Source organism: Chenopodium quinoa, unplaced genomic scaffold (genome assembly GCF_001683475.1).
Source record: "Chenopodium quinoa cultivar QQ74 unplaced genomic scaffold, ASM168347v1, whole genome shotgun sequence".
NCBI lineage: Eukaryota > Viridiplantae > Streptophyta > Magnoliopsida > Caryophyllales > Amaranthaceae > Chenopodium > Chenopodium quinoa.
The window spans coordinates 2,664,731-2,807,923 of record NW_018745080.1 but is presented as its reverse complement, the minus strand read 5'-3'; the positions used below and the strand labels follow the sequence as shown (position 1 = coordinate 2,807,923).

General features: G+C 35.1%; 12 protein-coding genes and 1 pseudogene across 13 annotated transcripts; 10 read left to right on the top strand and 3 right to left on the bottom strand.

The window, feature by feature from the left end:
* Nucleotides 1-10,505: 10,505 nt before the first annotated feature.
* Nucleotides 10,506-20,385, top strand: LOC110709802 (serine/threonine-protein kinase CTR1-like). Its single transcript, XM_021888051.1, has 16 exons — nt 10,506-11,474; nt 11,711-12,691; nt 13,790-14,088; nt 14,178-14,322; nt 16,041-16,156; nt 16,436-16,641; nt 16,911-17,345; nt 17,474-17,514; nt 17,745-17,813; nt 18,126-18,226; nt 18,313-18,397; nt 18,502-18,600; nt 18,698-18,766; nt 19,416-19,547; nt 19,640-19,734; nt 19,905-20,385. The coding sequence occupies exons 2-16, from the start codon at nt 11,816-11,818 to the stop codon at nt 20,005-20,007; spliced, it is 2,871 nt and encodes a 956-aa protein (XP_021743743.1). The 5' UTR covers nt 10,506-11,474; nt 11,711-11,815; the 3' UTR covers nt 20,008-20,385.
* Nucleotides 20,386-32,509: 12,124 nt separating this feature from the next.
* Nucleotides 32,510-36,032, top strand: LOC110709801 (translation initiation factor IF-2-like). 2 transcript variants are annotated; one of them, XR_002509034.1, is made up of 5 exons: nt 32,510-33,111; nt 34,088-34,252; nt 34,366-34,473; nt 34,568-35,160; nt 35,361-36,032. XR_002509034.1 is itself a non-coding variant. In XM_021888050.1 (5 exons), exons 1-4 carry the CDS (start codon nt 32,844-32,846, stop codon nt 35,050-35,052), a joined length of 1,026 nt encoding a protein of 341 aa, XP_021743742.1. In that variant the 5' UTR covers nt 32,511-32,843; the 3' UTR covers nt 35,053-35,090; nt 35,361-36,032. The 2 variants fall into 2 exon arrangements, 1 of the variants encoding a protein (XP_021743742.1); XM_021888050.1 differs by having other exon boundaries at nt 32,511-33,111; nt 34,568-35,090.
* Nucleotides 36,033-37,756: 1,724 nt separating this feature from the next.
* Nucleotides 37,757-39,731, top strand: LOC110709800 (translation initiation factor IF-2-like). The gene is made up of 4 exons (XM_021888048.1): nt 37,757-37,949; nt 38,063-38,170; nt 38,265-38,787; nt 39,058-39,731. Exons 1-3 carry the CDS (start codon nt 37,772-37,774, stop codon nt 38,747-38,749), a joined length of 771 nt encoding a protein of 256 aa, XP_021743740.1. The 5' UTR covers nt 37,757-37,771; the 3' UTR covers nt 38,750-38,787; nt 39,058-39,731.
* A 2,094-nt stretch (nt 39,732-41,825) lies between these two features.
* On the bottom strand, nt 41,826-48,061 carry LOC110709799 (VIN3-like protein 2). Its single transcript, XM_021888047.1, has 4 exons — nt 47,418-48,061; nt 45,016-45,685; nt 43,502-43,821; nt 41,826-43,045 (listed from the first exon to the last, which is right to left on the bottom strand). Exons 1-4 carry the CDS (start codon nt 47,434-47,436, stop codon nt 42,258-42,260), a joined length of 1,797 nt encoding a protein of 598 aa, XP_021743739.1. The 5' UTR covers nt 47,437-48,061; the 3' UTR covers nt 41,826-42,257.
* A 6,905-nt stretch (nt 48,062-54,966) lies between these two features.
* LOC110709819 (glutamate receptor 2.9-like) lies at nt 54,967-58,579 on the top strand. The gene is made up of 5 exons (XM_021888075.1): nt 54,967-55,265; nt 55,408-56,711; nt 56,963-57,278; nt 57,438-57,835; nt 57,953-58,579. Exons 1-5 carry the CDS (start codon nt 55,001-55,003, stop codon nt 58,319-58,321), a joined length of 2,652 nt encoding a protein of 883 aa, XP_021743767.1. The 5' UTR covers nt 54,967-55,000; the 3' UTR covers nt 58,322-58,579.
* Nucleotides 58,580-59,365: 786 nt separating this feature from the next.
* Nucleotides 59,366-65,592, top strand: LOC110709597 (annotated as a pseudogene).
* Nucleotides 65,593-68,899: 3,307 nt separating this feature from the next.
* On the top strand, nt 68,900-71,380 carry LOC110709796 (protein ECERIFERUM 2-like). The gene is made up of 2 exons (XM_021888045.1): nt 68,900-69,611; nt 70,180-71,380. The coding sequence occupies exons 1-2, from the start codon at nt 69,060-69,062 to the stop codon at nt 71,068-71,070; spliced, it is 1,443 nt and encodes a 480-aa protein (XP_021743737.1). The 5' UTR covers nt 68,900-69,059; the 3' UTR covers nt 71,071-71,380.
* A 15,250-nt stretch (nt 71,381-86,630) lies between these two features.
* LOC110709795 (protein ECERIFERUM 2-like) lies at nt 86,631-91,349 on the top strand. Its single transcript, XM_021888044.1, has 2 exons — nt 86,631-87,485; nt 90,466-91,349. The coding sequence occupies exons 1-2, from the start codon at nt 86,985-86,987 to the stop codon at nt 91,324-91,326; spliced, it is 1,362 nt and encodes a 453-aa protein (XP_021743736.1). The 5' UTR covers nt 86,631-86,984; the 3' UTR covers nt 91,327-91,349.
* A 1,708-nt stretch (nt 91,350-93,057) lies between these two features.
* On the top strand, nt 93,058-103,423 carry LOC110709794 (NADPH--cytochrome P450 reductase-like). The gene is made up of 18 exons (XM_021888043.1): nt 93,058-93,678; nt 97,000-97,059; nt 97,177-97,253; nt 97,341-97,398; nt 97,586-97,669; nt 97,745-97,781; nt 98,673-98,742; nt 98,846-99,040; nt 99,636-99,728; nt 100,077-100,302; nt 100,398-100,481; nt 100,637-100,788; nt 100,880-100,976; nt 101,149-101,298; nt 101,384-101,461; nt 101,534-101,656; nt 101,737-101,850; nt 102,913-103,423. The coding sequence occupies exons 1-18, from the start codon at nt 93,379-93,381 to the stop codon at nt 102,991-102,993; spliced, it is 2,079 nt and encodes a 692-aa protein (XP_021743735.1). The 5' UTR covers nt 93,058-93,378; the 3' UTR covers nt 102,994-103,423.
* Nucleotides 103,424-104,684: 1,261 nt separating this feature from the next.
* Nucleotides 104,685-112,531, top strand: LOC110709793. Its single transcript, XM_021888042.1, has 6 exons — nt 104,685-105,074; nt 105,171-105,363; nt 106,367-106,453; nt 109,238-109,534; nt 110,005-110,152; nt 111,231-112,531. Exons 1-6 carry the CDS (start codon nt 105,001-105,003, stop codon nt 112,202-112,204), a joined length of 1,773 nt encoding a protein of 590 aa, XP_021743734.1. The 5' UTR covers nt 104,685-105,000; the 3' UTR covers nt 112,205-112,531.
* An 87-nt stretch (nt 112,532-112,618) lies between these two features.
* LOC110709594 (protein NETWORKED 2A-like) lies at nt 112,619-117,065 on the bottom strand. Its single transcript, XM_021887809.1, has 2 exons — nt 116,413-117,065; nt 112,619-115,344 (listed from the first exon to the last, which is right to left on the bottom strand). Exons 1-2 carry the CDS (start codon nt 116,504-116,506, stop codon nt 112,619-112,621), a joined length of 2,820 nt encoding a protein of 939 aa, XP_021743501.1. The 5' UTR covers nt 116,507-117,065.
* A 2,226-nt stretch (nt 117,066-119,291) lies between these two features.
* On the top strand, nt 119,292-124,394 carry LOC110709593 (putative disease resistance protein RGA4). Its single transcript, XM_021887808.1, has 3 exons — nt 119,292-119,688; nt 119,748-119,957; nt 120,421-124,394. The coding sequence occupies exons 1-3, from the start codon at nt 119,292-119,294 to the stop codon at nt 123,381-123,383; spliced, it is 3,570 nt and encodes a 1,189-aa protein (XP_021743500.1). The 3' UTR covers nt 123,384-124,394.
* A 3,912-nt stretch (nt 124,395-128,306) lies between these two features.
* On the bottom strand, nt 128,307-136,802 carry LOC110709792 (kinesin-like protein KIN-4C). Its single transcript, XM_021888041.1, has 27 exons — nt 135,904-136,802; nt 135,664-135,810; nt 135,276-135,428; nt 134,943-135,187; nt 134,562-134,737; nt 134,326-134,450; nt 134,144-134,180; nt 133,943-134,034; nt 133,748-133,864; nt 133,556-133,669; nt 133,382-133,465; nt 133,085-133,286; nt 132,775-132,872; nt 132,562-132,660; nt 132,378-132,491; nt 132,163-132,279; nt 131,993-132,073; nt 131,425-131,496; nt 131,261-131,354; nt 131,141-131,160; nt 130,971-131,056; nt 130,666-130,737; nt 130,336-130,563; nt 129,914-130,055; nt 129,775-129,819; nt 129,110-129,658; nt 128,307-129,020 (listed from the first exon to the last, which is right to left on the bottom strand). Exons 1-27 carry the CDS (start codon nt 136,048-136,050, stop codon nt 128,655-128,657), a joined length of 3,822 nt encoding a protein of 1,273 aa, XP_021743733.1. The 5' UTR covers nt 136,051-136,802; the 3' UTR covers nt 128,307-128,654.
* Nucleotides 136,803-143,193: the final 6,391 nt, after the last annotated feature.

Here is a 143,193-nt window from a genome sequence, read left to right as displayed (position 1 = left end):
ATTATTATCTTTGAATATTAATTATTATTATTGTTATTATTATTATTATTAATTTTATTATTAAATATTAATTTTTATTATTATTATTAAATATTAAATATTATCATTATCATTATCATTAAATATTAATTATTATTATTATTATTATTAAATATTAATTATTATTATCTTTAAATATTAGCTATTATTATTATTAAATATTTATTATTATTATTATTATTATTATTATTATTATTATTATTATTGTTATTATTGTTATTATTAATTATTATTATTTTTAAGCAGAGTAGAGCAGATTTCGGTAGAGCAAGACTCAGCAGAGCAGAGCAGAACAGCTCAAAAGAATAGGGCCTAAGATTTTTTTTTTGGTTAATTTTGATTTCTTAATATGATTTTAATGTTTTTTTTTTGTTCACCTTATTTTCACTTACATATATTTAAGATTTTATAAGTTTAGATATGATAAGTTCAAGTAAAATAAGTTCTAATAAGGGTACTCAAGTTTAAATTACAACTACTTTTCCCAAAAAAAAAAAAAAAAAAAAAAAGAAGTTTAAATTACAACTAAAAATAATCTCATACCCTATTTCTTTTTTTTTTTTTTGAAAGAAGTCCTAAAGGACACTAAATTTCATTAATTGAAGCCATACGACGTCTACAATTGACAATTAACGATAATGACAAAGAATTTAACAAAATCAAATAAAAATTAATTGGGGAAGGGCTAAGAATCCAAATACATAAATATAACAATTCGGCACATTCTCGATTCGTTGTCTCATACAACTTTTTGAGTGGATCTGTCGTCGCTTTGCAATTTTGTGAGAAAGAAAATTCTAGTGCTGATATCGTAACCCGGATCCGGGCCATAATCAATCATAGCCCTGCACAACTGAAAACCAAATTAAACACAAATAAAATCTTGTCTTTCGAAGGAGATAAAAAAAACCTTGTCTTTCGAATGAGATAGAAACAAAATTTAAAAGAAATAAAGATTGGGGTTTTCCACCAGTGAAATCCGATGGAAGCCCCTTCAAAATTAACAATGGAGGCTAGAGTTCAGGAGAGAGAACAGAGAGAGGAGGCTAGGTTTTTTTTTTTTTACTTTCGGCTTATCTCGAACCCTATTTCATTCACCTTATTTTCACTTATTGTAGGTTTCATAAGTTCAGATAGATAAAATAAGTTTTAACATGGGTTTATTTATATAGGTTATCCTCCAACTAAATTAAGTTTTAACAAGTTTAAATAAAATAAGATAAGTTCAAATAATTGAAAATCAGATGAATACACAAGTACAAACCCTCATAAGCCCCAGATAAGTTCTGGAAAATTTAGATTAGCTCAAATGGGTTCAAATAATTGAAAATCAAATGAAAAAACTACATCCTAAGTTTGGGTAAGTTTAGAAGAAATAAGATGAGACTCCGTATAACACTCTTTAAATTATTAAGGTTATGTTTATTTCACCTTATTTGTGCTAATCATTTTTTTTTCTTCTGATGTAATCCAATCTAATTGATTGTCTCATTTGATTAAACTTTAACTTTAAGGCTATACTAATCCACAGGGAAAAAAATTATTGAATGTATTATATTACAGTAGTATTGGTGTGCATTGTTTAAGTATGTAATTTTTTTTATCACTGAATTAATTAATATTTTGGGACGAAAATTTGTACACATGGCAATAAAGTAGATTTGAACTTTCTTTTATCATCTAATTTGGATTTTTTTTTCTTTTTTTTTTTTGTGTTATATAATAATCAGATTTGAATAAAGGTATATTATATTATTATATATTATGGAGTAATGAATTTTTTTTATTATTTTTATTACTCCCTCCGTTTTAAAATAATGTTCCTATTTATGTAAATCGATGCAAATTTTTAACCATCTTTGACCGCAAATATCTTTAATCTCACACTAGCAAAATTATAAAAATTAGATATTGATAATGTACTCACCAAGACGAATCAAACCAAATCCCACATGAATATATTTGTTTTTATAGATTGAGAGAAATTTAGAAAATTCTCTCTTATTTTTTAAAAGTCAAGGATTGCAAACAAGAATATAATTGTGGAACGGAAGGAGTACTATCCCTCAATTTTCTTTTGTTTCTCCCATTTGGAAGCTTAATTAGGAGATTCTAATGCAAATACTAGTAGAACCTTATACTTTGATGTATAATTTTCCAAACATATAGTCATATGCAATCTCATTAGATTTGTCTTGATTTTTGGTTTCCAAATGTATATATAATTTATTTATTTTTGGAAGTACATAACTTGAGATATATTAGTTACAATATTGTTTTGAAAATTGTACAAACAACTAGGACAAATATTAAAATAAATAAAAAATAAATAAATAAAAACAGTGAGAGTATTAAACGATGCCAATACGTATACTTCTTTTGTCTCAATTAAATATGTTCTTATCAAGACACACTACAATTTTAGTTGGACTTTGATCTGGGACTGTGATTATCTTTTATTTTTATTTTTATTTTTATTTTTTTATTTGTGGGTATTATCCATATATTGTTAAATTATTTTTTAAAAATGATATGCCTTTTAAAATTAAAAAAAAAATGTGATGGAAGAATAGAAGATATGGGAAGACTTTCTATATTTTAGTTATTTACTTAATGAGATAGAGTATGGGTCTTTGCCAAATAAAAAAGAAATGGTCAAATTAAATTGTGACAAACTAAAAGGAAAGTAAACAAACTAAATTGAAATAGAGAGAATTTTACAAGTAATGATATGAGTTACATCCTTTTTAAATAGCCTCATTTTTATTTTTATTTTTATTTTAATTATTAATGACTTATCATCACCCTTTCCTCTCTCAATACGAAAACCAACACGGCTATTATTTTTTATTTTTTTTCATTTTTTGAAAACTTCTTTTGAGCTTCTGAGCAGAGTAAAGCACAGGTGTTAGTAGAGTAGAACAGTTACTATTATTATTATTATTATTATTATGTTTAAGTTTTAATTATTAACTAAAGTTTAATACTTAGCAGGTAGAGCAGGTGTTAGCAAAGCATAGTATAGCAGAAAAATACAGCTAAAAAAAAAGAGCCTAAGTCATAAATCTTATAATACTAGGTGAAGCCCGTATGATGCACGGTTTATTTATACCTTTTAAAACAATTTTTTTTTATGCGATAAAATTTGTTTGTTTTATATTTAGATATTAAGATAAATTTCATAATCTCAAAAGATAATATTTTATATTAATTAATTTAAACTTTAAAATCTCATTTGTCAATTTTGCTTACTTGGCATTTGAATTATTTAATTCTATAAGAAATTACATATCTCTTATTTAATTGGCTATAACTAAAATTTAAAATCCTACGTGGCGCGCTAAGAAAATTTATTCCTACGTGGCTTTATAAAAACTTGGGAAAAAACTCCCCTTTATATATATACTAGTTTTATGCTCGGGCGATGCCCACATGTTTGATAAGATTTAGGATAAACTTTTGGCATGAATATTAAATACTGTTATAATCCCTTTTGATAATTTATATAGTAGTACTTTTTGTAGTTTGTTTGTAAATAGATATCTATGTTATTATTGACTTGAAATTAATGTTATTGAATTTAAATTATTTTTACTGAACTGAAAGTATTTTTAGCAAACAAAAATTATTTTTATTGATTAGAACTTATTTTTACATATTCTCTATTTTTTTTAATAAATTAAAAATCTATGTTATTATTAACTTGAAATTATTTTTATTGAACTTAAATTACTTTTACTGAACTAAAAGTATTATTTTTACCAATATTCACTATTAATTTTTAAAATAAACTTTTAAAATAAATTTATGTATTATAAATGGATCTTATTTTAAAGAACTTTTTAAAACAAATTTTATGAGGGAAATAGAACCGAGTAATAGGATATTATTTAAAAGTTATGATTAATTTTGTATATATGAAATATTAGAAATATATCGACAATAAAACTCTATAAAACAATTTTATCATAAAAAAATCTATCCAAAATTCGCCTACTTAGCATCATATGTGTCACAATAATACTTTGTTTTCGCCAACGTGGCATGACATTGGAATGCCAAGTGTTTCTGTCTCGTGGCCTGGCTGCGAGAACGGCTTTATTTATTAGTGACTAGTTTTGTGCCAAGGCGATGCCCAGATGGTTGATAAAATTTTAAGATAACATTTTTACTTTAATGTTAAATATGGTCAAATAATTCGTTCTGATAATGTAGGATATTTAGATATATGATATCATATGACTTATATTTATATAATAATATTTTTTGTAGTTTTGTTTATAAATAGATACCTATGTTATTATTGACTTGAAATTATTTTTAATGAACTTAAATTATTTTTACTGAACTGAAAGTATTTTTACCAAATTAAGATTAATTTTACTAATTAAAAGTTAGTTTTATTGATTCCCTACTATTTTTTTTTTAAAATAAATTAAATAATAATGCATTTTGTATGCAGCTAGCCACACCATCTGGCCTGACAAAGTAACCTCTGTAAACTGATCGAGTAACCCTTGTAATACTAACTGAGTAACCTCTAACACTGACTAAGTAACCCTATCTATAACACTAATTAATTGAGTAATCACTATAACACTGACCAAGTAACCCTTATAACACTCACGAAGTAACTCTTATAATAGTTGGTGACACGGTTTGACCAGCTACGTATAAAAGTTTGTGATTAAATATATTATAAATGGATCTTATTTTAAAAAACTTTTTAAAACAAATTTGATGATGGAAATAGAATTGAGTTATAGGTTATATATAAAAAGTTATGATTAATTTTGTATATATGGAATATTCGAATTCTATCGATAATAAAACACTATACAACAATTTTATCTTAAAAAATTATCCAAAAATCACTTACTTAGCATCATACGTGTCACAATAATACCGTGGCGCGACACTTGGCGAAAAACTAGAATGACAAGTGTCGTTGTCTCGTGGTCTGGCCGCGAGACCGGCTTTATTTATTAGAGACTAGTTTTGTGCCCAAGTGATGCCCAGGTGGTTGATAAAATTTTAAGATAACATTTTCGCTTGAATGTTAAATACGGTCAAATAATTCGTTCTAATAATGTAGGATATTTAAACATACGATATCATATGGAGTGTACTTTTTGCAGTTTTATTTGTAAATAGATATCTATGTTATTATTGACTTGAAATTATTTTTATTGAACTTAAATTATTTTAACTGAATACTGAAAGTACTTTTACCAAACTAAAATTTTTATTGATTAAAACTTACTTTTACTGATTCCCTAATATTATTTTTAAATAAATTAAATTACAATGCATTTTATATGCAGCTAGCCACACCATCTGACTGGCCAAACGAAGTAACCCCTATAAAACTGATCGAGTAACCCCTGTGATACTAACTGAGCAACCTCTAACACTAATCAATTTACCCCTATCTATAACACTGATTGAGTAACCACTATAACACTGACCAAGTAACCCCAATAGCACTAACGAAGTAACTCTTGTAATAGTTGGTGACACAGTTTGGCCAGTTACGTATAAAAGTTTGTGATTAAATATATTATAAATAGATCTTATTTTAAAGAACTTTTTAAAACGAATTTTATATTGGAAATAGGATTGAGTTATAGAATATTTATTAAAAGTTATGATTAATTTTGTATATATGAAACTATCGGTAATAAAACTCTATACAACAATTTTATCTTAAAAAATCTATTCAAAAATCGCTTACTTAGCATCATATGTATCACAATAATACTTATTTATCGCCTACGTGGCATGACACTTGGCGAAAAACTGAAATGTCAAGTGTAGCTGTCTCGTGACCTGGCTGCGAGGACCGGCTTTATATATTAGTGATATGATATGATATTAGATTGAAAGATCGGAGATGTAACTTATTTCTCCGTGTATCTTATCATCTTAAAATGTTTCAAAAAAAAAAGAAAAAAAAAAAACTTATCATCTTAAAAATAGATAAGAAAAGATATTTCGTATTTGACTTTTAGTTTCCAAAATGCTCGAAAATCGAAATATGAAAACATAAAACGACTACAAATAAAGCCTTATTATAGTTTGAATTTGAGGGAGTTTATAACGAAGTAGTACGATATTTGGTGGGGTAATATAATCATTACTAGATTAGTACCGGCAAACAATTTTTCATATTTCGATTTGAATTTTTTTTTTTTTTTTTAACTTTTTAACATGACTCGCTTTTTATTTTGTAAAAACAAAGTTTGTTATTCTATAATTTTTTTTTTAAAAAAAAACATGTACATCATCCCTTTTTTTTTTTTTAATGATTATAATTTAATGCTACATCATTATATTTACTATATATGTTATTGAAAATATACTAAAATGATGGTTAAAAAAATATACTTCGTATAAAATATTGCATTTTCTAATGAGCTTATACATTTGGAGTAGAAGCACAACAATATTGACGTCAAAGTCAGGTTTGGATTTTTAGTTTCATACCTACTTGGTTCCAGTTTTTAGCAAATAAAACGAAAAGGCAAAAAAAAAATTATAAAAAATATATAATAATATTGACATCATATGTAAATTTAGGGATAATTTTTAATGAGAGCTTGACACATAAAATATTTTAGGAATTTATGACATCAACATGTTTTGTTTTAGTAATAGTTAATAGATTTCATACGTACTTGGTTCTAGTTTCTAACAAATAAAATAAAAAGGCAAAAAAAAATAATAATGACATCATATGTAAATTTGAAAGGAAAATTTTTAATGAGAGCTTGACACATAAGACATTTTAGAAATTGATGACATCAACATGTTTTATTTTAGTAATAGTTAATAGATTATTAGTGGATGGAAATATAGAATCAGATATTACAATGAGTTAAATGACAATGCAGAATGACTCATATTATAAAACTAATTATTTGATGCAAATACTATAAAAACTAATTAAAAGTTAATTAAACTAACATGGGGTACTTTAGAATATTGGTTAAAAAAATTGGACCACGAGTCGAAGACTAATTGGTCGAAAAAAAAAAAACCTCCAGCTATGATCTATCACTTCTCGATGTAATGAAGTCCCTAGATTATGGTGATTTAGTACTAATTTATTCATACGAAAACCACATTTAGAAATAATTAGGACCACAACTCTTTGCAATTTTTTTCTTTTAATTTCTAAATTCAGTATTTTTAAAAAATTCTTTAATTTTCATGTTTTGTTTTTATATAAAGGAGACAACATAGTCATCAGAATTCTCTTAATTTGGCCAATTAAACAAATGAAAACCTACCTTAGGCCTTAGCTATTTTAGCTTAGGGTTATTTTTGATAGAAATAGCATCTTCTGATCTGGTCTTGAGATTAATAGATGAAACTCGTTCGTTTTTCAAATGCTGGTCTTTGATTTAATTCTTCTGGCCCGGGCGACTGCATGCAATTTCATGCACATACACTATTACACCACATACACTATTACACTCGTGTAGAGAATGTATGAAATAAGTACATATATTCACGTAACTGACAACCATGTATATCCCTTCTTTACTGCGTACTTTTTCCGTTTTAAATTAGATGACACATTTTGGTTTTTGACACTATTCATTAATTTTACTTTGACTAACATTTGTGATTTATAGGTATAAAAAAATATAGTCATGTAGTATCTTGTTAGATTCATTTCCATGCGTACTTAATTATAATTCAATTTTGATAAAAACTTTTGACACTATTCATTAATTTTGCTTTGACTAATAAAAACTTTCATTATTAATATATACTTACAAACACATAGTCATGTGATTTATTGTTAAATTCATCTTTATACTAATCAATGCGTGATTTTGACATACATTCCAAACTTTATACTATATTTTAAGTAATATATTTCGTATTAATTAGTTATCTAACATCCTAGGACGTTCGTTAGCAATATCTTTGTAATATTGATTTTTTTAATAACAGTAATTAGATTAACTTGGAGATGTGTAAAATAAGTACGAATACTAAACAAAGAAAGCTACGAAGTGGGTTTATTGGTTAGTTAAAGTCTAATACTCGTAAATTATCTATACTAATCTATTAAAAAGCGTTCCTAAGAAGGTCCATGTGCCATGTAATCCCCCTTATGACGCATGTCACACACTCAATTACTTATTAAGCCACATCACCCCATCAACTCTTCATTATGCCACGTCACCCACACAACCAGCAATACTCCATGTTGTCTCAACTATATTTTTTTTTAAAAAATGAAGAGGTTTGGACACTTACCTCTTAGAAGCTTCATTATTGTTTAACCGTATAGGCTAATTGCCAATCATGCTTAATTTTGCACGCAAATTAATGTTATACTACAAAAGTGTTAAAGACGTATAATACGTACGGAGTACAAATTATTAAATGCCATAAAAAAAATACTCATTTTGTCCCATAATACATGACACAGTCAAACATTGTACATATATCAATGTATTAGTTTGACTTTATTTTTATTTAATTTAATATTAATAAAAATTATTTTAAAATTATATTATGAAACTTTTAAAATTATATTATGAAACTTTATATTAAAACCTATCTAACAGCATATTTTATAACAAAATATATTTTTATTATGTTAGTAAAAAATTATGATCAGATCTAATGTATAAATAGTGAAAAAAGTTCAATAGGCAGAGTAAAATAATAACTTGGGCAAAAACCCGAAAAGGCAAATTATCACAAAAATAGGACAAAAAACGTCAGATGGTAGGACCACATTCTCGCAATTTCCCAATAAGGATGCATTGTTTAATCTTTACCAAAAATAATTTCATTCGTACGTTAAAAAACATTAAACTATGAGGAATCCTATTGCAGATTGGCAGTACAAAAGCAGTAGTTGTTGTAGTACTCCTCCCTAATTAGTAAATCTAAATATTTTTATTTTATTTTATTGAATTTCAACTTTACCTCTTCGAATCTTGAAAGTAAATAATTATCCCAATAAACAGATGGAAATAAAACAACAAATTATCATTGGTCATTGTCCACCGCACTGACACATACAAGTAGTTACTACTCGTATAAATAAAATTGTTTTAACAAAAAGAAAAAATACGATAAAAAATAAAATTTAGTTCAATTTATTTTAACTTATATTGGGTAAAGTTTTGTTTAGTTCAACTTATTTTTATTTATTCGTAAAAAATAAGTTTCGATCAGGAAAAATCAATTCAGAATAAATTAGACAAAAAAAAAAAAATCAAGTTAAATCATCATTTTATGTGTAGTTTTTTATTGCTAAATATCTTTAATTATGTAATAAAAAAATAATAAAAATTACATATTAATAAGATATACATTTATACGAACTAACAAGACCCCACTAGATATATTTATTCTTTGTAGATTATCATATGTACACATAAGGTTAAACTTTAATCAAATCAAACAATCAGATCAGATAAGCAAAATAAGGTGACTTAATTCGGATCCATCCCTTAACCATGATGCTTTCTTGTCTTACGAGGACTACATCGAGGATCTAATTTTCCACCTATTTGTGAGAAATTTGTCTTATTTTTAGCTTTTTTTTGGTGTAAAAACAATTGTTTGACCATTTTAAAAAATTATTTGGAGTATTTTGGTAAAGAGTTGCTTGAACAAATTTTTTTTCCAAAAATCTCATCATGAACTCTTTGAAAGAGCTTTTAGCTTTTTAGTCGGCTAGACACTTTGAAAGTTTTGGGGGGGGGGGGGGGAGGGGGAGAGTAAGGGAATCCCCACCCTAAATGTCACTAGTGGAGTTTGATCCCACAACCCCTTGATTGTGAGATATATATAAACTTTTGCCACTAAACCAAGTTTATCACTTCTATTTCTTTTTAGTTTGCAAGTATTTGACTTAATACAAAATTGTGTTGTGTAACATATTGAGCAAGCGGATAATACAATAATGTATTTATGCTAATTTATATTGATTGGTAATCTAAAAAGAGTGTACATATATTACAAGTAGTGTTTATATTGAGCTTAATTCCCTCAAAACATGCTTACAAAAGTATGCCTTGGTCAATGATCATCTTTGGTTGCTACTGATGGATTAATAAATAATCAAACATCTTTAGCACTTAATATGTTAAGCTAATGCATTCTAATCCATAATTATGTTGTATGTATTCGCAAACTCTGCTCATGTCCATGTTCTTTGACTTTTTCTGACCCAGGCCAATTTTCGGCCTTCTCACTCCATAATTCGATATTGCTTCCCTCTTGTCAAGACTGCTTTCCTCAATCTTGTTTAAAAGCCTCATCCCTTTTGCACACACTATGCATACATAATTGCATCAAACTAACTTACGCCTTTTTTACAATATCAAAGATAATAAGAGTGCAACAAAAGACGTAGTTCAAATGCCAAATCGTGATGGCCGCATTACTCAAGATAGGGGGATGGGCATATATATATATATATCATGCTCATTACTCAACCATGTAGGCAATGAAGGTTTATTGTGCCAAATATATCACCCAACAATGAACAGTTATTAGAGAAATGGTCAATAACCTAATATGATTTTCATGGGTTGAAGACTGAACAAATTTTCATGCACAAAAAACTCATTGACAACAAGATATATTAATATACAAATTAAATACTCAAAGTATTAATAATTATTCCCTTTAATCTCCAAATTTCAATCCCTAATCACTCAAAATAGAAAAAAATTAACACTAATCACTACATTTGGCAATTTTCTAATTAAAAAAAAATCATACAAAAACCATATAATAATAAAATAATAAGAAACCCTCCTCATTTGTTGTCGATACACACATAACGTCCCCATACAAGTCACATAACAATATTACATTACACCAACGCCACCACCTTCCCTCCCTTAAAATATAAAAACTTCCACACTCAGTCTTCTCTCCTCTTTCTCTCTCCTCCATTCTCAACACTCAAACAAACCGCCATTACAATTTCTCCCTATTTTCTCTCTCCTCTTTCACCTCTTCCTTTGACACACACTTCTTCTACCATCTTCTTCAACCTTCAACCTTCATTCTTCATCTTCTCAATCATTTCAATTCCTGCAAATTTTACAACTGATTAAATTATACATACCGATGATTTCTGCGTTTATTCTAGGGTTTTCAAATCAATTTCAGTGATTGTTTTTGGTTGATTTTTTGATGCGATTTGCAGTAATTTACCCCTCAAAATTCGTCTCTCATTAATCAAGATGATTCGAGATATTCTAGCTAAGACGTGATCTGTATTACTTGATTTATATCGATCTAAGTAAGATCTGTATAAATTTATAGGTTTCTAAGACGTCTCAACGTCTCTCTTAATTGTTGTGAATGCTTCGAAAGTTTTTGATACTGGATAATTCATCATGATTCGTGCTATCTTATCTAAGACGTGACCGCATTTTCCTCCGGTATGTAATTTCTTTATCTTCTTCATTTTACTTCCAGTTGATGTTTTTCCAGTATTTCCAACATTTGTTGTGAAATTTCTTTCAAAACACTTTCAACTAAACGATTTTCAGTAAATTTATATATTTTTTTTTTGGTATTTTCCCTCTAAAAAAAAAAAAAAAAGTTTCGATGATATTGTGTACTCCGGTAATTTACCGAATTATAATTTAATTAATTTGTGTATTTTTTTTTCCAGATTTTTTTCGGTGCAAAAAGCTGGTTTGATCAATTTACCAAATTGAGAAACAGTGATTTTCTCTCTCCTCTCCCGTGAGTTTGAAAAAGGAAGAAGAAGAAAAAGATGCCGCACAGAGCGACTTACTTTTTCCCACGGCAATTCCCTGATACTCGGGGTACTTTCCCACCACAAACACCAGTCGCACCAACTACAACAGCTGCAACTACTACAACAGATCTTCGTCACGAGAACCAGCAGCAATTGCAAGTAAAGAACAACGATTTTGAGGTTGTGAACAAAAGCAGCAGCTCTTCGTTCACTGAAAGTGATGCGAAAGAGCTGCTAGTGAAGAAGTTCACGGGTAACAGTTACGCCAACAACTTTAACACATTTGATAATATCACTCGTTCTAGTGGTACAAATAACATCAACAAGTTGGCCGCCTTTTATAGCTGGATTGCAGCTGACAATCACAAGAAGAATAAGAAGAACAAGAATAAAGGCGGCGGCGGCGGCGGTGGTGGTGTTGGTGATGTTGTGAGTTCGAAGTTGGCGTATGATGAGCAGGAGCTTTTATTGCCTCCGGAGCCGGAAGTTGTTCCTACTACTGTGCAGGTGTCGGAGACGGTGGTTCCAGGAGAGAAGAGCTGTGGGTTGTACCGAAATTCGTCGTTGGCACGGCTTTCGAGCTGTGGGAGTAGCTATGGAGCTGGGAGTTTCTTCTCGAGTGAGGTTCATGAGACTACTCGGTCTACGATTCGGAGCTCGATAACGGAGGTGGTGGGCGTGGAGGTGGCGGAGGAGGTGGAGGAGAGAGAAAAAAAGGAGCAGAGTTTAGCGGATAAAGCAAGGGAGAGTTATTATTTGCAGCTTACCTTGACGAAGAGGCTTGCTTCTCATGCAAATCTTGGGAATGAACCCACTATGTTTTTGTTTGAGGGTGAGGTGGATGGCCATGGGTCGGGTTCGGATGTTGCAGCCCTGTCTTATCGGTTATGGGTACTTTTTCTTTATCCTTAATTTTTCATGTCTATGTCATTTCATAATCAGGGTTTCATTCGATTGAAAGTTTATGGTCCACCAAGTGATGATTTCGATTCGTAATTGGATCATGAGTATCTCTCTAGCTGTGGCCTAAGATTTTTTTTATTTTTTATTTTTATTTTTTTCATGTGAGACGGTAAGCGAGAGACTCATGATCCAAAAATGAATCCTACTCCCCCTAGTCCTATTTTGTTTCTCTCCTAAATGCGATTGATTCTGTACCATGTTGTACGGTGGAACATTGATAAATTCATTAAACGGATATATTTGTCTATTTTTAATGGGTAATTTACCTTATGGATAACTGTATGTAACATTTATCCGTCAATGGAGGATGGACCCCCCGTTTGCGTGTAGCTAGGTATTTTGGTGAGAGACAATGAAATTAGGATCAGGGGGTACAGATGGTACGTTCCTATGTTGTACCGATAGTGAAATGGGCTACCATCAATTGTTGTTATGGGGTCCATCACTCCATCTCCTGTCCATTTCTAGTAAGTGGGTCTTTTCAAGAAGCAATAAAAAGTGTTACATGGGAGTGATGAAACAAGTAAGACGAAATTCATGAAATCAACACTTTTTTTTTAACAGGATATCTATATATACGGACAACTCATTGTGATGATCACCAAATACACATTAATGTAAATTGAACTGAAAAAGGGAATGGATGTGCTGCAGTGAGACATTATTGATGTTGCTTGAGTTACCCTACTACATGATCATGTATTCATGTTGTTCTAAGGTCCATTTTTTGGCGTTATACAAAGATGCATTCTCCTGCATCAAATGGTATGTAAATTTGTATAAAAAGGTACAATTGCCTCCGATTTTCCTTCTTAAAAATTTTAATGATTACAATCTTATGAACTCATGATTTATAGACTTTTTTTTTTTTTTTTTTTTTTTTTCTTAACCCAATTTACGTGCTGCCTGCTAAAAATATTTATCTGCTTGGATATGTGTTTGGTAGGTTTAGAACTGCGCTTTAGCGCAGCTATTAAGAGTTATATGTTGATTCTTCTTGACTTATGTGCAGTTGTTATTCTGCAGGTTAGTGGGTGCTTATCGTATAACGACAAGATATCGGATGGCTTTTACAACATATTGGGGATGAATCCTCATGTCTGGGTGATGTGCAATGATATTGAGGATGCTAAAGGGGTTCCATCGTTGGCGTCACTGAAAGCTGTTTCACCCCATGATACATCAATGGAGGTAGTTATTGTTGATAAACATGGTGATTCTAGACTTAGGGAGCTGCAGGATAGAGCACAAGAACTATCCAGCACTTCACAAAATGCATTGGTATTAGTGGAGCAGCTCGGAAAACTTGTCTCCATTCACATGGGGTAGATTTCTCACTTAGCACCTAAAACTAGTTTTTCGATCTGTTCTTTTCACCTTTATATTGAAAATTCAATTTTTTCTTGGCATTAAGGGGTAATTTTCCGGTGGAACAAGGTGATCTCCACATGCGCTGGAAAGTGGTTAGTAAGAGACTGAAGGAGCTTCACAAGTGCATAGTGCTGCCCATTGGTAGTCTCTCTTCAGGGCTTTGTAGGCACCGTGCAATCCTTTTTAAGGTAACTACGATTTCCATTTTTACCAGTCTAAATTTACTGTATATTATCTTGGAACTCCCAGTTTGTAGAGGATTTGGATGGATGAGTTTTGTATCGAACTTCAATTCATTTAACTAATGCATTACACTTTTTCGGTATAAAGTTATGGGATAGGAAATTTATTACTAGTAAGTTGTTTGTTGGATAAGGAGGTTTCATGTACATAGTCAACTGCATATCAAGAATTGGTTTTTTCTTGTAAGCATTGGTACTTGGTATAGATTACGAAAATTACTTGTTCCATTAAAAAGACAAGATAAGCTTGCTCAAAAAAAAAAAAAAAAAAAGAGAGCATGAATCGCTTTTCCTATATGGCTAAAATCACTGTTGTCATAGTAATTATACTAGGAGGAGGATTAACAAGAAAGTATCAAAACCTATTTCTAAAGTAGGTTGTGCATTATCTAGAGCTAGTGAGCCTCATATGCACCCAACTTCTACCTATCAGCCAAGTTTGATTGGTAATGTGGTTTTAAGATGCTGAGAATTTACAATTTTACATAGATAATACAAATTAGGAATCCAAACTAAACGCCTAATAAAGTACCACATATTGTCATCAGGCTTGAGATATTGAGAAATTCTCTGCCTATAATAATTTGAGTCATGAATGATTCTAATAACACCCCTTGATATTAAATTATACTTTAGATGGTATTATCATGATGTCAAAGTAATTATTCAGTAGTACCAACGATTGCAAAAATGTTTTGTTGGTGTCAATATAATTCTTTGTTGGTATTTAGATGATATCATTTAAACACATTTTAATACCAACGCCATGTTATTAGAGTCATTCATGACTCAAATTATTATAGGTAGAGAAATCCTCATCAGGCTGAGAGTGATCATTAAAGTTGGAAATAGATAAAGAGTAGAATATTTATTGTGCAGCTGTGAGTAATGGTAAAATTGAACTTAGCTTAATTATAGATGTTTGGGGATTATTTAGGGATGTGGGTGTGCCTACTGCCTAGTTCCTCATTTTCGAAAGAATAATGAATATTATGCTAAAAGGATGATTGTTAACCCTTGGATCAGGGTCTATAGATATTAACCTTAGCCCCCCAAATTACGTTCCTTGCTTTTGCACACATTTACTATATTGTAGATGTACACCTTTCCCAGCTGAAAAATAGATAGCTTATAACCTTAGCCCTTCATGCATGCCACAAATGACTTAAGAGTAAGAAGAATCCTAAAATGAAACAAGAAATAGCTAACCAACTTTTAGGAAAGACATAATTGACTGCATTGACCTTGAAACTGGCCACCCCACCAAAGAATCTTAAGGAGCATGAGTCATGTATATTCTGCTGAACGGCGTTCTTGGCGGCCTTCTTGCCAAAATTGTATGTCTTTTTTCAGCTGACTCAAGTCCAAACTGTCCAACGCTAACTTTCTTAGTAAATATTTGGAATAAGTCCATGTGAACAGTTGCTTGATTGAGTTTATATAAAAGCTGATTAAGTATGTTTGTTAATGATCAGGGCTTATTTTGCATATTACGAAATAATCAATAATGGGGTACTGAATGAAACTATTTGAGAAGTTGCTCTTCCTCCAAGACACTTTCATGTGTCATGTCTAATTATGCTTTATGCATGAAACCTCTATTATTATTTTTTTACTTTTTTTGTTACCACCTTTTATAACAAATGGTGATATCTTCTATGCAGAAATTAGCGGACTATGTAGGATTGCCATGCAGGATTGCTCAAGGTTGTAGGTACTGTGCTGCAGATCACCGGTCATCTTGCCTTGTTATAATTGAAGATGACAGGCAGTTACCAAGGTATGTGATTCTATGCTTTTGCAACTAGAATATATGCATTTGATTTCTTATGCTGTGCAGCATTAAAATCTCAGCTTTCAGTTTATACACTTCAAAGATATTTCAGATAACAACCTTTCTAATGCATTTTTGGAACTTTATCTGCATATAGTATTTATTGTTATTCTAATTTCTGTTAGGTGCTGATCAAATGTCAATTTCTTAAAATGAGATTTGTTATTTATCTTGCATTCTAATCCTTATGTCTTTTCAATTCTATATGGATACAATTTCCAACAGGGAATATGTAGTTGATTTGATTTGTGAGCCGGGAAATGTCCGCAGTCCAGATTCATCAGTCAATGGAGGTCTGCTTGCATCACTGTCTTCACCATTTCAGATTTCTCGTCTCAAAGAATTTCAGCAGAACTTCGTGTACAATGCCTCATGTAGTGAAAAACCCATGCCAAAACACACATGTGCTTCTTCTGGTCTTCTAAATCCTGGTATAGTGTTGTTGATTATTTTATATAAATGTGTTTGAAAAATAAAGTTTGTGAATGAAAGGAATGAGATGCAATCTGGATATACTCTAGTGATTGACATACTTATAGCCCAAACTTTTAATTTAATCTCTGTTATAGGATTGGATTTTGGATAGTAATTTTGTTTCGTGTAGTAAACAAATTACAGCATGAAGTGTTGAGTAAATTTTTCCTAAGCAATCATCAGCTACTTGTCTTTTGTTTTACAATTTATAGTTTGATGATTGCAGGCAATGGAGGAGGTTGGCATACTGAGGAAAGTGATTTGCTCAAAGAAGGGAAAAGCAATGTCTATAATCCTCTCGATGAAAGCTGTAGAGGGATGAAATCATCTGTGGTGCCTTTGGTGCTGGAAAAGGCTGAGAATCCAGTCATTCAGAGATCTGATCTGCTTGCCATCGAAACAGTTTCAGAAGTTTTGGCCATCCCTGTAGCAGTATCAAGCCTTAGTGTTGAAGAATATATACAACAAAATTACAAGACTGACATGATTGTGCAGCAACCTAGAGTTGACAGTGTTCAACCTGTCGCTCAGGAGGTTGATGGTCAACAATGCATGTTATCTGCTTCAGCTATCAGATTTTTGGACCTTGAACCTTCTCTTGCAATGGATTGGATGGAGATATCTTGGGATGATTTACATCTCAAAGAGCGTGTTGGAGCTGGTAATTTGTTCATTGTCCTTATCCCCTGGCTTTGAAGTGTTTATCATTATTCGAAGGATGAGGGGGGATAATGGGATTATCAAACGGCATTCTCTCTGAGCTGTGTTTTATTGACTTTCTTTCTTCAGGTTCTTTTGGGACTGTGCATCGTGCTGAATGGCATGGATCGGTTAGTACCTCCTCTCCATGATTACTCTCTTAAAATTGTAATTTATATGGTTTTTACGTTATGTTCCTTTGAATGGCTGAGTCATCACATCATTTATTTATAAGTCTTTTCAATTATAAAATTGTAAGCTCATATACTTTACCTATATTTGGATGTGTTGCGGATATGATGTGTTTTGCTTTTTATTTATCCCATTTTCTCACAATTGCTAGCCTTCCTTTTTTTTATAGGATGTCGCAGTGAAAGTTTTAACTGTCCAAGATTTTCAAGATGATCAATTGAAGGAGTTCCTCCGTGAGGTACAGATACATAATTCCCAAATTTGTTTTATACTTTGCAATCTGCTTTAGGTCATTTTCTGTATACGTAGAAAGGTACAAATATTCTTGTTTATGTATTAACTGAAAGGACATGCTTGTATCTGTGAGGGTAACGATAAGATATTATTCCAAGCCTAAGCCAGTAGTTTCTGGTTAGTATAGAGCTTGATGCATATGTTTACTTAATGTTCAATATACAAATTCTGGTCTGTGACATACACTTAACTAATCAAGAAGAGTAGCTATTTGTGCAATTTCTAGCTTTAACTCCCTGTTAATTTTTCTGTGAAGGTTGCAATAATGAAACGTGTCCGTCACCCCAACGTGGTTCTCTTTATGGGCGCTGTAACCAAGCGTCCTCACCTATCCATAGTGACAGAATATCTGCCCAGGTGAGACTTTGAAACTTTATAAAGTTTTGAAGACCTGAGCATATATTCGTATAAATTATTCACCATTTTGTCTCTTTTGAAACCAGAGGTAGCCTCTACCGGCTTTTGCACAGACCAGCTTCTGGCGAAGTCTTGGATCAAAGGAGGAGATTACGGATGGCATTGGATGTGGTTTGTGCTACTTACTGTTGGATATTATTTTTTCCCCCTTTTCCGGGCTTTTCTTCTTCAAAAGATTGATTGAATTTTTTTTATCTATTAAATGTTTAATGTAGGCCAAGGGGATTAATTATCTGCACTGTCTTAGCCCTCCTGTAGTGCATTGGGATTTAAAATCTCCCAACTTGCTGGTTGACAAGAATTGGACAGTGAAAGTATGAATACTCATTTGAACATTTTCCATTTACTGTCTGGTTCCTAAGATTTTGTGTTGAAGTCACATGGCTGACTTTGCTTTATGCCCCCTCTTAGGTATGTGATTTTGGTTTGTCCAGATTCAAAGCGCACACATTCATTTCTTCAAAGTCTGTCGCTGGAACTGTAAGCTTTTCCTAGCCTCTACCTGTAATTAACTCTTTTAGTTTGTCATTCCAAAAGAGATTGAGTATATTGTAGATAGTTATAGCAAATTAACACTAGAAATTGGAGTTAATCAGTAAGAAATGAGATTTATGTATTGTGGAACAATTAAAGCATGCAATTAAATGAAAACTATTTTTCGATGATATAAATTTATTTTCTCGGATGTTACATTCTACTCCTGACATACAACTCAGAAATCTCATGCATTAGTACAGTGTTGTGTCATAGTTTTTTTTTTTTTTTTTTGGCCTTATGTGATTATTTAATGCGAAGTACTTGTATAAGTCATTGTGCATGAAAATCATTATCTTACTGAGGCATATTCCACTGGCCATAATGTTTTTTGGTGGTTCAAGGGAGTTATCAAGCTAAAATACATATTGACCCTCGCAATGGCCAAAATCTTGTTGTGTACGTTGTAACTTTGTGGTTGACCTATTAGATGCATAAAATTCTTGTCTTGCCCTTTTGCAAAAGGTATACTCGTACATGATGGCTTGAATGCTTGACATTGTCTGGTGGAACTTAATTGGAAGGTTTCCTTTCAAGTCTATATGTATTAAGTTGCTAATCCTGATTAATGAATTGTAACTGATTTTTGTTTCAGCCTGAGTGGATGGCCCCTGAGTTTCTTCGTGGAGAACCCTCCAATGAGAAATCAGATGTTTACAGTTTTGGAGTCATCTTATGGGAGCTGGTGACAATGCAGCAACCATGGAATGGACTTAGCCCAGCTCAGGTTGGTTTATTGATTTATACCATATATTATCTTTGTGCTTTTCAATTTGCCATCTATATTCTTAAAACATGCCCACAATAATATTGTTTCAGGTGGTCGGAGCTGTTGCTTTTCAGAATAGGAGGCTCACTATCCCAGCAAATACCTCTCCTTTGTTGGCTTCACTCATGGAAGCATGCTGGGCAGAGTAAGATATTTAACCTACTGGTCAATATGTGCATGTTTGTTTTGAAATCTTTTTGGAATGCTAGGCCCCTTGGTATCATTTTTGTTTTGAAATCTCGTTATGATTCATCCAATATGTTTGTCACAACGGTATCTTGACCAACAATCATCATCATCTGTTTAACCATGCAGTGATCCAAGTCAGCGACCATCTTTCAAGAAAATAGTTGAAACATTAAAGAAGCTCCTGAAATCTCCTACACAGCTCATACAAATGGCTGGACCTGGACCATAATGATGGAACATCGTGAATAAATGATAATGGCTTGAAATTCACTTCAGCTAATGATTTCTGTGATTTGGCGACCAAAATACTCTCCACTAAAGCTTGGGGTTTTTTCTTTTCTTGTTTTTTGTTTGAAAGGTGTTGCTTGTCCAACCCTTGTCCTTAGGCAAACCAATCCTTGAAAGTGTAAATGCCGGAGAATTGTGATTGATGCATTACTTTGTACTTTGTAGCGTCTACATAGATGATAACTTTGATAAGGGGATATTTTTATTCATGGATACCCGCATTGTTATAGGGTGACCAACTAGCAATTCTGTTTTCATTTGACTGCTGTTGTATTATGGGATTTTAAAATTGCTATGCAAGGACGATTTGAAAATTTCAGTAGCAAGAGTAATTTGTAAGTTGTTTGGTATTCCGTATTAGTTATTACATATTCCGTTTGTGATGGCTTTATTTAGACGACGGATTTTTTTCTAACTTCCATGGTTTAATGAGTGATCTAGTGCTAATTTATATGCATATTGGCTATGGTATTACAATTATTGTTTAACATCGTTGATACGGAGTACTCCGTATTAATCATTTCTAAAAATAACTCGCCTTGGCCACTATGTGTGCTGTGCACAAGAACCTTCCTGCTGTTGGCCTGCACCAATGTAACATGGCTTCCCGCTCTTGGCTTGCACCAATCTGTCGCAGTGGGCTGTGTTGGAATGTCTTTAGCATTGGCTATGATGACTAAGTCATGCCATGGGCTATACCAACAACATGAATCAACCAACGTGTTAGATTGACCTCATGTTTTCATCACAATAACACTCTTACATCTGAAAATTCATTGTCTCTAAATTGCACAACGTATTGCATTATGGGAAATTCTCAATGGTGCTCATCAGTTTTTTTTTTTTTTTTTTTCATCCTCAATGGTGAACAACAAAAATTTTAATTATCTTTGGTACTCATGTATTTTTAGTATATATCAGGAACGCCTTCCCAAAATAAGGTTGGGAAGTAGGCTAATTCCCAAAATACAGCCTCTTTTTATTTTTTTCCCAATATACCGTCCACGTAAGCATTGCTCAAAAAACCGGTTTTTTTTTTTATCTGGTCCAGCAAAAACCGCTACTTCAAGTAGCGGTTTATTAAGCAGAAACCGCTACTTGAAGTGACGGTTTCTTATTGGAAAACCGCTACTTGAACTAGCGGTTTTCCCCAATAAACCGCTACTTCAAGTAGCGGTTTTCTTATAATAAACCGCCACTTCAAGTAGCGGTTTTGCCTGTCAATTTTTTTTTTCCAAACTTATTTAATCATCCCCAAAAAATCCTGCAAGTGTACCTGTAAAATATATATATACCATATCTTCAACACAACCACCACAAATAACCAATTTATGAACACATTTTAATCCAAGGAAGTCCAAATTGTCAAATATTTTTCAAATGATTAAATATAAACAAAGTCTAATTCTAATCATCTACAAAAAAGCATATGAGTTCAGTTCAAAAAATATACATCTAGTTCGGGCGTTGCTTCTTCCCATGAAGTAACGATGAAGGTGATGTAGCTGTCTCCTCCTCTGGAATGTCATCCAGGCCAACTCCAACTCCAACCTGAGACCCAGTCTTGCTACGCTGTCGAACTCTGTGATACTGGCGGAGCACCACTGGAGGAGATGTGACGATAGTATGCTGAGGAGGAGGAGAAGGGGGTGGGAGAGTGGGAACTGTAGGAGAAGGAGAAGGAGAAGGAGCATCAAAGGGAGAGCGAATGGGAGTCGGTGGACGGAAGGCACGTGATGAATGACCTCCACGATGAGGTGGTGGTCTGATCGGCCTAGTGTGCACAGTAGAAGATGAAGAAGATGGCGAAGTGGACATTGGAGGCTGCTGAATAAGATGTGAATGCCCCACCCTAGATAAGGTCTTCCCACAGAATGATGTAAGACCCTGCATCGTCTGAATGGCAAATGGTAGAGCCTTGTCCGGTGGCAAATGAGATATGGTCTCAGTAGCTCTCGATAGCTTCACGTGCAAATCAGCAAATGCACGTGCCTACATTGAAGTGTAGTTTTAATGTTAGTAAAATGAAATAAAAAACGAAACAACTAGATTGAAATGAAATGAAGTTCATACAAGTACTAGGTCAGAGGTAGCTGGCTAGTAATGACTCGGGGGGCGTGGCTGCGAAGGTGGGGTAATGACCAGCCTCGTGATGCGATGGTACCAAGCTATCACTATTAGAAAACAGTCAATCAACGACGGAAAAAATCCGTCGAAAAACCCTGAAATTCCGTCGAAAATGGCCATTTAGGACGGAATTCCGTCGGAAAGCATTATCGGAAGACCTTTTGTAGGAATTTTGTGATATTCCGTCGGAAAGGTCTATTCCGACGGAATTTCAGATGGATTTTGTTCTGTCGGCGCTTTTGTTGAATTTCAGTGAAAATCCGTCGCAAGGTTCCGACGGAATTTTCCGTCGGAGTAGGATATGTTCCGACGGAAATTTCCGTCGGAAAAATAAATAAAAAAAAAACAGCCCCCACCCCACTTGCCCAGACCCACCCCCCGCCACCAGCCCACCACCCCCCACCACAGACCCCCTGCACAGACCCGCAGCAGCCCCCCACCTAGACCCCCCAGCAGCCTCCCACCCCACCTGCCCACACCCACCCCCCCGCACAGACCCCCACCCAGACCCCCCACACACCCAAACCACCACCCATAGACCCCCCAGCAGCCCCCCACCCCACCTGCCCAGACCCACCCCCACCACCAGCCCACCACCACCAACCCCCCCCCCCCCAGCACAGACCCCCCACACACCCAAACAACCACCCTAAAAACCCACCGAAACCACCCTAAAAACCCACCTCCCACCACCTCCCCAAACCTACCACCCACCTCACCGAAACCACCCAAACAACCACCGAAACCACAAAAAAAAAAGCCATAATTCAACAACACCATAATTCAAAAAAATCAGAAAAATAAACAAGTTAATTAAGAAGAAAAAAAAGACATACCTTAATTTTGACAAAAAAAACCGTCGAAATTGGGTTTTCAAGGTCAAATTCGACCATGAAAACTCTAGATCTAGAGTTTTCATGGTCGAATTTGACATGAAAACCTTTATTTTCTTGAAAATCTTGAATTTATTTTGAATTGAAACCCAAATAACCCAAACTAAAAATGAAAACAAAGAGGGGAAGAAGAAAAAGAGAAAGAGGGGAAGAGGAAAGGAAGGAGAAGAAGGAGAAGGAGAGGAAGGAGAAGGGCGCCGCCGCCATAGAAGGAGAAGGAAGGTGAAAGAAGGAGAAGGAAAGGAAGGAGAAAGAGGGGAAGAGGAAAGAAGAGAGGAGAGAGAAAGAGAAAAGAAGCGTGAAGGGGGTGGGGGTAAGAGTAGGGTTTGTGTTTTTAAGACCTTTTTTTTTTCTAAATCTGTCGGAATGGTATATAATTCCGTCGCAAATTTTCCGACGGATTTAACATCCCTCGGAAAACATTTAGCTTCCGACGAAATTTTCCGTTGGCAGCTAAGTGATTTCCGAGGGATTTCAAATCCGTTGAAAATTTCCGACGGATAATCTAAATTCGTCGGAAATTTTCGACGGAACTTAAATCCCTCGGAAATCGCGTTTTTTCCGACGGATTTTCGTGTCCGTCGGAACAAGTCCGTCGTAAATTGCCCTATTTCTAGTAGTGTATGTACTCTGTCATGGCTAGGGAAGAAGTCCTAGTGAACGGGTTTCCCTAGACGACTAATGCCTCTCGTCGACTCCACTCGTGTACATGGTCCGAATGCCGAATCTCCCAATTACGTTGTCCCCTTCGATCCTTCTTGTGTAGAGCAACGTTTGTGTCAACTGCCTGTGGGATCGACTGCTCTAACCCGAACTGACGAAGGACTCGGTCTGGGAGGTGGAACTCAACGACGTCAAAGCAAATCAGAGGTGCTCGTGTACGCTAAATGTGCATGTCAGAGCGACAAATCTCCGGAAGTCGGTCCATTACCGCCTCAGTATATGGTTGCCAAATCATCTAATTCCCAAAACAAGTATGTCAACTTGTATATAACTAATATAATGAACGACAAACAATGCACAAAAAAAAAAAGAAACACCGATTACACCTGGTCCTCACGCTGACGGTCAAACGCATCTCGGTAATATGATAGTCCAGATGCAATATGCGCACACGAGAGATGGACACGTAACCATCTGTAAAAATTCGTTAATAATAATTCTCGAGAGACAGGACTGTAAGAACATGAACTTAAAGCAAACATTTAACCTGCACGCCAAAGGGTCAACACCTCGCTGATGCTGAGTCCCCAAAATGTCATCCTTATCCTCAAGGTCCTTATGTGGCGGATCTCGAGGCCTCCTAACGTATGGTCGACCAATAGTAATGTGCTCCCACGACCACAGCTGAAGTAGGATGAGTGGGCCTCCAATCTGACACGATCCTCTCTGACATGCTTGACATAGCTGCCAGTACAAAAAACCAAGAGTCGCACTCCCCCAACTGTAGGTCGAAGCTGTCTCCCAGTCTCTAAGTAACGGCAAGTAGTAGAGTGACACAACATCGCCACTCTTATCGGCGAAGAGAATAGATCCCATGAGAGTGAGAATGTAAGCGCGGGTATATCGCTGAATCGTCACGTCATCAGCTCCCTCTGGCGTGAGAAGTGACGTCTGAGCCACGTCAACTTCAAAGTAGATCCCTCCAAAAACGGCTTACCCCTATCATCAACGCCAGGTCAAACTCCCAGAAACTCCTCAACAAGGTCATGCCATCCCTCAAACGGAGGTCCAATGATAGGTGGGCCGTGTACTCTCAGACCTAACCGCACGGCGACATCCTGTAAAGTAATGGTGGCCTCTCCCACCACAAAGTGGAAATTATGTGTCTCTTGCCTCCACCTCTCAACCAACGCAGTAAGAAGAGAACGGTCAAGCAAAAACCCTCCTCCCAAAATCCTATGCACACCGTAAAACCCAACACGCCTCACGTAGTCTAGTACTCCACCCTCTACCCTCCACTCACGTCCCACGCTAACCACATGCTCCCTAACTGAGAGAACTCTATCAGCCACGCCAGTCCAAACATCATGACTCCTATGGGAAGTCTACAACCGTAGAACAGATGGATCAATTGGGCCTGGTTGAATCACTGGATCCATGGGACCTTCATGATAACAGAAATTTGAATTAATGTTAAGCGTGCTGAAAAAAACATAAATATAAAAGAAGAAGAAATAATTAGTCATGTTAGCAATATGTAATGGTCGTTACCCAGATGATCCAACACCACCGCTAAAAGTAGGACATGTCTTCTTGTTATGCCCAGGTCGCCGACAAACACTGCATGCCTTATTGACACGATAGGGACACTCATCCATTTCATTTCGGATTCTAGTGGACCGCCGACCTGGGCCTCTTTTCAAATCTGGGTTGGCTATAGCAGTACGCCCATTGTATGACCAGTGGCAAGGATCTGAAACTGGTGCAAAACACTTCAAGTATGAAAGTTTATATTCGGCGATCCTAAATAAAGAATCCACAAAGTCTGAGTGTGATAGGCTTCGATGACGACAAACTACTAGGACATGAGAGCATGGAAACTTGTATATTTTCAATTTCTCACAAGTACATGTCTTGCTCATCACATTCACAGTGTGGGAGTTACCACCTTTACCAGCTTTTCTCCTTCCACGATCAGTCCTAACCTGATATAACCCTATGGCATCGTAGTCAAAAGCAACAACCTCATGGTGCATGGCTTTCTCCATGTTGCCTTCTATTGTCTTCATAGCCTTTTCTGAGTACTCATGGCCCTCTTCAAGTCTTCTTTTACTCCAACTTCGTCTAGTTGCAAAATAGGAGTTAACACGGAAAAAGGTCATTTGCACTAAAGCAGTTATCGGGAGACAACGAGCCCCTTTTAAGACTCCATTGAAAACTTCTGACATGTTTGTAGTCTTCACACCAAACCTGAAACCACCATCATGATGAATAGACCACTTATTGTACGGAATTTCCATCAAGTACCTACGGGCCTCTACATTCAAGTCACCAATTTTGTTGATGTAGTAATCAAACTTCTTCTTCTGCCTTGCAGTAGCTGCTTTGCCAAAGAGGTTCTTTATGACGACACTTTTAAATTTTGAGTTCACATTAGAAGCCAAGTGTCGTGTGCAGTACTTGTGGTAGGCATTGGGCTCCTCCCAACCACTTCCAACCTCTTCCATTGCTGCTAAAATACCAGCATGTCTATCAGATATCACACATAGCCCTTTCCTATCTGTTACTCGAGCTCGAATACAAGCCATGAACCAAGACCAGCTATCATAGTTTTCTCCTTCAACAACCGCAAAAGCGAGGGGGAATAGTTGAAAATTAGCATCGGTTCCCATAGCAATAAGTAGAGTCCCTTTGTATTTGCCATATAAATGAGTTCCATCAATGTTGATAAGGGGCCTGCAATGACGGAATCCATCAATACATGGCTTGAATGCCCAAAAAACTCGTTGGAAAAGATGTGTTCCAGGAACCGTACTCTCTAACAACCTCCACTCAACAACAGTTCCAGGATTTGATTCCTTGAGAGCTTGCATGTACGTCGGCAACTGCTCATATGAACCCTCCCAATCCCCATAAATGAGTTTTATTGCCTTTTGTTTCGCTAGCCATGCTCTCTTGTAGGTTATTTGGAATCCATCAAACTTCTCTTTCACAAGTTGCACAATTGTCTTGATTTTCAATGAAGGATCAACGCGAATGACATCTAGAAGAGCATTGCAAACGAACTCGGAACTGAGTAGCTTATGATCCACTGATTCGATGTCACCAACACAGTTACTTGCATTAGGGCTGTTGTACCGCACAATTTTAAACGTACAGAGTGTTAGATCTTTCACTCCTCTAAGCCTCCACGAACAACTACATTGTTCTTTCCTCTTGCACTCAACAACATATTTCTCTAGCTCTGCCTCCACAACTCGAATTGTTTGATTTCTAGCTATGAAGTAAGATTTCACGGCACCTTTCAGCTGTTGCAATGAGTCAAATTGTTGTCCAACCTCAAATTCCCCCCCATTGTTATATGTCTCATTCCCTAACCAAGTCATCCATGAGTTATTCAAATGTGGATCAACTTGCGGCACTTCATTGAAGTCTGTAGTGGGAGCACTTTCTTTGATTGCCTTATCATGAGCTTCAATTACATCTTCATCATCATCTTCATCAGTATCATTCATCTCCGCATCCCCAAAAACATCAACATTGTTTGGGTCAAGAGAATCAAGAAAGCCTTGTGGTTGTGTGCTTGTTGAGGTTCCAACATTAGGCGATGAGGTCGGAGACCTAATATGTGAAAGATGTTCATTGACATTCTTGATCAACAAGCATTCTTGTGAATGACCCTAAGCCCACACTTTGATTAGTAAGGGAAAATGGTTGCTCCACACTACCAAAAAATTCCATCTCTGGGAAGGAACCAGTATTAGTTTGCACAACTGGCTCCTTTGGAACCTGTTCAATGTACAATTGCATTGCAATAGAAGAACTTTGGGTCACAGCAATCCACATAGCCTTAAGAGCATTATCGTCATTCAACGGAACTGCGACATAAGCCCCGGCCATAGGATACCGCATAACCACCTTCAACTCCACAAACCTAGGATCAATACTCAAATCTTCATACAGCTTATTCAGAACTTGTGAATATGTCATCCCAGGATGTACAAAAACAAATTTTTGATTCCTCCCCCTATATGTTACATCGCTATCTTTGTGGATAATTTCTACACCCCAATAGCAATATAGAGGGTAGTTTGGTACCTCAATGACGCATTCTAGAAAACACCATGATTAGTCAAAGATATTAGTGTTGCAAAATATATGATGACATTCACATACATCGTTCTTTAACTAACCCTAATCAAGCTCTTTTACTCATAGGAAAATAGGAAAAATAAATGAAAACAAACAGTTTTGCCAAGAAAAGAGACAAACAAGAAGGTCGGTTCCTCATCTAATTTCTATCAGTAGTTCTATCTATCTATGATGGTGCAATTAATACTCCACCAAGGCACCAACCTCTCAAACCTCATCATCTAATCATTTGGAGTTTTACCTTCTTCCCTTGATATGTCCAACTCATTCAAATTAATATTGACAGTGAAATATAAGTGAAGGTCCAACTTCAAATGTCAAAATCAAATAAATAAATTTGACTACGCAACAAAGTATGGAAAAAAATCACAAAGTTATAACAAGAACAATTGCAAAATATAGAACCAGAACAATTGCAAAATATACATTGTGTGTTATACAGGTATACTGTTATAACAAGAAGCTCAATATCACAACTACAAGAAAAACTCCAAACCTAAAAACAAAATGATTCAACACAATCAATCAAACTCACCAAACAACAACAAATTCACGAGCATTCACCAAATTCACGGCAATTGAATAAAAAAAATAAAAAATTAGGGCAAGAGTTACTTACCAAATAACGAAACAGCAAAGAGGATTCTTGCTCTGACACCGGCGTCGGCAACCCCCTTTGTGAACGCTGTGGCGTTTACCGGCAATAGCGGCGGCGGATTCCGGTGGTCCTCGTCGCGTGGCGGATTCCGGTTGTGAACGTTGGGAGGAGTCTTTGCGTTTTTGTTTTGGTGGGAAGTGAACTGATTTTGTAAAATAACGAAATGAGACAACGAAGAACTGATTTTGTAAAAAATCACTAAACATAAACCGCTACTTCAAGTAGCAGTTATATATTAGAAAACCGCTACCTGAAGTAGCGGTTTTACACAATACACCGCTACTTCAAGTAGCGGCTTTTAAAAATAACCGGTTTAAAATTCTTTCCCCCTGAACCGGCGACGTGGACGGTATGACAGGAATTGCAAATCTTCCCAACAATATTTAGGGAAAGAGCTCATATATCAGCAATAGTATTAATGATATATTTTGATTAAAATATTTAACTAGGGTTAGTCTTATTTTTTTTTTAACTTTTTTTCCGTTCCTCCATTAAATCCGACCACCTCCTTCCCTCCTTTTTCGTCCACCTTCCCCTTCCCCTCCCTTTCCACTCCATTTTCCGACCAATCCTCTCCTAGTCCTCCCCTTTCCGACCACCCCCTCCCCATGAAACCCCCTACTCGAAACAAGCAACCCCAAACCGCGTTGAATTCGTTCAACTCGACGATTCCACCGGTGAAATCACCATTGACCCTTCTCTCTCCTTTGACCACCCTTATCCACCCACCAAAGCCATCTTCATACCCGACAAAGATTGCTCCAAACCCGATTATCTCGCTAGTTCCTCCGATTACCTTCGAATCTGGCACATAAATTCAGATTCCAACTTTGTTGAGCTTAAATTCCTAACCGAAACCCTAAAAATGAATTTTTTCGCCGCAGAGAGGTTTAACGACGAGATTGGAGTTTGCGAGAGACGATTGACGGTGTAAGTCTGAAGGCGTCGAAAATTGGTGGAAGGAGGTTTGAGATTTTGGGTAGATGGTGGTTTATGAGATGGTGTTGGTGTTAGCGGCGCCGCAAAAGAGAGAGGAAATGACTGCGGGTGGGGATTGGGTGATTTAGGGGTCACGGCAACAAGAGGGAAGGGGTTTAGCCTGGCGTCTGCCCCGAGGAGGGGATCTGGGTGGGCGCGGCTGATGCCGGCCGAGAGCAGGGGAGTTAGGGCTTGGCAGGCAGGGGTGGCAGGGGGAAGAGGGGTGGTGGGTTTTTGTTAATTAGGGGTATTTTGGGCATTTCTCTTTTCCCTCCGTTTTAAAACATTAACCATGGTTAATATTTTTTTAAAATGCTTAACTAATGTTACCACTGAATTAGTTTTATAAATTATAAATTACGAAAGATAATTTGATATTTTAGTGTTTACTATTGAGGAAAAAAAAAAACTGATAAATACCATTGAGAATTTCTATTGCATTTTACTTCCAATTCTATATTCCTCCATTGAAATTCAGCTCGTTGGGATAATTATTGACCTGATAAAAGTAGTAATACAATAACACCCATCTTAAATACTCCAAATTAATTAGCAAGTGGCCATTTATTATATGGTTAGCTATAAAAAGATAATTACATTTTTTTTTTACTTCCAATTCTATATTCCACAATTACATCTTCCATAAACATTTTAAGCATTTTCATGTGCTCAAAACCCATTAAATTACACTATTACACCCATACAAATAAATTAAAAAACACCCATCTTAAGAATTTCTATTGCATTTTACTTCCAATTCTATATTCCTCTATTGAAATTCAGCTCGTTGGGATAATTATTGACCTGATAAAAGTAGTAATACAATAACACCCATTTTAATTACTCCAAATTAATTAGCAAGTGGCCCTTTATTATATGGTTAGCTATAAAAAGAAAATTACATTTTTTTTTTACTTCCAATTCTATATTCCTCAATTACATCTTACATAAACATTTTAAGCATTTTCATGTGCTCAAAACCCATTAAATTACACTATTACACCAATACAAATAAATTAAAAAACAAAATGCTCAACTAATACAAGATTTCCAACCTAAAAAAATTAATAAATAAATTACTCCGTATTACTCTACTTTATATCTATCATACTTCAACTAATTACTCCCCTTTTCATATTAGTTGACACGTTTCATTTACTCGGTAACTAATTTTAACCGATCCAACCCATTCCGAGCCACAACCGAGTCAGGCGAAACTCGAACCGCCTCTTCAAACGCCACAACCGCCTCCTCTCGTTTCCCCAACCCCTCACAACACTCCGCCAACAAACACCACGCTCTCCCGCTCTCTCTCTTCAACTCCACCGCTTCCCTCAACTCTCTCTCCACCATCCTCCAAACCTCCTCATCAACACCACCCTCATCAACCCGACTGAGTCGACTCACCTCCATCCTCAACCCAGCTCGCTTCACCATCGCATCCGCCTTCTCCTCCTTATCAAGCGACGCAACCGCGAGGGGGGACAGCGCGACGTTGAGCGCGTCAAGCGAGGAGGTCTTGAACCCTTGGAGTTCGAGCGCGAGTGCTTTGATGATGTGATTGGCGGCGTCGGTGGGGTCGAGGAGGACGGCGGCGTCGGATTCGGAAACGGCGGCGGAGTATTTGGATTTGGAGAGGTGATCGGCGGCTTTGACGAAGTGACGGCGAGCTTGGTGTTTGTGACGGTTGCGGTAGGAGTGGTATTGTGTGATGAGTTTTTGGGGGATGTTGTTGGTGTAAAGGTATGTGAGGATGCTTACCAAGAAGATTAGGGCTTGAAGAGAGATATCCCACCACATTGACATTGTTGACGATTTGAGATTTGAGATTGTGTTTTTTTGGGGTTTCTTTTATTTGTTTTGTTTGAGATTTGGAATTGATGATGAAATTGGGTATTTGATTGGAGTTTTTTGGGGAAGGAAAGAGGAATTGGGAATTTTGTTAAATGGTGAGTCAAATTTGGTTTGCTTTATGGGTTGGAAAATGTTGACTGGAGGGATGGTGGGGGATTGGATGGTTCATGGTTGGTTAGATCGATGTACTAGAAGGTCAACGCATATGCGGGGTTAGGTCAAATACTTGTAAGGGAGCTATCGGGTTGTTTAGATTGGATTTGGAACGAGTTATTTTCTCTTTTTGATGTGGTTGTGTTTGGGGTGAAAAGTCGTTTGGGATTATTTTGGGGTTGGATTGATTTAATTCAAGGGGATCTAACATTGATTCGGGTTAAATTTTGATCATGTGATTTTTAGTAGAGTTTAATTTGACTACGGAGTAATAATTAGTTTTATCATATCTAATTAACAATGGGTTAGGTACTTAGGTCAGACTTTTGCCAAGGGCAATCTAATCCAAGCTCGGGATTTAGATTGGACTAATAAATAAAATACTTGTAACTTACTTTTAAAATGATACTTTAGACATAGGTGCGATCAATGTTGGATAATGGGAGTTATGACTGGTAGTTAGAAGACTTGAAACTCATTGGTTTAACAAGTAAAATTTTGGTTTTCACTACTTACGTTCACAATTGTGAACTTGCCTTTGTATAGGTAAGGTTTTACGGAGTACAATATTATAATTAGCATTTCTCAATATTGTACTATGATTCATAACATTAACCGGTATAAATTATATGCATGTGAACTTCAAACAATTTGTATTTTTCTCAACATATACTTCCTCCGTTCCTTTTTAGATGACACAGTTTGACTTTTGCACTATTCACAAACAACACTTTAACTAGCTTTTGTGATTTGTAGCTACGATAAAACATAATCATGTGGGATCTTGTTTGAATCGTCTTAATGTATATTTTATTAATATCCACTTTTTATAATTTTACAATGTTAATAATAAGAGATATAACTCGTGAAAATTGTGCGTTGACAAACATGATAAAAGAAACATGTCATCTATTAAGGAACGGAGAAAGTAAGTATTTTTATTGTCAAATATTTCATTTCCCCCCTTATTATATACTTCTATTTTTTTTTGAGAAAATCTTATTATATACTGTACTTGTATTACAGAGTACTTACACTATTTATATACGGATAATTTTTTTGTGAAGAAATTGTAAAATATATTGTAAAAAAATTTAAATGAATAGTAAATTCTATTGTTAAAAAAAAAATTAAAAAAAAATTGTAAATCTATTTCCCTCCCCCATCCCTAATTGATCCCGTAAACCCTCAATTTCTCAATCAATTAAACTTCTATACCAACCCAAACTCAAAAAACCCCCCAAATTTTCTCCCTAAATCCCTAAAACTTCCCAAAAAATTTCATCATCGCCCTCTAGAATGGAGGAATCAGAGAAGAGAAGAGAGAGATTAAGAGCAATGCGATTAGAAGCAACAACTGATGCTGTTCCATCATCTTTCCCTCAACAAACCCTAAATTCAATTTTACCAGCACCATTGCTCAATAATGAAGATTCCGACGCCGCTGCAGCTGCTGCTGTAACTCCGCCGCCTCGATTTGATTATTATACCGATCCAATGGCCGCTTACTCCACCGATAAACGGCGGCCTTTCACTCCTAGACCCCATGTTTCACCCTCTCCTCAAGGTCTAATTTTTATCTTTTTTGATTAAATTTTTAGTTTTTTAAAATGGGTTACTTGGGTTTTGATGAAATTGGGGATTAGGGATGTGGGAAAGGTTAGAAATTGTACTTGATTAAGTATTATTATGGGTTTTATATAAAATTGGTGTATATATGCTAGCAAGTTTGCTGTTTTTTAATGTTGATGATATTATGATGTTGTTGATGAATTGGGGATTTTGGTGAGTATGAATTATGGGTTATAATTTTATCTTACTAGTTACTATTTTGGGTTGCTATTTTTTGTATTGATGTAATAATTCAATACTGTCTCTTCTTGCAAAAAGAAGGGATGACAATCTATTGCTAAATCACTGTGATGGTTTAAGAAATTGCTGTATCGTCAGGTACAGCTCCATTATTAATCGATTATTTTTCACATTCATCTTGAATTAGGGTCCTTCCTTAATAGTGATGCATTGCGAATGTGTGATTTAAAGGTTGAATGTTGTTTAATTTGCCCACTGTTGTATATTCTTAGGCCTGAATTACTTTGAGATTGACTTGTTAATTTAGAAACTGTGGTGGTCTGTATTTGCTTTCTTCGAATAATCCTCCTAAGTTACAAGCAAAGTGATGGTTTTCTGCCTTTTTGATTTAAGTGAAGGCAGAAATAGGTTATTGGTATGTTGGGTGTAGCTTATCAAGGATGCTTATCATGGGGTAGTTAGCTGTATAAAAAAGGATGTTCTTTCTGAAATGTTGTACTACGGTTATCGAAATCCTTAGGAAGTACTTCGTATATAGTTGGTTTCTTTTGCATCGACCATGCACTTGCTAATCCCCGTCAAAATGTTGCCTTTACTTGTCTCTGTTGAGACATTTAATCCCGTCAAATTGTTATTTTGCTGCTGGTTCTTAAGCTATTAAGCTAACTTTCTGCTGAATTGTTGACTTTTGCATGAAAATGATTTATTGTATTTTTACATGGAATTGACAGGACCAAGGAATCCTCAAATGCCCCATCCTGGTGCCCCTCAATTCCAACATAATGTTGCAGCTCATCAGGGTATTTATCAAGGTGGAGATCCTAATTATAACCCCGGCTGGCCTGGTCCAACTTCAAGTCCAATAGGAATTAGGAGCCCATACCTTATGCACCAAGGTACCCCCTTAAAGTCTAGAATACAGTTTTGGATGTTGTTTGAAAGATTTGACTTTATGCAGTGGATAGTTTTAGAATTTTCAAGTTCCCTTATAGCTAGATTGAATGTGCAGGTAGTCCAAACTTCGGTGCTGCACCTGGCAGGGGTCACTGGTTTAATAATAATCCTAGTCCTGGTCCTCCTGGTACATGTGGAGGTAGCCCTTATCCTCTGTATCAAGGTACTTTGTGGTCATTGATGAAGTGTAAGGTTGCTTGTAATTGTTCCCAGGAATGATTTTTTCTCATTGTTGGCTATGAATATTGAATGTGCAGGTAGCCCTAACATCAGATCTCCTCCACAAGGAAGAGGTCACTGGTCCAGCAATAGTCCCAGGCCTCCCAGCCCGGGTCCTGGACGTGGAGGCGGTCCTAGCCCTAACGTAGGAAGAGGGAGGGGTCGGTGGGATGGCATTAGGATGAGCCCTAGTCCAGGATATTCTGGTGGAAGAGGAAGGGGAAGAAGCTATGATAATGGTCAAGCACGGTCTTTCTACAACAAGTCCATGGTGGAGGACCCTTGGGCATCCTTAACGCCTGTTATTTGGCAAGGGGAGAAAGAGAATGATGTTAAAAGTTTCACAAACAACCGAGGGTATTTTCAGAAAACTCCTACATTTCAAAAACCTCCTAGTGCAAAAAAACCTCGGGTTTCAAATCCTTTTGACGCATCCAACTCGAAGAAGAGTGGGAGCCTTGCCGACTACTTAGCTGAATCTTTTAATGAAGATGTTGAAGAAGAATCAGCCAGTATATTATAATGCTGCTTTTTCAATTACAGGGGGATGTGGTAGCTTTGGTACTTCATTGTTATTTTCCATAAACTAATTCCATCCATTTCACAATATGATCACTAGTCTTTTTAAGAGGTTAGAATTGAGTGTAAAATATCTTAAAATATCCAAAAAAGGAATGTGGTGCAATTACATATGAAAGATGTGCAATTAAATTAAAACAGAAGAAATACTACATTAAACCAAATAATTGAATGTGAAAAATTAAGAATAAACTTGTGATTGTTCCATTAATCTTTATTATTCATTGTTGGTTATGAATATTGAATGTGCAGGTAGACCTAACTTCAGATCTCCTCCGCAAGGAAGGGGGTCACTGGTCCAACAATAGTCCCAGCCTCCCAGGCCTCCTGCCGCTGGACCAGGACTTGGAAGAGGGAGGGGTTGGTGGGATGGCAGCAGGATGAGCCCTAGTCCAGGATATTCTGGTGGAAGAGAAAGGGGAAGAAACTGTGATTGTAGTCGAGCACGGTCTTTCTACAACAAGTCCATGGTGGAGGATCCTTGGGAAGCCTTGACGCCTGTTATTTTGCAAGGACAGAATGGGAATGATGTTAAAAGTTTTGCAAATAACCGAGGGTATCTTCAGAAAACTCCTACATTTCTGAAACTCCAAATGCAAAAGCTCAGGCTTGACGCATCCAACTCAGATAGCTGAATCTTTTAATGAACTGTTGACGAAGCAGCCAAAAAAAAATAAAAATAAAAATAAAATAAAATCACAGGTGTCTCTTGGAGGTTGAGTTTGGCTCCTCCTACTGGATAGGATTTGATAAATACTGTAGTAATTTTCAGTAGCTTATGGAATGTTCTCTTTTTTCTTTTATTTTTATTTTTATTTTTATAACAATTAGCATTAGCAATGTACGAAAATCTAATGCATTAACCATTCAAAGTTTTTGGAAGAATACTGGCAATGTTAATTCTCAATGATGGTTCTGATCTCATTTTTCTTTTTTTTTTTTTGAAACATGGTTCTGATCTCATTGATGAGTAAATGAGTGAATGATTAAAATGTGTACTTATTGTTCCCTAGTTTCCACTGATCTAAAGATGCATCTTTATGATAGTGCAAATCATAGGTAAAGATACCCATCGTTTTTGGTTCATTTGCCTAGATCATGGGCTATAACAAGTTCTCTAATTCGGATAAGAGGCTGGGAAAAGGAAGCAAAAGGAAAGAGATGAATTCATTTCCCCTCTCTGTTTAACAATTACTATCTTTCTTAATTTTGAGTCCTTTGATTCAAGTAGGTAAGAACTGTAGGTTCGTTACTGTTCTAGACTTCTAGTTAGCTACTTGCTCCCCAAATTCTTAATCCATTGTGCTTGCTTTAGCCAATGTAAGCTGGTGCTGGCAACAATGGCGATAAGTCTGCTACACCAATCTCAAATTGTCACCGATACAAACAGCCACCAACTGTCGCAACTTTCAGTATCGCTCTATGTATGGAAGTTCCATTCACTTGACTTGTGTTAGGTCTCCAATGTGCTTGAAAATATTTAAATTTATAAGTTAAAATTTTAAAAGTTTACATTGAGACAAATTCAACAAGTTTACATGCTATTTTATTTTAATACGAGTAGCTATTTAATATAAATTGTAAAATTATGTCAACATAATTTTATTATGAGTCGAATTTTTAATATAAATTGTAGAATTATGTCAATATAAATTGTAAAAAAGTAGTATATTTGTAATGCTTATGTTTTTTTCTTTTCTTTTTGGGTAGAATTACATTAATGTACTTGTTATGGACAATAGGACAAAGGTGATGTACTTATTTAAAATAAAGTGCATCAGAAAAGTTCAAAACAGGGCACCTAATACATTGACAGTGGAAAAGCCTGAAAAAAGGAATAATGCATTCCTCCAAACTACACACTATTTAGAGTATTCATCATACCCACTTGATGCTAACAAGCCTTTTGCTGAAAAACAGAATCTAAAATCTCTGCTCATATACCAATATCAATGCCAATCTAGATTCTAGACAAAAGCAAAACACTAACAAAGCAATCTTCCTGCCTATAAGACCCTAAAATAAGGTTTTTTTTTTTTTTTTCTTTCTTTCGTTCTTTCTTTCTAGTTGAATAGAATACAGAAAAAAGGATTGTAATTTCAAGGCTGAATGTATGCTGTGGAAGTGGATTTTTCGCTGCAAATTATATTAGCGAAGGCATCAACTAGTTGCTCAGCCAAGCATGGCGGGTCATCTAACATAGTATCCACAAAATTACAACACTTTTGCCAAGGGCAATGTAATTAAGCTCGGGATTTAGATTAGTCTAATGAATAAAATACTTGAAACTTACTCTTAAAATGATACTTTAGACATAGGTGCGATCAATGTTGGATAATGGGAGTTAGATGGGTAGTTGGAAGACTTGAAACTCATTGGTTTAACAAGTAAAATTCTGATTTTCACTACTTGCGTTCACAATTGTGAACTTGCCTTTGTATAGGGAAAATTTTACGGAGTACAATACTATAATTAGCATTTCTCAATATTGTACTATTATACATAACATTTTGGTAAAAGTTTTATGCATGTGAACTTCTAACAATCTCCGTTGAGACATTTAATCCCGTCAATTGTTATTTTGCTGCTGGTTCTTAAGCTATTAAGCTAACTTTCTGCTGAATAGTTGAATTTTGCATGAAAATGATTTATTGTATTTTTACATGGAATTGGCAGGACCAAGGAATCCTCAAATGCCCCATCCTGGTGCCCCTCAATTCCAACATAATGTTGCAGCTCATCAGGGTTTGTATCAAGGTGGAGATCCTTATTATAACCCCGGCTGGCCCGGTCCAACTTCAAGTCCAATGGGAATTAGGAGCCCATACCTTATGCATCAAGGTACCCCCTTAAAGTCTAGAATACAGTTTTGGATGTTGTTTGAAAGATTTGACTTTATTCAGTGGATAGTTTTAGAATTTCCAAGTTCCCTTATAGCTAGATTGAATGTGCAGGTAGTCCAAACTTCGGTGCTGCACCTGGCAGGGGTCACTGGTTTAATAATAATCCTAGTCCTGGTCCTCCTGGTACATGTGGTGGTAGCCCTTATCCTCCGTATCAAGGTATTTTGTGGTCATTAATGAAGTGTAAGGTTGCTTGTAATTGTTCACAGGAATGATTTTTTCTCATTGTTGGCTTTGAATATTGAATGTGCAGGTAGCCCTAACTTCAGATCTCCTCCACAAGGAAGAGGTCACTGGTCCAGCAATAGTCCCAGGCCTACCAGCCCGGGTCCTGGACGTGGAGGCGGTCCTAGCCCTAATGTAGGAAGAGGGAGGGGTTGGTGGGATGGCAGTAGGATGAGCCCTAGTCCAGGATATTCTGGTGGAAGAGGAAGGGGAAGAAGCTATTATTATGGTCAAGCACGGTCTTTCTACAACAAGTCCATGGTGGAGGACCCTTGGGCATCCTTAACACCTGTTATTTGGCAAGGGGAGAAAGAGAATGATGTTAAAAGTTTCACAAACAACCGAGGGTATTTTCAGAAAACTCCTACATTTCAAAAACCTCCTAGTGCAAAAAAACCTCGGGTTTCAAATCCTTTTGACGCATCCAACTCGAAGAAGAGTGGGAGCCTTGCCGACTACTTAGCTGAATCTTTTAATGAAGATGTTGAAGAAGAATCAGCCAGTATATTATAATGCTGCTTTTTCAATTACAGGGGGATGTGGTAGCTTTGGTACTTCATTGTTATTTTCCATAAACTAATTCCATCCATTTCATAATATGATCACTAGTCTTTTTAAGAGGTTAGAATTGAGTGTAAAATATCTTAAAATATCCAAAAAAGGAATGTGGTGCAATTACATATGAAAGATGTGCAATTAAATTAAAACAGAAGAAATACTACATTAAACCAAATAATTGAATGCGAAAAATTAAGAATAAACTTGTGATTGTTCCATTAATCTTTATTATTCATTGTTGGTTATGAATATTGAATGTGCAGGTAGGCCTAACTTCAGATCTCCTCCGCAAGGAAGGGGGTCACTGGTCCAACATTAGTCCCAGCCTCCCAGGCCTCCTGCCGCTGGACCAGGACTTGGAGGTGGTCCTAGCCCTAGCGTAGGAAGAGGGAGGGGTTGGTGGGATGGCAGCAGGATGAGCCCTAGTCCAGGATATTCTGGTGGAAGAGAAAGGGGAAGAAACTGTGATTATAGTTGAGCACGGTCTTTCTACAACAAGTCCATGGCGGAGGATCCTTGGGAAGACTTAACGCCTGTTATTTTGCAAGGACAGAATGGGAATGATGTTAAAAAGTTTTGCAAATAACCGAGGGTATCTTCAGAAAACTCCTACATTTCTAAAACTCCAAGTGCAAAAGCTCAGGTTTCAGATACTCTTGACGCATCCAACTCAGATAGCTGAATCTTTTAATGAACTGTTGACGAAGCAGCCAAAAAAATAAATAAAAATAAAATAAAATTACAGGGGTCTCTTTGGAGGTTGAGTTTGGCTCCTCCTACTGGATAGGATTTGATAAATACTGTAGTTTTCAGTAGCTTATGGAATTTTTTTTTAATAACAATTAGCATTAGCAATGTACGAAAATCTAATGTATTAACCATTCAAAGTTTTTGGAAGAATACTGGCAATGGTAATTCTCAATCGGGATTTGTTAAACATCGCCCACAAATCTCTACATAAAGCCCACAATTATTTTTTTTACTTTGACTCTTTTGCCCTTTTTTTAATTTTTACCGAAATCGTAATTCTCTCTCACGATAAATGTGGAGCTGGAGTGAATCGCCGAGGGACACTAGAGAGTTGTCATCGTCGTCGAAAAAGCGGGAAAAAATTACAAAAAGTATGGGTGGCTTCTAGCCAGGAAGCCGCCACCATGGCTATGGCGTCCTGACCAGGCGCCACCGCCATGGTTGCGGTGTCCTGGCTAGAAGCCACCACTGGCCAGACGCCACCGCCATGGTGGCGGCGTCCTAGCCAGAAGCCACCGCCATGGTGACGGCTTCCTGGCTAAAAGCAACCCCTACTTTTTGTAAAAAAAATTTAATTTTATTTATATATATATTTTTTTTTGTGGTTTTTTAACTTTGATAAATTTGAAATTAAATATGTGTAATTCAAAAAAAAATTATGTGTTAATAAAATTATGTTTAGTTTTAAATATGTGTTAATAAAATTATATTTAATTTTGTATTTGTAAATTATATATAGAAATGAAATTTACAAATAAATTTTTTAGAAATTACTTATGTTAATTTTTGTTAAATGTTAATTTTGTGTTAAATGTATTAATTTAATCTTTATATAATTATATGTATTTAAAAATAATATGGCAAAAAATTCTGATTTATATATATATATATATATATATATATATATATATATATATATATATATTAGAAATAAAAACATTAACAAATAAAATTAATTAACACATTAAACAAATTAACACATAAAACAAAAATATTAAACATTAACAAAAGAATTCTGATTTTCCAAAAAAAAAATATATTAGACAAAAAAAAAAAAAAATCGGACGTGGTGGGGCGCTTGGCCAAGACGCCCTGCCCCTGGTGGTGGCGTCTGCTCCGGCCGCCGGAACTAGGGGGCTGGCTTCTGACCTGAACGCCCAGCCACGACGGTGGCGCCTCTAGAAAACGCCACAACCGTGGCTAGGCGTCCAGGTCAGACGCCAGCCCCCTGGTTCTGGCGGCCGGAGCAGACGCCACCAACAGGGGCTGGGCGTCCTGGCCAGGCGCCCCACCACTTCTGTTTTTTTTTTAATTTTTTTTTTTAAAAAAAACCTTGCCACCGTGAGCCGTCCTCCCCTCCGCCGCTGTCGTCGCCAAATCCTTGCCTTGCCGCCTCGACATTGCCGTATTTTTGGGTGATTAAAGTGTGGGTATGGGTTAGATTTTTTTTTAGGTCCAGGGCAATAAGGTAAATTCAATATAGGTTTGTGGGCTTTATGTGGAGATTTGTGGGCGATGTTTAGCAATTCACTTCTCGATGATGGTTCTGATCTCATTTTTTTTTTGAAACATGGTTCTGATCTCATTGATGAGTAAATGAGTGAATGATTAAAATGTGTACTTATTTTTGTTCCCTAGTTTCCACTGATCTAAGATACATCTTTATGATAGTGCTCCATATTCGTCGTTAATTAATTTATTTATTTTCACCGTGACTACCATAGATATGCAAATCATAGGTAAAGATACCCATCGTTTTTTGTTCATTTGCCTAGATCATGGGCTGTAACAAGTTCCCTTATTCGGATAAGAGGCTGGGAAAAGGAAGCAAAAGGAAAGAAATGAATTCATTTCCCCTCTCTGTTTAACAATTACCATCTTTCTTAATTTTGAGTCCTTTGATTCAAGTAGGTAAGAACTGTAGGTTCGTTTCTGTTCTAGACTTCTAGTTAGCTACTTGCTCCTCAAATTCTTAATCCATTGTGCTTGCTGGTGCTGGCAACAATGGCGATAAGTCTGCTACACCAATCTAAAATTATGTATGAAAGTTCCATTCACTTGACTTGTGTTAGGTCTCCAATGTGCTTGAAAATATTTAAATTTATAAGTTAATATTTTAAAAGTTTTCATTGAGACAAATTCAACAAGTCTACATGATTTTTCATTTTAATACGAGTAGCTATTTAATATAAATTGTAAAATTATGTCAATATAATTTTATTATGAGTCGAATTTTTAATATAAATTGTAGAATTATGTCAATATAAATTGAAAAAAGTAGTATATTTGTAATGATTACGTTTTTTTCTTTTCTTTTTGGGTAGAATTACATTAATGTACTTGTTATGGACAATAGGACAAAGGTGATGTACTTATTTAAAATAAAGTGCATCAGAAAAGTTCAAAACAGGGCACCAAATACATTGACAGTGGAAAAGCCTGAAAAAAGGAATAATGCATTCCTCCAAACTATACACTATTTAGAATATTCATCATATCCACTTGATGCTAACAAGCCTTTTGCTGAAAAACAGAATCTAAAATCTCTGCTCATATACCAATATCAATGCCAATCTGGATTCTAGACAAAAGCAAAACACTAACAAAGCAATCTTCCTGCCTATAAGACCCTAAAATAAGTGTTTTTTTTTTTTTTTTTTTCTTTCTTTCTTTCTTTCTGGTTGAATAGAATAGAGAAAAAAGGATTGTAATTTCAAGGCTGAATGTATGCTGTGGAAGTGGATTTTTCACTGCAAATTATATCAGCGAAGGCATCAACTAGTTGCTCAGCCAAGCATGGCGGGTCATCTAACATAGTATCCACAAATGCGCTGACAACTCTTCTCTCCTGCACCGTGGCTTTCAAGCTATACCAAGTGAGAAATTTCACCCTGAAATCTATGCTCAAGTGCCCATCTTGTTCCAAACTCTTGACCACTCTAACACAGAATTCATAGTTTCTATTCAGTTCTTCAAGCATCTTGGCACTAGCGCCAACTAAATCTAGCCTTGTGTCTATTTTTGACGGTGTGGTGGGGATTGATCCTAAGTTCACTATATGAGTGGCATTGATGTCAGTGAGGGATCGAAGTTTTGCAGTCTGATCAACTGTAGCTGATTTGTTGGCATTGTTGCATTCAGAAAAGGCTTGGAAAAAATTCCTTGGGGTCTCATCGATTATTCCATCATGTTCATCGGAAACTAGAGCACACGTTCCAATTGATTGAGGAGTTACCCATTTTGCTTCCCAAGTCCCAAAAACACCTGTGCCACTGAACAGAGAAACCCTACATACATATTCTGTGCATGGTTGAAGGTCACAAATCTGGAATTTCTTCTCCGGCCTAAGAACAATACAGGAGGGCTTTTCTGGGTAAGCCTTCAAGTTAGACTTTCGATGCCATATCCGACATCCCAAAAACTCTTCCAGAAGTCTATTATCATAGTCCAATACAATGACTACTGATGTTGGGAAAAATTCTTCAAAGCGTATGTGACATGCTGTATGAAACAAGATGGATTAGCAAATAAATACATAAAAAGGTCAAGGATGAAGAGGATGAATACATGAAAACTGACAATGTGCTTTCTCTTGGTAATAGTAAAACAACTCTACAGGGTTCCGGTGAATCACTCAATCTTAAGCACTTCAAATCATTTCAGTAAAAAAAGAAGCCAAATCTTTGTAAGTTTTTACATATATTTTTTAAATTGAAAGAGCTTTGAGACATAACTATCGTGCATGAATTTTTTTTAATTTTTTTTTTGAAATACTGCTGTGACTAGTTTTCTGAGTGAAAAGTTTAGCTCACCTTTTATTTGGGGTGAGACTATATGTTTAGTTATAGTGGTTTTACACAAACATTGCTTTGTAAAATAACACAAAGTTCTTAAAACATATTTCTATCTGGGACAATACAAATAACATTTAACTTAAAATTTCCTTTTAGGACTTACTCGGAGTGTTTTTTTGATTCACAGCGGTTTTATATGGTTGGTTTGACAAGGCATCAAAAGCATCCAGAGCAGAGGCGCATAGCTTCTGAACCTCAGCCCCACAAGCAAGCCTGTTAACTATTCCTCGGCCCATTTTTTCACATACACGATCAAGAGGCCCAAGTTCCTTCTTAAGTTTCTTTGCAGCAGTATCTACATGCTTATGTAGATCCTTATATCGCTCAGTTCCATCAAGGATCTTGTGACACAAGGAGATTCGCAAACATAGTACATCAACACGTCTAGCCTCCTTGATAACCAACAGCTGCTTTCTCCATGTACTGGATGTCATTGACATTTAACACAAACAAAAATCAACAACATAACTTTATCAATTACTAGTAACATTGCTGTGTGCATAATATACATTCAGTAAGTGATGCAGAATTAAAAAAGCTGCAAGTGTTTCATGTTCTCCAGGTACATACTGAGAATGTACTAGTTACCTTATTCCTAAATGCACAATGCTTAATTAAAATTTATTTTACCACCCAGTAGCTTCTGTTCACATAATGTGGCATGCCACTACATCTTACAGCAAGCAACATAAATCAACAGAAGTAGAAAATACTCCATACTAAAGTATAGAAACACGTCATTTTTGGAGTAGGAGGGGCAATTGATTCATGTAAATATGGACACCTCTCTCTCTCTCTCTCTCTCTCTCTCTCTCTCTCTAAGCTCTCAATGAGATACAAAAGATAATTATGCATGGATACCATATACAAGAAAAGGTCAATGTATTATATTACTCCTCCCGTTTCACATTAGTTGCAACACTTTCCATTTTCGGCCGTTTCATATTAATTGCAACACTACTATATTTGGAAATGACCCACCATTATTTTATAATTTCTCTCTCCCACTAACCCCACTTTCACAAATATTTTATAATTTCTCTTTTCTACCAACCCCACCCACACTACTTTTCTTTTTTATTATTTCTATCTCTTACTAACAATACTTCATATTATAAGCCTATAAGCCTAGTTTAAAATTTTCTTAAACTATGAACCAAGCCTACTGTTGCAACTAATGCGAAACAGAGGGAGTACTTATATAGGTCAAATTAATAATAAACGAGAACTCTTCACAAAAGGCCCAAAATCAAGAACATGAAGGGAGGCTTCAGCTGAGCAGCTTTCAAGCACTCATGCAACATACTATTGCACACATGAAGACATAAAGATCTTTTACAGTAATAAATATCTTAACATTAGATGTTTCACAAATCAATAGAATAGAGAAAGAAAAGATTTTGCCACCACATGCAAGCCATATAATAAGAAGTGTTTGCAAAACGCTAAATAAGATCACCAAGGTAGATGAATAAAATTCATATAGGACAAAATTTGTTAATCTTTACTTTCCTATGTTATGCTTGCATAATCTTGCATCTTGATGTAATTCCAACTTCAAGATCCAAAAGCACCTGAAACCTGTACAGTATAGTGGAATTTTCAGTGGGCTCTTACCTCATAAGGTCATTGATTTTTCCGCAAGAAACACAATAGAATCTCCCATCAACTTTTCCACGCTTACAATTCTTCAGTATGCCACTTCTTTCATGCTTTAGCGCACATTTTATATGACAAGACATCCCGCATGAATCACCCTCATTAGGCGGATCAGAGTCACAGGTCAACCAAAGACTTGGATCCTTATTATCATCATAACGATGACAGACACAACAAGAACACCTCTTGCAGAAACCGTCATTTTGACTAAGAGTAGCTCTGCAGGCTAGATTTTCACATAATAAGGTTTTTACTTCACTCTTGTTTAAACCTATACCTTGCACATATTCCTGGTTGGTGGGTAGTTGTGCAGGGCTTTCATTATTTCTCTGCTTCTTAGCTCCATTAGGACTTTTGGCCAGAGATAAATCAAGATCATTATCAGTGTTTTTCCTCTTCATATTTTTAGACATTAAATTTAGAAGGTGCTGTATCATTCTAAGCTTGGTAAACCCACTGTATTTTCTTTCTTTACCCATTTCAGCACAGATAATTTCCAAAAGCTCTTTGCGGCTAAAAGAACTAAGAATCTCTGGTGCATCTTCTGAACACTGAGCAATTTCACGAACTAGCTCCCTCTTTTCTTCCAAAGGAAGACCGCCACATTTTGCAGGGTCAAGGACTAAACCTGTTCAGAAAAAGTAAAGTGGTGAATGCTTAACATAGCAATCCAACAAGACCAACATATTCAGCACCCCCCCCCCCACCCCCACCACAAAACCCTCTCTAAGATGGGCAGTAAACAGGAACCTCTCTTAAACTTTCAAACATGGTATGCTTAGCCGAGGAGTAGCAATCAGATTCTCATGCAGTTTTAGTAGTACCAATTTGGGCATACATAGTTCAATTATAAATTGCTTCCAATCTGCCATGGATGCTTCCAGCAAAGCTAGTTTCACAAGATCAGTATTCTCCTAATTTTTCTCCAGCAAGTAAAGAGGTGATTCAAATGTGATCTTAAGAATATTGACAACTTTTGGATACCTAGTACCACAGTACCACTTGAGCTGCAAAATTTACCTTTAGTCTTGACCGATCAAATCCAGAAAAAACACTAAAAGTGTAGTCCTAGACTGCTAGCATATTAATTATACTATATAATGATATTATTATCACTAATATTTGACCAAATAAGACATTTGAAGTATGTAATCATTCACTACATGACTGATGAAAGCCTAATCGTTGACTGACCGCCCTTCCAGTTTACCTTCAATTGTTTCCTAAATGGAACATAATCTAAGGAAAAGGCTTTGAGTCCTGGAGGGTGGTGAAAGAGTGACACCATGATCAGAAATTGAGCAGAATTTTAAGGCACATTGTGTAATACAAGTCCAATTCACTGACATAGCGGCTTCATAAATACTGCCTATGAAGAACGGAGTACTCTCCTTTGCAAATTTTCGAGTACAACTTAGACAGAGCAAATTTTCCCAAGAAACTTGTTTCAGAAACTTCAACTACATGCCTAGACAAATGCCAGAACTAAAAAGTCTCCTGTCATCCTGATAATAATCTATTACTTCATAAACAGTTCACTACATATTTTGTTAAGCTTGAATTTTTTCCCTTCATTCTACATCAAATCCCGGCCGTTACCTAGCTGAATAAGAGCTCATCCAAACGAAATTAGCCAACAACTTACAAATAATTTCAAACTTAACAGGACAAAACTGTCTTTATCATGGGAGCCATCTTTGCTTTTCTCACCCAATTACACCATATTCTATCTTTTCTCTTAAAAGTACATGCATAATTGAGGCACTTTTACACCATAGAATCATTCCTCTCGCATAAGCGCGCTCCAATTCATGATTAAAGATCAACAGTCCCGAAAATCGACAAGAAATTCTATTACCATACAAAGCTACATAATACAGCAACAATCAAACAGCAAAGCATGATAAATCAATAGTAACACACTCTCCCTTCCATTATTATCCTTTTATAATCTACTCAAAAAATCATCACCCTTTTCCTTCTCACATCACCATTTTATGCTATCAATTTTTATTTCTTTTGGAACTGTCAACATTCTGCATTATAAAAAACATACAATTATAATAATCCAAAAACCAACACTCATAAACACCATTTACATGCATTTAACCACCATAAACAGCAAACAAACCCCACAAAACACAAACTACACATTCATTCCCCCCCAAAAAAAAAAAAAAAAAAAACACCCACAAAAAAAGGCGCAAAAATCAACAAACCCAGAATTATTTCATCACCAATTTAACATACATTGTCAAAAAACATAATAAAGCGACGAAAACCACATCCAGATTATCAAAATTAACCCAAAAAAACATAAGATGAAAAAAAAAGCGTAAAAACACCAAAAAAAAATTCACCTTTAAGATTCGCTTCCATGCCGTAAAATTAATAAAAATATACAGAAAAAAAGGGGAAAAAAAATATAAAGAAGACCCTTTAGAGTTTAGAGCTGTTAGACATTGTTAGTGGAAAGGAAGAAGGTGATGAAGAGAGAGAAAGAAGAGAGAGAAAGAGAGGAGAGAGAATGTAAAGAGAGAGTGTTGTGTGAGTTTTTTGGTGGGTGTTTGTAAAATTCAGGAAAAATGGGGTTAACATCGAGAACCGAATCAAGAGGAGGGGCCAAACCCAAAGCCTGTGTAATCAAGTGTTGTTTTTTGCTTCTTATTGGAGCTTTTTATTTATTTTATTTATTTATTTATTTATTTGGCTTAATTTTGATTTGAGTATAATTTAGAGGTTTAATTATGTTGATTAATTATAAGATTATATTTAATGTTGTGATGGATATAAAATATACAACATGGGAAGCATTGCCCCAGGCGCCTATGTTCTTGTTTGGCTTTTTTGGGGTTTATAAAATTAAGTAAGCTGGTATGCAAACCATTTATCGTGTGTTGTGTTCAGTGGCGGACCTGGGCTTGTGCCTGGTGGGTCAAGTGACTCACCAGGGCCCAAAAAAAATTCTAAGTTTTCTTTTTTTTTAAAAAAAAATAAAATAAAAATAAAAAATAAAAAATTCTAACTTCAGCCTGTTCCCCTTTCACCTTCTCCTCGCCGCAGCTGCAACAACATTTCGCGTTCCCCTTTCATTCTCCCTCCTCATTCACTAATGGTCATGGTGGTCGTGAGAGATAACGACTGTGTGGTTTGATTTCTAGGATTTTTTTTGGTGTTCATGGTATGAGCTTCTTTAAACTTTCCCCTTTCTTTGCATAATTACTAGTTCAAATCTTTGATTTTTTTCGATTTCTAGGGTTTCGATTTGTAACTGTTGGTGGTGGTGGAGAGCAGCGATGGTGAGGTTCGATTTGTGCATATAGATATGCAAAGTAGCTAGAATTTTGAATGTGTTTGGCTTCATGTGTGTTTTTCATTTGCTAATTGCCTAATTTAATTTACGATTTGGGGATTTTTGATGTAGGTTTTCTGTATTTGATTTAATTATGTCATTTTTGTTTAAATTTGTGTTTTGTGCCAGTTTTTGCTCGGAAAGTTGAAGGGGTTTTGTTATCTACTAATGGGTAGTCAAGATTAGCTGATTTTTGTGTGAATAAGGATTGTTTTGAAGTTTAATTAGCTTAATTTATGTGGAATTTGTGCTCAAATAAAGTACTTGCTATGAGCTATCTGTATAATCATTTTGTTTGCTTAAACTAAACAATTTCGTCTAAAAAAGTAGAAATTGAAGATTGGTTTTGAGTCTTTTGACTGTGTTTAGTTATAGTTTTGTCTAATTGTCTTCATTGTAATTTTTAAGTCCCAAATGATTTATTTTAATATGATTAGCCGATTAGAAACTGAAGATTGGTTTTAATTAGCCGATTTGGGAATTTTTCCTCTAGAAACTGAAGTTGTGACCGGATATTTGAGCTATCTGAGTTGCCTGTGCATAGGTATTCTTTTGAGAGGTGGTTTCATTACATTTTGGTTTCTTTATGATCTCGCAGATGTAATTTGGACTACAAATTTTGAATCCCTGACAAATAGGACTTTGAATTTATGAAATTATTATTAATAAATTTAGACAGTTTACCCGTAATTTGATCTAGATTGTTTGTGTGGGTGATAGTTGTTTTGCCTCTACTTTGATTATGGCGTATAGATTCCAAGAGCTTATTGATTATTTGTTCTAAATTGATCTGTTACATATTAGCTGTATGCTTTGCCTAATTGTATTTTAAGAGAACAACTTCTATTTCCACTGTTTTTGGAGTTTATTTGTCCCCGGTTTAAATTTGTGTTTTTTCCAGGTTACAGGCTTGCTGATTGCATTGCTTGTGGGTCTGCTGTTGTAGAGTTGCTTGTTCTGTTGGGGTTAGGAGATTTGTGAAGGTATCTCTTTTGTTTCTGGCATGTACTTTTTTTTGTATATACTTCTTACCGGGCTTTATGAGTTCATGATGTCGCTTAGCTATCTGGAATTGTGCTTTTGTTTCTGGGGAATATTGCTTGATTTAGTTGAATATTGCTTGATTTAGTTGAATATGAACCGTCCAACCAATTATGAATAGGGGTAATTCGCTGTTGGAGTTATTTGCATATGATTCATACTTGTGATTTCATTTGTTTTGTTAACTTTGTGTTTGATTAGGTTGTTGAATTTATATGCAGGGAAGACTCAGCTTATCAATCATTTTCTAATCAACAAGAGTTGGTATATTGTTAATTTGCCTGGATATGGGTGAGTCTCTGTAATTTTGGTTTTAATTTGGGCAATTTCTGTAATTCTTGAGTCTATTTCATGCTGGGAATATTGTATACTTGTATTGTGAATCAATTGTTATTCGTGTTTATTCTTGATCATATGCTTGAATCATATTGAAGTGCCAAAAAAGGATTGCTTTTACGCCTTGAGGCATTGCTTCAAAATTATTGATCATCCTGTAAAACATGTTGCGGACTGATATGTATTTAGGCTACATCCGTTGTAGTTAATTTGGTCTCCAATCGTGTTGTTTATTTTCAAGTTTAGGAAGTAAATGTCTCCTTACATGTCATTGTGAAATTTTATTTTACATATTTGATTATCGATTGTGACTCACCAGTCGGAAATTCCTGGGTCCGCCACTGGTTGTGTTGTGTCCGACCTTTTATTTTGTGTGTAGTTCATAGAAGATGATTATTTTGCTTGTTTGGTATGGTCTAAAATCTTATTAGGTTGCGTACGCAACACAATCCACAACTAGCTTTATAAATGATAAAATACATCTTAAAAACATAATCATTTAATTTCTCCGGTAAAGGATTGTGGCATTTGAAGTCAAGTTCATTTAAACTATGCATCAATTTAATATCATATCGGGTGGATTTGGTTCAAATAAATAAATGAAGATGGACAACACCTTATTGAATCTAATAAATGTTTAATTTTTAGAGTATTTAAAATGAGATAGCCCCAATTATCTCAAGTGACAAAATTGTAAATAAATCAACAATTTGGCATAGTCAATATGACATATTTGTAAATAAATTAACAATTATGGACCCATTGTTAATAAAAAGCTATTGATTTATTTATAATTTTGCCACTTGATAAACATATTTTGTTTACCAAGGAGATAAACTTTTTTTTTTTTTTTCATTTTAAATTTGAGATAGAATAGTGTAACGTAATTTGGTGTGTTGAGTTAGACACACCAGGATCGTGCCTTATTAGGCAAAATTAAGCTTTCATAAAGGCTATAACCTTTGTTGTCATGGGCTTAAGAGGCAAGCAAAACAACCACAAAAGGCCCAAAAATTTCAATACAAAGACAATTGCTAAAACTAAGTTAATTAGGTTTAGGTCGGATCATAGGGATGATAAATTGGGTTAGCTGAGGCCATCTTTTAGAACAAGATTGAGCCAATGGGTCAGGCCAGTGGTGATCAACTCTAGGTTTGGGGCCAACCACACCAAACCATTGAGTTGAAACTCTATATAATCACAAGTCACAACAAAGATCAAAATTGGTGGAGAGGTAATGTTAATGGAGAGGGCTTTGGGTTATTGATTGATTTACAAGAAACTTCAAATATTCCCAACGGCTACACAATTTTAGCAATTTAATGCTTAAATTAATTGATTGATGTGTGTTTGCTAACTAATTGATCTTGATTTATGTGACAATTGATATCGGACAAGATTCTTGGCATACTTGATGATGACTGTTCTCTAGTTATTGGCACTTGGTTGTTATGCTGCTTGTGCTTAGGAAAGCACACTGCACTAGTGCTTATCAAACACTTTGTATGATTGTGTTATCATTTTGTGCATGTAGGGGGTGATAATGAATTATTGGTTTCGCTTACACTATTCACACACTTTACTTTGACCTATGGGTGAATTAGACATAAGAAAAAACTATAGTTAAGTGGGATTGTATAGTATTAGAATTGTTCCAATGTATGATTTTTTGAATACCTTCTTAGGCAGCTAAAATGCTAAAGGAAATTTGCTTGCTTTATCATCATTATTATTTACTGTTTATAGTTTGTGTAATTCCTTAATTTACTCATTTAGGTTTGATAGTCAAAGATATCCCTAACTCGTAGCTAATGTACCTAGTCTATCAAATACTCAGATGTAACCACTCGCATTCTATTGTTTACTCATGTATTATATATACTCATAAAATCACATTAATGTAAGTAAACAACAGTAATAGATTAGAAGCTATAAGGTATATATTAACTTTTGAGTATCAATAACTTTATACTAAAGGTGAAACCAGAAATGACACTTGTCATTTTCTAGTTAAAAAATTTTCCGCCTTTGTTTTCTTTCCTTTTTCTTTCTTTCTTTTTTTTTTTTTTTTTGGCAAATTTTAATGACATCCATTTTATAACCTACAATAATACTTATTTCTATTTTGACAACGTATTTAATCCAATCATACTCAATTAATTTTTTTTGCATATATTCTACTGTATATATTAGGAAACTTTTAGTTACAAAAATACTAACATAGATTAAAAATAAGATATTGTAATATATTATTATCCAAGATATTATAATATTATCAATTTTTTTTTTCAACTTTTATCATTTGACAATAAAATTTATTTTAATTAAAAAAGAAAAATCATTTTGGTAGCATACTTTGTGTAAATCTTAAAATTATATAAACCTTTTATAAGAACAACCAAACAAAATCATATATATTGGAAAATTCAATCTAATTACTATAAAAATTTATGTGATTATTTAAAAAAATAAAATTAAAAACCCCTACTACTCACTAAAAATATATTTAAAAAAGTTGATTACGGAATACTAATTATCCTAAAGTATAATAAATTCCAACTAAAATTGCATATTATGTGGTCAAAGTGTGTCAGCAAAATATAAGGGCAAATGTATATGAGTTTGTATATGGGTACTAACCTAAACTAATATTTTCATTCATTTATATATAAAACCTTATAGCTTGTAATTTCTATTACTATTTTATACAATCCAATTCAATAACCTTTACGTATTTGGTATTAGTATAAATTAAAATTCAAGTTAGTTTGTAACAAATATTATTTTTGGATAAATTATTGTTAGTTGAATTAACATCATTATTTATAATTTATTTGTTGGAAACTGTAATTATGACCGTGCATGGCACGGGATTTAACCTAGTTAAAAATAAGAGGGAATCTTTTAAATTTCTCTATATATGTAAGACTAAACATATTCAAATGAGATCTAGTTTTATTCGTCTCTATGAGTATATTATTAATATCTAATTTTTATAATTTTTTTTGTGTGAGACTAAAGATATTTGCAATCAAAGAATTGCATCGATATACGTAAATGAGACTAACATTATGAAACGGAGGGAGTAACTTTTTAATTATGGCAGATCGAGTACATTACTATATACTATAAATGAAGTTTGAATTAGACAAAGTCAAATTTCCTCTATTTTCCTATCATAGTCTTAACATGGTAATATATACTTATATTAATTATTATTGTATGTAGTGTCTTAATTTCCCAGCACAATTACAAGGTAGCTTCTCCTAATTCAAGTTCGAACTTTTAATAGTCATGTTGCTAATGTGTACAATGTACATACTTGTAAATGTAATTAATCGTATGAATTTTTCTTGAAGTTCATCAAATTTCAAAATTAATTAATACGAAATGAAGTATTTTTTGGGAGATTGACATTTGACAATGCTAGTGTTTTTATCTAAAGAAATGGTCCTTTTTTTTGTTTATTTGCTGGTGGTCCTTGTTTCATTGGCAATATTCAAAATTCTTCGAAATTATACTTGTAAGGAAAGAAAAAAGACTTGACTTTTCTGTAGGAGAAAGAGGACTAATAGGTTGATGATGGGGATGTACTGATTTTTCTGTTGATCTCGACTACCATAAGCCCCTCGACTACACGGGAATCATTATGTACCCCTACTATCGTGTCGATTGCTAAAGGTATAATAATCCACACGTGAATTAAGACTATTATAAGAGGGAGAATGACTAACATATAAGTTTGATGGGCTACTTCACATATACAGTAATTGATTTAATTAGTATGGAGCCTTGCGGGACTTATATGTGGTTAGATTTTCCTCTGACTGCTCACCAATACTCCGTAGCTAGGGAATTTTCGTAAGGATTCCTCTTAAAATTTGCAACTGAAGTATTATGTTGAACCTCGAGATCAACTATGACTTCCTCTAGAAGAAATGCATACAATAGGTAGATTGGACTAAAAATACCAATGAATTTCAGCGCTTTGGTTGTTGATAAATGGTGACGAGCAAAATCTTATGTGGTTCTTGACATTCTTCTAAGGGCCCCAAAAGTTTAAGATCAGACTACTTAGACTAAATTTTATAAAATTACAAGTACTTAACTTATGTAAAAAATAACTCAGTCAACAAGTTCAGATTATTATAAGTTGATTAGTTGATTACAATGCATAATAATACAATTATTTACACATATTGACTTGTTATTATAATTACATGTGTGAGATGATTATTCTATGCTGACAACTTGACATAATGCAATTAGTAACTAGCCAGTAAGATAAACCTCTCATTATCTATTGAGTGTTTCCTTATTTTATTTTATTATATGAATATGCTGATCAATTGTAGAATTTGCATAAGCTGAGTCATATCCCAGTCGCAAGTTCAGCATACTGGTTTGAATTTCGTTGAAAATGACATAATTTATCATTAACTGCTCTAATAAGTCGCTACCTATGTTAGGCCCTATTTACTTCACCTTGTTTTGCTAGACTGAATTTTTTTTTGAATTGATTTTTATTTTTTACTGATTCTCTATTATATTTCTTCTTTAATGTTACTGATTTTTACAGTGAATTTATTTTTATTGTATATTACGTAGTATTTTTGTAAGGTGAATTGAATAGGTCCTTACTCCGACTTTTCATTTCCCCCAAAAGGACTACCCCGCCACCTCATGTGTAGTGTCTCAAAGTCAAAGACTTGATATTGGTATGACAGTTGAACTTGAGTAACATAGGTTACTACATATACTTAGAAGGTTCGGTAAAAGAAAGAATAGTCAATATTTCTAATTTATAAGCAGCGTAATATAGACTCTGCTGTTTAGCTTAATCTACATCCAAGTAAGTTTTTACTAAGAAGTAAGAACTGTTGTACATAACAAGTGTTTTACTTGTTGCAGGGGAATAATAAAATCAAATCAGAAAAATTGGAACTTAAACATTGGGATTAATTAAGGATGTCTGAATAAGTCAAAGTCAAAGTTTTTGTTATTATAATTTCACTTCAAATTCCCTTAACAGATTTTATAGATGTAAATTTGAAGTGAAATTATAATAACAAAACCTTTAATTTGATACTGCATGTGCCATGCAACCGTATACATATAGATGTCTGAATATATATATGATTAATAGACATAATTAGTCTAGGAATTTAATTTGATCGCTCATTTACAAGAAGACTTTTTAAAAGTTACATAACTATGCCTTCTGTATTCTATATATTAGTAGTGTTGCTGCTGATGCCAAGCATGAAAGACGGTGCTAGTCTAAGACGATACAATCGTTCAATGCACAGAAATGCTGTCACCAGCATTGGTGTAGTTATCAACGGCAATACTCGTGTGGGAAAGGAGCAGAAAATAGCTATGAAGATTGCAGTTCGCGATATTTACAGAAACAGCTGCAGTCCTGTTACTCTGCATGTTCGAGATTTTCCTGAAGGCTTGGTACATGCCACTAACATTGGTAAGAATATATCCCCTCTTTTCCAAAAGTAAACAGTTTTTATTTATATGTTTTCTGCAATGATGATAAGTATACCACTTTTGTATCCCATTTGTTCATGCAAATTTTTTACAAGTATTTGTTAATATGTCTGTGCCTGCAGCATCCAAGCTTATGTACAGTAAGAAAGTTGAAGTCTTAATCGGAACGTTTTCATTAACAGAAGCGGTATTCTTATCAGAATTTCATAAGAATTTACTGGGAGTTCCTATTTTTCTCTTAACTCCAACTGCAATGTCTTCACCTTTAGTGCCACTGCCATCTAATTTGCTCCAAATGTCCCATCATTTCTCTGTTCATATGCAATGCCTTTCTGCTATAGTTGGTCATTTTCGATGGAGAAGAGTGACAGTTATATACGAAAAAAGCAATATTTTTCCCATGGATTCTGCGTATTTTGCTGCTCTATCTGATTCACTAAGGTCGGTTGATGCAATCATAGAGCAGCATATAGCCTTCCCTTCTGTAAGTACCTTGTCAGAACCTGATGTAGTCATTGAAAAAGAGCTTTACAATCTCAAAAGAGGGGGTAACCATGTCTTTGTACTTCTGCATTCTTCTCTTGAACTAGCCACGCGTCTTTTCCAAAAGGCGAATGAGATGGGGATGGTAGAAAAAGGGTTTGTTTGGATAATATCAGATGAGATTGCAAGTTTACTTGATTCTGTCGACTCATCAGTCATTTCTTCTATGCAAGGAGTCCTTGGATACAAAACCAATATTTTTGACAGCAGTAAATCCTACAAAGAGTTTGAGGTCAAATTCAAGCAAAGTTATATTGCTAAATTTCCTTATGATCAAGGAAATCCAAATCCAACTTTGTTTGCTTTGAGGGCATATGACATGTTACACGCGATTACTAAAAGTAAAAATGCAGCAATAAAGTCTAACTCTACAGAGTTGTTCCCCAACCTCTTGTTGAGTAACTTTGAAGGTTTGAGTGGGAATGTAAGCTTTAGAAACGGCGAGCTAAAAGATATACCGACCTTCCAAATTATCAATGTGGTCGGAAAAAGCTACAGGGAATTAGCCTTTTGGTCCTCTGAGTTTGGATTCTTTAAGAAACAATCTTCAAAAACTGGTAGAAAGGAAACCAGAAATTATGGCCAAAATCATGACATGCTTGTTGAATTAGGCCCTATTTACTGGCCAGGCGGTCTGCAGGAAGTTCCGAGAGGTTGGAATATTGGTGCTACCAGTGAAAAGCCGCTGATAATAGGTGTTCCTGCTTCTGGTGCTTTTCATTTGGTCAATGTAAGCATTGTGGCACCTGACCAGACATCCATCACAGGATTTGTCATCGACGTATTTAATACTTCTCTTAAGTACCTTCCTTATGATCTTCCTTTCAAGTTGGTTCCATATTATGGCAGATATGATGATCTGGTGCATCAAATCCATCAGAGGGTAAGCATCAATTTACTTTTACTTCATCTATTTGCACAAATGTCTATTGTTTCTTTCTTGCTTTCGAGTCCTTGTTAGTGTTGCCTCACCTGTAAGATGTGCATATTTAACTGTAGTCCTAAACCTTTTCTGTATCAACTACTGCGCAACTAGATTGTCTATCGAATGCATTTTTGATGTGAAGGTTGAAGGATTAGGAGATTGATATGAATTTAACAGTGAAAATTGAATTTTTGTTGGACTGTGTATAGGTCTTTGATGCTGCAGTTGGTGATTTTCTAATACTAGATGAAAGATACAGGTGGGCTGACTTCTCCCAACCTTTTGTGAAATCTGGAATGAACATGGTTGTCACAGTCAAAGAAGACAAGACAAAGGATATCTGGATATTTGCAATGGTCTTCGAAAAGAAATTGTGGATTCTTTTCTTGTCAATGGGCCTCTTCATAGGATTCGTTGTATGGTTAGTAGAACGTCGAAGAAATCCAGAATTTGCTGATGGTTCGGTATCCCAGCAACTTGGGGCAGTTTTCTGGTTTTCCTTCACCTTACTTTTCTTTGCACAAAGTAAGCATACCTTATCAGAGACAACTTACTAAGTTTAATAAGGTTTAATAAGCTCAGATGAAGATTTTTCAGGTGAAAAGAATGAGGTCTAAGCCAATATGTAACCATTTTAATTATTTGCATTGTTTTATTAATGAATAACATTACCTTAATTTGCAGAGGAATCGCCTAGGAGCAATTTATCCAAGATTGTTCTTGTACCATGGTATCTCCTAATATTGATGCTTACGATATATTTCCAAGCTTCACTTACCTCCCTAATGACAGTTTCTCAACTATTACCGTCTGTGAAAGATGTGGAGGCTCTGAGGGCAGAGAATGCAGTTGTTGGATGTAATTGGAACTCCTTTGTCTGTACGTACTTAGTTCACGTGTTGCGATTTAAACCAGAAAACATTAAGCGAATGCGAGCTGTTGAGGAATATCCTCCTGCTTTCGAAAGGGGTGAGATCAAGGCTGCTTTCTTTGTTACCTTTCACGCGAAAGTTTTTCTGACAAAGTACTGCAGGGGATACACTCTTGCAGGACCAACTTACAACTTCGGTGGTTTTGGCTTTGTGAGTGGCTTTTATAAGTTTATTTTTGTTGTTGTTGTTGTAGTTTTAATTCTTCATAGTTTGCAGCTCAAAGTCCATTACTTATTTTCCATGTTGGTCCACTGTTTGTTATCTCAGGCATTCCGGAAGGGCTCTGTATTGTCTACAGACATTTCACAGGCTATTCTGAAGGCAACAGAAAAGGGAGAAATAGAAGGTTTGGAGCATGAGATGTTCACCCGTTGCAAGTGCTCCACATCAACAATAAACAACAGCACCACATTTGTAGGCCTTAAGCCTTTCTCCGGGCTGTTTTGCATCTCTGGTGGCGTTGCAGCAGTAGCACTTCTAGTCATTGTATTTCCTTCAGTAGAGCTGCAATCGCGAATTTTGAGTGTTGTTAAGGAAGCAATTTTAAGAAGCAGAATATGTTCATGGTTGTCAATGATGTTGAGACACCGAACCAGGTTTAGATTGCCATGGTTGAGGCCATATCCCAATTCATAAGCATATGCAAAACATTATTAGCTGTTACACTGTAAAAACACAACTTAATTATTCTAACTTATTTTATCTGAAAAATTAATGTCTGGACTTAATTTTTTCTGAACTTTTTTTTTTACTGGCCTTATTTCTATCTGGAATATATTTTTATGTAATAAGTTAAATAAGATGAAACAAACAACATGCCCTGACAGCCGTTTAAGGGAGGATTATATATCCACTTGGAAGATCAAGATGGACTAGCAAGTGATCTTTTTTAAGCTTAAGATGTTGCTTGATTATTCCTCCAAATCAAATGACGGCATAAATTTATTTTGTAAAGAATGCTGAAAAATCTCAGTTCTCCATCATACTTGTTATTACCGCGATTGTGTATCCTTGTAGATTAAGACCATTCAACCATGACAATGATATATAAATAAGATTCCAATCTTCTAATACAAGGAAAAAGAATCAAATTTCCGGTAGGATTTCAGCAATATATAATTAAGCAAGTAGTCTTAAGTTAGATTATTGTAGGGCTTAGGAACATTAATGCTTGTAGATATTGACCCTTGATGTTTCAATCAGTGACATAAGTGGGCTGGTTAATAAGTTAGAGAAAAGCTTATAATATGTGTGGTTAGCTTTCAGTTACATCAACACGACTAGTTTAATTTTCAGTTATATTGACCAGATTTGTTTAGGGACAAGCAATAATTAGCATTGATAAGAAATTGTAGAAAGATTTATAGACAATTACAATTGAAGGACTTTACTTGGTTGATAATACCACCTAATTCTTCCACTGATAACCATTTAAAAACAATAGTCACATATTATTTTAGTATATTTGGATAGATAGAAGTGACATATTAAGAAATAGTAACGGTTTGTACATGATTTCATCATTGGGTCCTTACGTAAGTAAGATTAAGTAGCTTTTTCCACAAACTATTAGGTAATTTTTTATTTTTTTTTAAATAAATTCCGTAAGTTTGTTGATGAACAAATGTCCTGTAAATAAACAATGTCAGTCAAATAAGCAAGGAGAGATCTTTAATAAGGCTTACAGTAGCATAGCTTAAAATATGTCAACCTTAAAAGTGACCTTACTTTCGAATCTTCCCTTATACATGTCTTATAATTGTAATATGATTTATGCAATGTCCGAAATTTTTAGCACGAATTAGCCAAGGCAACTTCCTCTTGAGCAAATAATAGGTGTTCCTTTTCCGGCTTAACTTCAAACTTTTGTAAGTTATAAGTTAATCATGCTTCCTGCTGTATACATACTTGGAGTAGTTCTGCTTCTGATGCCAAGCTACACAAGCAGTGTAAATCAAGGAAGATACAACTGCTTAGTACACAAGAATGTCACGGTTAGCATTGGTGTAATAATTGATCGCAGCACTCGTGTGGGAAAGGAACAGGAAATAGCAATGAAGATTGCAGTTCAAGATGTTTATAGAGACAGCTGCATACAGCTGACACTGCATTTCAGAAATTCTTCTGAAAGTTCTAAATCTGCCACGTCTACTGGTATGATTTTGCTGCTCCGTTCCAAGAAAAGATCTGTATTTGGGTTTCTATATGACTAACACATTTCCTGCTCAATACTACTAACTAAATACTTATCCCTAGCATAGATCGTTTTCTTTGTGCATTTGGTACAATCTGTTAATCATATTTCAGAAGCTGTCAAATGTCTAACATACGAAGAGGCTGTTAACCGGAAGCAGTGGGTGTCTTTTGTATTGTTTTCCCAATCGCCAAAAGACATAAATTTCATTAACTACTAAAAATTTTCAAACTCTGCATTTTTACACTACTCTACCAACCTACAAAGTATGTCCTGCAACAATATTTTCATAAACTGGGACTTCTAAATATTAGCTCATTAACAAGTAGCAAAAATGACCTACCTGAATAGACTAATATTGATTCATTGGTTAGATTGTCACAATAACAAGCTATTTGACAATGAAACCTGAATATGACCAGTTCCCCTGAACATGACCTCAACTGAATCGAGCTGAACTAAACCTGATCCAAATGACCCTTTGGCTACTATTGTCAAAGAAGGTGCAAATAAAAAGCAGTCTTAATCTGACAATATCTAGACAAATATATATATAGTCTTAATTCTTGAAACTTCATATTTGTAACTTCTGTTGTGTCATGTTGCCGGGGAACAGCAGTTCAGTAGTCCTGCTAAAACATTAATTTTTGGAACATTTCATTTTCAGTTGCTTTGATGAGATGAAGCCAGGGCAGGATACCTCAGCTGCCTCTTTCTGCCTGTTTTTATTTAGTTTGAGCAATGATAGAATTGGAGTATGTAGTATTATTAGTCTATCATTCGATTTTATATAAAGATGTCGATTATCTTAGTCTAATTTATCTATGCCTGCAGCACTAAAACTCCTGCACAAAAACAAAGTTAAAGCAATCATTGGAACATTTGCACTGCCTGAAGCTGCTGTCTTATCTGAAGTTCACAAGAACTTCTTGGACATTCCTGTCATATTCTTGCCTCCAACTTCTATTCTTACTGCATCACTACCAATGCCATCATCCAATTTGATCCGAATGAGCAGCAATATATCGATTGACATGCAATGCCTTACCTCCATAGTCAGCTATTTCCAGTGGCGAAAAGTGACAGTTATATATGAAAGAAGCAACACTTTCTCCCTGGATTCTGATATCATTTCTGTTCTGTCAGATTCACTGAAGTCAGTTGATTCAACTGTAGAGCAACACTTGGCTTTCCCTCCTATAAACTCCTTGTTTGACCCTGAAGTTGCCATTGAGCAAGAGTTCCGAAAGCTCAGTACAAGAAGAAATCGCGTCTTTGTAGTTCTGCAATCTTCTCTTCAACTAGCCACTTGTGTTTTCCAAAAAGCACACCAGATGGGGATGCTAGAGAAAGGTTTTGTTTGGATAATATCAGAGGAAATTGCTAGTTTACTCGATTCTGTTGATTCGTCAGTCATTGCTTCTATGCAAGGTGTCATTGGATATAAAACCAGCTTTGTTGATACCAGTAAGTTATACAAAAAATTCAAGATTAGATTTGAGAGAAGTTATCTTACAAAATATCCTAATGATCAAGGAAATCCATATCCTAGTCTGTTTGCTTTAAGGGCATACGATGCAGTACTAGCAATTGGCAAGGCGAAAAAGGATTCAGTAGGTAAGTTGTACTCTAACATGAGTAACTTTGTGGGTTTGAGTGGGAATATAAGCTTCAGAAATGGCATGATAGATCAACTCCCAACCTTCAAAATTATCAATGTGGTGGGAAATGGGTACCGCGATTTAGCCTTTTGGTCTGCTGAAGATGGATTTTCGACGAAACCCCCAACACAAAGTGGCAGAAAAAACGATTTTGTCAAATTAGGTCCTATATATTGGCCAGGCAGCCAACAGACAGTTTCAAGAGGGTTCAGTTCTGGTGTTATCAGTCAGAAGCCCCTGAGGATTGGTGTACCAGCTTCTGGTGCATTTCATCCGTTTGTCAATGTAAGCTTCGACGAAGTACATAACAAGACTTTTATGACAGGATTTGCTGTTGATGTGTTCAGAGCCTCTCTGAAGTACCTACCTTATGATCTGCCTTTTACTTTGATTCCTTTTTATGGCACATATGATGAACTGGTGCACGAGATCCATCGGAAGGTAACTCTAATTCAAAAATATATTAACACAATTAACAAAAATATGTTCATAATTTTTCTCATCAACCGCGAGACCTTAAACACTGTCTCATACATATCTTGTCAGCCATATAACATCTATACCAGTTTTCTGCATCAGTTATTCTTGTCAGCAATATTGTCCTGTTTTCGGTTAAATTACTTACAAGTTTGTCCATGTAATCGCGTATATAATTTTTGAATGGATCAGTATCAGTACTAATTAAGTGACTGTTGCGTATGTTAAGAGATTTGATGCAGCAGTTGGGGACATTAACATACTCGAAGAAAGATACAAGTGGGCAGACTTCTCACAGCCATATGCTAAGTCTGGTATGGTTATGGTTGTCACTGTAAAACATGACAGCACAAATGAGATGTGGATGTTTTTTGAAGGTTTTTGACAGGAAGATGTGGATCCTCATTCCATTAATGGGCCTCTTTATGGGGTTTGTTGTGTGTTTGATAGAACACGTCGATGATCCAGAATTCGGAGACTCATCACTCTTCCAACAAGTTGGCACAATTTTCTGGTTCTCCTTCAGTTTGCTATTATTTGCACAAAGAAGTAAGCATCCTTGAATTATTAATGATGTATCAATTGGTTGGTCAGGTCGGGTCATGTTTTAGTTTGATCATCAATCTAACTTTGTGTAGGCCCTGTTCGGCAGCAGAGTTTTGGATAGCTGTAACAAGGTTGGGTTTTCTTGGTTTGAATTGAAATTTTAACGCTATGTGCAATTGTATGCTAATAGCTAGTCTAGTCCGATTTGTTTTGGTTTGGTAAGGTTTTCTAAAGGTCGGGCCAGTTTTTGATAGCTCTCTTTTATATGTTTAACTAAACCATATTGACACTCACCGTACCATTACTTTTGTAGATGAATCGCCGAGGAGCAATTTGTCCAAGATTGTTCTAGCACCATGGCAATTCCTAATATTGATGCTGACTATATATTTCACAGCAGCACTTACATCTCTAATGACAGTTTCCCAATTACCACCATCTGTGAAAGACGTCGATACACTAAGAAGAGAAAATGCAGCTGTTGGTTGCAATTGGAATTCATTCCTTTGCCCTTACTTAGTTGATGTTCTGCATTTTAAACTTAACAACATTAGGCCTACGCGATCGATTGATGAGTATCATACAGCATTCCAAAGAGGTGAAATCAAGGCTGCTTTCTTTGTTACTTCACATGCTCAAGTATTTCTAGCAAAGTATTGCAAGGACTACACTATTGCTGGTCCAACCTACTACTTTCGGTGGTTTAAGCTTTGTGAGTAGTACCTTTCAACTTTAATGCTCCTTTCATAATTGAAGTCTATATCAAACAAAATGTTTGGTACCGAAACAATTTAATTTCTTTACAACCTTATCCACCGTATATTATCTGTGAAATTCTACATACCTAATCCCTGTTATGAGGACAGTCTCTTCAATAAAGATAGTCTACGACTCTACGTATACTTTATTTCTATGCACATTGTGTATTTCAGTAAAGCCTTGAATTATACCCGTGCAGAAAAGAAATCATTAAAAAAAGCTTACATAATTGTATATTTAGATCCAGGCTTCAATGTGACGTTACTGATGGAATTGTTTTGTAGATCAATGAGATCCAGTAACTGGTTAGAGCTACTACCAAAATCTATAGTCCCACTAAGCCGATTGTTCTTCAAGATGCTGTGAAAAAAAATAGTCGCGTCATCATCATCCCGCATACGTGGATGAAAAGTTAAGCATAATTCATAATTTTCCTAGCTATTTATCACAGAAAATTGAACCAATACTCACACAGTTTGCAGAGGGTCACTTAAGAATTCGGGTGGAAGCAGCCCTTCCAGTCCTGTTCGTTCCATTTTTCTGAAGTAAAATGTTATACAGAATAAAGATCATCTCTATTAAGAAAAGCAAGCGAAGGAAATTGGGCAAATACCATTAAGAATCACTGATTTATTTAAAATATTTGTGTGATGATTAAATAGTGAAAGTTCAACTCTTTTTAGGGTATGTAAATATACGTATCGTATTACCAGTCACGATGAGGTCCATCAATATGGCTTTCGCCATTAAAAGGGGATCTGGAAAAGATCTAAAATTAACTCCCTCCATTTTTTCTTTTAATTTGAATTTCCACACCTATCTCTTCACAATTACAAGAATCGCAATTAAAAATAAGAGGGCAAAAATTAAAAAGTGAAAGACTGAAGGTGACATATAAAATTATTTGTGAAGTTATGTATAAAAAAAAAAAAAAAAAAAAAAAAAAAAAAAAAAAAAAAAAAAAAAAAAATTGGATAGTAGGAGATTAAATTAAAAAGAAACGTTCAAAATAGGAAAGTGGGTAAATTAAACAGAGGGAGTATACAATAATTATATACATTATTCTGGGACTCTAAGAATGATTATACACCTAACAATAATATTCATAATCCATCACAGGACTTATACCAACTAATGACATGCTACAAGGCTGAATATAGAATGTAGCCTGCGTACACTCACATACTACAAGTAAAAGATGCAATAGTTGAGCAAGAAATAAAAAAAAATGAAGAAGATGAACTGAACTGGATTGCAAACATGCAGGAAAGTAACAGTTTTGTGGTTAAAATATGATAGTTTACTCTGAAAAACATATAATTTTAAGCAAAAGAGGTAAAGAAATACAAATGAACAAGGAAAACACAGGCTTTGAGTGAATTCCTCATGACCAAAATGCATAATATTGACGAAACTAATAGAAAAGACTACACTATTGCTGGTCCAACCTACTACTTCGGTGGTTTAAGCTTTGTGAGTAGTACCTTTCAACTTTAATGCTCCTTTCATAATTGAAGTCTATATCAAACAAAATGTTTGGTACCGAAACAATTTAATTTCTCTACAACCTTATCCACCGTATAGTAATTTTTGGTCGGTAACTCAGTTTAATTTAGTAAGTTCACATGAAAAAAACTTGTCAATCTGCTACCCGTTTAAAGTAATTACCACTAACGATATTTAGTTCCTCACAGGCATTTCCAAAGGGCTCTTCGCTATCTATAGACATGTCACAAGCAATGTTAAAAGCGATAGAAAGGGGAGAGATTGAGATGTTGGAAAGAGAGTTGTTGGCTCACTACAAGTGCATAACCTCATCAACAAACAACACGAACACGAGCACGAGCACGAGTGTTGGCCTTAAGCCTTTCTCAGGGCTGTTCTACATTTCTGGTGGCATGGCATCTATAGCACTTTTAGTCATTGTCATTCCTACAATTGAGAAGCGCTGGAGAATTTCAAGATTAGTACATGAAATAATTATAAAACTTTTAAGAAAATTACGTGTTTGGATGTCAATCATGTCAATGATCTTCTTTAGAACCTAAATGCATGAATAATAGTCCTGTATTCTAAGAACTATTATAGGAAGTGCAAAGAAAGTTAATGAAGTTGAAAAAAAAAGTCAGAGAATTGAATGATACCATGAGTGTTCATGACATCTCCACGTGATACAAAATTGCTCATAAAGATTTTTACTTCCTTCATTATTTTTGATTAATTGTCGTTTAAGGAAAACTTAGAAATTAATTAAAGTTGAAATAAAAATATGCTAGAAAAGTGTTACAGTTAAATATATTTTATAAAAAAGTTTTTAAAAAAAATGTGTTATAATTCAATTTGCAATAGCTATAAAAAAAAATTGTACTCGTAGTCATTATATTGAGCGAATATCAACTCTTCAAATTTGTTCAAAAAAAAAAAAAAAAAAAATCAACTCTTCAAATATTATAAATTTTTGTTGAGTTATTAAATTTCACTTATAGTTCGAAAATCGGGTTGGAATGTTGGATTATATAGAATCGCCAGACGAATCCTCATACAACTTGTGACCATTTTTTTTTTTTTTTTTTTTGAAGCAACATGTGACAACTTGTTAAAACACAACTTTTTTCCATAAAAAATGTGATAAAATAATAGTGAGACAATAAACATGTGAAATAGAGGTGAGCAAAATAAATTTTCTAACAAAACAATAAATAGTTTTAAAGTATGATAGTTGGTGTTGTAGTGTTCTACTACTTGAGAACTCTGTTTTAATATATTTCTGGGTTAAAAAGCTGGAAAAATGCTCAAAATAATAAAGTTTCCAGCTATTTTTCTATAATTAAAAAGGGTGCAGGTAACAGGGAGTTGGGAAATAAATACATTAAAAATAAAAAAATAAATAAAAATAGTCTTGGTCAAATAATTGTCATACTCCTATTTTTTTTCTTTTGTGTGTGTGTGACAAACCATTGGAATCAATAAGAAAAATTCATCACTTAATAAATACTTCGTACATTTTTTTTTTTTTTTTTTTGAAGGTAAGATAAAACGAAATATATAGTATTAGGATGTACAACCTTTTAAAATACGGAGAAAGATAAAATAACCTATAAATGAATTGTCTTTCTATTTCAGAAATTTATTTGTTCATGTTTTACTTTTCGCTCATACATGCATCTAAGTTTTAGCAACTTATTGTAAAAAAAAGTTACATACGAATTGAAGTAATTTGAAACTACATAGAAATTTTAACGATTGAAATTTGTAAATATTCTACTAACTACATAAGCTAGAGCATAAAGAAATTAAGAGAGAATAATGAATTTTATTCATCAAATATTGTTCTTAGATTATTAAAATGCTTTCATTTGAAACCTATATATATATATAATATATATATATATATATATATATATATATATATATACTAGAGTACGGTAACAGTTTAATCTCTCTTTTTAATTTTAATCGTCAATAAGGTGTTTAATTAATTTCTCGTCTTCCAAATTCAGGTGTTCTTAAATCCTAAAGTTCCTGTTAAAAATAAATGGGATCTCTTAAAGTACATACTTCTACAATCTCAAAAATTTATATTTTGGTTTTACTATACGTTAGGATTAGTTTGTTCGAACTTAAATGTAATTTATGTGGCTGAATCAACCTTGTAAAGTAGCTGAAGCAACCTTAAATGAGTCAGAAGTAATAATTATTGCCTACAGGTTAGGTTTCCGTTTATCGTTTATGTACTCCTACTATCCCGAATTAATACTCACATTGTACTATGTTATATTTTTAATTTGTAATATTAAAATAATATGAGTATTACGGATTATTCTTTTTTTATACTAATTATCATATGTGATTGGCCACACAGTGTGGCAAAGGTTACTTATTCAGGGGTTACTCAATCGGTCAGTGGTTACTCGGTTGGTCATGTGCTACTCTAACACACACAAAAACACACTAACTGAGTGAATAACCCCAAAATAAGTAACCCTTAACCGACTGAGTAACCCCTAAATAAGTAACCCCGGTTACACAGTGTGGTTGATGTGGCCAACCACACTGAAAAAGCACCGTTTTTTTTTTACAACTTGACTTATGTATATTTCACACTATACTTTATATGGTAATTTATATTTTAAGGAAAATACTACCTCCGTTTCACATTATTTAACAATTAAATATTTTATATTCTCACAAAAATACTCAATTGTATCAATTGAAATTGTACAATAATGTGAAAGTTTACTTGTTACCGCTGAGGAACTTAAATATATCACTATTTAATCGAGCAAATAATAAAGTCTATTTGCAAGATCATGTTGAAAATTTTATCAATAAACATCTAACTCCAAACGATGCACAAATAACGCTGAATAAATTATTACCTCCGTTAAACATTAATTGCAACTTTAAAATATTTTATATTTCACAAATAATATCCCATAGTTGCAACTAATATTTAACATAGATAGTAAAAGGGATTTTGTGAATGGTATGTACCTTCAGCAATTACTTTGCCAACCAATCTAACTCCAAACAATGTGACAAACTCCGAACAAATCAAAAGGGATTACGTGTATCATATAATATATACCTTCAGCAATTACTTCGCCAACTACACATGATTTTTCTCCTAGAGGGTCTAAACCACTTTGAATTAGCTCCAATTATGGCTAGGTTTATTGTTTTGGTCCACCATCTGATAGTCTCATAAACCTACATTGATGCATGTTTCATGTTATCATATTATATTGTTGACAAATCCTTGTCGTATAGTTCCCCATTAAATGTCTGATAAAGACTTAACCATACTTGCTTTAGTAACAAAGATTGTATCTCTAATGTTAAATTTCATGAGAAATCCTTAAATTGGAGTGTGTACCATTGATCAAAATATATGGCGTTTTACAAACATCGTAAACCTAATACGAAAAGGATACAAAATATATACAATTATTATCCTAATCTGCGACAAATATTATCATAACTATAATATCTATCACACCCCCGCAGTCATAGCGAGAGGAGGTCGTACGCTACGACTGGAACTGAAATCAAAAAATAACTCCCGTGATAAGCCTTTTGTGAAAATATCCGCAAACTGATATCTAGAAGGAACATGTAGAACCCGAACTTCTCCCAAAGCAACATTTTCTTGAACAAAATGAATATCCATCTCCACGTGTTTGGTACGTTGGTGTTGTAGTACCGGGTTGCCAGAAAGATATAGCACTGACATTATTACAATAGACAATAGTAGCCTGTCGAAGAGGGCAATTTAACTCAAGTAAGAGATTACGGAGCCAACATGCCTCAGAGACAACATTAGCGACGCCTCGATATTTTGCTTCTACACTCGATTTAGATAATGTACGTTGACGCTTAGACGATCAAGAGACGAGGTTGTTCCCAAGAAAACAACAATAACCTGATGTGGAACGACGGGTATCGGGACAACCTCCCCAATCAGCGTCAGTGTAAGTAATCAAACGATGAGAAGCAGATGGATATAAATGTCAACCATTTTATATGTATATTTCGAAGGTACTGATTTCCTTATCTTTTCCCTTATTCTCCAAGACTTTACTGGTTAACCCGAATCGAATTGATCAGTGTGAGGCTTCAATCCGATATTGACACGCACCTTTTGTGCTTGCGTACAGGAAAAAAAAAGTCGGAATAAATAAGTCAAACTTGATTTCTTCCAAAATTCTAGATTGTACAGTTTACATAATATAAATACATGTCACGCACCCAAATCCCATTTCATCCACGTACCAAAAAAAAATTAAACAAAAGGAAGAAGAAGAAAAAAAAAATGGTAGTTACAAAAGGAGAAAATAACTTAGTCTATGACATAAAAATATCGTCAGTAGTGCCTGGAAAAATCGCAGGAGAAAACAGAACATATGAGTTAAAAGGCATAGATTTTGCAATGAAATTACATTATCTTAAGGGTCTTTATTTCTTCAATAATCCTAATAATACTAGTGATAATGAAGAAGGAAAAAAGACTAGTTTTATAAGTATACTTGATATAAAAAAAGTTATGTTTGATAGGCTTGTAGTTTATTTCAAGACTTGTGGAAGGATCCGGGTGTCGTCTTCCGAGACCGGAGAACGAGCATCGATCAAGCTCAACGATGCTGGAATAAGGATCGTCGAGGCTCAATCGAGTAAGACTGTCGAGGAGTGGCTTGCTTTGGAGGGCTTCCTCTCTTTGCAGGATCAACTTGTGTACAATGATGATGGTCTTGGTCCTGACTTGCCCTTCTCCCCTCTTGTTTGCCTTCAGGTAATAATTAAGCTTATATTATTTTATGTTTTTGATGATTTTATTGTACGATATGATAATTATACAGTTGATTTAAATTAAATTTGATAGTCCTGTTTCACTTTTTGCCCAACATCCATGCACACATGACACATCTAAATATAGGTCAATATATCCGTGTTACATAAGATTATAAAAGGTTAATGTTGCAAATTGAGATGAATTAGATTAATTAGATCTATACATATACGAAAGATAAATGAGACAAGTTCGGTTTTTGTTAACGTGTTTTTCATACTCCGTACATTCTACTTTCTCTATTTTATTTTAATTGATACATTTCTATAAATACATTTGCAAATGCATGATTTTAAATATTATTATCTTCAATTATCAATAACAAAAAATTATCAAAAGTTTATTCAAAAAATATATACTAACACAAATCTAACAAGACTAACCTTTTTTTTTTTTTTTTTTTTTTTTTTCTTTTTCTTTTTCTTTTTCTGGGTAAGTATGAATAACAAAAGGAAGTCAAAGTAACTTATACGTAAATACTGCCCAAAAAATAACACAAATTTTTTTGCAGGTGACTTGGTTCAAATGTGGAGGAATTTCAGTCGGCCTAAGTTGGGCTCACATACTTGGTGATGCATTCTCAGCTGTAGAATTCATGAACACTTTGGGCCATTATATTCAAATTCAAGGTAGTAACAAAGAAAAACCAAAGTTAATTTCCCTTCAAGATCCTCCACAATCCGAATACCCGCTTTCGAAATCCACCCGAGAGCCCATTTCCGTGAAACGGGTCGACCCGGTTGGTAGCCATTGGGTCCTTCCTTTCAATAGTAAAATAGGTTTCCACACTATTCATCTTAATTCAAACCAACTTGGTGAATTGCATTCAATGGTACATGGTACCAAAATGAATGACAATTGTACTAGCCAATTTTTTGAGGTTATTACATCAATTATGTGGAAATCCATTGCAAAGATTAGGAAGGATTTGGAGACAAATGTTGTGACTATATGTAGGCCAAAATCAATCAAAAGGCAAGGAGTAGTGCCTCATAATGGCCAAATGTTAGGTGTTGTCAAGGTGAATTTTGCGGTATCAAATGTTGCTCCGTTAAAATTGGTACATTCGATTGTTGAAGGTGTGATCGATGAGAGTGACATGGTTGAAGAATTAGTGAACAAAGAGACGGGTGAGTCTGATTTCTTTGTTTACGGGGCAAATCTTACATTTGTTGACGTAGAAAAAGCTGATGTTTATGGTTTTGAAATGAAAGAAAAACATCCAAGGTTTGCTAGCTATAGTATTGGTGAGATAGGGGATAAAGGAGTCGTTTTGGTACTTCCAGGCCCTAAAGATGAGAATAGTAAAGGTAATGATGCCAAACTTATTGTGGTACAACTTCCGGAAGATGAAATTGAACCCTTGAAAAGCGAGCTCAAGGAAAAATGGTGCATTGAATAATTAATGTATGTAGTATCCTTTCAAAATAATTTATGTTGTCTTAATATATAAGCGTAAAGTTGGATGTAAGGTTAATTATTCATGGATTATGCCTAATACTTGAAATGCGGTTGTAAAAAGAATGGTGCGTCAAGCCACTGAATAATACCCTATCTTACTGCTTGCTGGAATGCTGGCTTCACAATAGCAAGGGGAGCGTCATGTACTCATGTGACTTCATCTTTCTTGTATCATTGTTTATTGTTATATCATATGTTATGTACCAGTGAGACGACCAAATAAACTATACAAGTATTTGTTATTGGTTTAATTTGCAAATCAAACAATTGCAATAGTCTATATTCTTCAATGATTTAATTTTTTAAGAAAATCAAATTCAAATCTTCATGCATGACAAAGTTGGTAAGTCTTTTAACGCCTTCCCCTAGCCACCCTGGAATCCCCTTTATAACATAAAAATCGTATGTAATCCGCCCTCCCCGGCCACTTCTATGATCTGATCCATTGCCATTCCCTTACATACATAACATCCTCTTCATTTGCTCACTATGCTCTCCCCGAACCAAGGCAAGTTGTACTTGCAAGCGCGTGCGTGTAATTCCCCTCTTTGTACCTGAAAAGTGTTGGTGAGCAAAAGCTCCCAACTCAAACACACTGCACATAATCAACATGGAAATAAATCAACTTTCAAAACGAAAAATAATTAAATCAAAATATGTACGGAGACACAGTGGACGCAGTACTCATGTACTTCGTACTACGTAACATTAATGTAGTTCTAGTGTTTTACTTATACAGTTATACTCTTATATATATATATATATATATACTACTTCGTATGTGTCTACGTAGCATTATTGGGTGTATGCAGTGCAACTATAAGAATGTGGACTGACTGACTGAGACAAAACACAAAAGTTATGGTTGCTTCTATGTAAAATAATTTTAATAAAATACCAAATAATGAAAAAAGGGAAAATATTACTTGTATAAAGAGTCTGGACAACATACGAAGTTTTTTTTTTAATTAATCTTACAGAGTTTAGAGTACGAGTATATTATTTGCACCATTTTTCTATTTAGGATGTCCCAAATTTACTTGCCCAAATTTGAAAAGTAAAAAAAAAAAATTCTCTCTATATTTTCTCTTGAATTGGATTCCATATTACTCACTCTGTTTTTTTTTTTTTTTCCTTAATCTCTAGTTTTACACATGCATAAAATTTTGTAGAAATGGTCATGGCATAGGGCAAATAATTCGGAATGGATAGAGCACAATGTTCCCATGCATTCATTACATATTTGAATATTGTTTGTCCCACATTAAAAAAAAAATAAAGTAATGACCATTCGAAATAGGTGAAACACTTTATACTATGGGCTTTTGACTTGTGGCAAAACCCAATCCAAAACCTGGACGAGTGCACCAACTTTCGTGTGATCTCAAATTCTCTGTATAAGCATCTCTATACACTCCATACTTCCACAGTCTTGTTCAAATTTTTTGGCTTTAGATTGAATAGGCGGATTGGAACCCATAAAAAATAAAATCAACTCGAAAGTCAGACTGGTTTCTTTCAATCCAATCCGGTCTAATCTAGTAGACCAACCCAAATTATCAACAATATTATGATCGGCCAAACACTGAGGCTTATATACTCCGTAATTTATTTGTTGATAAGTATATTAGGTGACTCGTACTTCGTAGCTTTGTCCGCCCGATCGGGCGGACATTGCCCGGTCTGACCGGGCGGAAGAAGAAGAGGTGCCTGGCAAATTCGTTGAAGAAGCTGCTCTCGCGCCCGACCGGGCGAGCCTTCGCCCGACCGGGCGAGCCTTCGCCCGATCGGGCAGACCTTGCCCGGTCTGACCGGGCGGTGGGGGTTGGATACGTTGAAGCATTCGTATGGAGTTTTCTTCTCGCGCCCGATCGGGCAGACCTTGCCCGGTCTGACCGGGCGGAGAAGGAAAAATACGGAACGCGGATTTTGCGGTTTTAGGTTATCTTATTTTATTATCTTTTTGCCCAAGTATCTTTTAATTAGGGATTAATATAAAACCTCCCTAATATCAGTATTAGGGTCAAGAGAGACAGAGTGAGAGCCGTTCTTGAGAAATACAAGAATCATCTTTGTAATCTTTGCAGTTTATAGTGAAATCATTCGATCTCGGTGCCCGTGGACGTAGCTATCACATCGATAGTGAACCACGTAAATTCTTGGTGTTGTTCTTATTGTTTGCATTGAATTTCTTTATTGTTTTCTTGTTTGTTTTCGACCTTTGCTTCCGCTGTCGCACAACAATTGGTATCAAGAGCTCAGGTTCAATCCTTGGAGAGTTTCTTGAAGATAACAATGGCAGGAGATTCAACAATAAGAATTGAGAAGTTTACCGGGAAAAATAGTTTCGGGCTATGGCAAATTAAGATGAAGGCTCTGTTAAAACAACAGCAGATATGGCGTCCGTTGGCTCCAAAGAGTACTACTTCGGAGTCAGGAGACGGACCGACTGACTCGCAGTTAGAAGTTATGGAAGAGAAGGCACACTCTACCATATTACTTAGTCTTGATGATCAAATCATCACGGAGGTTGCTGATCAGGAAACGGCGGCTGGATTGTGGCTGAAGCTGGAGTCATTGTATATGACTAAGTCGTTGACCAACAAATTATTACTGAAACAGCGGTTGTTTAGCCTCCGGATGCAGTCAGGTACTTCCTTACGGGAACATCTAGAAAAACTTAACTCTATTTTGCTTGATTTACGTAATTTAGATGTTAAAATTGATGATGAGGATGCTGCGTTGATTTTACTTGTATCTCTACCGTCTAGCTTTGAGAATTTTGTAGAGTCTTTTGTTGTTGGTAAGGATTCTATAACCTTAGAAGAAGTGAAGGCAGCACTTCATACTAGGGAACTCAGAATGAAAGCTACGAGTGATAATGGGGATAATGGTAGTGGGTTGTTTGTTAAGTCCGGAAAGTCTAAAAAGAATAAGGGGTTTAACAAGGGGAACAATGCTGGGTCGGGTGCTGGAAACGGCAAGGATGGATCTAGTAAAACTACTACTAAAACATGTTATTACTGTAAAGAACCGGGTCACTTTAGGAATAATTGTCCGGTGAGGAAAAACAAGTCCCAGGCTGCTGTAGTTGAAGAGAAACCGAATGAGAGCTATAATTCAGAGGAAGATTTAGCATTAGTCAGTTCTGCTAGGTCTGATGATTTATCTGATAACTGGGTTCTAGATTCGGGGTGTTCGTTCCATATGTGTCCACGTCGAGATTGGTTTGATACATATGAACCTCGCAATGGGGTATGGTTATAGTCGGTAACAATGCTCCATGTAAGGTCACAGGTATTGGTTCCATGAGGTTGAGGACTGTTGATGGGCGGAGGTTAACTTTGACTAATGTACGGCATGTTCCTGCTTTAGGAAAGAATCTGATTTCATTGGGTACCCTGGATGACTTGGGGTACAATGGTGTGTTTTCAGATGGGGAGTTGTGTATTTTCAGAGGTTCTGAGTTGGTACTTAAGGGTATCAAAAGGAACACCCTCTATGTTTTTGAGGGTGTTACACTGCCTAGTTCTGCGGTTTGCGCATCTGTATCTCACCAGGAGATGACTAAGATTTGGCACATGAGGCTTGGTCATATGGGGGAGAAGGGGATGCAGCTATTGTCCAAGAGGGGTCTTCTATCCGGGGTCAAGGTTGCCAACCTTGAATTTTGTGAGCCTTGTGTGTTTGGTAAGAAACACAGGTCAAAGTTCAGCAAGGGTGCTCACATTACTGATGCAGTGCTCGATTACATCCATTCAGATTGCTGGGGTCCATCTAGAGTTGAAGGTATGGGAGGTTACCACTATTTTGTGTCATTTGTTGATGACAAGTCCCGATACACATGGCTTAGGTTGCTTAAGTCAAAGGATGAGGCCTTCAAAGTTTTCAAGCAATGGAAAGCTTTGGTGGAAAATCGACAAGGAAGGAAGATCAAGAAGCTACGAACGGACAATGGGCTAGAGTTTTGCAAAGACGAGTTTAATCAGTTCTGTGCAGATGAGGGTATAGGTCGGCATCATACTGTCAGGAAGACACCACAGCAGAACGGTGTAGCAGAACGGGTTAATCAGACACTGCTAGAGAGAGTTCGATGCATGCTCTCTAATGCAGGGCTTGGGAGGAGGTACTGGAGTGAAGCTGTGTTAACAGCTTGTTATGTCATTAATAGGGGTCCTCATTCTGGAATTGATTCCAAGATTCCGTTTGAGATATGGAGTGGTAAGTTGCCTAATTTTTCGAATTTGAAGATTTTTGGTTGTGTTGCTTATTATCATGTTATTGAGGGTAAGCTGGATCCACGAGCCAAGAAGGGGTGTTTTGTTGGGTACGGGGATGGTGTGAAGGGGTTTAGAATTTTTTCACCTTCGGAGGGTCGGGTCATTCTTAGTAGGGATGTTACTTTCGATGAAAACACCATGTATTCAATTAAAAATGCAGAGATTTCAGATTTGAGAAGGGAAGGAGACAATTTATTACAGACAGATGGGGTACTTGAGGTACATCAGTCTACCATTGCTGATTTACCTCGGGTACAATATATTGATGATGATGCTGATGTTCCAGTGCCGGGTACTCCTGAACCTGAGATTACTCCTACTCATTCTAACTCTGGGGATGAGGTGGAGCAATCTAATCAGGGGTCATCTAGTCAACCTGACACCATTCTTGAGATGCCTAAACGAGTTATCAAGAAGCCTGTTAGATTGATTGAAGAGATGGAGGGAAGAAATTGCTGTGTTGATGCGATGACAGGTTATGCATTGAGTGTAGCTGATGATGTAGAGTCATTTGAACCTGCCACATATAAACAAGCAATTAGTTGTAGTGAGTCTGCGCAATGGCTTGCCGCAATGGGTGAAGAGATGCAGTCTCTTTACAAGAACAGAGTGTGGGAACTGGTAAAGGTACCGGAAGGGAGGAAGCTTGTGGGTTGTAAATGGATTTACAAGAAGAAAGAAGGGTTGTCGGAAACTGAGCAAATACGTTTTAAGGCTAGGCTAGTTGCTAAGGGGTTCAGTCAGGTAGAAGGGGTTGACTTTGTTGAGATATTCTCACCTGTGGTTCGACATACTTCTATCCGTGTGTTATTGTCAATTGTAGCACATTTTGATCTTGAGCTGGAGCAGTTGGATGTTAAAACGGCCTTCCTTCATGGCGATTTGGAGGAGGAGATTCTGATGAAGCAGCCCGAAGGATTCGAAGCTCCTGGAAAGGAACACTATGCCTGCAGATTGCTAAAGTCATTGTATGGACTTAAGCAATCCCCCCGACAGTGGTACAAAAGATTAAAGGAGATGCTTAACTCGGAGTTTGACATGAAAGACTTGGGTGCAGCTAGGAAGATTTTGGGTATGGAGATCTACAGGGATCGGGCTAGAGGTAAGCTTTTCTTGACTCAGAAAAGCTACATTGAAAAGATTTTGTCTCGTTTTGGGATGGAAAAATCGAAGCCTATAAGTACGCCAACTACTGTTAGTTGTAAGTTGTCTTTGTCTATGTCACCTCAATCAGAGGAGGAGTTGTCTTATATGTCTAGAGTTCCATATGCAAACGCGGTTGGTTGTTTGATGTATGCTATGGTCTGTACTAGGCCGGATATTGCGCATGCTGTTAGTGTTGTAAGCAGGTTTATGGCTCGACCTGGGAGGGAACACTGGCAAGGGGTGAAAAGGATTTTTCGCTACCTGAGAGGGACAACTAATATTGGTCTTGTGTACGGGAATGGTAGGGAATGCTTGGTCACTGGGTACAGTGATTCTGATTATGCAGCTGATGTGGATACCAGGAGGTCTGTGACTGGTTATGTGTTCACTTTGGGTGGTTCTGTGGTTAGTTGGAAGTCTACATTGCAGTCATCAGTTACGTTGTCAACTACTGAAGCTGAGTATATGGCTTTAACTTCTGCAGCTAAGGAGTCTATTTGGCTCAAAGGCCTAGTAGGTGAACTGGGTATTGCACAGGATTTTGCTACAGTGTATTGTGATAGTCTAAGTGCGATTTGCTTAGCTAAAGATCAAGTACACCATGATCGGACGAAGCACATTGATGTCAGGTATCATTTCTTACGTACTGACAAGAGGATTAAGGTGAAGAAGATTGGGACTGCTGACAACCCGGCTGATTTCTTCACTAAGCCTGTTCCGTTTAGCAAGTTTAAACATTGCTTAGACTTGTTAAATATTGATTACTACGTGATGTAGTAGGCCCTGAGGGGCGAAGTTGGGGAGCTCCTGGTGTAGGTGTGTTGGCCTTAAGGTGGAGCTTGCCCGGGGCTTGTGATGCAGGTGGAGCATTATGAGTTGTTATACTTGGAGACGAGTATGTGATGGGTCTTGGTTGAAGACTTATCGGGATGTATGGCTTATGCATGAGTCTTGCATCGGGTTTGGCTTGAGATGTTTTTCACTATGTCTTGATGGGGTCGTTTGCTGACTACGAGTTCTCGTCAAGGTGGAGATTGTTGATAAGTATATTAGGTGACTCGTACTTCGTAGCTTTGTCCGCCCGATCGGGCGGACATTGCCCGGTCTGACCGGGCGGAAGAAGAAGAGGTGCCTGGCAAATTCGTTGAAGAAGCTGCTCTCGCGCCCGACCGGGCGAGCCTTCGCCCGACCGGGCGAGCCTTCGCCCGATCGGGCAGACCTTGCCCGGTCTGACCGGGCGGTGGGGGTTGGATACGTTGAAGCATTCGTATGGAGTTTTCTTCTCGCGCCCGATCGGGCAGACCTTGCCCGGTCTGACCGGGCGGAGAAGGAAAAATACGGAACGCGGATTTTGCGGTTTTAGGTTATCTTATTTTATTATCTTTTTGCCCAAGTATCTTTTAATTAGGGATTAATATAAAACCTCCCTAATATCAGTATTAGGGTCAAGAGAGACAGAGTGAGAGCCGTTCTTGAGAAATACAAGAATCATCTTTGTAATCTTTGCAGTTTATAGTGAAATCATTCGATCTCGGTGCCCGTGGACGTAGCTATCACATCGATAGTGAACCACGTAAATTCTTGGTGTTGTTCTTATTGTTTGCATTGAATTTCTTTATTGTTTTCTTGTTTGTTTTCGACCTTTGCTTCCGCTGTCGCACAACATTATTCTTGATGTTTTTTTTTTTTCTTGGATAAATTATTTTTACAATAGATCTATCTCTCAATCCAAGTACAAAATATGCGTTCGGAATAAATGATTATAATAATGTCACTTGTTTTAGAAAAATTAGGTATTCATAATAATGTCACTTTTTTTTTTTTTTTTTACACGATAATAATGTCACTTTTCTTTGCTATTGCTAAAATATAAGGAAAAAAAAAATGTCACTTCTCAGTATTAAATCAATGTCCCGTTACATGTCATTTTAAAATATTAATAAGACAGTAACGTATATTCTAATATTAATGCAGTCAACAGTATAATTTCTATTTTAATTAGATAGGACCATGCAAATTTAATGTAATGAATTAGAAGTCTAGAATATTAATATGATTGAAATATACTTCTTTCTGTTTTTTTTAATCATCAATTACTACTTTGTTTGATAGATACCATCTTTCAATAATACTATACGACCATATTATATGAAGGAGTATTTAATTATGTAAACTTTTTTTAAATCATAAAAAAAAAAAAAAAACGAAATAATATTAAGAAATACACATCGAGATAGATTTCCTATAAGATCAGAATGAGTTAAATTAATTATTAATAATCATTTGATCACATATATGGCCAAAATCCAAGCTCTGAAGCTCAGGACGTCGAGTAGTTAAAGTTTGATCCATATATAAGGGACCATAACTTCAACTCTAGCTATGGTCTTAAGGCCTAATAGAGAGCACTTTAGGGTTCGAGTTCTCTTACCTCATCTCCCAATCGGTGCACCTGTATAGTAGGGCACTGGTCGGATTTCATTACCTAGCAAATGTCAAAGTTCACCATTGAAATACTTTGTTGCTAAAAAGTGTTGTACTTAAAAAAAAAAAAAAAAAAAAAAAAAAAAAAAAAAAAAAAAAATGTGGTCAAGCAAGCTACAAGGCCTTGCAGGTTATCATTGAAAACTAGTGTATAGCTCATGCGTTGCATCGAGTTACTACTTTATTGATTTCTTGTGATTATATGTATTTGATATTTACGATGTCTTTATTTTTGTTTTCTTTTTTAATTAGACCTTGTGATTTGCAATTATATACATTTATTTTCATGTTTATAACATGGTTGATACTTAACTTATATGGTTAAATAACCATTTTTCGTATAAGAGGTTAGGTATTCGAATCTCCTTAGTCTCATGTTTTTATATGGAGTAATGTTGGGTGAGGTGGCATAATGATTAAGATTGATTGAGTAGTGTTGTGGCATAATGAGAGGTTGAGTAGGTGATGTGACGTAATAAAAAAAGTCAGTGGCACATAATTAAAGATGCTTTTATATGCACTATCCTATATAATACGCAACGTTCCTAGCGTCGTTGTTAAACGGTTAGCCTTACCTTTTGCGTCGTTGTTTCCTGTTTACTAGAGCACGTTTATTGCTACATTACTTCTACTTGCTGCTTCCTCCTAGTTTCAGCCAGCTAAATACTTGCTGAAATCTTAACTTTCATTAATGATGATTGCCACTTGTCTTATCTTATATGTATCAAATGATTAATTCTTGGATTATTTATTAGTTGATTGGTGTATGAGTTAATCGGTTGTCAATTTGTTGTATTTGACCTTACTTAAACCTTCATTAATTTTTCCTCTAGTCACATCTTGGATTGGCAAATCTTTTGAGATATAGTCTACTTGAAAATTCATTTTCTTTGTCATTAGGCTATATACTTCCTCCGTTCCTTAATAGATGAGACGTTTTTTTTATCACGTTTGCCAACACACAATTTTCACGAGTTATATCTCCCATTATCATCATTGTAAAAATTATAAAAAGTGGATATTAATAAAATATACATTGAGACGATTCAAACAATATCCCACATGATTATGTTTTATCGTAGCTGCAAATCATAAAAGCTAGTCAAAGTGTTGTTTGTGAATAGTGCAAAAGTCAAACTGTGTCATCTAAAAAAGAACGGAGGAAGTATAATTTAGGGAACTTTTGGTATGACTAATGAAAATGGAGTGGAAAGGAAATAAATAAGTGGGAGGAAATGAATCATTTAACCCTTATCTTTCCATTTGTTTGGTTTAATCATGGAAATAAATCACTTAAATCTATCTTCCTTTATTTTTGTTTCAGGAGAGTAAGGGTAATTGTGACCTTAGGTTTTAGCGAAGTAAATGGGTAGATTACCCTTAGGTAATGGTAATTGTTATCCAAACCTTCCAATCAAACACTTGGTAACGATCGTGGTTTATTTGAATCCGTTTCAAAAAAAAAAAAATCCAACCAAACATGCTCTTAGTGTAATCATGAATATGATCACCGTCTTACACTATTTTTCATCTAATTGCAGCAACCGCACTTCCACTCCACATTAATATGATATGTTCACTTTAGAACTAGATCACACGAATTTGTTTTTAGTTACCATCCTAATAAAAAAAGCCATACTGAAGAAATGTACTCTTACTTATAAAGAAGTCTTTTGTTCCTTATTCTTTACATGTGAGATTTGGTATGAACAACACCTACAAAACTTTATATTATAAGTCAAAGAGAAAGGGTCAAAATAACAAAATTTAATTTAAAATACTCCCAAAAGAGACATAAAGAGGGACTTACAAAGTAATAGGTTTTACGGTTTTACATAGTACTAATAATAACACAAAGTGTATTAATATATTCCATGTCCCAATTTATATGTTACACTTTTTATTTACGCTCATCCTGATTTTATTGGGCAAATTTTTTACGACATGGTTTCACTAATAAATCAACTCTCACCTTGCACTACCAAAAGTTAGGCCTTGCACCCTCTTTCATTTATTCAAAAAACCCGTGCACTTTCTTAGCTCCCATTAATCTACTTTTCAACTAAAATTTTATAGATGATCAAACATATGCTAAAATCAACGAATACGTTATACGTATACGAACTTGTGGCAAAATCTCAAGTCTCAAAAACAAGATACGGAATAAATCTAATATCATATCATATTATATCATATCACTAATAAATAAGTCGGATTCGCAACCAGGCTACAAGTCAGCGACACTTGGCGTTTCAATTATTCGCCAAGTGTCGCGCCACGTAGGTGACAAATATGTTTTATTGTAACACATATGATGTTAAGTAAGTAAACTTTGAATAGATTTTTTAAGATAAAATTGTTGTATAGAGTTTTATTATCGCTATACTTCTAATATTTCGTATATACAAAATTAATTATAGCTTTTAATAACTATCCTATAACTTGGTTCTATTTCCATCATAAAATTCGATTTAAAAAGTTCTTTAAAATAAGATCCATTTATAATATATTTAATTCATTAAAAAAAAATTAATAGAAAATTAGTAAAAATAATTTTAGTTTGGTTAAAATACTTGTAGTTTAGTAAAATAATTTAAGTTCAATAAAAATAATTTCAAGTCAAAAATAACATAGATATCTATTTACAAACAAAACTACAAAAATTACACTATTATATGATATTGTAAGTCTAAATATCATACAGATTAAATGACCATATTTCACATTCAAGCTAAAAGTTTATCCTAAAATTTTATCATCAATCTGGGCATCGCCCGGGCACATAACTAGTCACTAATAAATAAAACCGGACTCGCAGCCAGGGCACGAGACAGCGACACTTGACATTCCAGTTTTTCGTCAAGTATCATGCCACGTAGGCGAAAAATATGTATTATTGCGACACATATGATGCTAATTAAGCGATTCTTGGATAGATTTTTTTAAGATAAAATTGTTGTATATGGTTTTATTATCACTATTCTAATATTTCATATATACAAAATTAATCATAACTATTAATAAATATTGTATAACTCGATTTTATTTCCATCATAAAATTCGTTTCAAAAAATTCTTTAAAATAAGATCCATTTATAATATATTTAATTTAGTTACAAAAATAATAGAGAATCAGTAAAAATAAGTTTTAATCAGTAAAAATAATTTCAGTTTGGTAAAAATACTTTCGGTTTAGTAAAAATTCAATAACAATTATTTCAAGTCGATAACATAGGTATCTATTTACAAACAAAACTACAAAAAGTACACTATTATATATATCATATGTCTAAATATCTTACATTATCAAAAGATATTATATGCCCATATTTAACATTCAAGCCAAAAGTTTATCCTAAAATTTTATCAACAATCTGGGCATCCCAACATACAAAACTAGTATACATATATAAAGGGGAGTTTTTTCCTGATTATAAATTTTAGTTATAGCCAATTAAATAAAAGATTAAATTCTTATAGAATTAGATAATTCAAATGCCACATCAGCAAAATTGGCCAATGAGATTTTAAAGTTGAAATTAATTAAATATAATATATTATCTTTTGAGATTATGAATTTTATCTAAATATAAAACAAATAAGAGAAAATTCACAGATTATTTTAAAATAAAAATATTAAATGATATACTACGTACAACGAATAAAATAACAAATTTTATCACTTAAATAAAAAAAAATATTTGTTTTAAGAAATACTAACAAATCGTGCTTTGAGCTTTATCTAATAAATAAATAAAAAAAAATAAAATAATAAAATAAAAAGTGGTGGAATAGAAAGAATGCCATTAAACATGTGAACGTTGTTAATTAAACATGGGCCTGTAAAGGTGGTTAGGAGAAGTCCGGCAATAACTAACTTCTCGGCGTGCGCCCACTCTCCTTAACTCGTACCAGTTTTGAAAGCTCCTCTTATTTTAAGTATTCTTAATCAAGATCTCACATATTGTAATGTATTTCACAATAAAATTTAGTAAAATTAAATTCAGCAAGTTTTCATATTTTGGAATCGATGTAGTAACAACAATACACCATACAATTAAAAAAATAAATTTGTTATCCATAGTATTTTAATACTTTGTAGAAAGCTTTATCATATTTTGGAAGTCATATACATATATATAGGTTATCGAAAAAAAAAAAAAAAAAAAAAAAAAAAAAAAGAGAAGTCTTATATAGTTATACACTTTAACTTTGTATTTACCAAATAAGACTTGACTCACTTGGTAAGGTTTTACTTCAAATTCTACCGATGTGGGTTCAAATTCGATCATGTGTGATTCTATATACCAACAAAGTGTTGGCTCACTTGGTAAAGTTTGTTGGCTCACTAGGTAAGGTTCTTACCTCTGATTAGAGGTGATCAAAAAATTGGGTCAGGATGGGCCTTAACATGATACCTCGTGCCCAAACCCGTAAAAAAGTAGCGGGTTTTTCGGGCTTTTTCGGACCGAGTTTGGGCTTTTAACTAAAAATGCGTTTTTAGGCTTGCCCAACCCCGCCCTATTTTCGAGCTGGATTGCGCTGGGATAGCGGGTAGGGCCGATGTTGATCACCTCTACCTCGGATCCTTGAGGTGTGGGGTTTGAATCCTACCAAGTGAGAGTACTTGGGGGTAGAGATTCCCCTTTACTCCCAAGTGCCTAGCACGTAAATATTGAATCAAAAAACTGTGAGGGTTTAGGTCTGGTAGGGTCCTCCTTACCATTTATTTTTTTTTTTAAAATGTGATTCTATATATAAGCTTTATTCTCTTCAAAGTTCATATGAATACTACGAGTGATTAGTAAAAATGGCTTTTATTTTTTTAAGAAAAGTAAAATGGTTTTTTTTTTTTTTTTTTTTTTAAGAAAAGTAAAAATGGGTAATTTACTTTCGAGAAAATAAATTTTAACTTAGAGTTTTGAGTTGTTTTAATAATCCCATTAAAAGATAAAAGCAAAGTGCTAATAATTGAAAATGAGACAATGGCATATAATTAGCACTGTCAAATTTCAAACCGAAACCTTTTAACTGCCTAAAACCAACCGACCCAAATAAGAATTAAATCGACTAAAAATCGATCTTTTGAAATCGAAAACCGACCAGAACCTTATTTTAGTAAACCCGAAATTGAACCGATCTGAATAATGTTAAACCATATAAGAACCAAACGCGTTAACGAACCGAACTGAAATAAAACCGAACTGAAAGAGAACTGAACCGTTTACAACCTGAAACTGTTTGAAGCGGGATAAAAATAGTTACACCGAACCGTTAACAAACCACAACCCCTTTGCACCGAACCGTATACAAACTGAACTGTTTATAAACCGGACCACTTACAAACTGAACCGTTTATAACCAAACTGTTCATGAACCGGACTGCTTATAAATCGAATCGTTTATAAACTGCTTAGTGCTTACTATAAAGGAAAGATTAAATCACGCTAAAAGGAAATTTTTTAAATGAAATTTAATTATGCACACATGTTTTCTACGGAGTACATTATTGTTTTCCTTGACTTTTTTATGTAATTATGGATTGAGCAAAAATAATCTTCATCTTCTCTTTAAACGACATCATCAAAGTGCTTTATATTTTGCTCGGAATTATATATATTGGACCAAAACTGGCCTAGTCAAATTCTTATGATGTGCTATTATAATTCTTGAATTTTTAGAATGAGATGATTGCATCCTTTGATCTTTCAAAAACAAATTAAATTCAATACAAAAATTATTATTAATCAATTGAAAAAGAAATTTGAAAAATTCTAGCTTGAAAATTATACTAAAGAATATTTTTTGAATTCGAAAAAACCGACTCGAATGAACCGATCCGAATAATGTTAAACCGTATAATAACCAAACCCGTTAAAGAATCGAACCCATTCTAAACCGAAGTGGAATAAAACCGAATCGAAAAAGAACCGAACCATTTCTAACCCGAAACCGTTTGAATCGGGATAGAAACCGTTTACACCGAACCATTAACAAATTGCCACCCGCATGCACCGAACCGTTTATAAGGCGAACCGAATTAAAACCGTTCAAGAATAAACCAAAACCGAACCAAACCGATAATAATTTGAACCGAACGAAACCAACATATAAGGCACTTGATCCATTTTCAAACCGTACTGGTTTCAAACCGAACCGAAACCGAAATTACTACTTACTCTGTATAATTGAAAACCCATTTTCTTTCTTTTTTCTTGTAATTTCTGCTCTTGGTTGTACATTCTCATGGAAATAGAAATATTATTACATGATAACAGATTTTATTGATTTTTTATGAGATAGGGAGATTACCAACAAGGCAACAACCGTGTACTTTTTCTTTTAAAGTATGAAATAATCTTGATGTTAAAAAGATGAATTGCTTTTCAGTTTTTAATTTGTTACCTAACAACACCTTTTGACCTAGCTTCCAAAATAAAGTACTCGGCATATTGTATTGAATATAATGTTCTTTCTATATATTTTGACTGAAATATCAACGTATTACTTTAACTATAAATATCTTTAGCTAGTTGTAAATTAGTAAAAAAATATAACAGTAATATTAATTAAACATTCCTTAAGACGATTAAAATAAGACCCAACTAATATCACTATGTTATTGTTTTTTATATTGTCAGCAATTTAGAAGATTCTCTAGCTCTTCCATTTAATGAATAGTGTCAAAATTAAAAATAAAAGAACAAAAAAACGAAGGAAGTAGAACTTTTTTTTAATTAGAAGGATATTCGTTGAAAGATAAACCTTCACAATTTCAAAAAACGATCGAGGCACTTTTTCAGTTGTTCTTCCATCCTCTATTTCGAAAAACGATATGAAAGGCCTTAGGACCTTAGGTACATAGTACATTGTATATGCTCAAATTGTAGCTAGATTTGATATAGGGAAGTTGTTCGGTTGCAATTTTATTGTTACTACATACGTTGTTGTCGTTAGTATCAAAATAAAATGACTACAAAAATAATCTTACACTTTTGCAGTTTATGGCATGAAATTCTCAGCCTATAATAGATTGGGTCATATATGAGACGATCATTGTTATTAAGCAATATTTCGATGATATTATCTTAGGTTTAACTAATAGGTCTATAGATACCAACAAGGCAACATGTTACATCCTAATTTTATATTTTGCGATTGTTGTTGATAATGAAGAAAGTATTTTGGTAATAAGATGATGAGTACCAATTCAACTAAATATATGCATATTTTAATTTCAAATGGCAATACTAGAGTCATTGATGACTTAAACTATTAGAGGCTAAAAAATCCTCTTTTTGACGACAACTTTCTTATACATACGGTATTACATAATTGTATAATGTTAATATACCCAAACATAATAATACTCAAATCCATCATATTCATTACAGTTTTCTAATACTTGATTCCTTCATGTCTAACTCTTGACACTAATCCTGACATTGAGTTTACGGAGGCCGAGGCTATGTATGTTGAGGAAATAATAATAGTACAGTACTTTACTTTATTTGTTCAATTTTGAATTGCAACATTTGAAAGTTCATGTTTCTTCAAAGTACAACTTAAACGATTAATATTGTAATTATCTTATAGTAATAAAATTATAAAAAGAATTGATATTATGAAAATGTATATCTAAACAAATCTAACAAAATCCTGCATAAAAATATTTTTTTAAAAAAAAATAAATAAATAAAAATAAATCACAAAAGACAGTCAAAGAATGAAATGTGTGCAATCAGAGTAAAATTCCAAATGTAGAGATTAAAAAAGAATGGAAAAAATATATTTAGACTCAACATTTTCAATTAATCATTCTAACAAGTTAAATGGGCATGAGTAGCAGCGGCTATATAAGCTAATGCTACATGCATGTCCATAAACTAAACTAAACCTTCCTCTCCCTCCCAACAAACAAATAAACACCAAAATCGAAAATAAAATGCCAATTCCAAAAGAAGATACCAAGAAAAATTTAGTCTTTGACGTAAGAGTAGCAACAGTAGTGCCTGGAAAAATTACAGGTGAAAACAAAACATATGAGTTAAAAGGCATAGATTTGGCAATGAAATTGCATTATCTTAAGGGCCTTTATTTCTTCAATAACACCAACATTACTAATAGTACTAGTAACAATGGTACAAAGAACAATGGTACTACTAATAATTTATGGAGTGTTAGTGAAATGAAGAGTGTGCCTATGTATGATTGGCTAATCTCTTACTTTGTGGCTTGTGGGAGGATCCGGGCCTCTTCCGATGAGACCGGTGACCGGCCATCGATTAAGCTCAATGATGCCGGTATAAGGGTTGTCGAGGCTCAGTCGAGCAAGACTGTCGACGAGTGGCTTGCTATGGAGGACTTCTTGTCGATGCAAGATCAATTAATCTATAATCATGCTCTTGGTCCTGACTTGCCCTTTTCTCCTCTTGTTTGTCTTCAGGTAATTTTTATGATTGATTAAGCTTCCTACCTTGTTTATCCATTAATTTGCTTAGTAAGAACTTCAATTTGCATAGCTAGCAATTAGTCAATCTCAGATTATGATTTAGTGTCCCATTAACAAGTAGTGACATGATGTGATTTCGAACTGACGTACTAATGGGTCAAGTCGATCTTAAATTAAATCTCATATACATCATTATCACTTAATACTCTCGATGCAACCTCCAGCAAGGGCTAGCTAAAGCGATGCTTAATTACTCTTTAAAATATCTCATTCACTGGCTTTCATTTTTTTTTTTTTTTTTTAACCATGAGATTCATTGTCATTGAATTAAATCTACCTAACTACCTTAGCATGTAGATATGCAGTGTATGCTAACTTCAATAATATGCATTAATTGCTCTGCCTCACCTTAAGGAGAATTTACCCATAAAAGTACTCTTTTGGTTAATCTTTAATCTAACCCACACATGCAAAATTAGCTTCTTTTGGATTATTTATATTACTGTACAGTTTTCCCACCAAAAAAAAATATTACTGTACACTTGACCAAAATAGCAATACCAAATTTCCAATAAGGCAATGATAGTATTGTACTATAGTTATTTCTTTTTTGTAGTATTGGTGGTTGAAAATTTTACATTAGCCTTTTGAGAAGTGACTATTCATTACTATTCAGATGGAAATTATAACACTTTGACCATTTTTGGTACTTTAATTATATACAAGGACAAATATTGTATAAGAAATCTTGTTTGATTCATTTTAATGTGAATTCTCATACTTGTATTATATTTCAAAAATTATATACAGTATTACAAAAAGAATTATAGACTTTAACCATAAAAAATGTGTCATGAAGACCACATAACATGTTAATGGATATGTAGAATGTAATTACATAGGATGAAATTAGTATATATTGAGCAAGGAGCAAATTAGGATATTAGGTTAATTTTTTTTACTAATTGTGCAAAACTAAATGGCAACTTTTGGAAAGTTCAGAATAAATAACGAACATTTAAATCATGAAATTTAGGCCCTATTATGTTCATTTTATTTTTCCCAAAGAATTGATAATAAAAGACATCATTGTATAATTAAGTAAAGGTAAGTATTAAAAAAAAATTAAATAAATAAAATAAAATAAATAAATAAATAAATAGAAAAAAAAAACCAATATCTAAGTTCATTCAACAACTAAACTAAGTTTTGATAAGTTCTAGATAATTCAATTAATCTTATCGGTTAGATTTGGATAGGTGAAGAACACATTTGAAGACACCATAGTATTGATATGATTTGTATAATTGACGCCATTAAAATGGACTAAATGTTCATGAATTGAGTGAGAATTTTTAAATTAATATGAATGGAATTGGAAGTACATTAATTATCATATCCGAAGGTGCATATTCATTTTCACTTAACTTATTTTACTTAAAAATTGAATTTAATTTAACGCCTATCATAACTTATTTTCTCCTAAAGAATTTATGGCAATAATTGTGCTTCAATCGGTATAATTGATGGTAAATTATTCTTAATCCTTTTTTTTTTAATTCTTACATGTAACCCTTCGAGTAACTATCAATTTCCAACAAAAAGCATACTTTAATTTTCAATTTAAATATATACAAACTTTAGAGCTAAATATGACTATTACCCTAATCTCGGCATCCGTCCCTTAAAGATTACCCTAGGTCAAAATTTTGAAATCCTGTTAAAATTATTTCAATATCTACTTTTAAAATATCAAATTAATGTAATTTTAGTTTTTTTACTTACATTTAAAAATTAAAGATATAAGAGTATAAATTTTAAGACATAAAAGTTAAATTATGCAAAGGACATAATGAGGATTTGTTCTGTTCACCTTATTTTCACTTAACAGGTGTAATAAGTTCAGATAAGTTAAGTTAAGTTCAAATAAGTTCTGATAAGGTTAGACAAGTATAAATACAACTAAAATAAGTTTTAATAAGGTCTAATAAGTTCAAGTAAGTTTAGATAAGTAAAAATCAAATGAATAGAACACACTTTGAGTGTATCACTTTTATTCCATCAAAATAACTATAAATAGGGGTGTTGAGGTTAGTTGGTTTAATTTTTACTTTTTTTGACAGCTAAAGTTAGTTGCATTGGTTTAGTGCAACCAATATCGTACGTACATCGTATCTGTTATATAACTGCATAAACTCAACAGTTCATGTGATGATTAAATTCCAACGGCCAACTACTCCGACGTATACGTAATGTAACTCCTTAGTTCATCTGTTCATCCATTACTCTGTATCTAATTTACAGGCATTACAGCTACACACTTTCATTACTACCCTACTTGCCAACTTGCTCTAATCATATTATTCAAGTATATTTGTTACCAATCTATGTACCAAAGACATGGGTAGCTATATGTACTATCACACATAATCTGTAGCGGATATTGACCTAAAATATTGGAGGAGCTAACATTCGAATCTCTAACTCAAAATTTAATCACTATACGCAAAATTATATAAGTAGAATAGGGTATTTTACCTTAACAAACTAACTAATTAAAATAATCTATTGGGGGTCGAGCCCCTGGCTGGCCCTGGTGGAAGGGCCCCCTCTACATATAATTACTCTGCAACATGCTTGATAATGTCTTAGGAATGATATTTGAGATTTGATCGAGATTAACTTCTGCCTACACATCTCTCCCTTACTCTCTTGTATAGTGTTTTTATGAGTAAAAATAGGGTTAAATCAATAAAGTTGCTTTCGTTTTAGTATAAATTAGGTGAAAAGAATATGACTATTGAATTAAAATTGTTAATAGAAAGGGGGTTGAATCAATAAAAATGCTTTCCTTGTTACCTTTACTTTGCATTACCTCCATTTTAAATAAAAATTTACAATTTATTAAAATACACTTTTTATTATATAATTTCACCATTAAGGTTCTCTTAATACTAACTCAAGTTGATTGTAGGTGACATGGTTCAAGTGTGGAGGAATTTCTATGGGCCTAAGTTGGGCTCATATACTTGGTGATGCATTCTCAGCTACAGAATTTATGAACATGTGGACCCAATATATGCAAGGTCACCATCAAAAACCCAAAACTCTTGCCATTCAACATCCTTCACAGCCCAATTACAAGCCTTTGAGCCCATCTCAAGAGCCCACTTCAGTAAAACGGGTCAACCCAGTGGGTGACCATTGGGTTAACCCAACCAATTGTAAGATAGGTACCCACACTTTTCATCTTACTCCACAACAACTAGATCAATTGCATTTGAAGGTGCATGGTTCCAAAATGAAAGATAAAGATTCAAGCCAATTTTTTGAGGTAATTACAGCTATTATATGGAAGTCCATAGCAAAAATTAGGAATGACTTGGAGACCAAAAATGTGACTATATGTAGACCAAAAACAATCAAGCAGGAACATGGGATGCCCTATAATGGACAAGTGCTAGGCACAATCGAGGCCACGTTTTCAGTGTCGAGTGCTGATCCTTCGACACTGGTACATTTGGTTGCTGAAAATTATGTTGATGAGAGCAACATGGTTGAAGAATTGGTGAACCATGATATGAGTAAATTTGACTATATTGTTTATGGGACAAACCTTACATTTGTTGACATGACACAAGTTGATATTTATGGCTTTCAAATAAAAAGAAATCGTCCAACATTTGCTAGTTATACTCTTGATGGAGTTGGGGATAAAGGATCGATTTTGGTACTTCCAGGCACAAAAGATGGTAAACTTCTTGTGCTACATATAGATGAAAATGAAATTGAATTCTTGAAACACGAGTTAAACAAAGAATGGTGCATTGCATAATTATAATTTACATTTAAGGTTTTTTTTTCCATCCATTTATTTATTTGTAATATTGTTGTATTATATATTAGTGTTATGATAAAATAAATTTATTAATGATATATTTTCCCATCCAATAATTACCATGAGAAAATGAAGAGCTTTGCAAACTTCATATCTCAAACTTTGGAAATGTATTACCTCAATTTTTTATTTTTTTATTTATTTTTTATTTTTTATTATATAGCTACATTTTTCATTTTCATATGTTCCTCATTGATTTGTTTATTAGAATTGTTACATTACAACTTTATTTTTATTTCAGTAGACGACTATGAGTTTGTTGTTGTTTTTGTAATTGTTGTTGCGTGTGTACATAAACTCTGTTTACATACACAATCTCAAAAAGTCTTAACTATTTTTAAAAACTAAGAGTGCTAGAATAAAATCACTTATTCTGTTAATTATAGTATTGTAAAATAGTTAAACAAATAGATCAATAAGTATTTTTGGTATTTTAAATTTTCTTGAGTTTCTTATAATCTTAACCATGTTATACAAGTGATATTTGGTTTAGTTACCCACATATGTGGGTAGAAATTTCTTGGCTTTTAGATTTGGCTTAAGTTTTTCTGGTCACTTGCACATCCCTATCAACAACTACTTTCAGAATAACTAAGTCAAAATACTCCATACGACTATAGTGTTTATAACCTTTGAATTAAAATGTTGTACAAAAGCTAACAAAATTAGTTTTTTGAGTTGTGGTTATTAAGAACTAATGTCACCGTTAAAACTATTAGTTACTAGTTTGTACGTGTTGAACATCTTTCATCTACTACTTGATATCTAACATCTAATATTGTCAAGTATGTCACATGAAGAGTGTATAATTAAGTTTGACTTCACTTGTATAAAAATATGTAAAATATTGTTAGATTAGTTTCAAACTCTTAATACTTCGTACATAATATTAACTTTTTTTTTTTTTTTTTTTTGTTTTAACTATCTTTACAAATGTATAATTAAAGTTGTTAATTTAAAGTTAAGCATGGACAAATATAAAAGTGAAATTAATAAACATATTTGAAAATAGAGTACTCCATCTGTCCCATAATGCATAACACAGTTAAACATTGCACACATGCCAATACACTAGTTTGACTAGAGTTGATCATTGGGCGGGCCGAGTTGAAGCTAAAAAATTATGCCCACTTCTCGGTCCGGGCCAAGCTTTGGGCTGAAATTTTTGTGCCCAAACCCGCCCAAAATAGTTGGGTCGTGCGGGCTTTTCAGGCCATTTTCGAGCCGGGCCTAAAAAATCAACTAAATATGCATAAATACGTATTTCCAAACCCGTCCAAAAAAAATCGGGCCGAGCTTAACCCGATTTTGGGCCAAAAAATTCTGCCCAAAATCCGTCCAAAATCGGGCCGGACCATACTTAATCAGGTCTAAGTTTGACTTTATTTTATATAATTAAATATTAATGAAAATTATTTTAAAAATTAAATTATGTTAGTAAAAAATTATGATCAAACCTAATGCATGAATGGTGGGAAAAAAATCAACGTCTCATGTATTATGGGACGGAGGGAGTAAATCATTTTTATCATAAATTTGATTTTTTTTTGGGAAAAGAATTGGATAAGATACTGGAATATACAAATCTTACCAACCAAAAATCAAGAAAGGTCGAGAAGAAAAGCAACCTTTTTCATATAGTGATAAATATGATCATACTCCCCCATCACTTTTTATTGCACATTCCCACACAACAAAAGAATTGCTTAAATTTCTCAAAATCCATGATTTACTATTTTTAATTTTTGTTATAAAAATAGAATAACAAAATAAAATAAAATAAAATACTGTGCTCCAAAAAAAATAAAAATAAAAAATTGAAAAAAAAAAACAAAAGTCCACCCATTTCATTCAGTGATAGGAGGAAGAAGAAAGAGAGAAGAGGTTGTGTTGAATCAGTGAGTTTCACCAACCCTCTCAAAACCAATCCCTAGGGTTTCCTGAACCTTCGAGAAACCCTTAGAGGAGAGAGAAAATCACCTCTCATCAATGGCGTCTACGAGCTCCGATTTGATCCGATCCATCGAATCGGTGCTCGGAGTTTCATTGGATTCGCCGTCAAATTCTTCTGCGATTGTCATTTTGACGACTTCGATTGCATTGATTATCGGATTGGTGGTTATTCTATGGAGAAGATCGAACGATCGAGGTAAAGTTTGTTCGGCTTTTGTTGCTCCTAAACCATTGAAGGTTGAACCTGAGGAAGATGAGCTTGAAATTGCTGCTGGTAAAACTAAGGTTACGGTGTTTTTTGGTACTCAAACTGGTACTGCCGAGGGATTTGCTAAGGTAATTTTGATGATTTTTTGGTTTAAATTGTGAATTTTTTTGAGTTTGATGTTAATTTGATTGTTTTGTTGTTGATTAGTTGCATGCATTTCTAATTGTTGAAAAATGTGGATTTTATGGTAAAATTCGAGTGTTAGGATAGGTTATTAAGGTTTGGAAGTGTTCACTGGATTTTAGATTGTGCTTTGCTTGTAAAACTGCCGCGAGTAATATGAAGTTGGATGAATGAAAGCAAGTTCATGGTGATTTGGTTGATTGGTGGAAGAATTGGTGGTGGAATTATTATTTGAGCTAAATTTGTTGAGATGATGTCGAATTGTTGATTGGATGGAATTTTGTGTATTTGAGAGGCAGAAGTGTTTGTTGGATAGATGTTTGAGAACTGAACTTTGCTCTTGTTGATTAGTTGGATGCTTGAGAGCTGAACTTTGAGAAGCAGAGATGCTTCGAAAAAGCTCGTCCAATTAGGTTAAACTTCAACATTCAACTAGCCTTCTCAGCTAATACTTTCAATTCAATTAAATCAACATACTATTAATTATTCCCTAAACTAAATCTATAGTCAATTAAAAGACAAATAACAACTACTATCTATACATCAACTCGGAACTATCGGAAAATGGAATGGAATTTGGCTGTAGTATTAGTATAAAGCTAGTATGAATGAGGTTTTGCACTGAATTGAAAAGGTTTGGTTGAAAGTGTAGGAAAATACTCTGGAGATGATATTGTTGAGGCTTCTTGTCTTCAAGGTAAACCATAGAAATGGATATTTGTATAGGGAAATGTTGAACGGTGCAGGGAGAAAGAAACAGAGGATAATCTAAAGGAAGATGTAGTATTTTGTCCCACAATTCATGCAATTGAAGTGATTTCAGATTAGGTAGATTGAAAATTGTTTGATGTGAGGATTACAGGCTACAGCAATGGCTGCCAGATTAGAAGTGCAAAAGCTTAAGGGTCACTGGTTTGTGGATGGTCAGAGTAGACAGGGTCAATCTAAATTTTTGCTGACCTGGCCATTGTTTTTGCAAGTGTCTCAAAAAAGGAGGAGGAGAGGCTAGCAATTAGCCGACCCTTTCACTTCCATGGTTGAAGTCTATTTGATATCCTAATGCCCTTAATGTAGTGAAAAAGGTTAATAATTTATCCTTTGAAAACAATACAACTCACCAACTTGGGCTAGATAGCAACTCCACTATTATCTTTATTCTCTCTATAGTTTCGATATTGCAACTAGTGAAAAGTGTTGTAAAGTATTGTATATGTGTGCGCGCTCATGTGTGTATGATTTTACTTGTTAGATGTTTGCACTCTTCATCCCTGCTCCTGTACTCCATATCAAATTGAATCAAATCAAGTCATATACCCATGCAATGCTAGTTGATAGCACCTGATTTGTTTAACAAGCCTTATATTTTTTCTGTTGAAAGCTTTTAAATGCTCTAAATGCTTGTGCTTTGAGTGATATGTGGTAAGCTAAAATGAAAAGATTGAAAACTACCATGGAATCATGGATTGATAACTACTGCAGAACATACTTAAGTCTGGAAATCTATAATTGAATTCAGACAATGACATGTAGAATTCCGAGAAAGAAGATGGAGAGAGAGATGAAAGGAAAAATGAGATTGTGAGATTTGTGACTTTCAAGTCTGCAGTCTCCCTATTTGACAGAAGTTCATGACATATTTCAATAGATAAGTTTTCAATTGTCCCTGGACATTATTTGCAGAGTACAACTGATTGTGCTTTTCCTTTCACTAGCTCTGCAATTAATGCACAAGGAGTATGACTGAGGAGGCAACTATCCTCACTGCTCACTTGCATTGTTATTTGAGGCTTTTTTTCTGCGCAGCTTTGTTCAGCTCCTACATGGGCGAAGAGTTTTTATGACATGGCTGATGACAACTCTACACAAATTAGAAATTACAACCTTGCCTCATGGTTTGTCCCTCCTAATAATTGAACTTAATGTGGGATGTGCATATGGTATGGCATTGTTCAACTATCTTTCAATAAAATTAAAAGAACCATGATTTTGGAATGAGAGACTAATCAAAGATATTTAAGTAGCTTGGAAAGGCAAGTTTGAAGGATGAATGAATTTCTAATTGTGGAAACTAGTTCTATTGGCTATTTGGTGTATTTGGACGGAGAATTGTCGGATTTCTGTAGGGAAGATTAAACCTTATTACTCCAAGCTTCAATTTTAAACGATCTTGTATGGTTGGAATCAAGCGCTTTGATATGAAATTCGTTTTTCTTCCTATGATTGTGCAGACAAGATCATCATATTTATGGATTGAGGATATTTCAATTTTGTTTGTACATCTCTATTGATTTGGGTGATATGTACATGTCTTGGAGCAATGGAAATTGTTGGGTGATTACTTGTAGCCTTTCTGTTTGTGTTGGTTTGACATCCCCTTGGTGTCCTATTTTATCTTATTCCTTATAACCCATTGTATAGACGCCACTAGGTGCTGAGGCTCTTATTTTTCTGGTCTAGGCAAGGCGATTTCAGTGAGGTGCAAAGGGGCACACTGATGCGAGTCTTGAGTTGCACAGCTTTTTTCCAGTATTTTTTCGCTATTGATTAAGTGTGTCTTATTACAATGAGGGGCGCCAAGGCGCTGGAAAATCCCTACATACATTGTTATAGCCAAAAAAAATAATAGAAATTAGACTGAGACGAGAGGTTATACCAATCCTCAAATTGATGGCTTAATGGTTGGAAAGGTTGGTGCTTCCCAGTGGCATAATTGGCATCAAAATTGGAAACTTTACTTTCCTTCCTTCCAAGTGCAATATGATTGGAAATGCAAATCTTTATTTCTACGAGATAAAACTTGAATAAAACATTTAATCATTATAATCTGTTATATCATTATGGTACATATAAAGTTTTTCTTTGATATCTCTGCTCATCATAGATCCTAATAGTAATAACTGCGTTCTATATTTCTATCATAAATTCATAAGTTTCTTTAAGGTTATGGACTTACCACTCACATTAAGGATACTTTAATTTGTTGCTTCAATATTGAAAGCTGACCAGTAACATTGCATTCAAATTTTATATAGACAAATAGTCGTAGCAACAGATGTATGGAATAAGAAGAGTTAGTCAGGCTGATAGATAATATGAAGTGATGGTTGTAGTAGTAGAAAGAGTGGGTGTGGAATGGTTTTACAGAGTTTCAATAGCATTGAACTTGTTTCTGTTTGTTGCTGTACCTTCAGTGACCTTTCTCTTGTAGACTTTGTAGCATATGAAATATCAGTGTCATTTTTGTTATTTTTTGTGATTTTCTGCAGGCTTTAGCAGAAGAGATCAAGGCAAGATATGACAAGGCTTTAGTGAAGGTTGTTGACCTGGTAAGTGAGGCAGCTACTGTTTTTATTTGTTGATTGAGAGTGTTCTTTGCAAGTTTCTTTTTAGATCTATTTTTCTTTGATTTGTCTAAAAATGTTGCTTTCCACCTATTAAAATAGGATGATTATGCTGCGGACGATGACCAATATGAAGAAAAACTAAAAAAAGAAACTTTAGCATTCTTCATGGTTGCCACGTAAGATTACTTGTTTTGTGAGTATATGTCTTACACTTGTTGTTTATCAGTTAAGTCATTTATAAACTGACATCATTGACATTGTAGTTATGGAGATGGGGAGCCTACTGATAATGCTGCTCGGTTTTGCAAATGGTTCACAGAGGTATTGGCTTCTTTCCACCAATTCAACTTCTACCATTTTCTTTCCTGTCCATTATTTTTTGGGGAGTTGGGGGGGGGGGGAGTGGAAGGAGCTCTTTGGGGAAGTTAGTGCCTTAGTGGTAAGTTCATTTACCGCATTCTGTAACATGGTGGTCTGGTTTTTTTTTTTTTTTTTTTTTTTTGTATAGGGTAATGAGAGGGAACCATGGCTTCAGCAATTGACATATGGTGTTTTCGGCTTGGGAAATCGTCAGTATGAACACTTCAACAAGGTAAATTATCTTTTAAGGCCAACCACTTCTTACTCATTTGTTTACTAACTAATGGTGTGACCTTTTCTGGAACAGATTGGAAAGGATCTAGACGAAAAGCTCGTTGAACAAGGTACCAAAAAATCGTGTTATTTTTATTCCATACTTCTATATGGTCAATAATATACTGACAAACTGCCATGTCAAGCAGGCGTATTTTGATTTATACTAGCATTTGCAATGATGTCCACAAGTAGAATTTGGGTACTTTTTAGAGCAAACAGGCTGTGTTGGGTTGTGTTTGGATCGAAGATTAACTGGTTGGAGAACCTTCAACACCAAGACGACCCTTTTAAAAATCAGGCCATAAACCTTCAACACAAACTTGACCTGTATTATAAACTGGGTCCACAGACCTAAGTTGCCTAACCCATATAAGCATTCACACCTAATTTCTTTTTAAAATATACCAGTTTAGCTAATGTGTTGAGTTTTTCTTGTTACAATTACATCAAGTTTTATCCGTTTAATTAAACAGGGTGAACTAAATTACAAATCATCTTATTATTACAAAATGGAATAAGAAGATGAGTAACTAAAATTATGAAGAGCATTTTTTGTTTATGTATGGAATATATTGCACTGTTGGGAAATTCTCTTAGCTTGATAAGAGTCCTTATCTTGTTTGCTTATTTGAGAAGTACCATTTAAAAAAATTTATCTTTTTGTAATACCCATTGTAAAGATTGATTAGGTTGGGTACATAGGTATGTACTTAGCTAAGTTTTGCAAGTAGCTATGCTTAGCTTAGTTCTAGAACCTCACTTCAACTCTAAGTGTGGCTAAAGTAGGCTAAATTCTTAATCATGTACTTAACCCATTTACTCTTCTTAATATGAAATTCTGTACTCTCTTTATGTAGAGTATCATCTTCTCTTGATCTCATATTTTTCGTTTATATCGTTATATGTGCGGCTTACTAACAAATATCTATTGAATATTTCTAATGTGCTCCATGTGTCAGGTGCAAAGCGTCTGGTCCCTGTTGGTCTTGGCGATGATGATCAATGTATTGAGGATGATTTTACTGCTTGGTGTGTATCAGTTGGATTTTAACTCTAATGCTGATATTCTGCGAATATGCTTATTGGTCGATTCTTTGCTGCTGTATTGATTACATGTTTATCTTCCATATAGGCGGGAATCTTTGTGGCCAGAGTTAGACAAGATTTTGAAAGATGCAGATGATACAAATACTGTGTCAACACCATACACAGCTGCTATTCTTGAATATCGTGTAGTCATTCATGAATCTGCTGTCACAACCTTAGAAAATCAGTACAACACTATGGCAAATGGCAATGCAGCTTTTGATATTCATCATCCATGCAGGTATATTCAAATACTGCCTGGACTCACAGTTGAAATTTTATAATTTAATTTATTTATTGACTCATAATAGTCTAGTGGCATATTAAGCCAAGTCTTTAGTATCACTGTTTGGCAGACCAGTGTTTGAAAAGGCCTGCCTAGGCGCAAGGCATTTGGAGTCATGTGCTTTTTGTGGTCTAGGAGAGGCGATTTTGATGAGGCGCAACTTAAGGCACACTATTGTTTTTCAATATTTTTGTAAATTGTTTATTATATGCACATCACTTCAACGAGGCGTACTAAGGCACTCCTTAGGCGCAGGGAGCTCTGAAATGCCTTGGTGCGCCTTGACCCTTTTTATACATTGCGGCAGACATTGTCAAATCTTTTCCTTTGATTAATGAGCTTATTTTAGACTAGATGTTTTTTTTTTCTGAGCTATGATACCACACCTTTATTACTTACTTTCATGTGTACCTAATATTAGAAGTATAAAATACTAGTACTTGTTATCTAAGTGGACATTATAGGTTGCCTAGTAGATCACACACATTGTTTCCTGTTTTTGCTAAATCTGTCTGGCTAACTAGTTTCTTTTCTTTTGAAATTCCAAAAGAGCTAATGTGGCGGTGCAAAAGGAGCTTCATAAACCAGAATCTGACCGCTCCTGTATACACTTGGAGTTTGATATAGCAGGCACTGGATTAACGTAAGTATTCGTTTAACTGACTAACCTTGGCACCTTGCTGTATATATAGATATATGGTAGAGTCCCTTCTTGCCATGTCTGCCGTATTTCATTGCATCATGCTGTTATGTACAATTTTACTTGTGTTCAAGCGTGCAAGAGCACTATATAAAAGTTTGACTATTCCTTATTGCCCATTACTACTTCATGTATTGTCTAGTTGGTGCTCAAAGAGATTCCACGAGTCTTTTCTCCATCTTTTTTTATTTCTGAAAGGAAAACTTTGCTTGTAAGCTATTATCAAATTGTTCTGCATTCGTTATGTTCTCTGAAGGAGAAAAGCCTTAAAATTTATCATTATTGTTTCAGTTATGAAACTGGAGATCATGTTGGAGTCTATGCTGAGAATTATGATGAAATTGTGGAAGAAGCAGGAAAGCTATTGGGTCAGCCACTGGATTTGATTTTCTCGATTCACACAGATGCAGAAGATGGTACACCTTTGGGTGGCTCACTACCACCACCATTTCCTGGTCCTTGTACACTTCGCTCTGGTCTGGCGCGATATGCTGATGTTTTAACCTCTCCTAGAAAGGTTATTATCTTTCTTTTCCCTTACGCTGAGCTTATTGTTTTGGTTTCATATTGGGGAATTGGCATCATTGGTTCTTATTTAGTTATTATACTCAGGCTGCACTACTTGCTTTGGCTGCTCATGCATCAGAACCCGGTGAGGCAGAGAGATTGAAGCATTTGGCATCACCTGAGGGCAAGGTTCATATATCTACATTTTTCAAATGGTCTTTCTGCAAAAAATTGATTTAACTTTTTTTTTTTTTGCTACTTTTTTTTTTTTTTTTTTTTTTTTTGCTACTTTGGTTCTCCCTGATCTTGTTAAATTATTCTCTTTGGAAATTATCTCTCTTTAGGATGAGTATTCAGCTTGGATTGTTGCTAGTCAAAGGAGTCTATTGGAGGTCATGTCTGAATTTCCATCAGCAAAGCCTCCTCTTGGCGTATTTTTCGCTTCCGTGGCTCCTCGGTTACAACCGCGTTACTATTCTATCTCATCCTCACCAAGGTGGCTCAACTTTAGGCTTGTATTACTTTATGGGTGTATTGATTCTCATGAAGAATATGGAGATTCTAAACTGCTTAACATGTATCTGCAGACTATATCCAAACCGAGTTCATGTCACATGTGCCTTGGTTTATGGTCCTACGCCTACAGGGAGAATCCACAAAGGGGTTTGTTCAACTTGGATGAAGGTAATAGGAACAAACTTTGCTTATGCTAGCATTGAGTTAAAACATATTACTTGTCAGAATGTTGTTATATATATTTGGTAGCCCATTATATACGTGTTGTAGGATTTTGTGACAGCATGCTGTTGCATGTCAAACCATGACAGTTTTCTGAATTTTTCTCTTATATGGCCAGAATTCAGTTCCTTTAGAGAAAAGCCAGAATTGTAGCTGGGCTCCAATCTTTATCAGAGCATCTAACTTCAAGTTGCCGGCAGACCCTTCAGTTCCAATAATCATGGTGGGACCTGGAACTGGTTTGGCTCCTTTCCGAGGATTTTTACAGGTTTATGCTCCTTTAATATTCTGCACATAAATGGGTTATTTAGATTGCTGAATTTTCAAAATTTAACTGTGCATCTATTTTCCAGGAAAGACTGGCTTTAAAACAGGATGGCGTCCAACTTGGTCCTGCTATACTCTTCTTTGGATGTAGAAATCGTAGAATGGTATTCTGAAACCTGTAAGTTTTGTGGAAGCTTACCGGCCAAATTAGTGCTTATATAATGCTTAATCTGTAGGATTTCATCTATGAGGAAGAGCTGAACAAGTTTGTTGAAGAAGGAGCTCTTTCAGAGCTGATTCTTGCATTTTCAAGGGAGGGGTCTCAAAAGGAGTATGTTCAGCATAAGATGATGGACAAGGTGTGTGCTTTCACATTCAATAGTGAGTCTCCTTTATAGTCTTGCCAAGCAATGATTTACCTTAAAATTGTGATTTGCAGGCCTCGTACTTGTGGAGTCTGATTTCTTCTGGTGGTTACTTATATGTCTGTGGTGATGCTAAGGGCATGGCTCGAGATGTTCATCGAACTTTGCACAATATTGTTCAGGAGCAGGTACTCATCCCCACCCCAACCCCACCCCCACCCCCCCATCCCCCACCAAAAGCATTTCACAGCTAATAGACACAGGCTATTGTCTGACATTATCAGAACACTATTCGTACAAGTTAGTCATAATTACTAGTTGTTGTCTGGCTGATATCATTATTGTACAGGAGTAGTTGCGTACTGCAGTTTATGTTTCATATTATCATCTCGTCTAGACCTATGTCAATCGTATGAAGCACTGTTTGAAGTTAACTGCTATGAAACCCTGCAGGAATCCTTATCATTGTTTCTCTGATCTTTTTCCTTCAGCTAGTTTTGTCTTTAAAAACTTTAGCTTTGTAATTCAAAATCAAGAGTCATGTTGAACATGTTACTAGATGCCTTGGTAATGCAGCACCTCCCAAAATTTGATCTGGCTTCACTTAGATCGAAAATCTATGATGATTGGTTTGTGAACCATCTGTCCAACGTCTGTAGTGACATTTTTCATATCATTTCTGAAGAGTATGAAAGCCGTGAACTATTTAGTTGAATATTGATATCAGGTCTATGTGAGGAAATAAATTGAGTTACTTAAAATGCTTACATCTCATTGGCCAATACTTGCATTTTTCTAATATGAACATGTCGTAAACTACAAGAGAATTTTCTTATTCGCAGTTAGTTCGCCCAAGTTAGGACATGTGAAGTCAATATGTAGTTGGCCTTTGTTCATATTCGTATGCCTTTGAACTTCGAAGTGACCTTGATCTCTGGTTTGGATTTTTGTTGGACTCTATGCCTTCTCTGCCCCTCTTCCTAGACCTGATATTTTGCTTTATTATTTGGTGGCATCGAAGGGCAGGTTGAATAAGAGAATAATATGTGCTATCGTTCTATGTCTTGACCAAGTGCTGTCAAAACTATTATTTTGTACTCGGTAGTGTGTAACCTATAGTAAACGGATGAAGATGATTAGGAGCTTCTGTTCCAGTTGGCTGACTCAATTTTGTATGGCAGTCATATACGAAGTATAACAAAACCTGTACAGATTTGACAAAGTTTATACTTTTTGTGATATGTTTTCAGGAGAAGGTGGACTCCTCGAAAGCAGAATCTCTTGTGAAGAAATTGCAGACAGATGGACGATACCTTCGGGATGTGTGGTAAGCTGTATCTAGGAGTTACCTTGTTCTCATCTGAGCAGTAATTACAGGGCTCTTTGAGCTCAATCGACTCATTTTCCATCCAAACTCAAAATTCCTACGGCAGATGATAGTGGATGGTGGGAAGTAAGCTATTGCTTACTCCACTTTTCTGTATCTATTGTCACCCTTTTTGGCTGACTAGAGGATAGAACATTGTCGAATCTATATACATTTATTGTTTCTACAATCAAAGGCTGTGTGGCGGTTGCAGAAGTTATCAAGTTTACTCGCAAGAGATTGTAGGTCATTAGGATACCCTTGAAATCATGAAATGTATTGTGCACTATTGTTTATCTAAGATGAAGAATAAAGCTTATAATTTATGTTTATATAGGAATTTAATTTTATGTATTTTTCTTCAGCAATTTGCCTTTTCATCTTGTTCTGGTTTATTAGATGATTGGTAAAAGGCGTTCAAGATTGATATTTTGTAGTTGTGTATCTTCTTGTATAAACAAGACTACAGACACCATGCTTTTTCGTAAGATGGTTTAGGGCTAGGAGGGTGTCAGGATAATAATCATAGGCGACTTTTTTTTTTTTTTTTTTCAGAAAATGATAGGATCACTAAATTATTACAAGTATTATTTGCTTAAAAGGGTAAGGGAAAAAAAACCCTTAGAGAAAGAGCTAAATGTACAAAGTATTGAGCAATTTTTTTTGTACCAAACCAAAACCACGATTTTTTATTTTTTTTTGAACTACCAAAACCACGATATTAGTATATTACTATTATACCTATTTGTTACCCCTTTCGTATTTTAATATTTGCACTTTAATTTGCACTATTCACATACTCTATTTGACTTAAATAACACTCTAGCTATGTAGGATTATAAGAGAGTCAAATCCAGTCTAAAATTGCTATTTATTTATCTTAGGTGAGCCCAAACTTATATAAGGTTTTCAATCAAGCTCAAAAATATTTATAATTCACTCTATTAGGATGCTCTATTGCTTATGAACAACTCACTAGAATTCTTAATAGGATTTTCTTATTTTTTATTTTCATAAGCGAGTTTAAATTACTAGATTAGTTCTCGTGTCATGAACGATAATTTTGAATAACCATTATTAAACTACCGTTATGATTAGTTGTTTATAAACAAAATAAAATCTAATAATATAGTTGACAAATTTTGATCAAAATTAAAGATTATGTAAAATATGTTAGGTATAAAATGATTAGAAAATTACACAATATGGTCAGCGACAAACAAAAGTTGCTACTTAGGCCTTGTTTAGTTCAACTTATTTTAACTTATTTCAGAAAAAATAAGTTCAGATTAGATCAGATCAGAAAAAATAAGTTCAGATCAGAACATCGTTTTATGTGCGGTTTTTTATCGCTAAATATTCTTAATTTCATAATTGAAAAAATTGTGAAAATTACATATTAATAAACTACACATTATTACGAATTTAACAAGATCCCACTTGATATATTTTTTCCTTATAGATTATCGTACACTTAAGGTCAAAGTTTGGTCAAATTAGACAATCAGATCAGACCAGATCAAACCAGACCAGATCAGATCAGACCAAATCAGATCAGTAAAAATAAGGTGAACCAAACAAGGCTTTAGTCTATGTTTATATTAAAGCTCATTTATTAATCGAGTTTCAGCTCAATTACGTTCATTTACTCGACATTAAGAAAACACACATAAAACAAGCTTAACTAACGCAGCTTGTTTATTCCCCCCATTCACTCAAATCGCTCTTCAATGCTCTGTCATTGTCACTCAGACACTTTCTCTCTCCTCTCTCCTCCCACCTCCTGACCTCCCCCTTTCTCCTTCCATTGCTGAAAATTCACAACAATTCATTCAAAATTCCATCGCCATTACTGTACCTTAAACCCTAGCTTAGGGTTTTAGCTTCAATTTGGGGAAAATTTAAAATTAATTTCATCATCTTCACCAAATCATGTTGTAGTAAGCTTCGAATTTTTTATTAATCGGAAGCCATGGTTGATGCTACAGAGATTAAGCTCAAGAAAGTTGCCGTTACTGAAGAAGATGTCTGCACTCTCTTACAGAGGTATATTTTCTCTTTCTCTCTCCTCTAATTCTTCATAGTTGTATGATTTTTGTTAAATTTGATGAAATTCTGCTGTTGATTTTGGTGAAAAATTAGGTATTCAGCGACGACAGTTTTGTCGCTACTTAGAGAGGTTGCGCAATTTCCAGAGGTGAAAATTGATTGGCAGGCGTTAGTGGAGAAGACGAAAACTGGAATCAAAACTGCTAGGGAGTATCAGATGTTATGGCGTCATTTGGCTTATCGCAAACCCTTGATTGAGAATGTTGATCCTGAGGATCCACCTTCGGTTAGTTTTTGATTTGTTTCATGATTTTGACATTATATTCTTTTTGGCGTTTTTCTTTTTGTGAATTTGCACTTTGTATTGCATTGAGATCATGAGATGAATTCATTGAATCGACTAAAATCATGATTGCGTTATTTGCCGAATTTTGAGCAATTGTAATTAGGACATGAAACTGACTTGGACTTGTTTTGAATCTTGATGGATAGAAACTTTTGTGACAGTTTTTTCCGGGTTTCTAAAATTGGAAACTCAGAAGTTGAAAATGATACTTTCTAGGAAAAAGGACTCATCAATTGTTTCAGTAATTCATTTGTTTTGCTTTGCCATGTTTCTTACTTGCAAGGAAATTGGGTTTTTGCTTGATTTCTGTAAACTTCCTCGTGCGAAATTTGAGCCTGAGTTGAAGTGAAAAGGAAATAACTTGGATTGATTTGGTTTATTTTTTCGCCAATCTCTAGAAGGTTTTGTTTGTATTTGTGGAATGTGTTTAGACTATTTGAATTTTTTTGTTTTTCTTGCTGACACAATTAATTATAGATGTTGTAGCATTGTTTAACTTGGATATACTATTGGCTAAGTTATTAAGACATGTAGTGGAAAGACAGGAATTAAGTATCAACCATTTGCGAAAGGAGGGTTAGGGACAAAAACATACATTCTCTACCTCCAAGGGGTGTTAGGCCTCTTAGAGGGTAGCTTGGAATACTATTTACAACACCCTCAAAGTGAATTACCCTTAATCGTTTACTAAATGGAAAAATAGATTGGTGAATTCTTTGTATCAGCCACTCCTCCAATATATGTCAAACATAATAAGAATAAATTAAGGAATAAGAAAGTGTAATGTCTGGGTGCCTAATTTGTATGGGCAGCAAGTGTTAATAATAAATGACGTAACATTGCATGACATGCCTTACGTAGCATCATAAGCGTTCTATTTTTTCATGTTTTCCCGGTTTCAGATGAACGTTTTATAGCTTAATGTAGATGCCAATGCATACAGGATGATGATAGTGACCTGGAATATGAATTGGAAGCACGTCCCCCAGTTAGCAATGAAGTTGCTACAGAGGCTTTAAACTGTGTAAAGGTTAGATTCAACATAAATTATATTTGAAGAGAATAATGTCAGATTTGATTTTGTTTTAGTCTTTTTTAGCTATTTATATGCTGGTAATGGGTTCTTTTCTTAAGTCTTAGCCTGAGTGGGAAATTGGCTAGCCATATTAACCGTCTGTTTCTAGATGTCTGCTTAGCTGTCTGAATTTAGATCTCCTCTCTAGTTTATTAAAACAGATGATGCAAACTTTATTCTATTTAATTAAGTTTGGAGATTGGCTAATGGTCATGTGTTAATGAATGATTCGAATATAATTTGGAGATTGGCTCATGCTCTTAGCGATACATAGTTGTTTGAAGATAGAATATAAATTCTTGAAGCCAAGCAAGCTTTGCTCTTATCAACCAGGGCTTGGCTCACTTGGTAAGGTTCTTACCCCATACCCTTGAGGTTTGGGGTTCAAATCTTGCAGTGGTTGTGGCCTTGTGGGTAGGGATTCCCTTACCCTCCCTTAGTCCCTTCTACTCTCAAGTGCCCAACCAACAAATACTGGACTAAAATAAAAACTGTGAGAAGGTTAGGTGAGCAAGCTTTGCACTTGCCTAGTAAAGATCCATTCATTCTTTACTCCGCATACACCACTAAAGTTCCACATGAATTGGCTTCCACCATTTAGGAGTTCTAGCTTTTGAAATCTTAATCTTCCATCTCTAAGCTACAATACCACCTTTAGCCTTACAGGATTTTAAAACCAAACATCCTGTACAATAATATTCTATATTGCTTCCCTCTTACTGCTTTATAGAATAGAGCCATGGTCATTGGAGCCCCAATAATGGCTTTTGTGTTGATATTTTTTGCTATTGTATCCAAAATATTCAATTTTGTTTAACATATTCCAAAGATTTCCCTATTACAATTGGATTGCATCAGGGGTCTACATTGAACCCTTTTCTTTTTGCAACGGTTCTAGATGAAGTAACTAGACCAATTCAAGATGAGGTTCCATGGTGTATGTTGTTTGCAGATGATGTCGTTTTGGTGGATGAAACTAAAGATGGGGTTAATGCCAAGTTGGAGCAATGGAGGCAAAGGTTGGAATCTAGTGGGTTTAAGCTAAGTGGGAGTAAGACTGAATATTTGGTATGTCGCTTTGGTACTTACAAGGGAACAAGTGATGAAGTGGTGAGTTTGGATGGAAAGGAATTGACCATGAGTGAATGTTTTAAGTATCTTGGGTCGATCATCTAGAAAAATGGTGACATTGATCAAGATGTGGCCCACAGGATTAAGTCGAGGTGGCTTATATGGAGAGCGGCCACAGGAGTGTTATGTGACCGAAGCATCCCCTTATAGATGAAGGAAAAGTTCTACAAGATTGCCATAAGACTAGTGTTGCTCTTGGTACAGAATGTTAGGCTTCTAAGAAGGAGCACATTAAAAAGATAGAGGTTACAGAAATGCGCATGTTAAGGTGGATGTGCGGGAACACTATATAAGATAGAATCAGAAATGAGGTTATTCACAAGAAAGTATGTGTGGCAGACATTGCAGACAAACTAAGAGAAAATCGCCTGTGTTGGATTGGGCATGTAAGACGGAGATCCGAGGGTGCGCCGGTTCGAAGAGTGGAAGAGTGGGACCATGGAGGGGTTAAACGAGGGAGAGGGAGACCGAAAATGACTTGGTTGGAAGGAGTTAGGAAGGATATGAAGTATATGGATTTGCATGAGGATGAAGCATTGGATCGTAAAGGATGGAGGAGGAAGATTTTTTTGGATGACTACACGGAATAATCAAATTTGGTTCATGTAGCCGACACCACTTATGGGATTAAGGCCTTGATTGATTGATTGATATTCCAAAAAGTTGAATATATTGGCAATCTTAACCTAGCCATTCCTGGCTGAAACTGAATTATCTAATTTTTCAAAAGCAAAGGCCCTCCTGCATCAGCATTCAATGTTTCTTGGATCTAAATCTAATACAAACGAATGTAATTTGATCACTTGAATCTGCATCATGAAGTTACAGAGCGGAAACAACATGAGTAAGATTCAAAGAAAAGGCCAAACTATGTAACATGGTCGCAGGGATTCAATCTCCATGTTCATGGCATGCTTTATGATAACAACTTATTAACTGTATTATATATGGAGTAGGCACGCTCAACCTCGCCCTTCCTATTCAAAGTTTGCTCTTCATGTTCCAATTCGTTGGGCAATCTTTAGAATTCATTCATCATCAAACTTGTTGTCTCCTTGTTATTATGGGATCCATCAAAGGCAGAGTATAGGACTTGCATTCTATACTTAAAATCTAAACAACACATTCTGGACTCGGGAATATGAACAACACAGTAATCCTCATTCCTCAAGCCGTAACTGCTTAACTGAACTGGATCTTGTCAAGCAACCTGATCTTTTAAAATAGTGTATTGCACCTGAAAGAGATTGCTCAAATATGGGGCTAATCAGAAAGCTGACTCACTTTGCACCGTGGCTGTAGCGACTTGTCACCAAGAGCCAGAGGATAGTTGATTGTTCTGTGGCAGGAGCACAAGAAGTGAAAGGCTTGGTGCTTAACCAATTTCTTTTTAATCAGCTCTGACCAGGAGAAAATTATTGGTGGATTGATGGACTATTATAGTATGATGTTTTAGGTTTCATTGACTAGTCATGGATTTGTTCTGGGTCACTAATGGCGACATCAATTTCTGCTGCAATATATGTGATGCTGCTTCTATATCTAAGTCTGATGCATAGATTATTACCATATTGCTTGTCTTATATGCTGATTAGTTTGCCTGCTTAGGTGCTTGCTTCTGGATCGGCTAACCAGTCTAGTATCCCCAACAGCTCAAGTGTGGAGGGTAGGGCACTTAATATTAATTCATCACATGTTTCTTCAGAATTTCCCCAAGCTTCAGGAAACTTTGGCGAAGGGCTGGATGCAAATGGATTACCAATCAATCGGAAGCGAAGAAAACCATGGTCGGAGGAGGAAGATCTAGAACTGATTACTGCCGTTCAAAAATTTGGTGAGGGAAGTTGGGCGACTATCTTAAAAGGAGAATTCAAGGGGAATAGAAACGCTACTCAGCTAGCTCAGGTTTTATTAACGTTACCCTGTTTTTACTTTATTTATTTATGTATTTTACAATGCTTTGTTTCATGCTTTGCCAGTAGTAATGATGATTTTTAATTTTGTGACAAGAAAATTTTGTGTTTGTTCTAAAATGTTTTAGCCCTTATCTTGGGAAGATTTCTATCTCAAAGGAATATCAATCATCAAGTGTGGTTTTGCACATAGGCAGACTTATAGGTATGGAACAAAAATGTTAGGATGAGGCAAAGCACAGAGTATTTGAAACTTGACATTCATGGTGGGATGGTGAACTTATACCTTGGCTGATTTTTTTATTTTTTTTTTGTTTTTCATTGCTAAGTTTGCTAGATTTGTTTACATTAGTTTGAATATTTCAAACAAGCTTTTAAATTGTTGTCTTGCACCTCTTCCCTAGGAAGAAATGCAATTGTCTTTTTGAAATGCTGTATATCAGAGTTGCCTTGCATGTGCAGAGGTGGAATATTATTAGGAAGAAACAGGGCATCTTAAATATTGGAGGGACCAAAATAGCTAGCCCACAACCTACGGAGGCTCAGCTGGCTACCCGTCGTGCTCTTGATATGGCTTTCAAGGACAAGCTATCAACTGGTTGTAGCACTGGTATGATCATTATTTTTTTGTGCATTTTATTTTCCACAAGTATATGGAACTTCCAGTTTTGTGCTGTTATATTATCTACTACTGTTTTTTATGAGAACTTCTTATGTAGCTATTTCACTATCACTAATTCCCTACTTTGTGTTCATTCATATTAATACCATAATCATGTAAGACTTTGAACAATCTGACAATGTTTTTGAAGTCCCTTATAGACTTATGGAGCATTCAGTTATCATGTTAATTTAGGAAGTGGGTTTTCCCTTTTCCTTCGCATTTTTGTTATTGTTTGAGTCTCATTTCCTTTATCAACAACTTTTGAAGCCTTTTCAAAGTGTTTCATATGCTTTTCATCATGGGGTACATAAAGTACTGAAGCAATTCATCAAATTTAGTGGGATTTGATTGAAAGCGCAGGCTCCCCATTCATTCTAACTTTGGAAATCATGCTTGATCTATTTTTTCGTCATTTTCTGTCCAAGGGCCTTATTGATAATAGGTTAGGTTAACTTGTCTTAATAATCTTGGTTTTGGCTGTGTTTTTCTAATGAATACTTTATTCTTTCCCCTAGGTCCAACTAGCGAAACACAGTGGGATCTATATCGAATATCTTTGTGTGTGTTAATATAATTCTCCCTAGATTTTTAATAAGTTAATAATTTTTTTATCTGTTTTTTTTAGGCATAAGGTCTTATGTTTCATGGAGGCCTCATCGATCAATATATAATTTGTGCTGAAAAATGAAACAATTAATGCTTGCAGAGTTGCAGGACATCCTTTAAGCTTCAAACAAGATGATTTTAAAAGCCTTAAAGATACTCTTCCTTTGTGTACCCCCCCACCCTTTCTCCCTCCCCCATCCTCTCCCTCTATTATTATTATTATTTTTTTTTTTCAGGCTCTCCCTCTTATGATTTTAAAAGACTTAAAGATACTCTTTCTTTGTGCATTCCCCCCCCCCTTCCCCCCCCCCCCCCCCCCCCCCGCCCTCTCCTTCTCTTCCTGTCATAGCCTTCCTTTTGTTTATTTTATTATATTTTCTGACTGGTGATAGCTTGCTCTCTTTTTATCATTTTGTAGTTGGCAATGCACCTGCTGGAACTACTTCACCTAAAATAAGTGTCTCAAAAACGGACTTGCCAATTACCGGAGCTTCTGTTCCATCATCCCAGCCGCAGTCCTCGCCAGTCACCGACTTAACATCATCTGTGCCGAAGGCTCGGCCTCAGAAAAAGGTAGGTCAACCAAGTGTCGGTACTGATTCCATTCAAGCTACTGCAGTAGCTGCAGGGGCCCGAATTGTCAGTCCCTCAGCTGCTGCATCTATGTTCAAGGCTGTACAGTCAAAAAAAGCATTGCATATAAGAGGAGGTGATTCTTTAATCAAGACTTCTGCTGTGGGGTGTTCAAGCCCTCTGCCTCCCAATGTACATTTTATACGCACTGGGTTATCTTCGACACCAACTTTCACGGCTTCTGCAGGAACTGCATCCTGTGTTGCAGGGCAACAAGCCAAGAGTAATGGTGCAATAAAGCCCCCTGTTCCTCCAGCTGCAGTATCTCAGCTTCCGAAAGCAAGAACCCCATCTGCTGTAGGAATGGAGCTAACTACTGCTGCCCAGCAGATGGAAAATAGAACTTCAACTGCAGTAAATGTTCAAGGCTCAGATACTAAATTGACCAGAGTCCAAGAAGATAATGCTTCCCCTCCCCAATGTTTGCCAGACTCATCACTTGATAAGTGCCGGGCAACATCTACTGGTGCAGATGTGGGTCTTAGTAAATGTATGGTCAGTATTGGCAGTTCTCAATCTGCAAATGTAGCCAGGAATGAAGTTAAAGATGATGCTTGCAAGAAGATCTTTGAAAGTTCAGCCCTAAAAAGTGATAATGAGAAGCTCTCTGCCGTTCAGAATCTTCAAAGTGGTATCTCAGGTGTGAAAGGAACACCTGAAGTTCCACCAAGCAGGATCGTTGATGAGGGTGCTGAAAAGATGGAGGTTTCAAAGGAAGTATCGGTTAGTGTCAAAATATCTAACCAAACGAACTTATAGTATTGTGGTTAGGTCTATATATGTAAATGTCTGCCATTTTTCTCTGCTTATTGTTGTGTCTGTGTTTATAAATAGTGGTTCAAGTTCTGTTTGGCAACTGTTCAATACTTTTATTTGAAACATTACATTGAAAGTACATTTTTGTATGATCATATAGTCACTACTTTCCTCTAATCCTCTGGTTGTAAAGAAATCAACTCCCCCCCCCCTCCCCCTGCGGCTTTATTGTATTTTTAAAGCATGAAATCATAATTTCTTGCTATATGAAGGTTTGGGGGAGTATCTAAAGCTTGAATTACAGTACAAGAGATGATTTTTAAAGATTAATAAAATTCCTTTGTCGATATTTGTAAATGTTGAAGAAATTACACAGTATTCTATTGTAAATTATCTAGCAATGGACTATGTTGAACGTTAAGATAATGATCGGTTTGTGACACAAGCAAACATTGATTGTGTTGGTGGTTTCTTATACTTTTTAAGCTTCATTCCGAACAGAAATGTGTGCAGTGGGATTCTTGGCTTGATCGGTGGATTTGTTACACAACCCTTTGAATCAGAGAGACGAAACTCTTTGTCTAACTTCACCAGTGCTTTTCCAATCTCAAACTTGAGTGCTTTGACACGGTTAACACCGGCTTGTAGTTCTTCAGCAACCTTGCTGTTTTCATGCTTCATATTAAGAATCTCTCCTTGGAACTTGGCTGATTGATAATCACTTAAGCCGTTCTCTTCTTTGGAATTGGTTTTCCATAGTTTTGTGATCTCATTTTGAATGCTGTTCAATGAGGAGAATCTACTTCGTAGTTCCTCCTGAAATACTCCACTATGTTCTAACCATAAAGTAAGTTCGGTCTGTATCTCTCTCAAATGTTTGTATAGAGGTCTAGCATCTGATTTTGCTTGATGTTGGGCCCTATCACATACTCCGTTTTCCTGAGTTTGCTTTAACTTTGCTAACTCTGCTTGCAGGTCTGTGATCGAGGTCTGGAACTTTTGAATCTGGTGAAACGCGGTGCTGAACCTTAACCAAAAATCAAGGTTTGCCTCTAGTAAATTATCAAGCTCTGAACGAAGCCTGCCTTCAGTTCTTGAAACTGACCTTGTCTTAGTAACAAGGTTTATGTTCTCTCTTTTTACTAATTCTTTACTAGGTGAAGCTATGTTCTCATATTCATTTTCGTTATCTTCAACTGTTTCATTGATAACAACACCTTCTCCATACAAATGATAGAAAAGTGGCTTCCTCTCTGGTTCAGTGCTATGGGAGGAAGGTCCCAAATCATGAAACTCCTTGTTTTCACTCTGATCTTCCTGTTTCATCCCACTATGTTCTTCCAGCCATAAATCCGTATTTCCATCTCCGTTTCCTTGAAGAGCGCTAAGCTTATTTCGTAGCATTTGAATTTCCTCATCCTTAGCTGCAACTGTATTTCTTAATTCCCTCACATGACTTGCCATTTCAAAAATATTGTCTCTGTGCTTTTTCTCCATTTCACTAAGCTTAATCTTTATGTCTTTGTAGTCCCTGAGGATTATGCTGTATTCTTCTACCAAAATCCTCTCTCTTTCCTCAATATTGTTCATGTAGAGTTGCCTCCAATTAAGTCCATCTTCTTCGCCTATTTGTATTTCAGTTTCAACGGTACTTTCCGCGGTCCTTGATATGTCTTGCTTCTCTTCCTCTTCTTCTACCTCATTCATCTCTTTTTGTGGCTCAGTATCACTACTATAGCTCTCCTTCTCAGAATTGTTTTCTCTGATCTCCTCCTTTTGTTCTTCTTCTGCTTCTTGTTCAGATTTTCCTTCATTGGAGTACTCAACCCCTTCATATGGCTTTACATCGTTCAATTTCTCCTGAAGATGATCAAGTTTGAAACTAGCTCCTGTAATTTCTGCATCAATGCTGCTATTTTTATCTGCAACTACTTTGTTATAGCTTTTAACTTTGACAAGCTCTTCTTCCAATTCTCTCAACCTATTTCTCATTACAGAATCTTCTTGCAGTTGATGTTTTTGCTCTTCTAAGCTCTTAATATGCCCCAAAAGTCTATCTATCTCTTGTCTTAATCTCTTCACCAGGGCGTTTTGTGAACAAACTGTAGCCTCCAAACTGACTACTTTGTCTACTAGATTATCAATCTTCTCAGCCATCTCTGGCTCAGTGAAAGCTGTGCTAGAATTCAGCTTCAATTGCGCCCTTATATTCTCCCGTAGTGCATCCACATTTTCTATTCCATCCTCTATTTCAATACTAACAATTGTTTCATTGAAGCTTGATCCCATCATCGAACCTTCTTTGGAGCTCTCTTCATTCTGTCCACAGTGTTTTTTTAGAGCTTCAATCCTGTCATGGGCTTCTTTGATTCTGTTGTACTCATCCTTCACCTCATATATTGACTTTTCTTGTTCCTCTTGCAACTTGGCTAAGGCCTTGGCGCATGACCTTAGCGCAGATCCTTCCATCAGATTACGTGCCTCATAGTCTTCAATGACCGCGCCAAACCCAAACTCATCCTGCAAATTGCCAATTTTGGTTTGTGAATCAGTGATCTTACTCTCAAGCTCTAAGAACTTTGCCAGTGCATTCTCGTACGAGCTCTTCATAAATTCCTTCTCTGTTTGCATGATCAAAATCTCTTTTTCATATGTGTCGATTTCTTTGAATGCTTCTTCCTTGCTTAGCCCTGAATTGGCAGTCAATACAGTGCCTGAAGTAGTGAGATTTTTTCTGAGCTGCTCTCTCCTTGAGGCCAACATAGCTTGTGCTTTGGCATTAGCCGTCCTAGGAGTGGGAAGTTTTGGAGGTTTTGGCAAATTTTTAGGGGATGAGTTTCTCATCGATAAGCTATCAGGGGAAGGAGAAGTAGAAGTAGAGCCTGCTAAATTGTCTTCATCGTCGCTCTCCATAGATAATTGGACTTGTTCCGGGAAAGCAGTGGCAATGGTTCTGTTAGCAGATTGTAGATCCTTTGATAAATGATCAAACCTCTCTGCTAAAGCTCTATATGCTCTATATGACTCTTCTACAGAACTTACGAGCTCTGGCCTCTTTTTGTAGTACATTTCGGCCCTTTTGGCAAATGAGTCTCCCTCTTGCTCTATGATCTTCAACATGAACTGTACTTTCTCCTCCATATCTGAAACAACAAAGTTGTCACTTGTCAGTACATTTTCCTCCCTATTCTATATTTGTAAATTTTAAATGTGCATTTCCATGTGTACAAGTAAAAACTAAATTAATGTTCATAACCAAAAAGAAAAAATAAAGAACTGGACTGGAGGAATGCATAAATGAATAACCTAGGTGGCTAGGTTGTATTGAATTATGGAATAGGTTGAATTGATACCTAGGTTGTATCAAATTATGGAATAGGATGAAATGGGTGCACAATGAAAGACTTGATAACATATATTCCGTGCGATGAAAAATAAAATTCCAAAAAATCTAGTATTAGTTTTACCATTTACTACCCCATAAACAATAATATCTTATTAATTTTACTATTATTACTACCCCATAAACAATAATATCTTATAATTTTACCTTTTAATCCGCTTTAATTCTGAATCAATTCAAAATAACTTAATGATAAGCAAAAGAAAGAATATTAAGTTAGTTCCACCGTCCCCTAATGATAGTCTCTTTTGACCAAATTGTAGTTCTAAACTATTCACCCCATTTGCTTTTTTCAAAAACTATTAATATCAATTTTTTTTACCTCTAATTTGCAACAATATTTTTGTAAATTTAGCTTTCTCATGTAATTTTTTTTTCATGTACTTTTATTACTTTATCTCTATACTTTTTTGCAGACCCCATGTAAATTTACATTTTCAATATACTTTTACTATTTATTTATGTTTATTAATTCCCGTGAAAATTGTCCATAAGAGGCGATCATTAAGGGACGGAGGGAGTATAAAATAAACAATTCTGGTTGATAATAAATTAAATTAATCAACTTTATTGATGATTAACCGTAAACAATTTCAAACTATGTCACAATAAAACTTTTGTGGTAAAACTTTATCAACAATAACATAAAATCCCACTAATATACAGAGAGCATTAATTACGACAAATCTATTGATGTCGTTTTCACATTATTATTCAATACAATTTTGACAAATTTATGATCAAATTTACACCGAAATCAAATATGGCCATTTGAAAGAGATAAAAAAATAAAGCAAAAGAAACTAGCCTTGTAGGTTCTGCTCTAGCCATTTTGACTGTTTGGTTCGAATATGGCTAGCCCACCACCACGAATATGCACTTGTTGCTGCCCTATGCAGCATCTTTTTCTTCCTTTGTTGCTTCTCTTTGTTTAAGCTTTTTTTATATCTCGATGTTTTTATGAATCAATGACAATTATGTACAAAGAATAATTTTGTCAATTTTCTATGTCAAAATACTTAAAAGAAGAAAATTTCAACGTATCAAAAGAAAATGCACAAAATTTTTGTGCATGTGGATTTTACCATAAACTTGGAAGGGAGGACATATCGCCTAATTTTTAGGGACTGCCATAAGATTACAGTGAGCTTCTCTTGGGCAATTTGATTTTTTTTTTTTTTTTTTACAATTATTATCTTTGTAACTATTTAGATAAATTTGACGCTTTACTTGTAATAAAATATATATGATGTATTTTTATTGACAGCTTATCCTCTATAAAAGGATAACTCTATCTATATTCTAAATGATTTCGATATCCAATTTATCTACAAGTAAAACGTCTCATTTAAGAATGAGTACCAGTCCAAAAACAAATCGACTGTGACAAGGTTGAATAAAAAAATCGGTATTTTGAGTTTTTGATCAAAAGCATTTGTAACATTTATGACATTTTTAAAGCATAATTATTATCTTGAGTTTATTTTTAATTGCAATAAAAGGGTATTATTTGTAAGACATAAAAATTTGTTACAACTAAAAATAAATAGAGGTAGTATTTTATTATATTATGTCTTTCCTTTCATATTACTTACTTTTAAATAAATTATACAACCATCTATATTTAGTATTTAAAAACACAAACCATCATACCATATATATATATATATATATATATATATATATATATATATATATATATATATATATATATATATATAAACTTAATTTTTCACTAATGTCACATGTCACCTCACCTTTTCATTAATTAATCCCCTTTCTTATATTTAAAAAAAAAGCACTAGATTTAATTTAATACGGAGTACATGTATGAATGTTATTTGATTCACTTTCCCCCCAACTTATTATCTTCTACAATTACATTCAATTTTCACCATTTCATTGTACACTTATAAACATCCCGTGCATTACACCAGCCAGAAGACTAGTTTTCTATTAATTATGGATCATATTCTACCCCTCTCCGTCACCAATAAAATAGTAAAAATATTTTAACAAATTAACTTAACTGCTTAAATGTTTGTGACAGTCTATTGTCATACAGAATTTTTTTTTTTTTTTTTTTTTTAAAAAATAAAAAATAAAAAAAAATTACGAGTATCTTGAATTCTTGATGTGTCTACGGTAAATTTTTAAATTGGCAACATAGCACTTCATTGTCAAATTAACTTTCTCTTCAATCGTCACACGTCAAAAAAAATGTTTAATCTTCTTCCTTTTTCCAACTTTTTTTTGACGAGAGCCTTTCCAATTTAAACACCTGCAACTTAATTACAATTTTTTTTCTTAGTCTAATTTCATTTGGATTGTTCTTTTATTTTTTTGGGGTAAATTCCTAGAGGCTACATATCAAGACATCAAGTGCATCTTTTGTTTCTTCGAAGGTTATCAATTGTTTTAATTTTTAATTTTTTATTTTCAATTAGTAAGTAGTTGAATTCCAATTTGATTTTTAATGGTTGATTTTGTATTGCATGTTGTATTTTAATTGATCAGTAGTCTATACTCAACTGTATTTTTAAATCTGTATTTCACCTCAATTGTATATTTTTTATTTTTGATTTTTGTTTAAGGACAATGGGTCTGCAATGCAAATACACCAGAAACAGTTCTCTACAATCAAGATCATTTCTACCATTTTCATTTTTCTATGATGTGCTCATTTTTGGACAGGTTTAATATTTTAATTCTTTTACAAATTTGTGTTGTTTTTCGATCCTAATCTTGGGTCTATCATTCAGTTTTATTTTTGTAAATATTTGTTGATTTGGGGTACTTATACAGTTGTACATGTTAAGAACAAAGTTAAATATTATTTTTTAGTGTGACTCGTGTGAGGGATAACTCAAATGTTTTTCGTTCTGATTCCACGGAACGAACAAATTAGACACTAGGCATTATACAGTAGATTAGCGATAACAGATAGCATTTAGCTGTTGAGTAGCCAGTAAAATTAAGAGTAGCGTATATAACTGTCAACTAATAATGGATGCTGTCATAGTAGCTTGAGCATTGCTATCCAAATGCTACATACTCCGTATAACATTAATCATTAAGGAGTTTTGTTTATTCCAGTTGGAGTGGGAGGCATTTTGTCAAAAGTCATACACTAAAAGAGAAAAGCCGTAATTAACGGAGTAAGGTATCCAATTGTGTCAGTAATTAAATGAAATAAAGAACACTAATTATTGTTATACTAATCATTCCTCAATTTAATATGTTGCTCTTTTCTCTTTTTCCAACTTTACAACACAACAAAAGAAGATGTGCCATGTGGTGAAACTTAGTATTACTTTTTTTTTTTTTTAGAAACCTAGTGGAACTTAGTACTCATTACAAACTATTGAAATTTTTTATATATATTCGGATACAAAGTATATTAAAGGAGATATTTTTCATTAGATGATTAAATTAGAGATAATCATTGTAATGATTGAATTAAAAATACTGTTAGATGCAGATGTATATAAAAATTTCTCAACAACTACAATGTACTTTTTTCCCGAACACACAATAATATAATAAAAAAGTTACAGAATAAATGAATAATACAATGCTTCAAACTCATCATAACTAAAGCTGCACTACTAGCCTCTATCCCTCGCTTATTCCAATCTACAAACAACCCTTATACTCTCTCTATACAGCTGCTTGATCAATCAACCGATGGCGGATGCAATAGCAACAGGAGTAGCGGTAGAGGCTGCCAAAGTCGCGGCAAAGTTGGTGACTGCTCGGGTGTTGGATGAGATAAAACTTGCTTGTGGTTTCCAAGATCAACTTGTAAAGCTCCAAGACAAATTATCTGACATACAGGCATTACTGGAGGATTTGGGAAGTGCCAAGTATATAGAGAAGAGCAAATTTGTGAATCTTTGGCCCAAAAAATTCACTGATCTTGCCTACTCTGCTGATGAACTCATGGATGACTATGAATACGAGTTACTTCGTAGGAAAATCGAGCTGAAGAACAACCATCCATCGTTCAAGAAAAAGTGTAGCAACTATTTTAGTCTTGTTACTAACCCTGCTGTCTTCCGTGTTCGGATGAGTCATCGGGTTCGTGAGACCCTTTCCAAGTTTGATGAGTTGTACAAGGAGGCTAAGAAGAATGGTATACAGCTCGGGCAGGCGGGCAGCTAGCCAGAGAAGCAGTAGCATCGACTAATGTTGGCTACTATGTTGATAATGAATCATTGCATCAAAATCGGAAGTATGCTGTCGTGAGAGGTTCAGAGTTCATTGGGAGGAAGTCTGATGAGGAGAAGTTACTGCAAATCATTGGCAAGGATGTTGATCGTCTTTCCACTGTTGCCATTGTTGGAATTGGAGGTATATATTTTTTTCATTGTCATTTGTTCTTAAGCCTTTCATGAATCATGATAGTGTTTAAACCTTAAATTTTCTACCGACTTGATATTGTTAGCAAGATCAAATGGTCTGGATATCGACCTGAGATATTGTTATAGTTATTGGGTGCTAAAGTAACTAATAAAATCACTCGGAACTTATTCTTTAACAATTTCAAATGGATATTGTCCTGGTGTTCCCCAAGAAATAATCACCCCTTTTTAATCAAATTACACATACACTCTTTTTAGGTTCAACATTTCCTCTCAAATTATTAGAATTTGAATTGAGTGCTATGTTTAACCAAACTTTGACATCGATTCCTCTTTTGATAATAATAAGTCATGAGTCCCTTTACCTGTAGCATTCTCAACATCTGTACTTAATTAGTTATTATCAAATTGCTTCATTGGAGGGTCTTACAAATTATATCTTATGTAAACAGGAGTTGGCAAGACAACTATAGCTCGGAGGCTCTATGAACACGATGGCCATTTTGACAAGAAAATTTGGATTTGTGTGTCCGAGGATTTCAAAGTTGACAGACTTTTGAATGAGATGGTTGAACATCTTACATCATCCAAATGTGACTTGACAAACACAGGCGCACTAACAAATAATCTTGAACAGCAATTAAAAGGGAAGAAATTCTTTCTGGTGCTTGATGATGTTTGGGAAAACAATCAAGAATCATGGGATTCCTTCAGAAATGCATTGCTGAGCATTGGCGATCTACGCGGATGCGTAATTTTGATTACCACCCGTAGCATTGATGTTGCAGAGAAAGCACGTGCCTTCTACCAGCATAAATTGCCAGGTTTATCTGAAGACGAAGGATGGGCTCTGTTACAACAGAGAGTTTTTAGTGAGACACGTCCATATGATTCTTCTTTCAATAATGTTGGGAGAAGAATTGTTAACAAGTGTAAGGGTGTTCCTTTGGCCATAAAAGCAATAGGTGGCACATTGCAGTCAAAGAAGCACCCATATGAATGGGAATTGATAGAGAATAGTGAACTATGGAACTGCCAACCAGGAGATATAATCGATATCCTGCCATCATTAATGTTGAGCTACAACCATTTGAACCATGTTTATGTAAAGCAATGCTTTGCGTACTGCGCAATCTTTCCTAAGGATTATGAAATGGAGAAGCATCAATTAATTACCCTGTGGTTGGCACAAGGATTTCTACCTGGTGAATTTGCAACCAGCAGCTCCACTCTGACAATGGAAATGATTGGTGAGAATTATTTTAATATATTGCTGAATTATTCCTTCTTAGAAGAGGTGAAAAATTCTTATGGTCGAATAGTGTACAAGATGCATGATTTAGTGCATGATCTTGCAGCCTATGTTTCTAAGAAGTATTTGTTGGTATGGAAGGATAGAATCAAACTGGAAGATGATGTCTCCCATGTTCGACATTTGGTTTTCGATTTATCAAAGAACGAAACACCTTCTGAAACTTCTACTCGTAGGTTGTTGACGAGAAAACTAAGAACGATAAGTTTCCGGGATAATGTTTGGATCAACTCCACCTTAGGCGGTGCACGATACATACGAACATTAATCATATTTGACACTCGGCTATCAAAGGTTCCATATATTATTGGGCAGTTTGTTCATCTAAGATATCTTGACCTATCTCATAGTAACATTTGTAAACTACCAGAGTCAATCTGCAAATTTTATCAACTACAAACACTGAGAATCATGGGTTCTGGTCTGATGTACTTGCCCAGAGGATTGTATAGGCTTGAAAACTTACGACACATTGAGGCAAGTAGGTTCTTGTCGGCATCAGGAGGACTACGACAACTAACTAACCTTCAGACTTTACCTCCCCTTGAGTTGCGTGATGGTGAAGGATGGAGCATTGATGAATTAGGACCTTTAGATCAAGTTAAGGGTCAGGTGAATATCAAAGGTCTTGAACATGTGAAAAACAAAGAAGCAGCAAGACAAGCTGGGCTTGGGAGGAAGGACAAGATTGTGACACTTCATTTGGGGTGGAATCCATATAGAGAAGCCTCTCATCAAGTCATTAATGATGAGGATGTTTTGGAAAGCCTCGAACCTCACCCTAACTTACAATCATTATCTGTAGATGGATTCATGGGTGTGAGCTTTCCTTCGTGGATGATGGCAATGGTTGTAAAACACGGAGGTCATTCGACACCACTTACGAATCTGAAAGAGGTGACGCTAACAGATTGCAGGAAAAGCCAACAGCTTCCCACACTTGGGCAACTACCATTTCTGAGGATATTGCGGCTGGAAGGTTTCAACGATGTAGAATGTATAGGGGAGGCGTTTTATGATGTGAGTGGGACTGCAGGTGAAAAGGTATTATTTCAATCTCTAAGCGAGCTTCACATTCTTTCTTTTGAAAGGCTGATCACATGGATGCCACCCTCGCCGCCGATACAAGTGGAAATATTATTTCCTAAAATTGAAAAACTTAATATAGAAGATTGCCCAAAACTGAAAAGGATAACTTGTTTACAGTTTCAATCTCTTAAGTGTCTGACGCTTAGGAATGTTGATGGCACTCAACCGTTGGATATCATCAAATATAGCCCTGCTCTCCAATCGCTCCATGCGTGGAAAATGGAAAAAATGATGACCCTACCTCAAGAGCTGTCAAACTGTACAAAGTTGGAGGAATTGAAAGTATTTGATTGTGAGAAGTTGAAGTGTATACCAAGTGGGCTGACGTCTCTTAAGGATTTAACGATAAGTAATTGTCGATCCCTGGCTTGTATTCCAGATGGCCTCTTTTCTCTATGTAATTTAAATGTATCGGATTGTGAAGGGTTAGAAAGGATGCCAAAAAGTCTGGAGGAGTCCACACCTTTGGTGTCCATAATAATAAAGGACTGCCCATTGATAAAGGGTCCGATCCCAGATTTGGGCAGATTGCAAAAACTTGAAAATTTGAGATTGGTATATTCAGGGGAGTTGATGGCTTGTTGCCTGCAGTGGATCCCAAATCTTCATCGCCTCGAGAGATTACAAATTGGTGGGTATAGTAGAGAAGAATGGGACTTCAACCTTACATTTCCCCAATCCTTAAGAGGACTAACATTGAGTTATTTCGCAAAAGTCAAGTCTTTGTCTCAGCAACTCCTCCCTTCAACCCTTCAATCTCTGGTAATTGAGAGATTTGATGAGTTGGAACAACTTCCAGAGTGGATAGGCAACCTGTCATCTCTGAGGACATTGTGTTTAGATAATTGCAACAAGTTGAAATATCTACCTTCAAAACAGGTCATGTTATGCCTCACCGAGTTAGAATGGCTTTATATTTTTCGCTGCCCACTTTTGAAAAGAGGATGCGGCAAAGACGTTGGACCTGAATGGCATAAAATCTCACACATTCAAAAAATCATGATCAAGTGGTAAATGCTGCCTTGGCCAAAGCCTCAATTTCAAAAATATTGCCTTTTCAAGTCAATACTTTTAATTCTCGTACTGTACTATTGTTATTCATAATTTCTTTATCTCATCTACTTTTTTCTCACAATAAAATTTCCTAAACTTTTCTTACCAACTATACAATAAATGGACTTTTTCCCAAACTAAGTCTAATTGGCAAATTAATTCGCAAACTAGACTCGTGGCAAGAGTATTTCCCAAACCAAGCGTTTTATACCCAGAATTTTTTTTAAAAAAATAAAATTGAAGGTGTAAAACGCTGTCTGCGACTAGCCACACCATCAAAATATAAAGGAGTTATAGGATATTTATTAAACGGCTATTTCACCAAATGCCACTGAGCAATTACGAAATTCACCAAACGCCATCCGGCTTTTCAAAATTCACCAAATGCCACCAAGTTTTAACAAAATTCACCGAGTGTCATTAATGACTGACAGCCGTTAGTTGACCGTTAGTGGACCCCACCACTTGCCACTGTCACTTTCTGATTGGTTCGTTTTTAAAAAAAAAATTAAAAAAAAATTACAAAAACAAAAACTAAAAAATGAAAAAAAAAAGAAAGGAACTCATAGGTGCCGTTTTTGTTGTTGAAGATTTGAAGGAGCGGAGAAGAATACGACGGCGAAGAGTGACGATAGTGGTGGAGTCGTGGAGAGCAGGTGAAGCATGAGGGTGACAGTGGGTCATGAGAACCTCGAAGCGGCTCCGGTGAGGATGACGGTGACTGGGAAAGTCGCGGCTGCTCAAAAACGGCTCAAAATCGCAGCCCTCATAGAAGATGAAGAAGAATGAAGGAGGAGAGAGAAGCTAAGGTAGGTGAGAGAGGAGGAGATTTCGAGGAAGGAGAAAAAAAGAAGATATTTCGGTTTTTTTTAAGAGCATTCGCACCGGTTCGAACCGAACCGATGCGAAAAACTCATTTTTTCCCACCGATTTGGTTCAAACCGGTGCGAAAAGTATTTTCCCCAATCCCGCCCATTTCTTTTCCCACCGGTTTTCAAGAACCGGTGCGAAAAGTATGGTGCGGAATTCAATTTTTCTACTAGTGCAATGATTTTAAGGTGGCTCCCTTTAAATGTCATCCATTGATATCGAGCCCAATGATACAATTGATCGGGTTAAGGAGCGTGTTGAGGAGAAAGAAGGCATTCCTCCTGTTCAACAGAGGTTGATTTACGCTGGAAAACAGAGTCCGATTAGGTCGAATTCGATCAAAATAAGTATCGAAAAGAAGAGGGTTTTGAGCAATGAATTCGTTTGGGCTAAAATGTTAATATTTATTGGTTTTTTTTTTTTTACTTGGGATTTTTTTTCCTTGATATTTGGTTTATTTTAAATTTGGTTAAAATTAAAAACAGGTCTTTTCAGGTCCAAACCTGGACCGGACCTGATTTTTCAGGTCTGACCCGAAACCGGACGTGTTGAATCAGGTCTGGTCTCCGATCCTGAAAATTCACTATTTTAGGTCCCGGTCCCAACAGGTCCGGTCCGGTTTTGGATCGGTGTACAGCCCTACTTGCCAAGATCGGAAAACCATCCCTTCCTTAGGCTCCTCAACAATTACAACCATTTCGTTGCTACCAACCACAGTGTGAGTCGTATGAATTGTTTTCACGGGGGATAAATACCTAACATTCATGTCAACTGCACCTACACCAACACCCTCAACACAACTATGTCTTCTATACCCTCCATATCATTACCCTCCTCCATATCAACATTACTCCTAAACTTAACTCCACTGCCACAATCACGAACACCAACCTCACTGCCCCCTATAACGCCTTCAGTTTCCATTTCCATAATATCAGTCTTCAATTCTCCATCAAAAACAATTCACCCTTCAAATACTGAAAACCAACATAATTACGATACAAATTAATACAGAACACCAACATAATTATAATACAAATTAAACTAGTCATAGCTCTGTTAATCAACCAACCAACACGTTTTCACAGCACAAATTCAACCCAACACATAAATACAACCAACCAATTGAACAACCAACAAAGTAATACAACCAATTTTCAAAAATTTACACAAATCAACAGAGGGATTTGTTTCACAGCATACGAAGACAACACATTTTCAAAAAGTATAAATTGCATTTTAAACAAAATCATTCGGCCATTACCTCAAACCCAAACCCATTTTAACAGAGGCATTCAACCTCATAATCCCATTACTTTCAAAATTATTCTGATTTCGGTCGCAATTATGAATTCAATTTCACGAAATGTTGTCGCATTAAGAGAAGAACAAATCAAAACTCTAGAACAGAACAAAACTCACGACTGGAAGAAGCGACAAAGAAAGAGAACAGAAAACTACCTGCTAATTCGAAGATGTGCGTTTTTTTCAACTGGGTCTGGAAGTTGTTCAACTCAAAGATGTGTGAATATTTTCCCGCCAAACCTCAACAAGGTAACGCCATCCCTCAAACAGATTAACACAAGGATGTCTCCACTCAGCACCACTCAGCAAATTGACACATAGGCGAATCCGACTCAGCAACTCAGGAAGTGAAAATCATCACTTTAATTTCCGAAATGCCATTATGAGAAACGCTTATGTTTCTCACAATGAGGAACATAGAATTCCCCATTTAAAAGTACAATAAAACAACATTAAGGTCTTTATACGAATTAGTGAATTACTGTACTGTACTACAGTAACTACACTACTCGTACGTAGTTTTTCCAAGTGAGGGTGGGTGGAGGCATTTTGTCAAAAGCCACATTCAAAAACAGAGCAACTTGCTAATTGTGTCAGTAATGTTTTTTTGTTAATTTGAGGGGACTGTGTCATTAATTAAGCAAATGAATTAGAAAAGACTAATTATTATTAGTTAAATACTCATAGGTTTAAAAATTAAAACTCTGACCGGCTTGGCAACGTTAAGAAGAGAAGATCGTGCTCGTTTTCCAATTTTTGTGGGAATGAAGGGCAGTAGTACAAGTGTGTAATATGAGAAAATTTTATACTACAATTTGGTGTATTATAGTAAAATTAATTATATATGTAAAAATTAAGAATAGAAATATTAGATATAGATCCAACAGTTTTGGGACATAAAAAAAATTTAAAAAAAAAAAATTAAAAACAAAATAATAATTAAAAATAAAAAATAAAATAAAAATTAATAAAGGAAAAAAATATATAAACAAATATTTTTAGGGGTTAAAATTATAGGAGTAATTTTTTTTTACTGTGTTAAAATTATTAGTATACTAATTGTCTATTATCTTTGTTCTTTAAAATTACTAATTTATACCGATTAAAATTATTATTATCTTGGGCAACTACCATTTCTGAGGATCTTGCAGCTGGAAGGTTTCAACGATGTAGAGTGTATAGGGGAGGCGTTTTATAATGTGAATGGGAGTGCAGATGAAAAGGTGTCATTTCAGTCTCCAAGCGAGCTTCACATTCTCGGATTTAGAAGGCTGATCACATGGATGCCACCATCGCTGCCAATATTGGAAAGGGTACCTTGAAACTCTACAAAATTGGAAAGGGTACCTTGTTTACAGTTTCAATCTCTAAAGTATCTGAAACTTGTCGATTTTGGTGGCAGTCAACCCTTGGATATCATCAAATATAACCCTGCTCTCCAACCCTTCAATCTCTGACAATTGAGAGATTTGATGAGTTGGAACAACTTCCAGAGTGGATAGGCAACCTGTCATCTCTGAGGACATTGTTCTTCAAAACAGGTCATGTTATGCCAAATTTTGGTAGAAAGATGTGCCAAATTTGGTGGACCTGAATGGCATAAAATCTCACACATTGAACATGCTCTTCTCATCTGATGGCCTTCATTTTCAGGTCATACTATTGCTTTCTTTATTTCTATTCTCTGTATAAAACTTTCATTTACTTTACTTCGTTACCATTTTATTCATTCCCCAACTATATAAGTAGTATTATTGATATCTCTGTCTTACTGCTCCTTTACAGATTCAAGAACATGGATGATATCAATCAATCAACGATGCTCTTATCTATTTCTGTCAATACCACTTCAAATGTCCAAAACAAATTACATGTTGCTAGAATGCTAGCTTTTCTTTGCTTTAATAATGTGCCGATTTCGTACTTTCAAATACTACTTCTATCGTTGTACCTATGAAATGATCATGACTTCTACAGTTCTACACAATAATTGCTTAGTTTATTGGCATTGTAATAATTTTACTTTTTTCGTTTCTTTAATATAACAACACGGGAAAGGTTGAAAAATACACTTTCAAAGTGATATTCAAATAATCTTTAAATGTTTTATTAAATCAAGGTAAATTTATAAAAGTTGATATTGTAAGGTATAAAGTGATTATATTATCCAATTTCAATTGCATAAAAATCACAATATGAGGTTTCCAAAAAAAAAAAAACAATTTGATGTTATAGTGCATTGTGTGAATAGTCTCAAAACTCAAAAGTAAACAGTATATTTGTATATATAAAATAAATAAATATAACAGTTTAATATTACTGCACAAACTTAATTAAGTGTTACATTTGTTACAATATTTAAATTAAATAAAATGACTAAATAATTAAGTAATTTTTTTCTTTCACGAATTGGTACAAAAAATCTGAATGTGCAAGAAGAACATTTGGATTTTCTTTTGTTCTTAATAACTTGTTCGAGCTAATGTCAAAGCCAATTTACATTTAATTTTGAATAGAATTTTAAGAGTTAAGTTGTGAAAGTTGAGGGTTGGCTAACATTACTTACCAACAGAATAAGAACTTTTATTATTTTCTGGAATACATTCACATTAATAATACAAAGCTCTTCATACTCGTTTTCTGCCTGTTTAATTTTTTGTGCTGAAGTGCTGATAATAATGATACCACCCTAAGCTCATCAGGTCTATCTGCGAAAACTGGAAACTCAAATTTCTGTGTCAAATTCGAACAAATAGAGACCTCTTCATTTTGTGCCTTAAAATAGTCTCTCAACAATGAGCTCACAAAAACATCAAGTGTGCTCCTTCCAGAAACAACAAACAATGTAATACAAGAAACACTAGTACATTTTCTTCTTTTAAATCCATTCGTAATAGGTGCCTCATTGATTGAATAAACAATAAAAGAATACCAATCATTTGAGGATCGATTGATCCTCTTCCAAACTTTTCCCCATAAAGTAAGCTTGCGACGGAATCAAATTCCAAATGATCTACAGGTTGCCTACATTAAATTAGGAAATCAGCACGTACTACATTAGAGGCCGAAATTTTCTTTTTCCTCAGATTTCTTTGGTCTCCGTAGAGGGCTTCTCCGAGCAGGTTCACCAGAGTCCTTGTGTACAACAGGTTCTTCTCCATGTTCAGAGTTCCTGACTCTCAAAAGGTTGCTGTTCGAGGAAGCAGATCGCATGGCTCTTGGCAACTTTAAAGGGATATTTGCTTCGGTTGTACTGCTCTCTGCCTTCTTACTTGCTGCTACATTGTCAGCTGCACAGCTCTCTACCTTTTCCGGTAGATCTACATGCTCACCTTGTACTGATGTTGGGGCTGCTGGAACAAGCTGAATAGTGGATTTCCGCCATTTTTTCCTTTGGATGGGCCTTGGTGCATTAGATTTTCCCTGCAACAAGTTCACAAACATAGTAAAATAACAATACAGAAGTATCTAGATAGGATATAGCACAAAGATATTGTAGTGACAGAACATACAGCGGTATTCCCAATATCAGCCAAAGGCTTTCTTTTGGCACCATTTACTTCATGTTGCTCAGCAGGCCTTTCAGTTAATGCACTCTGAAGTAATGTTGCACCTTGGGTGGCAAGATCTCGATCGTGCTCTACTTCATTAGGAAGTATACAGTCCTCTTTGCTCTCACCTTCCCTATTACTGCATTTATTGGAGGAGCAACCACAGGAGCCGGAGCAGCTTCCTCCGGATGCACGGCATTCACACTTCATGGTCTTGCAAAATGACTGTTTGCTACACGTACAGCAAATAGTAGATGTAGAGTTCTCTTTTACAATATCAACTGAATCTTCTCCTTTCAAACTTCCACCATCAGTGTCCAATGACTTTGAATCAGACCCTGATCGACTACCCTTCCTAGAGTTCCTCTTCTTTACCGTAATATCATTTTCCACCCACTCGCCATCAGACTCCTCGTCAGGGTAAGAATACTCTGAATCAGAAGTATCCATGTCCTCCAATATCTCTGAGTTGTTACCCGGAAACTTGAAAAACCCAGAGCTTCTAATACCCTAATAAAATCAATGAAGAAAAGAATGAGCTGCAAGGAACTATAACAGATTATGGAATGCCAAAGTTTTTCACAATTATTAATCTATAAATGCACAATATGGGAGAACGCATATACCTGTCGCAGGTCATATGTTCTCACCTCACCACGAGTTGCGAGCACCTATGCCATAATGTAAGCAATTTGTTCAAAATTAAATGCCAAAAATTTTAACTTATAAAGGACATCATGTAAGAATTGGTTTATAATAATAAACCTGCTGTATCTGCTGCTTGACTTCTGCATTTTGTTTTTCCAATTGTCTAACAAAACTATTGAGTTTGACTACCTTCTCTTTCAAATCCTTTATCTCGGAGTCCTTCTCTCTACATTCGAGTTCCCTATCACGTACCATGCATCTTCAAGCAAAACAAAAAAAGAGTTTGGACAAAATGAGCATCATGATACTAACTTTTGAATATCCATAAGAGCCATAGTCATTTATCTGATACAATATGGAAGCAATTCTTTACAACCAAAAAATAAAAAAATAAAAACAGCTTCTCCTGTTAAATAAATAAATTAATTAAAATCCAAGAGTATTGATGTAAGATCTTCAAGTACCCCCATGTGTCAAATTGCTTACTTCATCCCCTCCGAGTTTCACAAAATTAACAATAACACTAAAGTAATCAGTACCTGGAGGATGAAGCCAAATTGAAAAGATAATTCATCAAGCTTTTGGCTTCAGCAAGAGAACGAACTTGATTCCAACGTCCCCTGCCACTAAAGACACGTTCACGTTCTTCTGCCTCAGATAGTTGTGAGGCCATTGAGACTAAGGCGCTTGAAGATGTTGCAAGCATATTTTCAAGTGCAAAGATCCTTGAGTTTCTTGCACCAGGGGACATAGTTTCAGGGCATTCACTGCAAAAAACCAAGCATCAAAAGCTGAGGTGATGATAACATGGAGGAGATATTTAACAAAAATCAGATCTAATATTAAAGGTAAAAAAAAGTAAGCAGCACCTCAAAATATTCTGCTTTAGCATTTCTGCTTCTTCCTTCAGCTTTGCAATCTCTTGTGCCATCTTGGTTCTCCTGGAATATCAAGATTGGTTAGTTGCCTTAGTTTGGGTCAACTTTGTTGGGATATAGGAATGAGGGAAATAAAGTGAAAATTTCTACCAATCCAAATTAAAGAAAAAGAACTTAAAGCCACTGGCTACATATCGGAATGACAGATCTCCAAAGCACTAATGCAACCATCCAGAGAGCTTGATACAGAAATTTGGTAAATGTGCAAAACATGATAAAATAAAATAGAAACTCACTCTTCCATTTGGCGCTCATATTGAGAGCGAACCTCATGTACCCGTACAGTGACTTCTAACTCATGCTCAATTCCTTGCATTAATGCCTTCACAACAGAGAAACATGTTAGCAACAATTCACAGGTCAAAAGAAATTTCAACAACTGTCTTGAAACCCAGATTAATCTTACCTGTGCTCCAGGACCATTAGCTATACCAGCACCAGAGAGATAAACAGAGAAACATGAACACAAGTTAGAAGATTAGTAAGCCATAGGTGTACACTTAATTAAACAAGTTTTTGTTCTAACCAAAGCTGTCTCGAGAAGCAGCCTTTCGAGACTCAAGAAGCTCTTTAAGTCTTTTTGTTGCCATTGATGCCTCTTCTGTTTTACGTTGCAGAACCTGGCACATAAACATGAGCTTCAGCAAGAAACTCCTAACATCCATGCACAGGGAAAATAGCTGAAGTTACCATCTTTTGCCTCTGATTCAATGCCAATAGTTTGTGCATCTCGTACTCATTCCTCCTTCCCTCCTTCTTAAGCTGTGAGACAATAAGCAAGTCACAAAGTCCGTAAAAAAAAGTTTACTTTTAAAGGAGAAGACAATTTCAAAAGCCCTGACAAGCACAATTGTAAATAATAATGAATAGAAATACAAAATAATGTGGGTGGTATCGTTTTCTCAATAATAGAAAGATCACATTCTATTCCAATCATTTGCCAGGTGTATTTCTGTGGATGAACGAGAAAAGCCCAATTATTTAGCTTGTATTCATTCATGATAGCTTATCTAAAGCACTGCTGGAGAGGTTTGCTAAAATGTTTACGAAAACTGCTCATCACTGGACTTATTGGCATATACATTGCTCAAATTTTAAACCCAGCTAGACCAAGCCATGGAACAGAATTATGTTAAAGTAAAATGAGACAATCGAAAACAATACTAAATAAATTAAAATAAATATATGAAAGAGGCATTTAAAGCATCCTTAAATTACAACTACTAAAGAGAAACATAAAACAATACATTATATTTACCTGAAGTACTTCTTTTTCCCGCATTGCCTTCCATGATCTAAATTGCTCCGACTCTTGCTTGATTTTGTTTTGCAATTGGACCTGTTCAGGTGCCAAGTTCAGAAAACAAAAGTATAGTCATAGTGAATGAATTTAGACAGACTTTTCTTTTGTGACCCATCAATTTTTACCTTCTGAGTTTTTATACGATGTATCTCATCCTGCAACCTCTTTGCTGCATCATCACTTTTCTGTTTTTGTCTTAAAATCTGAGCTTGTGCTTCTTGTTTCTTTTTCAACTCAGAAACCTGAAGGGAAACATTTTAGCTCAAAAGAAGTAAAAAAAAAAAAAAAGCGAAAGAAAGAAAAGAAAATTAAAACAAGAATTACAAACTAAAGAGCTGACCTGAGCTTCTAGACCATTTAGCTTCTGAATGTATTCTTCCTTCAGTCTTTGTGCACCATCATCAGAAGTCGATGATATACCACCAAGTTTATGCCTCAGATCCTCAATTTCTTTCTGTCAACATATAAGGACTCAGAACAGTGAATCTTCAATAGGGAACCCACAATCAATATTTTATACTCACCTGCAATGCCTTTTTTTCATGTTCCAATTCAAGAACTTTTTTTTCATAATGTTGTTTCAGGACAGAAGAATCAGTACCAGCAAACCGCTTCATTTCAGCCTAATTGACACAGCATGGATCAATATTACAGGTTTGCATTGAAAACAAAATACACTGGTCATTGCATAAACACGCATACAATTACACATAAGTTTTAAATGGTGAAGTACATACCTCCTTTTGCTGAAGTTTCTTATCCAATTCTTTTAGTTCCATGTCTAGTCTTTCTTGTAGAGAGGAATGCTCTAATTCCTTCTCTTCAATCTCATCACCTAAATAAAAAAAATAAAAATATATTAAATCATAATTGAAAAGACAGAAATAAACTAAATCATAAAATAAGTTACATAAAATCCTTAAATATTGTCAGTAAACAGGAGCATAAGACTGAAGAGAATAATATATCATAAAACAAGTTACATAAAAACCTTAAACTTTGTCAGTAGACATGACTAGCATAAAGATCAATTCAACTGTAACATACCAGCCATATCCTTTGCATCGGAGACAGATGAGTGCTCACTGAGATTGCCTAAATAAGCATTCTTTGAGGGTAATACTTCATCGTCTGATTCCAAGGAATCAGAAAAACCCTCACGCTTCATGCTATTCAAATGTTGTAGTCGCACTAACTCTTGCTCCAATTCTTGAATTTTTAACACATACCTCTTGACCAAATCAATTTCCTGTAACATGTTTTCAAGAATTTTAATAAGCAAAACTATATGCTTAATAGAAACAGATTTATATGACACTTAAAAGTAAAACTAGATGACCATGCCTGATTTCCCAGAGACTCAATCTCATCCCATGATTTTCCACTCCTTGCTGCTTCAAGCTTCATAATCAGTTGGTCTTTTTCAACCTGAATCAGAAAATTGCACATCACCTAAACCGAAAAAAAATGGCAAACTACATATATGTTTCAATTTCAAGTGTTGCTATTAATAAACACCTGAGCATCAAGAGCGCGTTGAGCTAAATGCTCACAACTGATACGACGTTCTTGAAGTTCACGTTGCAGCTCAACGTTGCTTTGTTCAAGCAATGATATTTTATGCTTCAAAATCTGGGTATCCAGAGAGGATATGTTAATTTCACGATCATAGTTTAGTCATGACAACAAAGCTTCTATTAACTGCAGTACCTGAAGCTCATCAAATGATACACTCGAGTCACCACGATAATAAAGCAACTCTGTCTGAAGCTGCTCAATTTGACTACGCATTTTTTGCATCTGAGCTGCAACGGGATCACGATTTATCTACAAGATAAAAATTAAATGAAAAAAAGAACTCAGGAAATTAAAGAAATTAAGTACAATAATAGAATTGGAACTTACGACTGCCTTGTTTTGAATGTTACGAGCACGGTTTGCATACTTCAGGGTATTGAGAGTCTCCTCCGCATTTGTGTCAGCAGGGCTAACACACGCTGGAACAAAAAATCAGAATAAAAACCAAAAAAAGAGGTAAGCATAGATAAAATTAGGTTCTGTTTTATATGATTTAATTGACAAAATTGTTGTAGGAGACTAACATACCAATCATAACGGTTTTGCTATTTCCTCCAAGTGAGTCCTAGTAATTTGAAAACACTCAACACAATTTTATTATAAACATAAAAATGCAGAATAAAGAATAAACAGTCTTTTGTTAATTTAAGAGCAGAAATAGCAAGGAATGATGGAAAGGAGTTGAAATCCAACCATATTCTAATATATACCTGTAATAGGCGAGTGAGCTTGCTGTCACGGTATGGGACATGCCCTCCCTCTTTCCTTTTCTTTTCATCTCCAAGCGCACTGATCACATTCCCAAGGGACAGTAATCCCTTATTTATATGAATACCTAACAGCACATTATAAAATTGATGGAAAAAGACAACTTGAATAAGTAAATTGCACTTTGTACATATTTAAGGCATTGCTGTAAAGAGGAATGAGGATGGATTCTTCATACCTTCTTTCAGACGCAATCCATCTGCACCTGTCCGTTTGGCTCGTTCAGAACCAGCAAGGTCCACCAAGTGAAGCTTCGCGCTTAAAATGTCATCAGCAGTGTCACCATTTGACCCTTCTGAACATCTGGCGACTTTCTTTTGCTCCATAGAAATTGTAAATATGGCATGAGATCGACTAAAGGAAAAAAAAAATAGCATGAGAAATATCATTCTTGATAAAAGATTATGGCAACTCATTACGAACTGAGGACTGCACAATTGAAAAATAGACCAGATGATTTACTAAAATAAAAAACTAGTCCTTAAATAGAGAGCTACTATAGTAATTAACTTCAGCTCACTGTCTTCACAAAATTTTCAGAGTTTCATGAGTGTAATACCTGGATTGGCTATTCATATTAGTGCTACCAGTAGCACGAGCAATAGACCCACGAGTCAAGTGCGACGCCATCTCTGCCTTTGACCTCACCTCTGCCTCCGTAACACCGGCTAACGTGATCCCACCATTGACTGTTTCTCTAATTTGTATGGGAACTCTAGCAGGCCCACAGTGCTTCATTGCATCGCCTTTAGATAATGCAGGTGGGCTTGTTTCAAGAAGATCAAACACTTCCTCTTTGAAAATCTGATTAATTTCAAACATTTTCTTATTAACATTCTCATATAGCACAATCGTCAATACAATAAACAATGTAATACTCTACTAGGTTTACCTCAATAAACGACACTCGAATTAAGAACTCGGTTGAACCCCTCATCGACTCAATTCGAGAATAAATCGTCTGCATAACTTGAGGGATAATTCCACCAGCATTGTCTTCCCCATTATAATTAGTTCCCATGGTGTAAGTTTTCCCTGAACCCGTCTTCAGTAAAACAAATACAAATCAAAATCATCATACACCCAAATTCAGCATTAAAAGAAGAAACCCAGCTTACACAATCAAGTAAAACACATTACAAATAAACAAACAGTTTATACCAACACCAATTATCCAGATTAAATACAAAATTAAGCAATTAAAATAGCATATCAGCCATAAATTTCATCCAAAACACAAAAAATTCAATAATTAAGCTACAATTACAAAAAGAACTAACCTGTCCATAAGCAAGTACTGTTCCATTATAACCCTTGAACAACGCATCAACTAAAGGAGCAACACATTCATCGAAAATTCGAGAGCACGGTGTTCCTCCATTTCCAAAAACATAATCAAACGTGAAGGAATGAGACCCAATTTGCACCTAAATCCACAAAAAAAACACACAAATTAACCCTAATTTTTTAAAAAAATAGCTAAGAAATTAAAATCAAAGAAAAACCCTTTAATTATTGACCTGAGGTTCGCCAGGAAAAACAGTAATGCAATCGGTACAACCGAGGAGAAGCTCGGGAGTAATCAACGGACGAACATTTACAGCAACACGAACACATTCTTTGTCATGCGTTGATCCACTCTTTCCGTCGCCATTGTTGTTCTCCATGTAGTTAAATAATCAAAAAAAACCCTAGAAATTTGGGGATGTTTTTCCCGAACGATTAATTAAGGTGAAAGCGAGAACAATACGAAGAACATTCAATTGAATCGAGAAAATTGGGAGAAATTGTTTGAGCTTCGAAGATTGAAAAAGAGGAGAGAGAAAGAGAAAAGGGTGACCTGGAGGAGGAGAGAGAAAGGGGTAAAATGGCGAATTTTAGAGAGAGAAAAATGGAGAGAGAATTTGAAAATGGAAGAATGGTGGAATTTGAATTAATGGATTATGTTGTATCTATGATTTTAGGGGGGAAGAGGGACCAAAAAAGAGGAAAAGAAATTGTTTTGTGAAATTAAATTGTTTCTATGTTTTTTTTAAATTAATTTTTTTTATGGGTTTGTGAATGAGTTCGAATTCAAATTTTGTAGGAGGGGTGGTCACGTGTTTTACCAACGGTTCTTTTTGTGTGTCACGTGAGTTGACTTTGTGATTGACTGATTGTATAATTTTTTATTTTAAGGGAATGAAAAATTAGAGGTACCCTCTTCGTAGAGCTAATGGGCCGGGCCGGCTTTTGTTCAGAAAAGTGGCTCACAGTGGGCCAAAAAACATGTCCAAGCCCGTTGTGTTTGCCCAAAGATAGCAGGTTTTTTTAGTCTACATCATAATTTTTTCTTTGAAAGTTTTTTTGCTCCAATAAGGATAAACACTTTAGCTTTTGTTATATATTTGTTGATTTATTCATAATAATAACACTACAATTCAATAATTATAAATATAAAATAAAATAAAATTAAAAACCTTGATTATTAATTGTCGCAAAAAATAAGTCAATTAAATTTGTATTAAACATTTTGTCGGTCAAATTAAGTATGCTAAACATTGTGCCGGTCAAAACATGCCAACAAAATAGGAACATATGGGATATATATTAATACATTGCACAGGTTATAATTAACATTAAATTTTGTTCTTATATAAAACCCTATAATCATTAAATTTGCGTTTTTTTTTAAATGTTTAATGATTAATAACTTTGATATCAATATAATACAAAATTCAAGTATTTATTTCAATTAAAAGTATTGATTTTTTAAAAATTATGTTAAACTGACATTGTAATTCATAATTAGGTTAAGTAAAAACCGTGCGTTGCACAAGACTTAAACTAATTTTAACCAAAAAAACAAATTTCCTCCTTTTTTTTCAGTAGACACGTTTCTTTTTTTCTTTTTTTTCTTTTTTTTTTTTGAAGGAAGATAGCTCGGGCATTTTATTAAATTAAATCAAGTTCCGCCAAAGACGAGAGAGATAGCAAAATGATTACATAAGGAGCTATCTAAGATAATATCAATGCACAAGGAAAAGTGGAGAAAAATCCCTGGTGTGATTCTTTATAGCATTGACAACGTTTGACGCATCACATTCAAGGTTGATGTTGGTATACCCAAACCTCCTCACAACCTGTACTCCAAATCTGGCAGCAAGGGCTTCCGCTAGTTCTACAGACTCAACATGAGTTTTCTTCGTTGCACACAATATGAGCTTCCCCCCTGAATCACGAAGGACCACTCCCAAACTAATGTAACCCCGTCAACAAAATGAGCATCAGTGTTTACCTTGATTATACCAGCAAGGGGGAAGGACCATGAAGCTGAAACTTGGCCAGCGGTATCTATACTCAAAGCACTAGGCACCCTGTCAAAGACCCTCTGAGCGTATGTCATATGTTCTTCCACCATTTTAACAAAACCAACAGCAACATAATATGGATTTAGCCTAGCATTCTCAAAATAAATTTTGTTCCTACAAGACCACGCCGCCCACATTAATGGAGCACCAAATCTTAAGTCATGAGCACTCAGATTGCTAAGCATCCAATCCCATCTCTCACAAAAAGACGAGTCAGGTGCCTGCCCAATTTTACTTGACAGAGGATGGTTCTGCCAAATGCTAAATGCGGCCTCACACTCAAACAAAGCATGAAAAATTGTCACGTTACTAGCATTGCATATTGGACACACTAAATCATTTACAATGTGTCTATGACGAAGTCTCTCCTTAACAGCAAGACTTCCTTTATACGCTTTCCACACAAAAAATTTTAACTTCGAGGGGCCCTGTAAAGACCAAATCCCTTTCCACCCTGTATTGCTCACCCCATTCTCAGTCTCCTCATTCATATCAATAGAGCCCAATTTTGCCAACCAGTAGCCCGATTTTACAGAGTACTCACCGTTCTTGGCGAAGCTATAATATAAATTATCACTTGGCCAATGGCGAGAAAGAGGCATGTTCAAGAGAATTTGCGCATCAGTACCACTGAACACACTCCTCACAACATCAGCATTCCACTCCCCAATAATGAAGTCAATGAGGTCAGTATCCACGTAGACGCTGCAAGAGGAGAAGGCTTGTAAATTCTGCCCTCTTTTGTGAGCCACGAATCAATCCAAGCGTTAATGCTTGTTCCGTTACCCACTTGCCACACCAAACCCTCAAGTAATAGTGACTTTGCCCCCCACATCGATCTCCATGAAATACTGGGGTTGTATCCTCTTCTAGCATGCAACACCGAAGAATGTTTAAAATAACGAGCCTTCAAAACCCTATGCAGCAAGGTGTCACCTCCATTATAGAGTCTCCAAACTTGTTTAGCAAGTAGAGCATGATTGAAACATTTAAGGTCCTTAAAACCAAGGCCCCCACTAGCCTTCGATAAGCACATTTTTTCCCAGCTATGCCAATGAAGCTTGCGTTCATTCGGACTCGAACCCCACCAAAAACGACAAAGAAGTGTATGAATTACATCAATTAACCATTCGGAATCTTGAAAATACTCATCGTATAAGTAGGAATAGCTTGAGCCACCGCTTTGATGAGTACCTCTTTCCCGGCCTTTGATAACAACTTTTCCTTCCATCCATTGAGCTTCTTCCAAATTCTCTCTTTCAAAATAGCTAAAATCACCTTTTTAGACTTTCCGATGATCGTCGGAAGGCCTAAATATTTTTCATGATTTTCAAGTTGTCGCACCCCTAAAGTGTTTACAATCTCCTGTCTCCGAATAGTAGACACACATCTGCTAAAGGCAAGTTCTGTCTTACTCAGGTTTACTTTTTGATCGAATACTTGCTCATACAACCTGATTATATCACCTATCTTCGAACATTCCTGCAGATTTTTCCTTGCAAACAATAAACTATCATCGGCAAAAAATAAATAAGATACTCTAGGGGCACCCTTGCATATTTTGGCACCATGAATATTATTCTCCATAGATGCTTTTGCTAATAAGATCGAGAAAGCGTCAGCACAGAGCAAAAGAGAAAGAAACGAAAGCTAAACAATCCATAATTCTAAGGACCCAATTCTCACAGAAACTCATCTTATACACCACTCTCTCTAAAAATACCCACTCCACTCTATCGTATGCTTTCCTCATGTCTAACTTCAATGCCACTGACCCCTCCCTTCCTTCACCCTTCCTCTTCATCGCATGAAATATCTCGTACGCCAGAAGAGCATTATCTGTAATGAGACAACCCGTAACAAAAGCACTCTGATTTGAAATAATCTTGTCCAACAACGGTTTTATTTTGTTTGCCATTGTTTTTGAGATTATTTTATAAATTACATTGCAACAACTAATAGGTTTGTTCTCTGTAATCCTCTTAGGATCGTCACATTTAGGAATCAACACCACACAAGTCTTATTTGCATTCGCCAAATTGACCCTTCCATCCCACCAATTTTTCACAAAACATACAATATCGGACCCAACAATATGCCAGAATTTTTGAAAAATTATAATAAAGCGTGCATACTGTCAGGGCTAAGAGCCTTGGGTGCATTTGAAACAGAGCCGCTTTAATTTAATTCCTCATCACTCGGGGCAGAATCTAATAGCTCGTTCATCTCCTCTGACACAATCGGAGCAATACCCTCCAAGGCTGAGTCAAAAATCTTGCGGGGTCTCTGACGTGAATAACTCTCCAAAATAAGCTTCCACAATCTTCTCTAGCTCCTTCTGATTGTCATGCCAAACATCGTGTTTATCGTAGAACCCCACAATGCTGTTACGCTTCCTTCAATTCTCATACTAGCTTTGTGGTGAAAATAAGTGGTATTTTTCATCGTCTTTCGTCTCATTTGCTCGTGCCCGAGCAAACCAATATGATTCCTCTAATCTGTGCAATTCATTTAGGCTGTCCGAGATGTCTCTACATTTTTTTAACATTTGAGGACTGGCCCTCTTATCTTGCGCCTCTCTAAGGGCTTGTTCAGATTTTCTAATCTTCTTCTGGACAGCTCCAAACGTCTTCCCAACCCACTTTGTCAACTCAGTGGCACAAGCAGCGAGCCTCACATGAGCCCCATCCCCACATTATACCCCCATGCCTTCTTGACAACCTCACCACATTGCTCATTAGACAACCACATTGCCTCAAAGCGGAAAACTTTACCCTTCCTTCCTCTATCAAACCTGCGGCATGCTTCAATAATGATCGGAGCATGATCAGAAGAATAAATTGGGAAATAACGAACAAAATAGTTCGGGAACCTCTCACACCACGCATCATCAGCCAAACATCGGTCCAGTCTTTCACGAATGAAAGTGTCATACGAGTTTCCTCTCTACCACGTAAAAGAGCTCCCTTTATATCCTAGGTCCTTCAACCCACACATATCAATAGCCTCACGAAACTCAACAAGACACCTCTCCCTTCTTGGCACTCCACCCTCCTTCTCGATCATTCTGATATAGGATCTCATTAAAATCGTACATGGAATAGAGCAACTAACCCGCTTTAGTAGAACACATTAACTCCCAAGTTTTGTGCTTATTCACCGCCTCAGGCCAAACATAGACTCCCACCGCTATATGATGAATATATAATTAATAACTAATTAATACTAAAATAATAACCGTTGACATCATCTCTTTCCCCAAATTGTACACGTGTCAGCTTCTCCTTCAATTTTTTCCCGCCTTAACTTTTTTTATTCTCTTCTAATTAATTTTTTTTGGAAAAGCTAAATATTGACTGCAAAGTTATTTTATACAGTACTTATAAGGTACATACAAGTGATACAACTAATCTTAAGGAAAGCAAATATTAACCCTGTATATGTGTGATTACTCTGTCCAATTACAAAGTCCACTAAATTAATGTAGACATGGATTTTCTTTTGTTTATATTATTTTAATTTTTATAGTTTGGTCTATCTTAATACAAAGATTTTACATATTTTGAGTGATAATATGACTTATAAATGTACACAATTATAAATTCTTTATACTATATCTGTGCATCATATCGCACGGAGCTAATCTAGTTTAACTATTACTGATAAGTGAAAAATTATACAAAGTTGGTATTTTCAAAATATATATTGTGACGAATCTAACAAAATCTCACGTGACTATATTTTTCATTACGTGTAAATCACAAAACACAATTAAAGAGATATGTATGAATAATGTTAAAGTCAAAATCAACTTAAAAACGGAGAAAATATAAATTTAGGGCCAAAAATTTGTCCAAACCTAAAATATTTTGGATCCAGCCTTCGGGGTTAAAGTATCATTTGTTCTTTAGAACAGGTTTAAACGAAATGCTCGTATTCAAATACTATGGTTTGATTAAATAAAGGTGCCTTTTTGTAAGGGAAAAACAAGCTAGCATAATACGGATCACAAAGTAGTACATAAAGAGATATCTCTGCAGGGTAATAATTCATCCATTTAACAGAAAACGCTAAATGAGGAGATTGAGGTAGCCTCTCCTTAGTGAAACCACGTCTGCTAGTGGAAGACGCCCCACAAGTCCACAACCACCCACCAAGGAAGAGCCATGTTTTTTGATCAGTTAGACTATCCTTTTAGTGAAACCTCCAATGATAGAGTATATACTAATATAAAATTATAAACCAATGTGTTTCAAGTATTCAAACATTAAGTTAAGCTTTGGTGAAGATGGCTAAAAAAAAAATAGAAGTCCAAAGCTTTTAGCAAATTCTATGTGGATGATATAGTTTCAATTGTTTACATTATCAGATATGTATGAAAAATTAACTTTCAGAGTTTGAGACCAACACATATTTACCAGATATAATTTCGACTGTAGCATTATTTATGAAAGTCACTTATTAATTTATGTGAAAAATACAAATGAAACTATTTTTACAAACACCGAAATAATTATGAGTATTTCATACTTGAAAAAATGTAAGAACAATTTTTTTTTTAAAAAAAAAAAAAGAAAAAACGTAAGAATATAGATATGCAATTTTGCTAATCTAAGGTATTGTTTGGTTGCCATAGGAAATGAGTTCCCTTAGGAAATCATATTTCATGGGAAATAATTTTCCTTGTCTATTTCCTAAGAATTATCCTAAGCTTGTTTGGTTGATAACACAGGAGTTTAAATTTTCTAGGAATTGATTTCCTATGTTTTATTAGTTACTAGATTAGAACTCATGCGATGCACGGTTTATATAAAATCTATTTTTATAATTTGTTATATTTTTTAAAAAAATGGATAAATATAAATAAGAATTATGCACCTTGTACAAAAATATCTGTACTTTTAAAATTTTATTTTCATCAAAATTATGATATAATATATGTTCAACGTCGTCTAATACATATTTTAATGTAGGAGTCTGTTTATCAGTGTGCTACTTTTTTTTTTTTTTGAAAGCATTAGTGTGCTACTTAAATTATTTCATTTTTTAAGGATAAATTGATAAGTTGTAGTTGTAATAAAGAAGCTTCTGATATTCAAATTTTAAAATTATTAAATATGATAGATCCAAAAAAAAAAAAGACATCATCCTTGCATTTAGGCGAATTTTTTTTTATTATGAGAGTGACTTGTGGACAGCGATGATGTCAGCAATGTTTTGTTTTAGTAATAGTTAATAGATTTTGATTTTTTTTTTTATTAAAGTTAACTAATTTGGAGGAAGAAAGAAAGATACTAAAAATTAGTGCTAATAATGCAAGTAGGTCCCATAATAATCATGGAAAATATGACTTACCAAGGGGGAGCTTGGTAAGTGAATTCCCCCAATTTGATAAAATTGTGTCAATCAAACAACATTCTCATATTCTATTTCCTAGGAAATGGAATTTCCCATATCTTC

Excerpts from the sequence above, each read along its gene's own strand:
- LOC110709792 (XM_021888041.1), bottom strand. The coding sequence starts at position 136,050 with ATGGAGAACAACAATGGCGACGGAAAGAGTGGATCAACGCATGACAAA. Across the intron at positions 134,181-134,325 it reads AGCTCACTCGCCTATTACAG|GACTCACTTGGAGGAAATAG; the intron begins GTATATATTAGA and ends TCAAATTACTAG. Across the intron at positions 129,659-129,774 it reads GAACATATGACCTGCGACAG|GGTATTAGAAGCTCTGGGTT; the intron begins GTATATGCGTTC and ends TGATTTTATTAG.
- LOC110709800 (XM_021888048.1), top strand. The coding sequence starts at position 37,772 with ATGGAATTGGCAGGACCAAGGAATCCTCAAATGCCCCATCCTGGTGCC. Across the intron at positions 37,950-38,062 it reads CCCATACCTTATGCATCAAG|GTAGTCCAAACTTCGGTGCT; the intron begins GTACCCCCTTAA and ends TTGAATGTGCAG. Across the intron at positions 38,171-38,264 it reads CCCTTATCCTCCGTATCAAG|GTAGCCCTAACTTCAGATCT; the intron begins GTATTTTGTGGT and ends TTGAATGTGCAG.
- LOC110709801 (XM_021888050.1), top strand. The coding sequence starts at position 32,844 with ATGGAGGAATCAGAGAAGAGAAGAGAGAGATTAAGAGCAATGCGATTA. Across the intron at positions 33,112-34,087 it reads TGTTTCACCCTCTCCTCAAG|GACCAAGGAATCCTCAAATG; the intron begins GTCTAATTTTTA and ends TGGAATTGACAG. Across the intron at positions 34,474-34,567 it reads CCCTTATCCTCTGTATCAAG|GTAGCCCTAACATCAGATCT; the intron begins GTACTTTGTGGT and ends TTGAATGTGCAG.
- LOC110709793 (XM_021888042.1), top strand. The coding sequence starts at position 105,001 with ATGGTTGATGCTACAGAGATTAAGCTCAAGAAAGTTGCCGTTACTGAA. Across the intron at positions 105,075-105,170 it reads GTCTGCACTCTCTTACAGAG|GTATTCAGCGACGACAGTTT; the intron begins GTATATTTTCTC and ends GTGAAAAATTAG. Across the intron at positions 105,364-106,366 it reads ATCCTGAGGATCCACCTTCG|GATGATGATAGTGACCTGGA; the intron begins GTTAGTTTTTGA and ends CAATGCATACAG.
- LOC110709796 (XM_021888045.1), top strand. The coding sequence starts at position 69,060 with ATGTCACGCACCCAAATCCCATTTCATCCACGTACCAAAAAAAAATTA. Across the intron at positions 69,612-70,179 it reads CCCCTCTTGTTTGCCTTCAG|GTGACTTGGTTCAAATGTGG; the intron begins GTAATAATTAAG and ends ATTTTTTTGCAG.
- LOC110709802 (XM_021888051.1), top strand. The coding sequence starts at position 11,816 with ATGCCGCACAGAGCGACTTACTTTTTCCCACGGCAATTCCCTGATACT. Across the intron at positions 16,157-16,435 it reads GATGACAGGCAGTTACCAAG|GGAATATGTAGTTGATTTGA; the intron begins GTATGTGATTCT and ends AATTTCCAACAG. Across the intron at positions 17,814-18,125 it reads TGAAGGAGTTCCTCCGTGAG|GTTGCAATAATGAAACGTGT; the intron begins GTACAGATACAT and ends TTTTCTGTGAAG.
- LOC110709819 (XM_021888075.1), top strand. The coding sequence starts at position 55,001 with ATGCCTTCTGTATTCTATATATTAGTAGTGTTGCTGCTGATGCCAAGC. Across the intron at positions 55,266-55,407 it reads GGTACATGCCACTAACATTG|CATCCAAGCTTATGTACAGT; the intron begins GTAAGAATATAT and ends CTGTGCCTGCAG. Across the intron at positions 57,836-57,952 it reads ACTTCGGTGGTTTTGGCTTT|GCATTCCGGAAGGGCTCTGT; the intron begins GTGAGTGGCTTT and ends TTGTTATCTCAG.
- LOC110709795 (XM_021888044.1), top strand. The coding sequence starts at position 86,985 with ATGCCAATTCCAAAAGAAGATACCAAGAAAAATTTAGTCTTTGACGTA. Across the intron at positions 87,486-90,465 it reads CTCCTCTTGTTTGTCTTCAG|GTGACATGGTTCAAGTGTGG; the intron begins GTAATTTTTATG and ends AGTTGATTGTAG.
- LOC110709594 (XM_021887809.1), bottom strand. The coding sequence starts at position 116,506 with ATGCTGCATAGGGCAGCAACAAGTGCATATTCGTGGTGGTGGGCTAGC. Across the intron at positions 115,345-116,412 it reads GCTAGAGCAGAACCTACAAG|ATATGGAGGAGAAAGTACAG; the intron begins GCTAGTTTCTTT and ends TTGTTGTTTCAG.
- LOC110709794 (XM_021888043.1), top strand. The coding sequence starts at position 93,379 with ATGGCGTCTACGAGCTCCGATTTGATCCGATCCATCGAATCGGTGCTC. Across the intron at positions 98,743-98,845 it reads GAGGATGATTTTACTGCTTG|GCGGGAATCTTTGTGGCCAG; the intron begins GTGTGTATCAGT and ends TCTTCCATATAG. Across the intron at positions 101,299-101,383 it reads CTTTCCGAGGATTTTTACAG|GAAAGACTGGCTTTAAAACA; the intron begins GTTTATGCTCCT and ends TCTATTTTCCAG.
- LOC110709593 (XM_021887808.1), top strand. The coding sequence starts at position 119,292 with ATGGCGGATGCAATAGCAACAGGAGTAGCGGTAGAGGCTGCCAAAGTC. Across the intron at positions 119,689-119,747 it reads TCGGATGAGTCATCGGGTTC|CTCGGGCAGGCGGGCAGCTA; the intron begins GTGAGACCCTTT and ends AATGGTATACAG. Across the intron at positions 119,958-120,420 it reads TGCCATTGTTGGAATTGGAG|GAGTTGGCAAGACAACTATA; the intron begins GTATATATTTTT and ends TTATGTAAACAG.
- LOC110709799 (XM_021888047.1), bottom strand. Across the intron at positions 43,822-45,015 it reads AAAATCAATGACCTTATGAG|TACATGGAGAAAGCAGCTGT; the intron begins GTAAGAGCCCAC and ends AATGACATCCAG. Across the intron at positions 43,046-43,501 it reads GAATCAAAAAAACACTCCGA|CATGTCACATACGCTTTGAA; the intron begins GTAAGTCCTAAA and ends TGTTTCATACAG.